Source organism: Ictalurus punctatus, chromosome 12, assembly GCF_001660625.3.
Source record: "Ictalurus punctatus breed USDA103 chromosome 12, Coco_2.0, whole genome shotgun sequence".
NCBI lineage: Eukaryota > Metazoa > Chordata > Actinopteri > Siluriformes > Ictaluridae > Ictalurus > Ictalurus punctatus.
In genome coordinates this window covers 6,338,971-6,483,149 of record NC_030427.2, presented here as the reverse complement: position 1 = coordinate 6,483,149, position 144,179 = coordinate 6,338,971, and the positions used below count along the sequence as shown (strand labels likewise).

The window sequence follows — 144,179 nt, the reverse complement described above, 5'->3', positions numbered from 1 at the left end:
CTCCTTACACACTTGTGCTCTTTATCCGCTCAAAACGCTATAGAGCGAACGAGAAGGCGCTAGGAGCAAAGGAAAGTGGTTTTTCTAACAAACTCATATAATCAGTTGCCCGACCTACTCCAATTTGATTTTTTTCACATAGTTAGACATAGTATAGTACTATGAAATGTTTCTGACCCAAAATATTACGAAATATCATTGTTTGCATTAAAATGCAAAAGTTGATTAAAAAGTATGATAAGGTGAAAAAAGTGACTTATTATGTCTAGACAGTCACTTTGAATCAAAAGTACCATAACAAAACTAGTTTGCATTCATCCTGTGTCTCCTTACACACTTGTGCTCTTTATCCGCTCAAAACGCTATAGAGCGAACGAGAAGGCGCTAGGAGCAAAGGAAAGTGGTTTTTCTAACAAACTCATATAATCAGTTGCCCGACCTACTCCAATTTGATTTTTTTCACATAGTTAGACATAGTATAGTACTATGAAATGTTTCTGACCCAAAATATTACGAAATATCATTGTTTACATTAAAATGCAAAAGTTGATGAAAAAGTATGATAAGGTGAAAAAAGTGACTTATTATGTCTAGACAGTCACTTTGAATCAAAAGTACCATAACAAAACTAGTTTGCATTCATCCTGTGTCTCCTTACACACTTGTGCTCTTTATCCGCTCAAAACGCTATAGAGCGAACGAGAAGGCGCTAGGAGCAAAGGAAAGTGGTTTTTCTAACAAACTCATATAATCAGTTGCCCGACCTACTCCAATTTGATTTTTTTCACATAGTTAGACATAGTATAGTACTATGAAATGTTTCTGACCCAAAATATTACGAAATATCATTGTTTACATTAAAATGCAAAAGTTGATTAAAAAGTATGATAAGGTGAAAAAAGTGACTTATTATGTCTAGACAGTCACTTTGAATCAAAAGTACCATAACAAAACTAGTTTGCATTCATCCTGTGTCTCCTTACACACTTGTGCTCTTTATCCGCTCAAAACGCTATAGAGCGAACGAGAAGGCGCTAGGAGCAAAGGAAAGTGGTTTTTCTAACAAACTCATATAATCAGTTGCCCGACCTACTCCAATTTGATTTTTTTCACATAGTTAGACATAGTATAGTACTATGAAATGTTTCTGACCCAAAATATTACGAAATATCATTGTTTACATTAAAATGCAAAAGTTGATGAAAAAGTATGATAAGGTGAAAAAAGTGACTTATTATGTCTAGACAGTCACTTTGAATCAAAAGTACCATAACAAAACTAGTTTGCATTCATCCTGTGTCTCCTTACACACTTGTGCTCTTTATCCGCTCAAAACGCTATAGAGCGAACGAGAAGGCGCTAGGAGCAAAGGAAAGTGGTTTTTCTAACAAACTCATATAATCAGTTGCCCGACCTACTCCAATTTGATTTTTTTCACATAGTTAGACATAGTATAGTACTATGAAATGTTTCTGACCCAAAATATTACGAAATATCATTGTTTACATTAAAATGCAAAAGTTGATTAAAAAGTATGATAAGGTGAAAAAAGTGACTTATTATGTCTAGACAGTCACTTTGAATCAAAAGTACCATAACAAAACTAGTTTGCATTCATCCTGTGTCTCCTTACACACTTGTGCTCTTTATCCGCTCAAAACGCTATAGAGCGAACGAGAAGGCGCTAGGAGCAAAGGAAAGTGGTTTTTCTAACAAACTCATATAATCAGTTGCCCGACCTACTCCAATTTGATTTTTTTCACATAGTTAGACATAGTATAGTACTATGAAATGTTTCTGACCCAAAATATTACGAAATATCATTGTTTACATTAAAATGCAAAAGTTGATGAAAAAGTATGATAAGGTGAAAAAAGTGACTTATTATGTCTAGACAGTCACTTTGAATCAAAAGTACCATAACAAAACTAGTTTGCATTCATCCTGTGTCTCCTTACACACTTGTGCTCTTTATCCGCTCAAAACGCTATAGAGCGAACGAGAAGGCGCTAGGAGCAAAGGAAAGTGGTTTTTCTAACAAACTCATATAATCAGTTGCCCGACCTACTCCAATTTGATTTTTTTCACATAGTTAGACATAGTATAGTACTATGAAATGTTTCTGACCCAAAATATTACGAAATATCATTGTTTACATTAAAATGCAAAAGTTGATTAAAAAGTATGATAAGGTGAAAAAAGTGACTTATTATGTCTAGACAGTCACTTTGAATCAAAAGTACCATAACAAAACTAGTTTGCATTCATCCTGTGTCTCCTTACACACTTGTGCTCTTTATCCGCTCAAAACGCTATAGAGCGAACGAGAAGGCGCTAGGAGCAAAGGAAAGTGGTTTTTCTAACAAACTCATATAATCAGTTGCCCGACCTACTCCAATTTGATTTTTTTCACATAGTTAGACATAGTATAGTACTATGAAATGTTTCTGACCCAAAATATTACGAAATATCATTGTTTACATTAAAATGCAAAAGTTGATTAAAAAGTATGATAAGGTGAAAAAAGTGACTTATTATGTCTAGACAGTCACTTTGAATCAAAAGTACCATAACAAAACTAGTTTGCATTCATCCTGTGTCTCCTTACACACTTGTGCTCTTTATCCGCTCAAAACGCTATAGAGCGAACGAGAAGGCGCTAGGAGCAAAGGAAAGTGGTTTTTCTAACAAACTCATATAATCAGTTGCCCGACCTACTCCAATTTGATTTTTTTCACATAGTTAGACATAGTATAGTACTATGAAATGTTTCTGACCCAAAATATTACGAAATATCATTGTTTGCATTAAAATGCAAAAGTTGATTAAAAAGTATGATAAGGTGAAAAAAGTGACTTATTATGTCTAGACAGTCACTTTGAATCAAAAGTACCATAACAAAACTAGTTTGCATTCATCCTGTGTCTCCTTACACACTTGTGCTCTTTATCCGCTCAAAACGCTATACAGCGAACGAGAAGGCGCTAGGAGCAAAGGAAAGTGGTTTTTCTAACAAACTCATATAATCAGTTGCCCGACCTGCTCCAATTTGATTTTTTTCACATAGTTAGACATAGTATAGTACTATGAAATGTTTCTGACCCAAAATATTACGAAATAACATTGTTTACATTAAAATGCAAAAGTTGATGAAAAAGTATGATAAGGTGAAAAAAATGACATTTTAAGTCTAGACAGTCACTTTTCATCAAAAGTACCATAACAAAACTAGTTTGCATTCATCCTGTGTCTCCTTACACACCTGTGCTCTTTATCCGCTCAAAACGCTATAGAGCGAACGAGAAGGCGCTAGGAGCAAAGGAAAGTGGTTTTTCTAACAAACTCATATAATCAGTTGCCCGACCTACTCCAATTTGATTTTTTTCACATAGTTAGACATAGTATAGTACTATGAAATGTTTCTGACCCAAAATATTACGAAATATCATTGTTTACATTAAAATGCAAAAGTTGATTAAAAAGTATGATAAGGTGAAAAAAGTGACTTATTATGTCTAGACAGTCACTTTGAATCAAAAGTACCATAACAAAACTAGTTTGCATTCATCCTGTGTCTCCTTACACACTTGTGCTCTTTATCCGCTCAAAACGCTATAGAGCGAACGAGAAGGCGCTAGGAGCAAAGGAAAGTGCTTTTTCTAACAAACTCATATAATCAGTTGCCCGACCTACTCCAATTTGATTTTTTTCACATAGTTAGACATAGTATAGTACTATGAAATGTTTCTGACCCAAAATATTACGAAATAACATTGTTTACATTAAAATGCAAAAGTTGATTAAAAAGTATGATAAGGTGAAAAAAGTGACATTTTATGTCTAGACAGTCACTTTGAATCAAAAGTACCATAACAAAACTAGTTTGCATTCATCCTGTGTCTCCTTACACACTTGTGCTCTTTATCCGCTCAAAACGCTATAGAGCGAACGAGAAGGCGCTAGGAGCAAAGGAAAGTGGTTTTTCTAACAAACTCATATAATCAGTTGCCCGACCTACTCCAATTTGATTTTTTTCACATAGTTAGACATAGTATAGTACTATGAAATGTTTCTGACCCAAAATATTACGAAATATCATTGTTTACATTAAAATGCAAAAGTTGATGAAAAAGTATGATAAGGTGAAAAAAGTGACTTATTATGTCTAGACAGTCACTTTGAATCAAAAGTACCATAACAAAACTAGTTTGCATTCATCCTGTGTCTCCTTACACACTTGTGCTCTTTATCCGCTCAAAACGCTATAGAGCGAACGAGAAGGCGCTAGGAGCAAAGGAAAGTGGTTTTTCTAACAAACTCATATAATCAGTTGCCCGACCTACTCCAATTTGATTTTTTTCACATAGTTAGACATAGTATAGTACTATGAAATGTTTCTGACCCAAAATATTACGAAATAACATTGTTTACATTAAAATGCAAAAGTTGATTAAAAAGTATGATAAGGTGAAAAAAGTGACATTTTATGTCTAGACAGTCACTTTGAATCAAAAGTACCATAACAAAACTAGTTTGCATTCATCCTGTGTCTCCTTACACACTTGTGCTCTTTATCCGCTCAAAACGCTATAGAGCGAACGAGAAGGCGCTAGGAGCAAAGGAAAGTGGTTTTTCTAACAAACTCATATAATCAGTTGCCCGACCTACTCCAATTTGATTTTTTTCACATAGTTAGACATAGTATAGTACTATGAAATGTTTCTGACCCAAAATATTACGAAATATCATTGTTTACATTAAAATGCAAAAGTTGATGAAAAAGTATGATAAGGTGAAAAAAGTGACTTATTATGTCTAGACAGTCACTTTGAATCAAAAGTACCATAACAAAACTAGTTTGCATTCATCCTGTGTCTCCTTACACACTTGTGCTCTTTATCCGCTCAAAACGCTATAGAGCGAACGAGAAGGCGCTAGGAGCAAAGGAAAGTGGTTTTTCTAACAAACTCATATAATCAGTTGCCCGACCTACTCCAATTTGATTTTTTTCACATAGTTAGACATAGTATAGTACTATGAAATGTTTCTGACCCAAAATATTACGAAATAACATTGTTTACATTAAAATGCAAAAGTTGATTAAAAAGTATGATAAGGTGAAAAAAGTGACATTTTATGTCTTGACAGTCACTTTGAATCAAAAGTACCATAACAAAACTAGTTTGCATTCATCCTGTGTCTCCTTACACACTTGTGCTCTTTATCCGCTCAAAACGCTATAGAGCGAACGAGAAGGCGCTAGGAGCAAAGGAAAGTGGTTTTTCTAACAAACTCATATAATCAGTTGCCCGACCTACTCCAATTTGATTTTTTTCACATAGTTAGACATAGTATAGTACTATGAAATGTTTCTGACCCAAAATATTACGAAATATCATTGTTTACATTAAAATGCAAAAGTTGATGAAAAAGTATGATAAGGTGAAAAAAGTGACTTATTATGTCTAGACAGTCACTTTGAATCAAAAGTACCATAACAAAACTAGTTTGCATTCATCCTGTGTCTCCTTACACACTTGTGCTCTTTATCCGCTCAAAACGCTATAGAGCGAACGAGAAGGCGCTAGGAGCAAAGGAAAGTGGTTTTTCTAACAAACTCATATAATCAGTTGCCCGACCTACTCCAATTTGATTTTTTTCACATAGTTAGACATAGTATAGTACTATGAAATGTTTCTGACCCAAAATATTACGAAATATCATTGTTTACATTAAAATGCAAAAGTTGATGAAAAAGTATGATAAGGTGAAAAAAGTGACTTATTATGTCTAGACAGTCACTTTGAATCAAAAGTACCATAACAAAACTAGTTTGCATTCATCCTGTGTCTCCTTACACACTTGTGCTCTTTATCCGCTCAAAACGCTATAGAGCGAACGAGAAGGCGCTAGGAGCAAAGGAAAGTGGTTTTTCTAACAAACTCATATAATCAGTTGCCCGACCTACTCCAATTTGATTTTTTTCACATAGTTAGACATAGTATAGTACTATGAAATGTTTCTGACCCAAAATATTACGAAATATCATTGTTTACATTAAAATGCAAAAGTTGATTAAAAAGTATGATAAGGTGAAAAAAGTGACTTATTATGTCTAGACAGTCACTTTGAATCAAAAGTACCATAACAAAACTAGTTTGCATTCATCCTGTGTCTCCTTACACACTTGTGCTCTTTATCCGCTCAAAACGCTATAGAGCGAACGAGAAGGCGCTAGGAGCAAAGGAAAGTGGTTTTTCTAACAAACTCATATAATCAGTTGCCCGACCTACTCCAATTTGATTTTTTTCACATAGTTAGACATAGTATAGTACTATGAAATGTTTCTGACCCAAAATATTACGAAATATCATTGTTTACATTAAAATGCAAAAGTTGATTAAAAAGTATGATAAGGTGAAAAAAGTGACTTATTATGTCTAGACAGTCACTTTGAATCAAAAGTACCATAACAAAACTAGTTTGCATTCATCCTGTGTCTCCTTACACACTTGTGCTCTTTATCCGCTCAAAACGCTATAGAGCGAACGAGAAGGCGCTAGGAGCAAAGGAAAGTGGTTTTTCTAACAAACTCATATAATCAGTTGCCCGACCTACTCCAATTTGATTTTTTTCACATAGTTAGACATAGTATAGTACTATGAAATGTTTCTGACCCAAAATATTACGAAATATCATTGTTTACATTAAAATGCAAAAGTTGATGAAAAAGTATGATAAGGTGAAAAAAGTGACATTATGTCTAGACAGTCACTTTGAATCAAAAGTACCATAACAAAACTAGTTTGCATTCATCCTGTGTCTCCTTACACACTTGTGCTCTTTATCCGCTCAAAACGCTATAGAGCGAACGAGAAGGCGCTAGGAGCAAAGGAAAGTGGTTTTTCTAACAAACTCATATAATCAGTTGCCCGACCTACTCCAATTTGATTTTTTTCACATAGTTAGACATAGTATAGTACTATGAAATGTTTCTGACCCAAAATATTACGAAATATCATTGTTTACATTAAAATGCAAAAGTTGATTAAAAAGTATGATAAGGTGAAAAAAGTGACTTATTATGTCTAGACAGTCACTTTGAATCAAAAGTACCATAACAAAACTAGTTTGCATTCATCCTGTGTCTCCTTACACACTTGTGCTCTTTATCCGCTCAAAACGCTATAGAGCGAACGAGAAGGCGCTAGGAGCAAAGGAAAGTGGTTTTTCTAACAAACTCATATAATCAGTTGCCCGACCTACTCCAATTTGATTTTTTTCACATAGTTAGACATAGTATAGTACTATGAAATGTTTCTGACCCAAAATATTACGAAATATCATTGTTTACATTAAAATGCAAAAGTTGATGAAAAAGTATGATAAGGTGAAAAAAGTGACATTTTATGTCTAGACAGTCACTTTGAATCAAAAGTACCATAACAAAACTAGTTTGCATTCATCCTGTGTCTCCTTACACACTTGTGCTCTTTATCCGCTCAAAACGCTATAGAGCGAACGAGAAGGCGCTAGGAGCAAAGGAAAGTGGTTTTTCTAACAAACTCATATAATCAGTTGCCCGACCTACTCCAATTTGATTTTTTTCACATAGTTAGACATAGTATAGTACTATGAAATGTTTCTGACCCAAAATATTACGAAATATCATTGTTTACATTAAAATGCAAAAGTTGATTAAAAAGTATGATAAGGTGAAAAAAGTGACTTATTATGTCTAGACAGTCACTTTGAATCAAAAGTACCATAACAAAACTAGTTTGCATTCATCCTGTGTCTCCTTACACACTTGTGCTCTTTATCCGCTCAAAACGCTATAGAGCGAACGAGAAGGCGCTAGGAGCAAAGGAAAGTGGTTTTTCTAACAAACTCATATAATCAGTTGCCCGACCTACTCCAATTTGATTTTTTTCACATAGTTAGACATAGTATAGTACTATGAAATGTTTCTGACCCAAAATATTACGAAATATCATTGTTTACATTAAAATGCAAAAGTTGATGAAAAAGTATGATAAGGTGAAAAAAGTGACATTTTATGTCTAGACAGTCACTTTGAATCAAAAGTACCATAACAAAACTAGTTTGCATTCATCCTGTGTCTCCTTACACACTTGTGCTCTTTATCCGCTCAAAACGCTATAGAGCGAACGAGAAGGCGCTAGGAGCAAAGGAAAGTGGTTTTTCTAACAAACTCATATAATCAGTTGCCCGACCTACTCCAATTTGATTTTTTTCACATAGTTAGACATAGTATAGTACTATGAAATGTTTCTGACCCAAAATATTACGAAATATCATTGTTTACATTAAAATGCAAAAGTTGATTAAAAAGTATGATAAGGTGAAAAAAGTGACTTATTATGTCTAGACAGTCACTTTGAATCAAAAGTACCATAACAAAACTAGTTTGCATTCATCCTGTGTCTCCTTACACACTTGTGCTCTTTATCCGCTCAAAACGCTATAGAGCGAACGAGAAGGCGCTAGGAGCAAAGGAAAGTGGTTTTTCTAACAAACTCATATAATCAGTTGCCCGACCTACTCCAATTTGATTTTTTTCACATAGTTAGACATAGTATAGTACTATGAAATGTTTCTGACCCAAAATATTACGAAATAACATTGTTTACATTAAAATGCAAAAGTTGATGAAAAAGTATGATAAGGTGAAAAAAGTGACATTTTATGTCTAGACAGTCACTTTGAATCAAAAGTACCATAACAAAACTAGTTTGCATTCATCCTGTGTCTCCTTACACACTTGTGCTCTTTATCCGCTCAAAACGCTATAGAGCGAACGAGAAGGCGCTAGGAGCAAAGGAAAGTGGTTTTTCTAACAAACTCATATAATCAGTTGCCCGACCTACTCCAATTTGATTTTTTTCACATAGTTAGACATAGTATAGTACTATGAAATGTTTCTGACCCAAAATATTACGAAATATCATTGTTTACATTAAAATGCAAAAGTTGATTAAAAAGTATGATAAGGTGAAAAAAGTGACTTATTATGTCTAGACAGTCACTTTGAATCAAAAGTACCATAACAAAACTAGTTTGCATTCATCCTGTGTCTCCTTACACACTTGTGCTCTTTATCCGCTCAAAACGCTATAGAGCGAACGAGAAGGCGCTAGGAGCAAAGGAAAGTGGTTTTTCTAACAAACTCATATAATCAGTTGCCCGACCTACTCCAATTTGATTTTTTTCACATAGTTAGACATAGTATAGTACTATGAAATGTTTCTGACCCAAAATATTACGAAATATCATTGTTTACATTAAAATGCAAAAGTTGATGAAAAAGTATGATAAGGTGAAAAAAGTGACTTATTATGTCTAGACAGTCACTTTGAATCAAAAGTACCATAACAAAACTAGTTTGCATTCATCCTGTGTCTCCTTACACACTTGTGCTCTTTATCCGCTCAAAACGCTATAGAGCGAACGAGAAGGCGCTAGGAGCAAAGGAAAGTGGTTTTTCTAACAAACTCATATAATCAGTTGCCCGACCTACTCCAATTTGATTTTTTTCACATAGTTAGACATAGTATAGTACTATGAAATGTTTCTGACCCAAAATATTACGAAATATCATTGTTTACATTAAAATGCAAAAGTTGATGAAAAAGTATGATAAGGTGAAAAAAGTGACATTTTATGTCTAGACAGTCACTTTGAATCAAAAGTACCATAACAAAACTAGTTTGCATTCATCCTGTGTCTCCTTACACACTTGTGCTCTTTATCCGCTCAAAACGCTATAGAGCGAACGAGAAGGCGCTAGGAGCAAAGGAAAGTGGTTTTTCTAACAAACTCATATAATCAGTTGCCCGACCTACTCCAATTTGATTTTTTTCACATAGTTAGACATAGTATAGTACTATGAAATGTTTCTGACCCAAAATATTACGAAATATCATTGTTTACATTAAAATGCAAAAGTTGATGAAAAAGTATGATAAGGTGAAAAAAGTGACTTATTATGTCTAGACAGTCACTTTGAATCAAAAGTACCATAACAAAACTAGTTTGCATTCATCCTGTGTCTCCTTACACACTTGTGCTCTTTATCCGCTCAAAACGCTATAGAGCGAACGAGAAGGCGCTAGGAGCAAAGGAAAGTGGTTTTTCTAACAAACTCATATAATCAGTTGCCCGACCTACTCCAATTTGATTTTTTTCACATAGTTAGACATAGTATAGTACTATGAAATGTTTCTGACCCAAAATATTACGAAATATCATTGTTTACATTAAAATGCAAAAGTTGATTAAAAAGTATGATAAGGTGAAAAAAGTGACTTATTATGTCTAGACAGTCACTTTGAATCAAAAGTACCATAACAAAACTAGTTTGCATTCATCCTGTGTCTCCTTACACACTTGTGCTCTTTATCCGCTCAAAACGCTATAGAGCGAACGAGAAGGCGCTAGGAGCAAAGGAAAGTGGTTTTTCTAACAAACTCATATAATCAGTTGCCCGACCTACTCCAATTTGATTTTTTTCACATAGTTAGACATAGTATAGTACTATGAAATGTTTCTGACCCAAAATATTACGAAATATCATTGTTTACATTAAAATGCAAAAGTTGATGAAAAAGTATGATAAGGTGAAAAAAGTGACTTATTATGTCTAGACAGTCACTTTGAATCAAAAGTACCATAACAAAACTAGTTTGCATTCATCCTGTGTCTCCTTACACACTTGTGCTCTTTATCCGCTCAAAACGCTATAGAGCGAACGAGAAGGCGCTAGGAGCAAAGGAAAGTGGTTTTTCTAACAAACTCATATAATCAGTTGCCCGACCTACTCCAATTTGATTTTTTTCACATAGTTAGACATAGTATAGTACTATGAAATGTTTCTGACCCAAAATATTACGAAATATCATTGTTTACATTAAAATGCAAAAGTTGATTAAAAAGTATGATAAGGTGAAAAAAGTGACTTATTATGTCTAGACAGTCACTTTGAATCAAAAGTACCATAACAAAACTAGTTTGCATTCATCCTGTGTCTCCTTACACACTTGTGCTCTTTATCCGCTCAAAACGCTATAGAGCGAACGAGAAGGCGCTAGGAGCAAAGGAAAGTGGTTTTTCTAACAAACTCATATAATCAGTTGCCCGACCTACTCCAATTTGATTTTTTTCACATAGTTAGACATAGTATAGTACTATGAAATGTTTCTGACCCAAAATATTACGAAATATCATTGTTTACATTAAAATGCAAAAGTTGATGAAAAAGTATGATAAGGTGAAAAAAGTGACATTTTATGTCTAGACAGTCACTTTGAATCAAAAGTACCATAACAAAACTAGTTTGCATTCATCCTGTGTCTCCTTACACACTTGTGCTCTTTATCCGCTCAAAACGCTATAGAGCGAACGAGAAGGCGCTAGGAGCAAAGGAAAGTGGTTTTTCTAACAAACTCATATAATCAGTTGCCCGACCTACTCCAATTTGATTTTTTTCACATAGTTAGACATAGTATAGTACTATGAAATGTTTCTGACCCAAAATATTACGAAATATCATTGTTTACATTAAAATGCAAAAGTTGATTAAAAAGTATGATAAGGTGAAAAAAGTGACTTATTATGTCTAGACAGTCACTTTGAATCAAAAGTACCATAACAAAACTAGTTTGCATTCATCCTGTGTCTCCTTACACACTTGTGCTCTTTATCCGCTCAAAACGCTATAGAGCGAACGAGAAGGCGCTAGGAGCAAAGGAAAGTGGTTTTTCTAACAAACTCATATAATCAGTTGCCCGACCTGCTCCAATTTGATTTTTTTCACATAGTTAGACATAGTATAGTACTATGAAATGTTTCTGACCCAAAATATTACGAAATATCATTGTTTACATTAAAATGCAAAAGTTGATGAAAAAGTATGATAAGGTGAAAAAAGTGACATTTTATGTCTAGACAGTCACTTTGAATCAAAAGTACCATAACAAAACTAGTTTGCATTCATCCTGTGTCTCCTTACACACTTGTGCTCTTTATCCGCTCAAAACGCTATAGAGCGAACGAGAAGGCGCTAGGAGCAAAGGAAAGTGGTTTTTCTAACAAACTCATATAATCAGTTGCCCGACCTACTCCAATTTGATTTTTTTCACATAGTTAGACATAGTATAGTACTATGAAATGTTTCTGACCCAAAATATTACGAAATATCATTGTTTACATTAAAATGCAAAAGTTGATTAAAAAGTATGATAAGGTGAAAAAAGTGACTTATTATGTCTAGACAGTCACTTTGAATCAAAAGTACCATAACAAAACTAGTTTGCATTCATCCTGTGTCTCCTTACACACTTGTGCTCTTTATCCGCTCAAAACGCTATAGAGCGAACGAGAAGGCGCTAGGAGCAAAGGAAAGTGGTTTTTCTAACAAACTCATATAATCAGTTGCCCGACCTACTCCAATTTGATTTTTTTCACATAGTTAGACATAGTATAGTACTATGAAATGTTTCTGACCCAAAATATTACGAAATATCATTGTTTACATTAAAATGCAAAAGTTGATGAAAAAGTATGATAAGGTGAAAAAAGTGACATTTTATGTCTAGACAGTCACTTTGAATCAAAAGTACCATAACAAAACTAGTTTGCATTCATCCTGTGTCTCCTTACACACTTGTGCTCTTTATCCGCTCAAAACGCTATAGAGCGAACGAGAAGGCGCTAGGAGCAAAGGAAAGTGGTTTTTCTAACAAACTCATATAATCAGTTGCCCGACCTACTCCAATTTGATTTTTTTCACATAGTTAGACATAGTATAGTACTATGAAATGTTTCTGACCCAAAATATTACGAAATATCATTGTTTACATTAAAATGCAAAAGTTGATGAAAAAGTATGATAAGGTGAAAAAAGTGACTTATTATGTCTAGACAGTCACTTTGAATCAAAAGTACCATAACAAAACTAGTTTGCATTCATCCTGTGTCTCCTTACACACTTGTGCTCTTTATCCGCTCAAAACGCTATAGAGCGAACGAGAAGGCGCTAGGAGCAAAGGAAAGTGGTTTTTCTAACAAACTCATATAATCAGTTGCCCGACCTACTCCAATTTGATTTTTTTCACATAGTTAGACATAGTATAGTACTATGAAATGTTTCTGACCCAAAATATTACGAAATAACATTGTTTACATTAAAATGCAAAAGTTGATGAAAAAGTATGATAAGGTGAAAAAAGTGACATTTTATGTCTAGACAGTCACTTTGAATCAAAAGTACCATAACAAAACTAGTTTGCATTCATCCTGTGTCTCCTTACACACTTGTGCTCTTTATCCGCTCAAAACGCTATAGAGCGAACGAGAAGGCGCTAGGAGCAAAGGAAAGTGGTTTTTCTAACAAACTCATATAATCAGTTGCCCGACCTACTCCAATTTGATTTTTTTCACATAGTTAGACATAATATAGTACTATGAAATGTTTCTGACCCAAAATATTACGAAATATGATTGTTTACATTAAAATGCAAAAGTTGATGAAAAAGTATGATAAGGTGAAAAAAAGTGACATTTTATGTCTAGAAAGTCACTTTTCATCAAATGTACCATAACAAAACTAGTTCCCATTCATCCTGTGTCCCCTTACACACTTGTGCTCTTTATCCGCTCAAAACGCTATAGAGCGAACGAGAAGGCGCTAGGAGCAAAGGAAAGTGGTTTTTCTAACAAACTCATATAATCAGTTGCCCGACCTACTCCAATTTGATTTTTTTCACATAGTTAGACATAGTATAGTACTATGAAATGTTTCTGACCCAAAATATTACGAAATATCATTGTTTACATTAAAATGCAAAAGTTGATGAAAAAGTATGATAAGGTGAAAAAAGTGACATTTTATGTCTAGACAGTCACTTTGAATCAAAAGTACCATAACAAAACTAGTTTGCATTCATCCTGTGTCTCCTTACACACCTGTGCTCTTTATCCGCTCAAAACGCTATAGAGCGAACGAGAAGGCGCTAGGAGCAAAGGAAAGTGGTTTTTCTAACAAACTCATATAATCAGTTGCCCGACCTACTCCAATTTGATTTTTTTCACATAGTTAGACATAGTATAGTACTATGAAATGTTTCTGACCCAAAATATTACGAAATATCATTGTTTACATTAAAATGCAAAAGTTGATGAAAAAGTATGATAAGGTGAAAAAAGTGACATTTTATGTCTAGACAGTCACTTTGAATCAAAAGTACCATAACAAAACTAGTTTGCATTCATCCTGTGTCTCCTTACACACTTGTGCTCTTTATCCGCTCAAAACGCTATAGAGCGAACGAGAAGGCGCTAGGAGCAAAGGAAAGTGGTTTTTCTAACAAACTCATATAATCAGTTGCCCGACCTACTCCAATTTGATTTTTTTCACATAGTTAGACATAGTATAGTACTATGAAATGTTTCTGACCCAAAATATTACGAAATATCATTGTTTACATTAAAATGCAAAAGTTGATGAAAAAGTATGATAAGGTGAAAAAAGTGACATTTTATGTCTAGAAAGTCATTTTTCATCAAATGTACCATAACAAAACTAGTTCCCATTCATCCTGTGTCCCCTTACACACTTGTGCTCTTTATCCGCTCAAAACGCTATAGAGCGAACGAGAAGGCGCTAGGAGCAAAGGAAAGTGGTTTTTCTAACAAACTCATATAATCAGTTGCCCGACCTACTCCAATTTGATTTTTTTCACATAGTTAGACATGATATAGTACTATGAAATGTTTCTGACCCAAAATATTACGAAATATCATTGTTTACATTAAAATGCAAAAGTTGATGAAAAAGTATGATAAGGTGAAAAAAGTGACATTTTATGTCTAGAAAGTCACTTTTTTCATCAAAAGTACCATAACAAAACTAGTTTGCATTCATCCTGTGTCCCCTTACACACTTGTGCTCTTTATCCGCTCAAAACGCTATAGAGCGAACGAGAAGGCGCTAGGAGCAAAGGAAAGTGGTTTTTCTAACAAACTCATATAATCAGTTGCCCGACCTACTCCAATTTGATTTTTTTCACATAGTTAGACATAGTATAGTACTATGAAATGTTTCTGACCCAAAATATTACGAAATATCATTGTTTACATTAAAATGCAAAAGTTGATTAAAAAGTATGATAAGGTGAAAAAAGTGACATTTTATGTCTAGACAGTCACTTTGAATCAAAAGTACCATAACAAAACTAGTTTGCATTCATCCTGTGTCTCCTTACACACCTGTGCTCTTTATCCGCTCAAAACGCTATAGAGCGAACGAGAAGGCGCTAGGAGCAAAGGAAAGTGGTTTTTCTAACAAACTCATATAATCAGTTGCCCGACCTACTCCAATTTGATTTTTTTCACATAGTTAGACATAGTATAGAACTATGAAATGTTTCTGACCCAAAATATTACGAAATATCATTGTTTACATTAAAATGCAAAAGTTGATGAAAAAGTATGATAAGGTGAAAAAAGTGACATTTTATGTCTAGAAAGTCACTTTTTTTATCAAAAGTACCATAACAAAACTAGTTCGCATTCATCCTGTGTCCCCTTACACACTTGTGCTCTTTATCCGCTCAAAACGCTATAGAGCGAACGAGAAGGCGCTAGGAGCAAAGGAAAGTGGTTTTTCTAACAAACTCATATAATCAGTTGCCCGACCTACTCCAATTTGATTTTTTTCACATAGTTAGACATAGTATAGAACTATGAAATGTTTCTGACCCAAAATATTACGAAATATCATTGTTTACATTAAAATGCAAAAGTTGATGAAAAAGTATGATAAGGTGAAAAAAGTGACATTTTATGTCTAGACAGTCACTTTTCATCAAAAGTACCATAACAAAACTAGTTCGCATTCATCCTGTGTCTCCTTACACACTTGTGCTCTTTATCCGCTCAAAACGCTATAGAGCGAACGAGAAGGCGCTAGGAGCAAAGGAAAGTGGTTTTTCTAACAAACTCATATAATCAGTTGCCCGACCTACTCCAATTTGATTTTTTTTAAGATAGTTAGACATAATATAGTACTATGAAATGTTTCTGACCCAAAATATTACGAAATATGATTGTTTACATTAAAATGCAAAAGTTGATGAAAAAGTATGATAAGGTGAAAAAAAGTGACATTTTATGTCTAGAAAGTCACTTTTCATCAAATGTACCATAACAAAACTAGTTCCCATTCATCCTGTGTCCCCTTACACACTTGTGCTCTTTATCCGCTCAAAACGCTATAGAGCGAACGAGAAGGCGCTAGGAGCAAAGGAAAGTGGTTTTTCTAACAAACTCATATAATCAGTTGCCCGACCTACTCCAATTTGATTTTTTTCACATAGTTAGACATAGTATAGTACTATGAAATGTTTCTGACCCAAAATATTACGAAATATGATTGTTTACATTAAAGTGCAAAAGTTGATGAAAAAGTATGATAAGGTGAAAAAAGTGACAATTTATGTCTAGACAGTCACTTTGAATCAAAAGTACCATAACAAAACTAGTTCCCATATATCCTGTGTCCCCTTACACACTTCTGCTCTTTATCCGCTCAAAACGCTATACAGCGAACAAGAAGGCACTAGGAGCAAAGGAAAGTGGTTTTTCTAACAAACTCATATAATCAGTTGCCCGACCTACTCCAATTTGATTTTTTTCACATAGTTTGACATAGTATAGTACTATGAAATGTTTCTGACCGAAAATATTACGAAATATGATTGTTTACATTAAAATGCAAAAGTTGATGAAAAAGTATGATAAGGTGAAAAAAGTGACATTTTATGTCTAGAAAGTCACTTTTCATCAAATGTACCATAACAAAACTAGTTCCCATTCATCCTGTGTCCCCTTACACACTTGTGCTCTTTATCCGCTCAAAACGCTATAGAGCGAACGAGAAGGCGCTAGGAGCAAAGGAAAGTGGTTTTTCTAACAAACTCATATAATCAGTTGCCCGACCTACTCCAATTTGATTTTTTTCACGTAGTTAGACATAGTATAGTACTATGAAATGTTTCTGACCCAAAATATTACGAAATAACATTGTTTACATTAAAATGCAAAAGTTGATGAAAAAGTATGATAAGGTGAAAAAAGTGACATTTTATGTCTAGACAGTCACTTTGAATCAAAAGTATCATAACAAAACTAGTTTGCATTCATCCTGTGTCTCCTTACACACTTGTGCTCTTTATCCGCTCAAAACGCTATAGAGCGAACGAGAAGGCGCTAGGAGCAAAGGAAAGTGGTTTTTCTAACAAACTCATATAATCAGTTGCCCGACCTACTCCAATTTGATTTTTTTCACATAGTTAGACATAGTATAGTACTATGAAATGTTTCTGACCCAAAATATTACGAAATATCATTGTTTACATTAAAATGCAAAAGTTGATGAAAAAGTATGATAAGGTGAAAAAAGTGACATTTTATGTCTAGAAAGTCACTTTTTTTATCAAAAGTACCATAACAAAACTAGTTCGCATTCATCCTGTGTCTCCTTACACACTTGTGCTCTTTATCCGCTCAAAACGCTATAGAGCGAACGAGAAGGCGCTAGGAGCAAAGGAAAGTGGTTTTTCTAACAAACTCATATAATCAGTTGCCCGACCTACTCCAATTTGATTTTTTTCACATAGTTAGACATAGTATAGAACTATGAAATGTTTCTGACCCAAAATATTACGAAATATCATTGTTTACATTAAAATGCAAAAGTTGATGAAAAAGTATGATAAGGTGAAAAAAGTGACATTTTATGTCTAGACAGTCACTTTTCATCAAAAGTACCATAACAAAACTAGTTCGCATTCATCCTGTGTCCCCTTACACACTTGTGCTCTTTATCCGCTCAAAACGCTATAGAGCGAACGAGAAGGCGCTAGGAGCAAAGGAAAGTGGTTTTTCTAACAAACTCATATAATCAGTTGCCCGACCTACTCCAATTTGATTTTTTTTAAGATAGTTAGACATAATATAGTACTATGAAATGTTTCTGACCCAAAATATTACGAAATATGATTGTTTACATTAAAATGCAAAAGTTGATGAAAAAGTATGATAAGGTGAAAAAAAGTGACATTTTATGTCTAGAAAGTCACTTTTCATCAAATGTACCATAACAAAACTAGTTCCCATTCATCCTGTGTCCCCTTACACACTTGTGCTCTTTATCCGCTCAAAACGCTATACAGCGAACGAGAAGGTGCTAGGAGCAAAGGAAAGTGGTTTTTCTAACTAACTCATATAATCAGTTGCCCGACCTACTCCAATTTGATTTTTTTCACATAGTTAGACATAGTATAGTACTATGAAATGTTTCTGACCCAAAATATTACGAAATATGATTGTTTACATTAAAGTGCAAAAGTTGATGAAAAAGTATGATAAGGTGAAAAAAGTGACAATTTATGTCTAGACAGTCACTTTTCATCAAAAGTACAATAACAAAACTAGTTCCCATATATCCTGTGTCCCCTTACACACTTGTGCTCTTTTTCCGCTCAAAACGCTATACAGCGAACAAGAAGGCACTAGGAGCAAAGGAAAGTGGTTTTTCTAACAAACTCATATAATCAAGTGCACGACGTACTCCAATTTGATTTTTTTCACATAGTTTGACATAGTATAGTACTATGAAATGTTTCTGACCGAAAATATTACGAAATATGATTGTTTACATTAAAATGCAAAAGTTGATGAAAAAGTATGATAAGGTGAAAAAAGTGACATTTTATGTCTAGAAAGTCACTTTTCATCAAATGTACCATAACAAAACTAGTTCCCATTCATCCTGTGTCCCCTTACACACTTGTGCTCTTTATCCGCTCAAAACGCTATAGAGCGAACGAGAAGGCGCTAGGAGCAAAGGAAAGTGGTTTTTCTAACAAACTCATATAATCAGTTGCCCGACCTACTCCAATTTGATTTTTTTCACATAGTTAGACATGATATAGTACTATGAAATGTTTCTGACCCAAAATATTACGAAATATGATTGTTTACATTAAAATGCAAAAGTTGATGAAAAAGTATGATAAGGTGAAAAAAGTGACATTTTATGTCTAGACAGTCACTTTGAATCAAAAGTATCATAACAAAACTAGTTTGCATTCATCCTGTGTCTCCTTACACACTTGTGCTCTTTATCCGCTCAAAACGCTATAGAGCGAACGAGAAGGCGCTAGGAGCAAAGGAAAGTGGTTTTTCTAACAAACTCATATAATCAGTTGCCCGACCTACTCCAATTTGATTTTTTTCACATAGTTAGACATAGTATAGTACTATGAAATGTTTCTGACCCAAAATATTACGAAATATCATTGTTTACATTAAAATGCAAAAGTTGATGAAAAAGTATGATAAGGTGAAAAAAGTGACATTTTATGTCTAGACAGTCACTTTGAATCAAAAGTACCATAACAAAACTAGTTTGCATTCATCCTGTGTCTCCTTACACACTTGTGCTCTTTATCCGCTCAAAACGCTATAGAGCGAACGAGAAGGCGCTAGGAGCAAAGGAAAGTGGTTTTTCTAACAAACTCATATAATCAGTTGCCCGACCTACTCCAATTTGATTTTTTTCACATAGTTAGACATAGTATAGTACTATGAAATGTTTCTGACCCAAAATATTACGAAATATCATTGTTTACATTAAAATGCAAAAGTTGATGAAAAAGTATGATAAGGTGAAAAAAGTGACATTTTATGTCTAGAAAGTCACTTTTTTTATCAAAAGTACCATAACAAAACTAGTTCGCATTCATCCTGTGTCTCCTTACACACTTGTGCTCTTTATCCGCTCAAAACGCTATAGAGCGAACGAGAAGGCGCTAGGAGCAAAGGAAAGTGGTTTTTCTAACAAACTCATATAATCAGTTGCCCGACCTACTCCAATTTGATTTTTTTCACATAGTTAGACATAGTATAGTACTATGAAATGTTTCTGACCCAAAATATTACGAAATATCATTGTTTACATTAAAATGCAAAAGTTGATGAAAAAGTATGATAAGGTGAAAAAAGTGACATTTTATGTCTAGAAAGTCACTTTGAATCAAATGTACCATAACAAAACTAGTTCCCATTCATCCTGTGTCCCCTTACACACTTGTGCTCTTTATCCGCTCAAAACGCTATAGAGCGAACGAGAAGGCGCTAGGAGCAAAGGAAAGTGGTTTTTCTAACAAACTCATATAATCAGTTGCCCGACCTACTCCAATTTGATTTTTTTCACATAGTTAGACATAGTATAGTACTATGAAATGTTTCTGACCCAAAATATTACGAAATATCATTGTTTACATTAAAATGCAAAAGTTGATGAAAAAGTATGATAAGGTGAAAAAAAGTGTTATTTTATGTCTAGAAAGTCATTTTTCATCAAATATACCATAACAAAACTAGTTCCCATTCATCCTGTGTCCCCTTACACACTTGTGCTCTTTATCCGCTCAAAACGCTATACAGCGAACGAGAAGGTGCTAGGAGCAAAGGAAAGTGGTTTTTCTAACTAACTCATATAATCAGTTGCCCGACCTACTCCAATTTGATTTTTTTCACATAGTTAGACATAGTATAGTACTATGAAATGTTTCTGACCCAAAATATTACGAAATATCATTGTTTACATTAAAATGCAAAAGTTGATTAAAAAGTATGATAAGGTGAAAAAAGTGACTTATTATGTCTAGACAGTCACTTTGAATCAAAAGTACCATAACAAAACTAGTTTGCATTCATCCTGTGTCTCCTTACACACTTGTGCTCTTTATCCGCTCAAAACGCTATAGAGCGAACGAGAAGGCGCTAGGAGCAAAGGAAAGTGGTTTTTCTAACAAACTAATATAATCAGTTGCCCGACCTACTCCAATTTGATTTTTTTCACATAGTTAGACATAGTATAGTACTATGAAATGTTTCTGACCCAAAATATTACGAAATATCATTGTTTACATTAAAATGCAAAAGTTGATGAAAAAGTATGATAAGGTGAAAAAAGTGACATTTTATGTCTAGACAGTCACTTTGAATCAAAAGTACCATAACAAAACTAGTTTGCATTCATCCTGTGTCTCCTTACACACTTGTGCTCTTTATCCGCTCAAAACGCTATAGAGCGAACGAGAAGGCGCTAGGAGCAAAGGAAAGTGGTTTTTCTAACAAACTCATATAATCAGTTGCCCGACCTACTCCAATTTGATTTTTTTCACATAGTTAGACATAGTATAGTACTATGAAATGTTTCTGACCCAAAATATTACGAAATATCATTGTTTACATTAAAATGCAAAAGTTGATGAAAAAGTATGATAAGGTGAAAAAAGTGACTTATTATGTCTAGACAGTCACTTTGAATCAAAAGTACCATAACAAAACTAGTTTGCATTCATCCTGTGTCTCCTTACACACTTGTGCTCTTTATCCGCTCAAAACGCTATAGAGCGAACGAGAAGGCGCTAGGAGCAAAGGAAAGTGGTTTTTCTAACAAACTCATATAATCAGTTGCCCGACCTACTCCAATTTGATTTTTTTCACATAGTTAGACATAGTATAGTACTATGAAATGTTTCTGACCCAAAATATTACGAAATATCATTGTTTACATTAAAATGCAAAAGTTGATGAAAAAGTATGATAAGGTGAAAAAAGTGACATTTTATGTCTAGACAGTCACTTTTCATCAAAAGTACCATAACAAAACTAGTTTGCATTCATCCTGTGTCCCCTTACACACTTGTGCTCTTTATCCGCTCAAAACGCTATAGAGCGAACGAGAAGGCGCTAGGAGCAAAGGAAAGTGGTTTTTCTAACAAACTCATATAATCAGTTGCCCGACCTGCTCCAATTTGATTTTTTTCACATAGTTAGACATAGTATAGTACTATGAAATGTTTCTGACCCAAAATATTACGAAATATCATTGTTTACATTAAAATGCAAAAGTTGATGAAAAAGTATGATAAGGTGAAAAAAGTGACATTTTATGTCTAGAAAGTCACTTTTTTTATCAAAAGTACCATAACAAAACTAGTTCGCATTCATCCTGTGTCTCCTTACACACTTGTGCTCTTTATCCGCTCAAAACGCTATAGAGCGAATGAGAAGGCGCTAGGAGCAAAGGAAAGTGGTTTTTCTAACAAACTCATATAATCAGTTGCCCGACCTACTCCAATTTGATTTTTTTCACATAGTTAGACATAGTATAGAACTATGAAATGTTTCTGACCCAAAATATTACGAAATATCATTGTTTACATTAAAATGCAAAAGTTGATGAAAAAGTATGATAAGGTGAAAAAAGTGACATTTTATGTCTAGACAGTCACTTTGAATCAAAAGTACCATAACAAAACTAGTTTGCATTCATCCTGTGTCTCCTTACACACTTGTGCTCTTTATCCGCTCAAAACGCTATAGAGCGAACGAGAAGGCGCTAGGAGCAAAGGAAAGTGGTTTTTCTAACAAACTCATATAATCAGTTGCCCGACCTACTCCAATTTGATTTTTTTCACATAGTTAGACATAGTATAGTACTATGAAATGTTTCTGACCCAAAATATTACGAAATATCATTGTTTACATTAAAATGCAAAAGTTGATGAAAAAGTATGATAAGGTGAAAAAAGTGACATTTTATGTCTAGAAAGTCACTTTTTTTATCAAAAGTACCATAACAAAACTAGTTCGCATTCATCCTGTGTCTCCTTACACACTTGTGCTCTTTATCCGCTCAAAACGCTATAGAGCGAACGAGAAGGCGCTAGGAGTAAAGGAAAGTGGTTTTTCTAACAAACTCATATAATCAGTTGCCCGACCTACTCCAATTTGATTTTTTTCACATAGTTAGACATAGTATAGTACTATGAAATGTTTCTGACCCAAAATATTACGAAATAACATTGTTTACATTAAAATGGAAAAGTTGATGAAAAAGTATGATAAGGTGAAAAAAGTGACATTTTATGTCTAGACAGTCACTTTGAATCAAAAGTACCATAACAAAACTAGTTTGCATTCATCCTGTGTCTCCTTACACACTTGTGCTCTTTATCCGCTCAAAACGCTATAGAGCGAACGAGAAGGCGCTAGGAGCAAAGGAAAGTGGTTTTTCTAACAAACTCATATAATCAGTTGCCCGACCTACTCCAATTTGATTTTTTTCACATAGTTAGACATAGTATAGTACTATGAAATGTTTCTGACCCAAAATATTACGAAATATCATTGTTTACATTAAAATGCAAAAGTTGATGAAAAAGTATGATAAGGTGAAAAAAAGTGTTATTTTATGTCTAGAAAGTCATTTTTCATCAAATGTACCATAACAAAACTAGTTCCCATTCATCCTGTGTCCCCTTACACACTTGTGCTCTTTATCCGCTCAAAACGCTATAGAGCGAACGAGAAGGCGCTAGGAGCAAAGGAAAGTGGTTTTTCTAACAAACTCATATAATCAGTTGCCCGACCTACTCCAATTTGATTTTTTTCACATAGTTAGACATGATATAGTACTATGAAATGTTTCTGACCCAAAATATTACGAAATATCATTGTTTACATTAAAATGCAAAAGTTGATGAAAAAGTATGATAAGGTGAAAAAAGTGACATTTTATGTCTAGAAAGTCACTTTTTTCATCAAAAGTACCATAACAAAACTAGTTTGCATTCATCCTGTGTCCCCTTACACACTTGTGCTCTTTATCCGCTCAAAACGCTATAGAGCGAACGAGAAGGCGCTAGGAGCAAAGGAAAGTGGTTTTTCTAACAAACTCATATAATCAGTTGCCCGACCTACTCCAATTTGATTTTTTTCACATAGTTAGACATAGTATAGTACTATGAAATGTTTCTGACCCAAAATATTACGAAATATCATTGTTTACATTAAAATGCAAAAGTTGATGAAAAAGTATGATAAGGTGAAAAAAGTGACATTTTATGTCTAGACAGTCACTTTGAATCAAAAGTACCATAACAAAACTAGTTTGCATTCATCCTGTGTCCCCTTACACACTTGTGCTCTTTATCCGCTCAAAACGCTATAGAGCGAACGAGAAGGCGCTAGGAGCAAAGGAAAGTGGTTTTTCTAACAAACTCATATAATCAGTTGCCCGACCTACTCCAATTTGATTTTTTTCACATAGTTAGACATAGTATAGTACTATGAAATGTTTCTGACCCAAAATATTACGAAATATCATTGTTTACATTAAAATGCAAAAGTTGATTAAAAAGTATGATAAGGTGAAAAAAGTGACATTTTATGTCTAGACAGTCACTTTGAATCAAAAGTACCATAACAAAACTAGTTTGCATTCATCCTGTGTCTCCTTACACACCTGTGCTCTTTATCCGCTCAAAACGCTATAGAGCGAACGAGAAGGCGCTAGGAGCAAAGGAAAGTGGTTTTTCTAACAAACTCATATAATCAGTTGCCCGACCAACTCCAATTTGATTTTTTTCACATAGTTAGACATAGTATAGTACTATGAAATGTTTCTGACCCAAAATATTACGAAATATCATTGTTTACATTAAAATGCAAAAGTTGATGAAAAAGTATGATAAGGTGAAAAAAGTGACATTTTATGTCTAGAAAGTCACTTTTTTTATCAAAAGTACCATAACAAAACTAGTTCGCATTCATCCTGTGTCCCCTTACACACTTGTGCTCTTTATCCGCTCAAAACGCTATAGAGCGAACGAGAAGGCGCTAGGAGCAAAGGAAAGTGGTTTTTCTAACAAACTCATATAATCAGTTGCCCGACCTACTCCAATTTGATTTTTTTCACATAGTTAGACATAGTATAGAACTATGAAATGTTTCTGACCCAAAATATTACGAAATATCATTGTTTACATTAAAATGCAAAAGTTGATGAAAAAGTATGATAAGGTGAAAAAAGTGACATTTTATGTCTAGACAGTCACTTTTCATCAAAAGTACCATAACAAAACTAGTTCGCATTCATCCTGTGTCCCCTTACACACTTGTGCTCTTTATCCGCTCAAAACGCTATAGAGCGAACGAGAAGGCGCTAGGAGCAAAGGAAAGTGGTTTTTCTAACAAACTCATATAATCAGTTGCCCGACCTACTCCAATTTGATTTTTTTTAAGATAGTTAGACATAATATAGTACTATGAAATGTTTCTGACCCAAAATATTACGAAATATGATTGTTTACATTAAAATGCAAAAGTTGATGAAAAAGTATGATAAGGTGAAAAAAAGTGACATTTTATGTCTAGAAAGTCACTTTTCATCAAATGTACCATAACAAAACTAGTTCCCATTCATCCTGTGTCCCCTTACACACTTGTGCTCTTTATCCGCTCAAAACGCTATACAGCGAACGAGAAGGTGCTAGGAGCAAAGGAAAGTGGTTTTTCTAACTAACTCATATAATCAGTTGCCCGACCTACTCCAATTTGATTTTTTTCACATAGTTAGACATAGTATAGTACTATGAAATGTTTCTGACCCAAAATATTACGAAATATGATTGTTTACATTAAAGTGCAAAAGTTGATGAAAAAGTATGATAAGGTGAAAAAAGTGACAATTTATGTCTAGACAGTCACTTTTCATCAAAAGTACAATAACAAAACTAGTTCCCATATATCCTGTGTCCCCTTACACACTTGTGCTCTTTATCCGCTCAAAACGCTATACAGCGAACAAGAAGGCACTAGGAGCAAAGGAAAGTGGTTTTTCTAACAAACTCATATAATCAGTTGCCCGACCTACTCCAATTTGATTTTTTTCACATAGTTTGACATAGTATAGTACTATGAAATGTTTCTGACCCAAAATATTACGAAATATCATTGTTTACATTAAAATGCAAAAGTTGATGAAAAAGTATGATAAGGTGAAAAAAGTGACATTTTATGTCTAGAAAGTCACTTTGAATCAAATGTACCATAACAAAACTAGTTCCCATTCATCCTGTGTCCCCTTACACACTTGTGCTCTTTATCCGCTCAAAACGCTATAGAGCGAACGAGAAGGCGCTAGGAGCAAAGGAAAGTGGTTTTTCTAACAAACTCATATAATCAGTTGCCCGACCTACTCCAATTTGATTTTTTTCACATAGTTAGACATAGTATAGTACTATGAAATGTTTCTGACCCAAAATATTACGAAATATCATTGTTTACATTAAAATGCAAAAGTTGATGAAAAAGTATGATAAGGTGAAAAAAAGTGTTATTTTATGTCTAGAAAGTCATTTTTCATCAAATGTACCATAACAAAACTAGTTCCCATTCATCCTGTGTCCCCTTACACACTTGTGCTCTTTATCCGCTCAAAACGCTATACAGCGAACGAGAAGGTGCTAGGAGCAAAGGAAAGTGGTTTTTCTAACTAACTCATATAATCAGTTGCCCGACCTACTCCAATTTGATTTTTTTCACATAGTTAGACATAGTATAGTACTATGAAATGTTTCTGACCCAAAATATTACGAAATATCATTGTTTACATTAAAATGCAAAAGTTGATGAAAAAGTATGATAAGGTGAAAAAAGTGACATTTTATGTCTAGAAAGTCACTTTTTTTATCAAAAGTACCATAACAAAACTAGTTCGCATTCATCCTGTGTCTCCTTACACACTTGTGCTCTTTATCCGCTCAAAACGCTATAGAGCGAACGAGAAGGCGCTAGGAGCAAAGGAAAGTGGTTTTTCTAACAAACTCATATAATCAGTTGCCCGACCTACTCCAATTTGATTTTTTTCACATAGTTAGACATAGTATAGAACTATGAAATGTTTCTGACCCAAAATATTACGAAATATCATTGTTTACATTAAAATGCAAAAGTTGATGAAAAAGTATGATAAGGTGAAAAAAGTGACATTTTATGTCTAGACAGTCACTTTGAATCAAAAGTACCATAACAAAACTAGTTTGCATTCATCCTGTGTCCCCTTACACACTTGTGCTCTTTATCCGCTCAAAACGCTATACAGCGAACGAGAAGGTGCTAGGAGCAAAGGAAAGTGTTTTTTCTAACAAACTCATATAATCAGTTGCCCGACCTACTCCAATTTGATTTTTTTCACATAGTTAGACATAATATAGTACTATGAAATGTTTCTGACCCAAAATATTACGAAATATCATTGTTTACATTAAAATGCAAAAGTTGATGAAAAAGTATGATAAGGTGAAAAAAGTGACATTTTATGTCTAGAAAGTCACTTTTTTTATCAAAAGTACCATAACAAAACTAGTTCGCATTCATCCTGTGTCCCCTTACACACTTGTGCTCTTTATCCGCTCAAAACGCTATAGAGCGAACGAGAAGGCGCTAGGAGCAAAGGAAAGTGGTTTTTCTAACAAACTCATATAATCAGTTGCCCGACCTACTCGAATTTGATTTTTTTCACGTAGTTAGACATAGTATAGTACTATGAAATGTTTCTGACCCAAAATATTACGAAATATCATTGTTTACATTAAAATGCAAAAGTTGATGAAAAAGTATGATAAGGTGAAAAAAGTGACATTTTATGTCTAGACAGTCACTTTGAATCAAAAGTACCATAACAAAACTAGTTTGCATTCATCCTGTGTCTCCTTACACACTTGTGCTCTTTATCCGCTCAAAACGCTATAGAGCGAACGAGAAGGCGCTAGGAGCAAAGGAAAGTGGTTTTTCTAACAAACTCATATAATCAGTTGCCCGACCTACTCCAATTTGATTTTTTTCACATAGGTAGACATGATATAGTACTATGAAATGTTTCTGACCCAAAATATTACGAAATATCATTGTTTACATTAAAATGCAAAAGTTGATGAAAAAGTATGATAAGGTGAAAAAAGTGACATTTTATGTCTAGAAAGTCACTTTTTTTATCAAAAGTACCATAACAAAACTAGTTCGCATTCATCCTGTGTCCCCTTACACACTTGTGCTCTTTATCCGCTCAAAACGCTATAGAGCGAACGAGAAGGCGCTAGGAGCAAAGGAAAGTGGTTTTTCTAACAAACTCATATAATCAGTTGCCCGACCTACTCCAATTTGATTTTTTTCACATAGTTAGACATAATATAGTACTATGAAAGGTTTCTGACCCAAAATATTATGAAATATGATTGTTTACATTAAAATGCAAAAGTTGATGAAAAAGTATGATAAGGTGAAAAAAGTGACATTTTATGTCTAGAAAGTCACTTTGAATCAAAAGTACCATAACAAAACTAGTTTGCATTCATCCTGTGTCCCCTTACACACTTGTGCTCTTTATCCGCTCAAAACGCTATAGAGCGAACGAGAAGGCGCTAGGAGCAAAGGAAAGTGGTTTTTCTAACAAACTCATATAATCAGTTGCCCGACCTACTCCAATTTGATTTTTTTCACATAGTTAGACATAGTATAGTACTATGAAAGGTTTCTGACCCAAAATATTACGAAATAACATTGTTTACATTAAAATGCAAAAGTTGATGAAAAAGTATGATAAGGTGAAAAAAGTGATATTTTATGTCTAGAAAGTCACTTTGAATCAAAAGTACCATAACAAAACTAGTTTGCATTCATCCTGTGTCTCCTTACACACTTGTGCTCTTTATCCGCTCAAAACGCTATACAGCGAACGAGAAGGCGTTAGGAGCAAAGGAAAGTGGTTTTTCTAACAAACTCATATAATCAGTTGCCCGACCTACTCCAATTTGATTTTTTTCACATAGTTAGACATAATATAGTACTATGAATTGTTTCTGACCCAAAATATTACGAAATATGATAGTTAACATTAAAATGCAAAAGTTGATGATAACGTATGATAAGTTGAAAAAAGTGACATTTTATGTCTAGAAAGTCACTTTGAATCAAAAGTACCATAACAAAACTAGTTTGCATTCATCCTGTGTCCCCTTACACACTTGTGCTCTTTATCCGCTCAAAACGCTATACAGCGAACGAGAAGGCGCTAGGAGCAAAGGAAAGTGGTTTTTCTAACAAACTCATGTAATCAGTTCCCCGACCTACTCCAATTTGATTCTTTTCACATAGTTAGACATAATATAGTACTATGAAATGTTGCTGACCTAAAATAATACGAAATATGATTGTTTACATTAAAAAGTGACATTTCAAGTGTAGAAAGTCAGTTTTCCTCAAAAGTACCATAAGAAAACCTGTTCCCATTCATCCTGTGTGTCCATACACACTTGTGCTGTTTATCTGCTCAAAACGCTATACAGCGTTTGAGCGAATTGCGTTGTAACTCGCAATGCTTGCATGTGAACTCTCGCGATGCTCCTGGGCAGAATTGTAACTCACGTTCTTGCTTCTTAAAGGGATAGCGTAACATTTTATCACTAGATGAGAAGGACATGTGCATACTGCATGGACAACACGCGTAATTAAGGGCTTTAATAACCAGTTTCACAATTGGAATGTTTTTTTTTCACCTGGTCACATACATATATATATATATATATATAATTAGTTGATGTTTCAGTCCCTTTATGGTAATATGACACTCTCGATGTTAGCAGTAGAATTGGGGTCTTGACAAAGAGGCTACATACGGCATCAGGTGGGCACCCTCATTTTTTTATGTTCGTTGTTAGGCCCATGACATCTCCAGAGGGTTCAACGGTGAAACCTGTCGTCCCAGCTCAACCCCCCCCCCCCCCCGCAGTTACATACACTCCAATTTTCATCTTGCAGCCCAGTTGTTGTCTTTCCTTTTAATCCAAATCCAATTGCTGATTTTTTCTGCTGCACTTGATAAGGACTTTATTGCTTGTTGGAAGGAGCGACCCTTCACTCCCATTTTATTCAACAGACTTGTCATAGATTTAGCAACAAATCCCCTGCATCCCACTTCTACAGAGAAAATCTTGATTTTCCAGTCATTCTGGGCAGCTTCAGTTGCCAATTCAGAGGACTTGGTAATTTTCCTCTCATAAGCTTCTTCAACACCAACTTCCCATGGTACTGTTAACTCCACCACATATGCCAGCTTGACAGTTGTGGACTACAGGACCATGTCCTTCTGGAGAGTTGTAATTACAATGTCTGTGGGAAGCACAAGCTTTTCATCCAAATCCACCTCCATTTTCCAATCTCGAGCAATCTGTTGAATGTTTGCATCATTTAAAGTTGCATGGTTTTCTAGAGGGTGGCCTGCTGGTAAAAATGGTGTAATATGGACATTTCTTTTTGATATTTGTGGGAGAACATTCATAGTGGTTGCCTCTGTTCCAAAATTGATGCTAGTTGTCTTAGAACTCGGTTATGTTGCCAAGTGTAATGCCCTTGGGTAAGAGGCCTGCATCCTGTTAGTATGTGCTTTAGTGAAGAGGGTGCTTGACAAAGCGAGCAAGCGGGTTCTTCTCCCTACCACTGCTTCACGTCCTGGGGTGTGGGTAGGAAGTCATATAATGACAAAACTTTCAAAAAAAGAAATTCCTCCATCTCCCATATGTCCAGCCAACTAAGTTTCCTCTTTTCCAGGGTCTTCCAGTTAATCCATCTTTTCTGCACTTGTTGCCTTGTGCCAGTGAGGAGCTTTCGAGTTCTTTCATGTTGGACCTAGCCAATCACATCCCTAAAGTGAAGAGCAGACTTAGTATTCTGAACAACTTCAGATGGTGTCCATTTTCTCCCCGCTACCACTCTGGGGGGGTGCTGTTCGAATAACATTATCATCAGATTCAACGAAGGTCATGATCAACCTTGCTTTGGTTCACTTGAATTCTTCCACGAGGCTTGAAATTGGTAATTCCAATTTGCCATTCCCATATAGCCCTACAGGCCTTGGAAATCCAAGCCACAGTTTGACATGCGTGGTGATCACTCAACACAACTTTTTTCAGCTTTTTTCCAGCTTTTCAACTTTGCAGATGAGGAACCCATAAACTGTTAATGGCCACATAAGTCTTGGTAGTTTAACAAACTGGAAGCACCACAGCTTGAGTTTTCCTGGCAATAGTGTCTTGTTAATGCAAGCTATGTGTGCAATTGTTCCCTTTTTGAGTTGTTCAAACTGTTCTGGGTCCTTGAGCTTTGCATCATACCAGCAACCTAACCTATTCACTGGCATTTCTGAAACGGTTGGGACAGGTATTACATCAGTGTAGAATCTTTGAGCTGCAATTTGCCCTCTGACAATTTGTCTTCTGCACTTGCTGGTCTTGATTTTCATTCTTACCCATTTGATGTTTTGATGAAACTTTTCCAGAAGTTTCTTAGTGCAAGGGACAGTCGTTGTCAATGTTATTATATCATCCATATAGGCTTGTATTGGAGGTAGCCGTTCTCCTCCCACTACCCATTTTGAGGCTCTGATAATGAGTTCCATTGCCATAGTGAAAGTCAAAGTGGAGATGGTGCACCCTGCCATGATACCTATTTCCAGTGACTGCCAAGCTGTGGTGAAGTCCGACATTGTCAGGCAAACCTGTAAATACTGGAAGTAATAGACTAAGGACTGTCAATCGATTAATTTTTTAAATCTAATTAATTACATGATGTGCGATAAATTCAATTAATTAGAATTAATTACAAACCAGTTTTGGCTGAGAAATTACCCCCAAAATATAATTTATAGCCATTATTTTGTTAGATAAGAAAAGCATTGAATAGAAAGAAATATCCATCCATCCATCTTCTATACTTCTTCAGGGTCACGGGGGAACCTGGAGCCTATCCCAGGAAGCATCGGGCACAGGGCCTAGTATACCCTGGTCAGGGTGCCAATCCATCACAGGGCACAATTACATACACATTATGGACACTTTGGACACACCAATCAGCCTACCATGCATGTCTTTGGAATGGGGGAGGAAACCGGAGTACCCGGAGGAAACCCCCACAGCACAGGGAGCACATGCAAACTCCACACACAGAGGGCCACGGTGGGAATTGAACCCCCGACCCTGGAGGTGTGTGGCAAATGTGCTAACCACTAAGCCACCGTGTGCCCTTTAGAAAGGAATATATTATTTTATTTGATTCAATATAGAATTTATTACACATAAACTTTTAGGCTGTATCAGAGAACGCAATTCAAAATGCTTCCATCAATCCCTCATCTTCCACCATATTTACAGTCCACAGCAATCTATTTAGCTAACGCATTTGTTAGTTTTTCAAATGTGGACTTACTAATTCCATGATGCCTGGTCAGTGGGGTTTGGCGGAACGGTGGGGTTTGATTGTAGCAGCTGGGGTTGTACTAACTGTAGAGCTCACTAAAACATGTTTTGAATTCAGGTGGTATTTCAGGATAGAATTGCTTCGATGGAATGCAAATTCCTTATTGCAGGTAGTTCAAAAGACTTTGGTCCAGTGTGTGAATTATACACTGACTTTCAGGAGGGATCAGCTTTTTCAGTTTGCCCTGATTAACTAGTTTGTATAAAGCAGATGCATGCTTCAGCGAGCCACTGTGCTGTATCCTTAAAACAGCATATGAACACAACACTTTAAATGCTATTTTACACAATTCATACAATGCTGTTCAGCTTTATATGACAAATGGTACCATGAATGCCTTAAAAAACTAGTATGTACTTTCTGAATTACTCCTCAACCTTCTTCTCTCATCTTTCCAGTAAATAAATGCTTTATGTCTGTTCAAATTCCTCTTACTCATGACATCACCAGTGTTAAAGCTGTTAATTTCTGTAAAGCTGCTTTGAGACAATGTCTATTGTAAAAAGCGTTATACAAATAAAATTGAATTGAATTGAATTGAATTGTTAAATGAAATCTGAGTGCAATATAATGTGTTATTTATATGCGAAAAGGTCAAGTTTCAATTTATTACCAACCTAAACTATACACCAATAAAACAGACGATTGTGAGACGTGACTAAAGGTTTGCGTCTTACACAATGGTATGGTATCAAACAATTAAAAAAAAAAGTTCAGGGTCCTCCACTAATATTGGCACAGTTGGTAAATATGTGCAAAAAAGCTGTGAAAAATTGTCTTTATTGATTTACCTTTTTGATATTTTATTAAACAAATTCACAAAAATACTCTGGATATCAAACAATTACAAACACAACACAGGTGTTGTGTTGGTAAGATATATTCTATATATATGTATATAGAATGTTGTGTTTGTAAGATATATTATATATATATATATATATATATATACACACATATATATGTGTATATAAAGATATATTCTTATACAGAATATATCTTTGTTAAATATATGTGTGCTACAATTATTGGCACCCTTATGAATTCATATGAGAAAAATATATTTGAAGTATATTCCCATTGATATTTAAAAAATATTTTAGTACACCTGGGTAACTAGTAACTGGAAATTGAAACCATGACTTCCTGTTTCACAAGAGTATAAATATGAGGTAATACATAGGCCAAAGTCTCTTAGTCGTTCATAACAATGGGTAAGACAAGGTTGTGATGTGGCTAACTGTGATGTGTGGCAAAAGGTTGTTGAGCTTCACAAAATAGGAAGTGGCTATAAGAAAATAGCAAAAGCATTGAAAATGCCCATTTCCACCATCAGGGCAATAATTAAGAAGTTCCACTCAACTGGAGATGTTATGAATCAACCTGGAAGAGGACAGGTGTTTATATTGTCTCAATGCACTGTGAAGAGGATGGTCAAAATGTGGCCAAAAAATCTCCAAGGATCACAGCAGGAAAATAAGTTAGTTGCGTCTTCAATTCAATTCAATTCAATTTTATTTGTATAGCGCTTTTTACAATAGACATTGTCTCAAAGCAGCTTTACAGAAATATCAACATGGTATACAGATATTAAAGGTGCGAATTTATCCCAACTGAGCAAGCCACTGAGTGGCGACGGTGGCAAGGAAAAACTCCCTAAGATGTTTTAAGAGGAAGAAACCTTGAGAGGAACCCGACTCAGAAGGGAACCCATCCTCACCTTTGGAAGAAAAAAGCCTCTACTCTCATCCAAAAATAAACTCAAGCATCTTCAGTTTGCCAGACACTACTGGAACTTCAAATGGGATCAGGTTCCATGGTCAGATAAAACCAAAATAGAGCTTTTTGGCAATAAACATCAGAGTTGGTTTTCCCATATGGCTACCAGGTGCACTTGGTAGCTATATGGGAAAGTGTTGGATGCCCACGGTTAAATATGGCGGTGGTTCTTTAATGTTTTGGGGCTTTTTTTCTGCCAGAGGACCTGGACATTTTGTTAGGATACATGGCATCATGGACTCGATCAAATATCAACAGATATTAAATGAAAACCTGACTGCCTCTGCCAGAAAGCATAAAATGGGCCGTGGTTGGAACCTCCAGAAGAAAATTATCCAAAATATACATCAAAATTAACACACAAGGTCTCGCCATGGCCATCCCAGTCTCCTGACTTGAAACCCATAGAAAACCTGTGGGGTGAACTGAAGAGGACAGTCCACCAGCATGGATCTCAAAATTTTAAGGATCTGGAGAGATTCTGTATGGAGATCCCTTGCCATGTATTCTCTAACTTCATCAGGAATTATAGGAAGAGGCTCAGAGCTGTTATCTTGGCAAAGGGAGGTAGCACAAAGTATTTTTTTGTTGATAAACATGTGTTTTGTTTGCAGTTGTTTGATATCCATGAGAGAGCAGAGTATTTTTTGTGATTTTTTAAAACAAAACATCAAAAGGTTAAACAATAAAGCAAATTTTTCACAGCCTTCTTTGCTCTTATATACCAAGAGTGCCAATATTAGTGGAGGGCACTGTATGTTTAAAAACGCCACAGTTTTTGTATGATACACCATCACAGTATACTTATACTGAAATAATTCATATCCATTTCACTGCTGAATGGATGATCATGAAAAAATGTGTGCGCGCACAGATAGGTTACTATTACTACAGTAAAGGATGTAACCATGTGTGGACATAAGCACCAGCTAAAATACACACTGTAAGTAATATGGTCTAATTTACATTTTTGTGGTAAATTATTATTTTTTTTAATTTAGAGTCATATGTTATTTTAATTAACAGTATTTTATCAGCTTCCTTCATTCACACTCAAGTGACCTCAAGACAATAGGTAAACTTCATCTTAAACATTTCTCCATAAACATTTCATTTTGATGAGCTGTGCAATTGATGAGATGAGCAATTTATGCTTGAGATTCTGATTTTCTAAGAAAAAGTATCTTTCAAACCCTTACGGTATCTCCCATGCTATCTCCATTGCAATTGGCCAAATGAGTGCATGACTGCATGGTATTTCCCACATTTAGCCTACTCGGTGTGCCCATGCATTAACATTAGTGTGACCCATTTTATGGGTGGTCAAATTTATATTGACATATTCTTTTCAAATAGACTGAGCAATGTAAACTATTTTTCACTATTAAAACTTAGTAGTATGTGACAATTTCAAGAGGAAAAAACAAGTACACCCTTGGTCTTAGAAGCTAGCATTACCCCTTTAACATAAATAACTGTATCTGTTTTGCATAACTGTCCACCAGGCTTGTTGGAAATTTTGTACACTCTTCCATGCATTATTCTTTCAGTTGGAAGATGTTTGATGGTTTACTTGCATGTACTGCCAATTTTAGCATGTACTGCCAATTCCAGTCCCTGAAGCAGTGAAGCAACCCTAAACCATAACATGTCCACCACCGTACTTCACAGTTGGTATGAGGTGCTTCACCTGAAAAGCTCTCTTTAGTCAGCACCAAACAGGTCTGCTGTTACGGTGGCCATACAACTCTATCTTACATTTGTCTGTCCAGATCACATTATTCCAAAAGGCCTAGTGTTTGCCTATATACTCAGTGGCAAACTGTAGTCTTACAGCTTTTTCCTGGCACACCACCTGCAGGTCAAATTTGTGCAATCTCTTTCTGACTGTACAAGCATGCACTTTCACACCAGCAGTTGCAAGACTTACTAGCAAATCCTGTGATTAAATTTTGCTTAAGAATTAAACATTCTTTTTGCATCGGATGGTCTGCTTTTGGGCTGAATTTGCTGAGATGGCCAGTCCTGGACAAATTGGCAGTCATTTGAAAGACCCTTCTCCCATGTTGTCCACTCATACAATCATTGGACTGTACTGATAGGAATTCTGTCTTTTTTTTTTTAGTGAATCATATAGAATAATTTCTTTGATCAGACTATGATTGAAATATGATTACATGGGATTACATAATAATCCCATATGTTATGTAATCCATTAGGCCCAATGAAAAGTTAAAATAATCTGAGTGATAAGAAATGTTTTAATCCATCAAAGGCCAATAATGCCTTTGAATGTATTTCAATCATGATGAAAGAGTGACTTAAGGTTAAATCAGCATTTAAACATGACTATTTTGTAATAGCACATAGAATATTTTATTAATCAGAAAATAATAAGTGAATATTCATGTAGGTGAAATTAGGACAAATTGATGTAACTCTTCTGGGAAATCACTGAGCACACATTTCTCACTCCTAGTTTGTATCTTTTTGAATATAATTGAGCCTGTCCACTGTATTTATTTTTTTTTTTACTTTTAGCTTGGAATTTGTTAGTCCTTAGCATGTATCCACTATTATTGCCAAGCTTTACAAGTGGTCCATTGTTCAAACTGCAGGAGTTATAAAAAATACAGTATATGCACATACCGATAAGACCACCTGTTTTAGAAAAGATGCACCAATGTTCAATGACGTGTGTTAATTTGCTAAAAGACTTCCTTTATACTCTTATCAAATAACATATGGATGAGCTGTGGAGAGTCTTTGTTTTGAAAGTGTATAAAATAGTGTATCAAGATGGAGTCTGGCAGTCGCTTTGCAGACCGACTCGGCTCTTGTTACTATGGTAATGAAAGTCTCATTTCTTTTTGCCATCAAAAACCTCGAGACTCAGAAGTTTTTATTTTTGCTGAAGACAATCAGAACAGTCAGAACAGAAAAAAGAGTCACATCTTTCGAATGGCTTTATTACAGAATTTCATGAATGTATGGATTTTAAAGAAGATTTATCCTGATAGTCACTTTCCAAATACACTACACTACATAAATGATTAAACAACAGCAATGCAGTCTAACCCTATTCTCAGTTATGCACAGATGACAGTGAAGTGCATATTATCTCTATAGAACTGGCTTATATCTTTATCATGTGCCAAAACATTTTCATACGACTCGGTGCATGCAGTTCAATCCCGGTTGTAATGTATGTGGTTTCTGGCATTAGAGAATCATGAATACTACGGCAACCCTAAGTGGCCATACATTATAAATTTTTTCTTTCTTCTTTTCTCGTGATCTCAAGTGAATTTTCTCGTGATCTCGACATAACAAAAGTTGTTTTCTATTGATCTCAACTTTTCTGTGTACTCGACATCCATCATCCCAAACTCAGTGGGGTTTTTTAATGGGTTTTTGGTTAAATGACTGAAATAAGGTTTGTGGTTAACATAATCTCAAAATATGTTCACATTCTATACTACGACATAAAAGACATGAGTAATAACCCACTTGTGATTTTGTTAAGATGATTGTTAACAAGTGGTGAAATGGGACTACAGAGGTCATCGGGGACATTAACTGTCATCACACCGAACAGGAAAACACATCTACTACAGCCTCATTGTGTTTATAATCGCACTCTTGCAAACTATTCCAACTCAAACTTTCCAACCTGTAGATTTGCCAGTTTATAGTATTTTCCAATTGTAGTGGTTTTTAGATAAAGATTGAGAGTTGTCGGAAGTTTAGTGGAGTTGGTCATGTGGCCGTCGTGTAGTTTGTTTAACATTTTTTAAAAATTATTATTATTATTTTTACTTCTGGCAATTATGCTTAGGCTTCATAATCTTATTTTAATGAACGAAACATGTAAGAATCATAAATTGTTGTTGGTTACAAATCTTATTTTCTGCAATAATCCAAAACCCAATGGAACAAAAAACTCTTATTGGCTTTTGTCGAGGGAATCAGGGTGATGTTAACTTCTGGGTTGGTTGTACAAAAATACCTAACTGATGATTGATGATTTTCACATTAGTGTCCAACACTTGAGAAGGTGGCACACATCCCTCTCTCTTAATGCAGAGACAAAGTCCATCTCTACAGCGGGCAATTATTATATTTATGATGGCGAAGATGCCAACGTGGATGTAACACCAGTCCCATTCACAAAGCGCCAGATTTTCTCACAATAAAATTACGTTGTGAGAAAACAACTTTTGTTATGTCGAGATCAAGAGAAAACAAGAATGAAAAAATTAATAATGCATGGCCGCTTAGAGCTTCCGTAGAATACAGAATTGCTACTGATTCGTGATGTGAATTTTCAGCAGACGCGGCACTTCTGACACGGCTCTTTAGACATACGAGTCGGTTCTCAACCTTCACCTAAAAGAGTCAGCTGTAAGAGTCGATTCACTCGCCAAAGAAAACATCACTAGTCTGATCATGGCGAATGTAGTCCTCGAGTTTAAGGCTTCTGTCGGTGATTTAGAGCCCAAAGGTTGCCCAGTGCTCATCATTGGGCAGCTCGGATACTTGCAACAAATCAACTGGACTCAAGTTAAAGGGAAACTGCTGCCGGTGGTGACCAAAGAGGCAAGAACCGCTAGCATTAGCATTAGCCCATGACAAGAATATCAGAGCTAGGCTAATTGACGTTATATTCAGTATAACATGTCAGTTATATAGGGTGCTTTGTGTTATGTTACATCAGCTACATTAAAATCATTAACTGCATCGATTATTGTTACGATTGTAATGGGTACTGCATTGCTGGCCTAATATTGTGATCTGAATGAACTCTGATCCTAAGTAATTAATTAGGGCTAGCCATGGAGATACGCGGAGAATGTAGCTAGGATAGGTTAGCCTTCCGTTTAGCTAGACACCGCGGAGAAGCTATCCGTGCTTTAGCGATTCTCGGTCAGTCATCCGCGTTTATGTCTATGCGCATATATATCCGACGTTACGGTACCTGATAGCGCCAGCCTCTCCCAAAGCCAAGGGGGCACGATGACAGCTTATTTGTAAGAGCTGTGGTGTTCGCGGTCATATAAACTCAGCTCGTATACAAAAATAATAATAATAAAAAAGTTACAACTTTTCTATTCAAAAATTGGACTGGATGTTTCAAATTATCCACTTCCATATGTGTTAGATTTCAATGTATCCCAGGAATCTCAGATTATGCCTGTCAGATCTTCCGTCGTGCCTTCCAGCCTCTTCTACAATTACTTCTATTAACTTTCAGTTCTGTGCTGCTATGAGCTAGAAAGTGTGATTTGCCGCAGAGCGTTTCAGATCGATCTGGGGAGCCTAAGTGAATACACACTGACACATGCATGCTCAAATAGACATCCAAGTTTATTCATGCAAACCAAGAGTATTTATACACACTGACTGCGTTTACATGGACAACAATAATCCACTCTTAATCTAATTAAGACCATAATTTGATTAAGAAACTACCATGTAAACAGCAACCTTAATCTAATTATGGTCATAATCTAATTAGGCTCTAATCGAATTAAGACAGGTGGATTACTCCTGTTTTAATCGCATTATGGACGTGCATTACAGACATGTAAACACCTTAATCACATTATGAATGTCGTGTGAGCGTTTTCACCACATTTTGCAACAGGACACGATCACACACGGCAGTTTTACGTTTTAATGTTCCTATTAAGGTTTATCATCATCTGTCGTTAACCAGCAGTAAAGGAGTGATTAGAACCAGAGAACTCCAGGATATGGATGAGGCCGAAATAGCAACTGAGTTGACACAGCAAGGTGTAACAAATGCAAAAAGAATCCTGATCAAAAAAGAGGATCATGTTATTAAAAAAGACACCATATCCTTAAGTTCTCAGAGAGAATTGGTTTCGGATACTCCAATTAGGCTCTGCTGGTCGTAAAAATAAGCCCATTTGTTATAATTGTGGAGAAGAAAAATTAGCTTGCTCAGTGGATCATTCCACTTCATCAAAAGAAAGTAAAAGAAATCCAAAGAGTGAAATGTACTGAGAGGGTGAGCTAACAGAAGCAAATAAAGTAGTTGATAGTACCACTTTTTAATTTAAGTTAATCCCATGCCTCTATGTTAAAACCCACCATGAGTAATGTTGATTGTCAGACAGATTTGACCTGGGTGTATAATGAGAAAACACAACCAATTAGGGCTGCAACTAATGACTATCTTCATAATCGACTAGTTGCCGATTATTTTTCGATTAATTGGATAGGCGGGGCAAACTTTCTGTACCTTTTTATTTTTTCAATTTATTTAAAATAAAATTCACAAACTGAGTGTTATAAATATAAACTTCAGACTAAAACTTCACACAAGTGTTTGTCCAAAACACAAAAGAACCCAACACACAGACACATGCCACAATATATTATTAATTTAGGACTGTAGTTTAATTCAGTGCTTTTAGTGTATCCATAAACAATATATAATAATACTATATATATATATATATATATATATAATATTTATGCATAATTTTTTATGGATGCGCAAAAAGCACTGAATTAAACTACAGTCCTACATTAATAATAAAAACTCCCTTTCACTGCACCTTGTGGTTTCTGTTACTCACTGCCTTTATGAATATTATTTTACTTGCTTACTTTTGATCACAATGTTTTAATTAGACATTACAGATCTTACTTACACTCCCACTGTGTATCAGCGCGTCTACACTGCACGTGATCAGCAACATGGCCTTGTAACAGATCACTTCCGTTATAATAAACAATAGAATTTACACCGCAAACGTGCAAATACAGCATATAATGACAATGAACTTAAATTAAACTAAACCTTTTAAGCAGCTCGCACCAGTTTCCCCTGCCCCTTACACACAGTGGAGCATTTTGGATATAAACATAAGTTGGTGCTCGTGCAGCACTGTTCGATCTCGCGTTGTTTAATATAAAATGCTCCCTTCCTTAGAGGACTTTCTTCCTCGGTCACTTGACGTTTTCGCCTCTGTCTGATGGTGACTGAGGTCATGTTGGGAATAAAAGGTAACGTCGACATAAACAGTAAACTGAAGAAAGTCATTGTCAGTGACTCTGGATGTCTGCTAATGCTAGCGTACGTGTGACATCATGTGCCGTCGGCTAGGAAGCGGCTTATACTTCCGGTTAGTAAAAAAAAGGTACATGTTCCTTTTGAGACGATATTACCTTTCTAGAATTCACACACTAGATGGTAGATTGCATAGTGTAAGTGTACAGTATGTCATTTGGGAGACAACTTTAGTATTTACTTTCCGATGTGTGTTTGGAACAGAAGTAACGTAATGGGTAAATGTACTATGTAGGGATGTCACGATACCAAAAATCTAGTAGTCGGTACCGATACCACCAAAAGTACATGATACTCAATACCAAAGTCGATACCACAGTGTGGTAAAAAAAATAAAATTAAAAAAAAACTCCTGGAGGACATCCTCCTCTGGCTGATACTGGCAGAGAGAGGGGGAGAGAGAGAGGAAGAGGGGAAGAGGGAGTGGGGCGGGGGGTATTTTAGTTATCAAACACTGTCTGATTATGAGTGGAGGTGCACTTCTAAATGCACACACACACACACACACACACCTTATACTCTGAATGCAAGCATTAGTTTAAATTCACTGATACAGTGGCAGGCCAAAAAGATTTATTAAAAGCATGAACATGTGAATAATTATTAGTGACATGAGGCTACATTTATCTGACAGGACCCGGGCTGAATGGCGATGCATGGTGGCCCATTCGGAGGTAGTTTAAAACACTGCAATGTGTTAGCGTCATTAACAAATACCTGGCTATCGCTAACATTACATGGAGCATAACGTTAGCTGGTTTCATGGCTACAATGCAGCTGCCTCAAACAAACATAATACAGGACTGTCTTTCATGTGTGTCGCCAAATTCCAGATGTTTCCTCGCTTTGTTTGAAATGAACGATAGCATCGGTTGCAAACTGGAAACCGATACTAGCTTTCCTCTCTTTTCCTCTCAACGAGGTGGGGCGGAGCTAAACTTGTTAAGCTAAGCTAATCTTCTGTAGTTTTTCCCGTGTGCTTGTAGGCGTTCCTCTTCTTCTTCACCACTTGTGGACCGACTAAAACACTTGCGCGTATTTGCTGCCCCCATCAGGTCCGGAAGAATCGCAACCCGGTACTTTCATTACAAACGGTATCAATGTTACTGCAGAAAAACAAGTACCGTCACGTTTTAAGAATGTTGGTACCAACTTGGTACCGGAGTATCGGTTCTCTTGGCATCCCTAGTACCCTGTGCCACATGAGTAATCGATAATGAGATTCGTTGACAACGATTTTCATAATTGATTATTATCGATTTTATCGATTAGTTGTTGCAGCTCTAGTCCTTATGTTCATGAAATCAAGCAAAATGTTTCTCTCTGGAGACAGCAGACTTAATTTCTGTTTTTTATTGGTATTTGTGTAGTGAAGTTATTTATACAAGCATAATTTTTCAGGATAACGTATGTCTGCATGCATAACTAACATTTTATGCTTTGCTTTCAGACATGGCAGTCAGCTTTGAGCAGTCTCAATCCCAACCCTACAGACAGTTGCCCTCTGTATTTGAATTATGTGAGTGTGGCGGCACTGCCCTCTCGCGTAAGCCGTCACAACAGTCCATCCTCTGCCCACTTTCTTACTCGGTTGGTACGCACCTGCCTGCCTGCTGGCAACAATCGCTGCATCCTGGTTAGTTTCATCTCTGTGTTCATCTGTTAAAACAGATTATTTAGACATGTAATGTATATACAGTGCTGTGAAAAAGTAAATATCCTGATTTCTCCTGTTTTTGTGTATATCTCATACTAAATTGTTTCAGAAATTAAAACAAAATATACGATAAAACAAAGGCAACCTGAGTAAACACAAAATACAGTTTTTAAATGGTAGTTATTTACTGAAGCAAAAAAGTTATACAATAACAACTGGGCCTGTTTGAAAATGTGTTTGCCCCCATAATTACTAATTCCCTAAATCTATGAAACTGCATTCATAATGGGGTTCAGATGGACTAGATACAGCCAGGCATAACATCAGTAATACATCAGTCTGGGAAGGGTTACAAAGCTATTTCAAAGGCTCTTGGACTCCAAAGAACCACAGTGAGAGCCGTTATCTCCAAATAGTAAAACTTGGCACAGTAGTGAACCTTCCCAGAAGTGACGACCTCTCAGCATTCCTCCAAGAGCACAGCAACTACTCATCCAGCAAGTCACAAAAGAGCCAAAGATAACATCAAAGGACCTACAGGCCTCTCTTGCATCAATAAAGGCCACTGTTCATGACTCCACTATCAGAAAGACTCTGGGCAAAAATGGCATCCATGGAAGTGTGGCGAGGTGAAAACCACTGCTAACCCAGAAGAACATTAAGGCTCTTCTGAATTTAGCCAAAACACACCTTGATGATCCTCAAACCTTTTGGGAGAATGATCTCGGGATTGATGAGTCGAAAGTGGAACTGTTTGGAAGACAGGGGTCCCATTACATCTGGAATAAACCAAACACAGAATTCCACAAAAAGAACATCATACCTACAGTCAAGCATGGTGGTGGCAGTGTGATGTTGTGGGGATGCTTTACTGCTTCAGGGCCTGGGCAACTTTCAATAATTGAGGGAAACATGAATTCTGCTCTCTATCAGAAAATCCTAAAGGAGAATGTCCGGTCTTCAGTCCATAAGTTTCAACTTGAGTTGAAACTCAAGTACAACTGGATTATGCAGCAAGACAATGATCCAAAGCATAGGAGTAAGTTGTAGTCGTAGAAGTGAAAGACTGATCTCCAGTTATCGGAAACATTTGGTTGTAGTTGTTGTTGCACAACCAGATTTTAAGTTTAAGGGGGCAATTACATTTTCATATTGGTGATAAGTGTTGGATAACTTTTTTTGCTTCAAAAAAAAAAAAGATAGCAACTGTATTGTGTGTTTAATCAGGTTGTCTTTGTCTTATGTTGCATTTTGTTTGAAGATCTAAAACTATTTAGTATGAGATACAAAAAAACAATCAGGACAATCAATACTTTTTCACAGTAGTGCACATATATACATACGTGTATGTATGTAGCGTTGAAGTCTATTTCACATAACAGATGTTTATATATAGTCTACAAGAAACAATAATAACTGAATTTACACTGATGTACCAGTTAAAAAGTTTACATAAGCTTGTTTCTTAATACTATTGTGTTGTTACCTGGATGATCACTAGCTGCGTTTACATGGACGACAATAATCCACTCTTAACCCGATTAAGACCATACTTTGATTAAGAAACTACCATGTAAACAGCAATACTTACCTTAATCTAATTAAGGTCATACTCGGAATTAAGCTCTAATCGAATTAAGACAGGTGGAGTACTGCTGCTTTAGTCGCATTATGAACGTGTATTACAGACATGTAACACCTTAATCACATTATGAACGTCATGTGGGAGTTTTCACTGCATTTTGTGGGAGTTTTCACTGCATTTTGCGACAGGACACGATTTCAGTTCTCAACATTTTACGGTGAACAAGAGAGTTCGGCTGTATCCCAAATCGCATACTTGCCTACTATAGGCCTGTAGTGGGGAAAAATACATGCATCTCGGCTACTATATAGTAGGTAAGTACACGGTTTGAGATGCAGCCCATGGCTTCAAGCAGTTGTCAATTAGCACATGACAAATAATTAACTGCACTTAAAGCGTTGGTAAAAAAAAATTAAATAAAAACACCCAAAACTGTATGTTGATACGTGAAATTCTGGAGGGACGGCGTGGCGCGGTGACGTAATGACGTGGGCTGTTAATCTAATTATGATCAATAACATGTAAAACGGGAACATGACAGGAGTATTCTAAAAGCGACTCATGTAAACACCTTAATCACATTATTATCTTAATCAGAGTAAGGTCAATAATTACATTACTGCTGTCCATGTAAACGTACTGAATGACTCTTTTTACTGATTCTCAAGAAGGCAGCACAATACCTTAACAATTTACACCAATCAGTTCAAAATTTTACACCCCCTGGCTCTTAATGTGGTGTGTTGTCTTCTTGAGAATCAGTGAATGTTTGCACCTTTTTGTAATAGTTGTGTATGAGGCCCTCAGTGTGAACAGAAGGATCCCAATGACTTATAGGCACTGTTGGAAAGGGGTCAAATGTGCAGAAGAAGATGGAAAAGCAAAGAATATGCAGGTCCTGGATTATTTTTCTGAAGAACAGTGGACAGTTTAACTACTCAGGATAAACAAGGGACTTATGAACAACTATCACGAAACATAAAAACAGTCGTTGATCATCCAGGTAATAACACACACAATTCAAGTGTATGTGTATGATGTGTAAAGATTCAAGTGTATATGAACTTTTGAACTGGTTTATTTGCGTAAACTGAATTGTGGACTATATGCAAACATATGTGAAATAGTGTAATTAAGGGCAGTACTAAATAAAAATAAACAAAATGCAATTTTTATGATCCCTCTTATTTTAAATTATTAACATTTTGCATATGTAAACTTATGTCCTGAGCTGTATATACTGTTGTATATACGTGTGTGTGTGTGTCTGCACAAATATGACCTGAAACATAATCAGATTAATATAGATAAAAATAGATAAACAGATCCCAATTAAACAAACGAGACAAAAATATTGTACTTGGTCATTGCCTCTAGAATTAGAAGTTAATTTGAAGGTGATATTAAAGTCAGGTTTTTTCAAGCAATGTCATGAATAAGATGTGAGTGAGCACCCTGTTTTATTTTAGGAACAGGAATCTATCAAAGTCTGATCTTCACAGCACATGTTTGAGAAACATGTTGTGTATCATGGCATGAAAATGGAGATTTTTGAGGACCTCAGAAAAAGAGTTGTTGATTCTTATCAAGCTGGAAAACGTTACAAAACCATCTCTAAAGAGTTTGGGCTCCATTGGGCTCCACAGTCAGATAGGTTGTTTTCCAAATGGAGGAAATTAAAGACCATTGTTACACTCCCCAGGAGTGGCCGGCCAATAAAGATCACTCCAAGAGCAAGACATGTAATAGACTTTGAGGTCACAAAAGAACCCAGGGTAACTTCTAAGCAACAAAAGGCCTCTCTCACATTGGCTAATGGTAATGTCTGAGTCCACCAACAGAAGAACACTGAACAGCAATGTTGTAATGGCGGGATTGCAAGGAGAAAGCCACTGCTCTGCAAAAACAACATTGCTGCCCATCTGCAGTGTGATAAAGATCATATGGACAAACCAGAAGACTACTGGAAAAATGTTTTTTGGACAGACGAGACCAAAATATAACATTTTGGTTTAAAAGAGAAGCATTATGTTTGAAGAAAGGAAAACAATGCATTTTAGCATAAGATCCTTATCCCATCTGTAAAATATGGTGGTGGTGGTAGTATCATGGTTGAATGGGTGAAAGAGAACCAGTGTAAAGCGCTTTGGAACCGCGAAGGTTAAAAAAGCGCTATATAAGTGCAGCCCATTTACCATGGTTTGGGCCTGTTTTGCAGCATTTGGGCCAAAACAACTTGTCATTACTGATAGAACAATGAAATCTGACAGGGCTCTACAGTGCTACCATTTCACTCGCATTTACGACTGAAAAGTACTTTGTGCGACTGTGAAAAAATATTTAGTCGCACCAGTGCGAGTGACTTGTTCGGAGTTGTATAATACAATCAGAATTAAAAACTAAAACTCCAAAATGAATCTACACCACGCAACAGTTACTTTCACACTGCTTTTCATCACCTCAGTCAACCGAACAAGTGTGTAAATACTGCAAGGAGCCATTATGATGACGAGTAACTCTGTACATCATCTGCTTCTCTCAACTTCCCGATCTCACAGCCGCCATCTTTTATTGATCACTGTGACCTGCTTGTGTAGCCACAGCGGCGTTGGTCAAAGTAAATTAATAATAATGCTAATGCTACAAGGTGGGTTTAATTCCAACTTATTTATTATATAATTCCTCACAGAATCATAATAAAGAGTAGCAACTGTTCAGTCTGTACACATACATACTGCTGCTCTCCTGCACTCTCCACTAATTCGTCCCGGCTCACACGAACAGCGCATTCACTTCATTTAAACTCACGGTTGCCAGATATCACTAGAAAAGTCAACTCCAATTTTCATGTTTTGATTTAAGCCCCCAAAACACACAATATTATCAGCAGACATGGCAACGCTTTACTGGGGTACCCATCTAGAAGGAACAAATGATAAACAAACAAGCAAAAAAACTAATAAAATGTAAAGACAGAAAATGTGCTTAGTTATAACTAAATCATTTAATATAAAAAATAGATATTATACTAACTTCATAAAATATAATTAAAATGGGAAATTAAATAATGTTTAATTACGATGGGTTGCATTTAATATCAATTGACATTAAGCTTAGTTCACTATTTCCTTAGAAGGCTATTAGCCTTTTTCCTAATATGGATCATGTTTGTGTTAGTCTACTTTTAATTAGAACTCTTTATTGTTTAAAATATTTAAAAATAAATATTTTATGCTTGTTTATTTATAAATTAACCAACAGTATTCCTCATTGCTGTCACGTCACAGACTGGAGGCGGATGCAGGTGCAGGTCACAGTCTTTATTACGTAAACCAGAAACAAACAAACAGGTAAACAAACACAGGGAGCACGGTCTCTACGGACTATACTCACTCTGGTCCCCTAGCTACGACCGTTAGCATATACCCGGATACTTCCCTCACTTGACGAACTTAAACCAACTATAATACTGCGCGATATGCGCAGTCACACGGGGGGTTTAACTAACAAACCCAATTAACTCAAAACATGGGCACCTGTGGCAAATCAGAGACATAAACTTAACTCTGTGTCCAAGCGGGAAGTGAACGAAAACAAAAGAGTCACGTGACCAGTCAGCGGCCGTACCGCAGTGCCCTCTGCTGGCCGTGGCGTAACAATTGCTATTATTTTAATTCAATTAACAGTGACCATGAGCAGAGAGCTTACATTTAACTTTTCATGACAGACCTCCTGATCAAAGCTTAAACAAAAAAAAAATTGGTATTTGTATTTGTTTACAAGGTGGAACAGGTTAACGGTTGTTGTTGTTTTTTGCATACCACCTGTAAAATTAACTGAAAATATTAAATGTAGTTTATCAGAAGGTAAATTAATGTGTCATGGCTCACACTATATTACTAAATTCTGTCATAATTGACAAGCTCAAGTTTTCTTATGCCTACTTGTGTGTTATATTGTGGCACATTAATGTTACCATCTCTAAAAAACAAACAAAAAAACCTAAACTTCAACCGTGCTCCAAAATTTTTGACTGTGCTCCTAAATTTTTGTAATTAGGAACACAAGTGCTCCTAAAAGAAATTGTTACCGTAGAGCCCTGTCTGAAGTATACCAGCGAAAATGTCAGGACATCGGTCCGTGAACTGAAACTAAAGAGAAATTGGGCCATGCAGCAAGTCAACAACCCTAAGCACACAAGTCATTCTACCAAAGAATGCCAAAGAAGAATACAGTTTTGTTTTGTAATGGTCAAGTCAAAGTCCTGACCTTAATACAATAGATATGTTGTGGAAGGACCTGAAGCAAGCAGTTTATGTGAGGAAACCTCCCAACATCCCAGAGTTGAAGTTCCTCTAAGTCTATAAAGTCGATGTGCAGCACTGATCAGCAGTTACTGGAAACATTTAGTTGCAGCAGGTTCACATCCTTTTGCCACTCACAGATATGTAACATTGGCTCATTTTCCTCAATAAATAAATAACCGAGTATAATATTTTTTGTCAATTTGTTTAATTGGGTTCTCTTTATCTATGTTGAGAATTTGTGTGAAAAATCTGATGATGTTTTTGGTCATATATGCAGAAATATAGAAAATTCTAAAGGATTCACAAATGTTCAAGCACCAGTGTATGTATACATGTGTAATATATAATATAGTATATTTAAAATAATATTGTAATCCCACTTGTGCCACCAAAACAGCTCTGACCTGTTGAGGCATGGCTTCCTCAAGACATTCACATTTTTTCTTTTTTCCTTGATCAGATGCTGTGTGAACAGTCTGATGTGTTTGCATCAGCATGTGCCATTGCCCGTGCTTTCCCACTCTTTACTCGCCGCTCTGCCTCGTGCACACTGGAGAAGAAGCGTGTCACCGTGGAGTTTGTCATTGTTGGCCAGGACACTAGCCATTTGGATCCTTCCACGTTGGCTGTAATTCCTAATAATTATCATCATGTTCAATGTGGATCCCTGCCCTTTTTAGCCCTAACCTTTTTGTTGACACATCTAGAATAATCCTTTACTTTTAATTTGAGCATAATATAAATTTTAACAATTGTTTGTATGATTGCAGTCCCTTAATAATGTGGTCGATGGTGTTCGTCTGGCAGCACGAATTGTGGACACTCCTTGCAGTGAGATGAATACCGACCACTTTCTGGAGGCAAGATATCCTTCTCTAATTATATAAGTGTGGAGATATTAAAATAAACATTCTTTGACTGGAACCAGTCTTATATAGTTTGATTAATGATGTGACTGTTCACATACTGTTTAGGAGATCAAAGCAGTGGGAAACGAACTGGGCATCACACCAACTATAATTCGAGGCAAGGAATTAAAACAAAGAGGCTTTGGAGGTAAAATGTGAAACACCATGTCTACTTTCGGAAGGACATTTTTATAATCTTATAAAAGAGAAGCATGCATTATCACAGGACAAACTGAGTGGATGACTTTGTTTTTAAAACCATAGAGTAACCTTTGTGCCTTATCTGGTTTGAACATTAGCTTGACCAATCTTTGTTTACTCAGCACTGAAGTAGTTATAAACTTTTGAACATTTGAAAACCCACATTAATGACATATGTAACGAGATGAAATGAGCCACATTTACTTGAGAATATAAATAAATTTGTTATATGCCATCTTAAGATTTCTGCTATTTTGCTAATTAATCTATAGTCCAATCATACTGTATTATTCTCATTTCAGGTATTTATGGTGTAGGTAAAGCAGCTGAACACCCACCTGCTTTGGCTGTGCTTAGTCACACTCCCTCAGGTGCCACTCAAACCATTGCATGGATTGGCAAGGGCATTGTATATGACACAGGTGGCCTTAGCATTAAAAGCAAAGTAGGTATTACTTTAACCTGCTAAACACTCAGAGTTGAGCTGTAATGGAATATAAGTAATGGCATTACATATTAAAAACTGTATCTGTCCACAGTACATTTTGAAAAGGCAATAATTCAGAATAGTTACATTTAAAATAGTTTTAAATACCTTTTAAATGTGTTTTAAATTGTTAATATTAACCTTTTAAATTTGTATTTGTATCCTTTATAGCAGAGGTGTCTAGACTTATGCAAAAAGGACCAGTGTAGCTGCAGGTTTTCATTTCTTCCATCCTAATGGTCTGTTGATGGTTTATTTCATTCATTCCATCCTGATGGTATATTGAAAGCCAAGATCAACTAATTAAACAGGAGGAATCAGTCATGGCTCCTGCTTTTAGGAATGAAAACCTGCACCCACACCAGCCCTTTACAGATAAGATTGGACACCCCTGCTTTACAGAACAATGGAGGTATTTTGCAGACAATTTTCATCAAAAGCAATTGTAAACTGTATTTGCAATTGCATTTCCTATTTGTGAACGCATAAATTGTGACTTAATGAAAATGCAAATTGTGTATTAATGTTTTCATTTTCATTTACATGAACGTACAGTGTACAAAGTCCATTTTCAATTGCATTTCCCATGTTTTACACATTATGACCCTGTCATATTGAAATAGCAATTGCCCGTATGCTATTTCACTTCCTCAGTATGGAGCCTGCCAAAATTCGCAAATCCCTTTGCATTTCCTATGCCTTGCACAGAAACCAGTCAAGTTGGGGGTATATTACACAATTTTATTGTTGGAAGTGACATCACTCACAGTTGGCCGCATTTTACACTGCCCTGCGGTTGCCGGAGATTCATTGCACGTTCGAGATTCTCTCTTCTATTTCTCAAAAAATAAACACACAGAAAGGACAAAATGTGTATTTTCCTACTCTGAAGTGGAACGAGAATCACGTACAACTGAATATATTTTTAATGTTTCTCCCGTTAAATCCCCCTGACTAATCCCTCAGAAATGCAGCTCACCAGCACATTACAGTAATGGAATCAGTAAGGGACCATCTAAAAATCGCATGACCTGGGCAACTGTGTACAGGGTGTCCGCGGGTCCATAAAAAGTCTTAAAATGTCTTAAATTCCTTAATGTAAAAATGGCCTTAATTAGCATTAAAATGTCATAAATTCACATTTCCAAGGTCTTAAAATGCAACCTAACCGACACTGTAAAGAAATTTTAAATTTTATTTTCGCTCATTGCTTTTTAAAATGATAAACCTGTGTGACTGTGTTGCACTCGGAGTGTGTGTGGCTCATCAGTGTTTGAGTGGCTCGGTTTACAGTAACTGCCGCTCCACACCAACTTCATCTGTGTCTGTGCTGAGAGTTTGACTCGCTTATAACCTGCATTTATGTTAGTATAATCTCAAACATTTTTGTGGGCAAAGGTTTACAGCATTTCACCTGATTGGTAATGAGAAGTGAATAATAAAAAACAAAACCTGTTGCCTACTAAAAGGAGGTCTTCCTGCAGCTTTCCGCCAAATAAAACCAAAATGGTGTGCTCCACAACACATAAAGGTGAATTAAGTCAGAAATATATTACTATTGTTATATTACTATTTGAACCCCCAACTAAAAATTTATTAAGTGTTATACAGTGCAATAGTAATATTTCAAAATAGCGTTAACGTTTTATTGTATACGTGTGTGTGTATATCTATCTATCTATCTATCTATCTATCTATCTATATATATATATATATATATATATATATATATATATCTTCTGACTGCTTTAATCCATTTCTCTATATTTAATTTTTTTCTCTCTCTCTTGGAAAGTCATGGAATGGAAGTACTGGATTTTTTTCATTGTTTGAGCAAATGGTAATACAGAAAGGATATTTGCTCTGGTCTCCCATACACCTCTGTAGAATTTACCCTGATTATAATATATGTTCTTAAACGCAGAAATGGATGTATATGCTTGAACTCAATCCATTATAGCTGATGTGTCGTGTAGCATGATTGAAGTGATGTGCAGGTCTTAAATTTGAAGTGCTGATACGCTGTGTGTGTAAGATTCTACCAAGATTATAGTGGTCTACTTCACAGGATATCTAATGTATTGCAGTTTTTGATACAATACACATTTTGTCCTTTCTGTGTGTTTATTTTTTTGAGAAATAGTAGAGAGAATCTCTGATTTGCAGGTAACCTCTAGGCAGTCTAAAATATGGTTGACTGTGAGTGACATCATTTCCAAATACAAACACGTCAAATAGTATACTCTCACCCCCAACACTGATTGACAGGTTTCTGTGCAAGGCATATGAAATGCAAAGGGATGTATGATTCCGTTTGAATTTTGGCATGCTCCATATGCAACACTGCGAAAGTGAAATAGGAAACCAGGAAATTGCTATTTCAACATGACAGAGTGATAACATGTGACACACGGGAAATGCAATTGCAAATGGACTCTGTGTTTCCATTAGAAATTTGGCAGACACTGTGCGCTTGTGTAAATGAAAATGCAAATGGTAATACACTATTTGCATTTTCATTTGAATTATGTCACAATTTATGCATCCACAAATAGGAAATGCAATTGCTTATACATTTTGCAATTGCTTTTGAAAATTGTCCGCAAAATACTTCCATAAAATACTTCTCCACTGATAAATACAAACAATAAAAAAAATTTTCATTAACTGTATTAAAGTCACCAGGCCAACATGTTCTCATTTGCACACTAGCCACATTATGTGGAGACAAATTCAAGCAAATATTTAGTATTTTGCAAAATAATTGTTAATTTTTGCTATTAACAATGCAAGAGGTTTTGAGAACTTAATTTTTCCCAGTGTCTAAGCTAAAAAAAAAAAATTTATATACTTTTGGTGAAAACGTTATCTAATTTAAATTAGATCAGCTTTAATGTTACAGTAAACCCAAAGTTTGCATAGGCCAAGCTTTAAACTGTATGGTTTTGGCACGACTTGCTGTTGTTGACAATTTATTTTCAATTATGGCTAAACTGCATGCAAATCAAAGAGTAAATCAAGCATTCACAAGGATGTGACTTCATCTATAATTCTAATGGTAGATTTATTTGAACAGTGAAAGACAGAATAACAACAAGAAAATCCAGAAAAATGCATGTCAAAAATGTTATAAATTGATTTGCATTTTCATGAGGGAAATAAGTATTTGACCCCTCTGCAAAACATGACTTAGTACTTGGTGGCAAAACCCTGTTGGCAATCACAGAGGTCAGACGTTTCTTGTAGTTGGCCACCAGGTTTGCACACATCTCAGGAGGGATTTTGTCCCACTCCTCTTTGCAGATCTTCTCCAAGTCATTAAGGTTTTGAGGCTGACGTTTGGCAACTCGAACCTTCAGTTCCCTCCACAGATTTTCTATGGGATTAAGGTCTGGAGACTGGCTAGGCCACTCCAGGACCTTAATGTGCTTCTTCTTGAGCCAGTCCTTTGTTGCCTTGGCCGTGTGTTTTGGGTCATCGTCATGCTGGAATACCCATCCGCGACCCATTTTCAATGCCCTGGCTGAGGGAGGGAGGTTCTCACCCAAGATATGACGGTACATGGCCCCGTCCATCGTCCCTTTGATGCGGTGAAGTTGTCCTGTCCCCTTAGCAGACAAAAACCCCCAAAGCATAATGTTTCCACCTCTATGTTTGACGGTGGGGATAGTGTTCTTGGGGTCATAGGCAGCATTCCTCCTCCTCCAAACACGGCGAGTTGAGTTGGTGCCAAAGAGTTCCATTTTGGTCTCATCTGACCACAACACTTAAACCCAGTTGTCCTCTGAATCATTCAGATGTTCATTGGCAAACTTCAGACGGGCATGTATATGTGTTTTCTTGAGCAGGGGGACTTTGCGGGCGCTGCAGGATTTCAGTCCTTCACGGCGTAGTGTGTTACCAATTGTTTTCTTGGTGACTATGGTCCTAGCTGTCTTGAGATCATTGACAAGATCCTCCCGTATAGTTCTGGGCTGATTCCTCACTGTTCTCATGATCGTTGCAACTCCACGAGGTGAGATCTTGCGTGGAGCCCCAGGCCGAGGGAGATTGACAGTTCTTTCGTGTTTCTTCCATTTGCGAATAATCGCACCAACTGTTGTCACCTTCTCACCAAGCTGCTTGGCAATGGTCTTGTAGCCCATTCCAGACTTGTGTAGGTCTACAATCTTGTCCCTGACATCCTTGGAGAGCTCTTTGGTCTTGGCCATGGTGGAGAGTTTGGAATCTGATTGATTGATTGCTTCTGTGGACAGGTGTCTTTTATACAGGTAACAAGCTGAGATTAGGAGCACTCCCTTTAAGAGTGTGCTCCTAATCTCAGCTCGTTACCTGTATAAAAGACACCTGGGAGCCAGAAATCTTTCTGATTGAGAGGGGGTCAAATACTTATTTCCCTCATTAAAATGCAAATCAATGTATAACATTTTTGACATGCGTTTTTCTGGATTTTCTTGTTGTTATTCTGTCTCTCACTGTTCAAATAAATCTACCATTAAAATTATAGACTGATCATTTCTTTGTCAGCGGGCAAACGTACAAAATCAGCAGGGGATCAAATACTTTTTTCCCTCACTGTATATGTCCTGCTTTAAACAACTTAACTATGAAAGTTCTCACATTTTCTTTTATTCTATGTAAAGAATAAAAAGTAACACAACACCAGCGTAACACAAAGACTACTGATCAAAATACAGTGGAACGGTGTTGTAAAAATCTATTCTGAATAAAATACTTTGTTGAAATGGAATACACTACTAAATACATTTATGAGGGTGGACTCAGTGTTCAGACATCAATATTTTTTCAGAGTATTCTTCCCAACACTGGATAATCATGTAGAAAACTTTACCTTATATTGATTCATTAAATAAAAGTGCTGAACCAGTCCTTTAACAACTGAAAATCCATATACAGTCAACACCATGTAAGCACACCACAGCACTGTATACACACCATATAAGCATATAACATGCTGTGTATACAGTGCTGTGAAAAAAAAAAAAATGTTTTTTTGATTTCTCCTGCTTTTGTGTACATCTCATACTACATTTGTATTAGATCTTCAGAGAAAATACAACATAAAACAAAGGCAACCTGAGTAAAAACACAATACCGTTTTTATTTTTATTTATTTTTTTATTGACGCAAAAAAAAAGTTATTCACTCCCATCACCAATGTGAAAAACTAATTGCCCTCTTAAACTTAAAATCTGTTTGTGCCAACTTTAACAGCAATAACTGCAACCAGACACTTCCAATCACTGGAAATCAGTTTTTCACTTACTTCTAGGCTAGGCTTTCTCATATGCTTTGGATCATTGTCTTGTTGCATAATCCAGTTGCGCTTGAATTTACGGATTGAATATCGGACATTCTCCTTTTGGATTTTCTGATAGAGAGCAGAATTAATTTTCCCCACTGTTATTGCAAGTTGTCAGGCCCTGAACCAGCAAAGCATCCCCACACCACCACACTTCCTCCACCATGCTTGACTGTAGGTATGATGTTCTTTTTGTGGAATTCTGTGTTTGGTTTATGCCAGATGTAATGGGACCCTTGTCTTCCAAACAGTTCCACTTTTGATTCCAGTCCACAGTACATTCTGGGTTAGTAGTGGTTTTCACCTTGCCACTCTTCCATGGATGCCATTTTTGCCCAGTGTCTTTCTGATAGTGGAATCATGAACAGTGGCCTTTATTGATGCAAGAGAGGCCTCTGGATCCTTTGATGTTGTCCTTGGCTCTTTTGTAACTTCCTGGATAAGTAGTTGCTGTGCTCTTGGAGGAATTTTAGAAAGTCGGCCACTTCTGGGAAGGTTCACTACTGTGTCGAGTTTTTCCATTTGGAGATGTCTCTCACTGTTTTTCTTCCCAGAGTCCCAGATCCTTTGAAATAGCTTTGTAACCCTTACCAGACTGATGTATTTGAATCACCTTCTTCATCATTTCTGGAATTTCTTTTAACTTTGGCATAGTGTGTTACTGGGTAAGACCTTTTAACCAACATCATGCTGTTGAAAAAGTTCTATTTAAGTGTTGATTTGATTGAACAGGGTTTGCAGTAATCAGGCCTGGTTGTGTCTAATCCATCTGAACCCCATTATGAAAGCAGTTTCGTAGATTTGGAGAATTAGTAACTACAGGGGCAAACACAATATCACACAGGTCCAGTTTGTATTGGATGACTTTTTTTATAAAAATAATATATATATTTTTATATACAATAAATAACTTATTTAAAAACTATATTGTTTTTTATGTTTACTCAGGTTGCCTTTGTTTTAACATAGATTTTGTTTTAATGTCTGAAAATTTTGGGGGAAAAAATTCTGTCATACATGGTTTTCTGTGGTCTTCATGCATTTTGATGTTCTTGAGCTCACAAAATAGTTGATATGGCCACACATATTTTTGCTATCTCTGAGTCACTGGCAGTGACAGTTCTTTTGACTTAATTTCGAGAATTAACAGCAACAGATTTCAAATGCAAATGCTACACATGTTATCAACACTAGACCTCTTATCTGCTTACTTAAAAGTGAAGTAATAACGGAATAACACACACCTGGCCATGGAACAGCTGAACAGCCAATTCTCCAAATAATTTTGGTCCCTTAAAAAGGGGGGACCATATATAAAATGTGCTTCAATTTCTATACCCTTCACCCGATTTGCATGTAAATGCTCTCCGATTAAAGCTCACTTTATCACATATCTATGGACCTAACTATAGAACATGTTGTAAAGTACTATATTCCTTTGTGTGTTTGCTAAATGACTGAATTATGAAACTGCGAAATGCATTGCAGCCTTTTTATACCCCTTCCTCAAGTAATGTTTGTACTGGTTTATAATCCAAACACCTTTTTTACTTCCCCTCACAGAGCACAATGCCAGGCATGAAGAGAGATTGTGGCGGAGCAGCTGCTATTTTGGGAGCTTTTAAAGCCGCTGTGAAGCAGGTGAAGAATCTGCACAGTAGTTACATATGTAATTGGGTTTCTTGCAATCTCAGGTAACTGGGGAGGTCAGGGGAGGTGAGAATCACCAGGATGCCTTCATATGTGGGACAGCAGACATGCTGAGACCTTCTAATAAAGTAACAAAGTTACATATGACAAATTTATTTGCAATAAATACCACTGTCATATAGCCATCTTTCCCTGGAACCCAACCAGAAGGGTGTTCAGAGATGACCACCATAATCTAGGAGGGCTGATATTTAAACCTTGTAGAACCTGGAGAATGTGGACAGTGACACCTAGATAGTAGCAGAACCGAATTCCTGGAGCAGCATGCCACAAATTAATGCCCATGAAGTGCACCTCATAGAGTAGCATGGTGATGACATCCATCACCCACTGGGCCAGCACCCCAGTGACTTTCCTGTGTGGCAAAAGAACTGTTGTTCTAAACAGTACAGTAGGGTACGATGGAGCACAACAAATAATACTTTGCTGGCTCATCTTAAGGGAGCATGGCAGAAATGCATAAAAGACCAGCTTTTCATCAGAGCATACAGATGCTCTCTTTTTGCCATTGCAAGGGTGTCCGCGGGTCCATAAAAAGTCTTAAAATGTCTTAAATTCCTTAATGTAAAAACAAGGCCTTAATTAACATTAAAATGTCTTAAATTCATGTTTCAAATGTCTTAAAATGCAACCAAATCGACACTGTAAAAAAAATTTCGATTTTATTTTCGTTCGTTGCTTTTTGAAATGATAAAGCCGTGTGAATGTGCTGCACTCAGTGTGTGCGGCTCATCTGTGTTTTAGAGCGGCTCCACACCAACTTCATCTCTGTCTGTGCTGTGAGTTTGAGTCACTTATAATGTGCATTTAGACACAACACCCACCAGATTCACTTTGGTTTTACGTTAGTATAATCTCAAACATTTTTGTGGGCAGAGGTTTATAGCATTTCACCTGATTGTTAATGAGAAGTGAATTTTAAAAAACTGTTGCAACCTAAAAGGAGGTCTTCCTGCAGTTTTCCGCCAAATTAAAATCACAAGGTCCACAACACATAAAAGTGAATTAAGTCAGAAATATATTACTATTGTTACATTACTATTTGTACCCCCAAATAAAATGTATTAGGTATCATTCAGTGCAATAGTAATATTACATAATAGCAACATTTTTTATATATATATATATATATATATATATATATATATATAGAGAGAGAGAGAGAGAGAGAGAGAGATATAAAGTATTTAATTCACTGTTGGAGCAAATGGTAATGCAAAAAGGATATTTGCTCTGGTCTCCCTGCTATAATCGTGTAGCATGATTGAAGTGACCTGCATTTCCAAAAAAATTTTTGGAAATGCCTTGAATATGGTATTAAAAAGTATTAAATTAGAAGTGCTGATAGCTGCAGATACCTTGCATTATTAGAAACACCCATTTCAGTTCAGCATTCTGCATGGGCTCATAAGAAGGTGCCTCCAGCACAAGGGGGTGATCCCACACCTGTATTGTGTTCACATGGCAGTGGCGAAGATGTCTAGCTGTACATGGCCAAACCTTTCCAATTACTACTTCTGGGCATGTGAATAAAATTTCACATGCCCCCAAAAGGCATGTGTATAAAATTTAATGATAGTATATAAACCAAGGCCTTACTAAACAGTCAACAAATGTTTATTAACACGTATTCAAGCTATTTTGAGAACAAAGTTGAGTTTACTACTAATAGTTTAAAAAAGAAGTATAATTCTCTCCGCAAATATCCATGTGCAAAATTATACAATGGCAAGCCCTTCAAAGCCAAAAATTAGCCATTCTGCATATTCTCCAGTGTGAACCAGTCCTTTGGTTGTCTGGCTTTGACTGCACCTGAAACCCTTAAATTATGGAAATGGAGGGTCTATAAAACCCAATTCATTCTGCTCAAATCTAAAATTGGATGAAAATTTCTGTTCTTTTTCTGAACATTGAAGTAGGTCAAGTATAACCCTTTGTCATGTTTGATACTTTGTGCACCCCTATCCAAGAGATAAACTTCTTTGGTCAACTATGTTTGGTCTGATATCAATGAGGCTTTGAACCATGGAAAGGTTGGGGTGGTGTAGTCGCTGCCCAGAGAGAAATGGTTTTGCCTAAAAATGTCCAGCCCCTGCTCTTCACCAACATGAGCCAGGATCTATAATAGTGGGGAAGCTCTGTATAGGGCCTTTCCCACAAGGTGGGTAGATGGGTAGGTGGGTAGAGCTGCTAGAGGTGCTTCTGTGTGTTTGGTGGAACCTTCGTGGGTAAAATCAGGGGGTGTCTGAAAGGTGCTGCATAGACAGACCAGATTTGGCTTGTGTAAACCAGGTTGGGACGGACAGTTACCACATATTCTAGCCATTGTGTTCTCTTGCTAAGAATGAGGTGTCAGTTAGCCATGGTAAAAGTGATCAAGTTCTGTAGATTTTAGTAATTATTCCAAATGCTAACAGTAAAATTAACATTTGGCCTCATTTATCAAGCAGGATATGAACAAATTTATGCATAAATCATTTGCATGAGTGGTAACACAAATAAAATTTGGCTTGCAATGCTAATGAGAGAAGGCCAACAAAGAGATAATGGATGCCATGGAGTTCCATAGTGTTCTATGAGGAAAAAGGTATTCACAGTGTACAAAAAATATTAAGGATGAGAAGATGATAGGGGTTATTGCCAGCTTTTGAGGACATTAGTCACAAATTGGTAAGCAGATAGATCCACATGTCCCAATGTGTAAAAGGCAAGAAGAAGGGAAAGAGGGCTGTATAACATGGTGTTTAATGACTTTGTTGGAAGGTCTTGGCAGGTGTGTGCATAAGAAGATGATTCAAGTAATTCTCAACCCTCACCCATACTTTGAATACTGTATGTTGTTAAAATTATGTTAAATAAGGGTTATAATTATTGTTCCAGTAATTGTGTGCTGTTTATATCAGGGGTTTAAGGACAACCTGCATGCAGTGTTCTGCCTGGCTGAGAACGCAGTAGGGCCTACAGCCACTCGGCCAGATGATATCCACACACTGTACTCTGGAAAGTAAGTCCTTGGCTCAAAGTAACGTTTTATGAAGCTGATGTTACCAATGTGTTTTTCATTACCCCACTCTAAATACAGGTTCACTCACATAACAGAAACGGCTATAGCACGTTTAGCACTGTGTCACCAAAAGTATGTGGACACTTGGCCATCACAACAATATGTACTTGTTGGACATCCCATTACAGAGTTGGTCACCCATTTGTTGCTTATGACACTTTCCTAGCTTTGGTCAGGAATGAGAAGATGGGAGGCAGGCTTGGGACAACTCAAACAGGTTCTTAATTTTTTTTTTAATTTACTTTCTTTCACTTTTCAACAGTTTTATCTTATACATGCACACACAAGGCTATGTGCTGCTCACACCTCTCCCCCACTTTATCCTTGCTGCATCTGCATCAAAATTCCGCCCTACAAACTGGCTGAAGTGCCAAATACCAATGAGTGATCTGCGCGTTGGAATCCTGTCTAACCCTTCTAATTGCACACTTCTCCGGGTTTGCCGAGTCATTTGCTGTGGGTTTGCCACACCTAAGCAATCAAGCTGTTTGTCAATGGGGGCATTAGGTACACGTCAAGTAGACATGTTGACCTTTCTAAAGTCCACACATTACCGGACCAAACCATACACCTTGGGAACCAAGACCACCAGACTGGACCAGTCACTGTGGGACTCTTCAGTTACCCACATATTGAGAAAGGCCATGAGCTCCTCTTGAACCACCTGTTTTTTGTGTTCGGGTAAGTGATAGAGGCAGCTGTGACCAGTGCGATTTCAAGACTTCAGAAAATTCTATCTTGGCAACCTCCGTGCGATGGTGTGAGGTGGTCTCCATAAGGGATCGTGGATTGAGCCAACGTTTTTAGATTTATCTCCAGTCTTCATTCCTCCCTCTCCGGAACGATTATCACCAAAACCACTACCTGTTCCCCACCTTTATCTGTTCGCTTTACCTCATTGTCGATGTCTCTGACTCGCCATGTGACCTCGAAATTCCCTTGCCACTTGGAGAGTAATTTGGAGCTTGATGTGAAAATTCCCATAGCTGAGTACCCTGTCATATGGTTGTTCTTGGTCCTGAAGCAAATTCTCCTGTGTTAGGTGACTCAAGGTGTGGAGTTTTGCCCTCAGGTCCAGAATGTATTGAATTAAATTTTTGCTGTTTGAAGGTCCCTCCTCCCAATTTTCCCTTATGACAACTAGGACGCTGTGAGGCTTGCGCCCGTACAATAATTCAAATGGGGAAAATCACATTGAGGCTTGCAGAACCTCTCAAACTGCAAATAACAGGAGCTCGAGGAGCTTATCCCAATTCCAAGCATGATAATGAACTAACTTTAAGAGGGGGGAGAATGAAAGAGAGAGAGATGGAGGGAGAAGAGGGGGGGCTCACCTGCTCCAAATACACCACCAAGTGGCCCTCTGCCAGCTGGACCACCTCGTCTAGCGACACTGGATGGTGGCACTGGACCCATTCTGCTGTCCCCTGCAGGATTTGAGTGACAAACTGCACCAGTACCACTAGGTCAACCATGTCCTTGGTGTTGTGGTCCTCTGCCAGCAGCCACCTTTGACAGGTGTCATGGAGCTGTTGTGCGAATGCGACCGGGAGGCTGGAATTCACTGAGCATCAGCAAGCAGAAGTGCTGACAGTGCTGTTCAGGGGTGCTTTAGGTCCGAGTACTCCAAGACATTTGTGACCAGAAGCTGTTGGGCTTCCCCTGACAGTAGTGGCAGAAGGCAGAGTGCCCACTGTAACCCTGGCCAGCCCCACACATGCTCAAAGAGCTTGACAAATACCTCCAAGACTTCTTACAGTCTCATCTTTTAGAGTGCGATCTGGGACAAGGCCACAGCGGCCACTGGGGTAGCCGGAGTAACTGCCAGTTGGACCAACTCCTTAGCACCTGGAAGTCTTTCTCTCTCAGCTTGGAGCAGGGCCTGGAAGTGCTGCTCCTGCTCCATGTGCAGCTTGAGGAGGGCCTGGAGATGTCTGGTGAATGCCGGCTAGAGTTTTGACAATGGCGAGGACAAATCTTACCGGGTTTCAGCACCACTTTCATTGGTTGAGTCGGGAATGATGAGATGGGAGACCGTTGGCATTCCTATTCACCCCAAAGGTGTTTAACAGGGTTCAAGGTCTATGCGGGGGTTCTATGCAGACCACGGCCACTTAAATTCTTGTGTACCAACCTTTGCAAATCAAGTTTTTATGGACCTCACTGCGCAGAAGCATTGTTGTGCTGCAACAGGTTTGGACTTATTAGTTCCAGTGAAGGAAAATCTTAATGCATATATTAAATCTTAATCTTATATTAAAATCTTTATTTTAATATAAAGACATTCTTTACAGTTGTATGCTTTCAATGTTGTGGCAGCAGTTTGGGGAAGGCCTACATATGGGTGTGATGGTCAGGTATCCACATACAGTGAAGGAAAAAAGTATTTGATCCCCTGCTGATTTTGTACGTTTGCCCACTGACAAAGAAATTATCAGTCTATAATTTTAATGGTAGATTTATTTGAACAGTGAGAGACAGAATAACAACAAGAAAATCCAGAAAAACGCATGTCAAAAATGTTATAAATTGATTTGCATTTTCATGAGGGAAATAAGTATTTGACCCCTCTGCAAAACATGACTTAGTACTTGGTGGCAAAACCCTTGTTGGCAATCACAGAGGTCAGACGTTTATTGTAGTTGGCCACCAGGTTTGCACACATCTCAGGAGGGATTTTGTCCCACTCCTCTTTGCAGATCTTCTCCAAGTCATTAAGGTTTCGAGGCTGATGTTTGGCAACTCGAACCTTCAGCTCCCTCCACAGATTTTGTATCGGATTAAGGTCTGGAGACTGGCTAGGCCACTCCAGGACCTTAATGTGCTTCTTCTTGAGCCACTCCTTTGTTGCCTTGGCCGTGTGTTTTGGGTTATTGTCATGCTGGAATACCCATCCACGACCCATTTTCAATGCCCTGGCTGAGGGAAGGAGGTTCTCACCCAAGATTTGACGGTACATGGCCCCGTCCATCGTCCCTTTGATGCGGTGAAGTTGTCCTGTCCCCTTAGCAGAAAAACACCCCCAAAGCATAATGTTTCCACCTCCATGTTTGACGGTAGGGATGGTGTTCTTGGGGTCATAGGCAGCATTCCTCCTCCTCCAAACACGGCGAGTTGAGTTGATGCCAAAGAGTTCCATTTTGGTCTTGACCATGGTGGAGAGTTTGGAATCTGATTGATTGATTGCTTCTGTGGACAGGTGTCTTTTATACAGGTAACAAGCTGAGATTAGGAGCACTCCCTTTAAGAGTGTGCTCCTAATCTCAGCTCGTTACCTGTATAAAAGACACCTGGGAGCCAGAAATCTTTCTGATTGAGAGGGGGTCAAATACTTATTTCCCTCATTAAAATGCAAATCAATTTATAACATTTTTGAAATGCGTTTTTCTGGATTTTCTAGTTGTTATTCTGTCTCTCACTTAAAATAAATCTACCATTAAAAATATAGAATGATCATTTCTTTGTCAGTGGTCAAACGTACAAAATCAGCAGGGGATCAAATACTTTTTTCCCCTCACTGTACTTATGGCTACATTTGTGGGTACCATAAGTATGTTGAAAACCACAAAGCTATCCAAAGTATAGTAAAAGGCAGTAAAGTATTGGGTCTTGGCATGATGACCAGTTTCGGTTCTGTCCTAAGGCCACTGTTAATATTGAACATATTTCTGTTTTCTGGCTTCAGGACAGTGGAAATAAATAATACTGATGCAGAGGGAAGGTTGGTGCTGTCTGATGGTGTTGTATATGCCAGTAAGGATCTCGCTGCAGATATTATCCTGGATATGGCAACTCTGACTGGAGGCCAGGTGTGTTTGTGTGTGTGTGTGTTTGTATCAGTTATTAAGCTTAAATAGCATTTTCTGCATGTAGGCTGACTACTGGCTAATTTGAAATGGAACGTTTTACAACAAAACTTATAAACTCCTTGCGAATTGTCATATCACTAGATGTAGTATGTCACAGGTGGGTAGAAAAAGCTTGTTCAGTTATTTTCTAATTAAATTAGGTCTCAATGAAGTTATACTTTAGTTCTGAATGATGGGCACAAACAATTTTTCATTTTTCTTTACCACAAGAATCAAAATAATTTGCTGATTGTAAAAACTGTAACTAATACTGTTTATTATAGTAATAAGTAGAAAATATAGAATAAATTCAATTGCTTTGTGTAGAACAGAACTCCGAAGAGTCCCTTTAATGCTAACATTTGGTATGTATTGTTTTAGGGAATCTCCACTGGAAAATACCATGCTGCTATTATGACCAACAGTGAGCAGTGGGAGATGGCGTGTGTGAGAGCAGGTCGCAGCAGTGGTGATCTCACGCATCCTCTTGTCTACTGCCCTGAACTCCACTTCAGCGAATTCACCTCTGCAGTTGCTGACATGAAGAACTCTGTAGCGGTAAGATAAATGGAGGGACTTGGATAAATGGAAGAGAGATAATGGAACCTATGTTAAAGTCTATTGTTTTTAACTTGCTAGACATATATTCAGGTCCATAAATATATGACAGTTATTGTTTTAGATATCTTCCATAGTATATTGAAGGAGATTTGATGGATAATTAAATAATGCCTACGATCTCAAAGTGCAGACTTTAGCATATGAGGTTATTGACCTCCAGATTGGGTTAAAGCTGTAGGAATTACAGCGCTTTTTATGTATGCGTGGTTCCCCCCTTTTTTGAGGGACCTAAAGTAATTAAAGTAAAGTAAAGACCTAAAGTAAAGACAAATTAACAATTAAACTAACAATTAAATTGATATTTTGGTTGCAAATCCTGATGAAATAGAAACCACTAGACTCCTGAGTTTCTGGCTCTGCCAGGCCTTTACAGCAGATGTCTTCCTGCTTGTTCTTGGGTCATTTAGCCTACTGTTTTGCCTTCAGCAATTGAAATGCATGCTCAGGTGTGTTGATTAATTTGGCCATTGCAGAACATTCCACTTCTTTGCCTTAAAAAGTCTTGGGCTGTTTTTTTTTTAAGAATGCTTCAGATCATTGTCCATCTCCACTGTCCAGTGGGTTTTGAAGCATTTGGCTGAATCTGGCTTATTATCTTATACTTCCTTGTTATTCTTATCCTTCTCTAGGGTGTCTACAACAAAGTTGTGAAATTTGACACACTGATTGGGGAGAGTCTAAGGAACATTTTGAAAAAATTTGGGCCAAGTGCTGCCAATGCTCTAGCACCACCATGGATCATGGACCATCAGGACCATAACCCGAGGCTATGCAACAAATATTGTTGCAAAAACCACCTACTGGTCATAATTTACAATAACATGCTAAACATGCTTACATCTAATTGCCTTTTTTTCTACTCCTCCTCCAAAGTTTGTCCAGTCTTCCGCAAATTTGGCTCATCCTGAGACCAGTCTGAACAAATTTATCAAAGGAACTCAAAACCGTATTCTGCATTTTTGTGATTGTTTATGCAACAATTGTAGCACATCTGTGAATGTATGGCTTACAGAGTCTGGGTACTTGGTCCCTGAAAATGCTAATTGTAGCTTTAATTATTATTATTATTATTACTACTACTACTTCTATAATGGACCCTGCTCCTTTTATCAACAGTCACATCATCAGTAAATATAAGGGAACCAGTTCCACTGCCAGTCATGCATACCCATAGCATAAGATGAGGTGGTATGCTTCAGATCATGAGCAGTTCCATTCCTTCTCCATACTCTTCTCTTCCCATCCTTCTGGTACAAGTTGATCTTTGTTGCATCTGTCCGTTGGATGATGCTTCAGAACTGTACAGGTTTTTTTAAATAGATGTTTTTGGCAAACTCTAATTTGGTCTTTCTCTTTTGAGGATTACCAGTGTCTTTCATCTTGTGGTAAACCCTCTGTACATACTCTGGTGATGACTTCTCTTGATTGTTGACTTTGACCCAGATACACCTACCCCTTGCTCGTTCTTCATCTGGCCAACTGTTATAAAGGATTTTTTTTTTCTGTTTTCCACTACAGTTGTTTTCCATGTTCTTCTTTTGGTGTTCCTGAGCTGTGGTACCATGACCACATATACAAAGTGCTGTAATTCCTACATCGTTCTCCCACACACCCAAATTATAGCTGAAAGTCTGCACTTTGATATTATAATATATATTTTAATATACTACAATATGATATTCATTATGTAATTTCAACTTTAGCATGCTCTGGTAGACAGCTAAAATAACAATTTTGGGTCAGTGTCCAAATATTTACAGACCTGACTGTATTAAAATATATTCTTTGGCCACACGTTTGTGGACACCTAACCATCACACCCATGTTTGCTTTTTGAACATCCCATTCTAGATTAAGTTCCTACTTTGCAGTTGTAATATGCTTCACTCTTCCGGGAAGTTTTTCCACTAGATTTTGAAACATGACTATGAAGATTTGCCCATTCAGCCACAATAGCATTAGTGAGGTCAGGTACTGATATCAGGCAAGGAGGCCAGGGGCACAGTTCGGATTCCATTTCATCCCAAAGGCATCCAGTGGGGTTGTGGTCTGGGTTTTGTGTAGACCACTTGAGTTCTTCCATTCAAACCTTGGCAAACCATGTCTTCATGGACCTCACTGCATAGGGGCATTGTCATGCTGGAACATGTTTGGGCTTGGCCCCTTAATTCCAGTGAAGGGAAATTTTAATGCTACAGCATAATAAACAGTTATGTGCTTTCACCTTCGTGGCAGTAGCTTGGGGAAGGCCCACATATGGGTGTGATGGTCAGGTGTCCACATACTTTTGCCCATATAGTGTAACGTTTCATATTGATCGCGATATCTAGGAGCATAAAATGTCTTCAATGTAAATGACATTTATTACACACTAATGCATGAAACAAAAGGTGCATCTACTGTATGACTTATCATTCAGAGGAAATCCCCCAATTATATGTATTAATGGGGCCATTATCATCTATAATTTTTTTTCTAATATGCAGTACATGTTAAGAAGTTGGTGAGATGCATCTTCTTCCCTGCAGGATCGTGAGAATGCTCAGAGCTCCTGTGCTGGCCTCTTTATTGGCTCTCACTTGGGTTTTGACTGGCCTGGTGTGTGGGTACATGTGGATATTGCCTCACCTGTGCACAGTGTGAGTAGAATGTTTTGCAGGATACATCAAACTATTTCAAAAACACCTTAGTTTATTTTATTTTCTCCCAGTTTGGTCTTTTACCATTTACTACTAGCTCTCCACTCTCATTTGAAGTACCAACTGAAGACATGTGAAGCCAGTGACTGTATTTTTTCCTGCTATGTCACAGTGTAACCTCAGGTGACAATTAAAAAAAAAAACAGATTTTTGCAGTCATTTTTTCTGAAAAGTAAAGCAACCTTCAGAAACCAGGTGGGGAAAAAATGAGTACGCAATATAATTCACTAACGTGTAGAACCACCTTTAGCAACAATTTACATTAATGGCATTTGGCAGATGCCCTTATCCAGTGTGACTTTCATTTATCTCATTTATACAGCTGAGAAGTTGAGAGTTAAGGGCCTTGCCCAAGGGTCAAGCAATGACAGGTTGGCGGTGCGGGGCTTTGAACTTTTAACCTTCCGATCAGTAGTCCAGTGTCTTAACCACTGAGCTACCACCACCCTATACAGTAACTTTTTCCTTTATGCACAGCTCTCCTTAAGATCCTGGCACAGCATCGCATCTGGACATTGACTTGGCCGTTCCAACACTTTGATTTTTTTTTCTTATTTAGCCATTCAGCTTTTGATTTGCTGGTGTGCTTGGGATCATTGTCCTGTTGCCATAACCCAATTTCAGCCCAGCTTATGCTGCTGGACAGGTGACCTCACATTTGTCTCAAGAATATTCTAGCATGAAGTGTAGTTCCTCAGTTGTCCTCAGTGTGAAAAGATGGATCTCAACATCACATAGCCATTGTTGGAAAGGGGTCAAATATGCCAAAGATGCTGGAATGTGCAGGACCAGGAAGATTTTTCTGAAGAACAGTGTGCAGTTTAACTACTCAAGACAAACAAGGGATTCATGAACAACTATTACAAAACATAAAAACAGTCTTTCAGCATCCGGGTAATAACACACAATATAAAGATTCAAGTGTATGTGAACTTTCTAACTGGTTCATTTGTGTAAATTTTGTTATTATTGTGTCTTGTGGACTATTTGTAAACATATGTTATGCGAAATAGATTATTCAGTACAGTACTACTTAAAAAAAACAAAATGCAATTTTTATTGTCCCTTTTATTCATTAATTTATTTGTAATTATTATTTTGCAGAGTCTGCAAGGGGTATTTAAATTTATGAGGACAACTGTATGAGGTGTTTGTTGTGATATGCTGTGTTTTGGTTTAAACTAGTCCTTCTCACTGTAGAATGGTGAATTTCAAATTATTAGGAGATGGCCTTATAACCCTTTCCAGATTGTTGAGCAGCAACAATTGCTTCTCTCAGGTCAAGGTTGATGTCGTTTCTTCTTGGCATGATGTCCACCTGAGTGCTCCAGAACACAAAACTGTCAAAAGTTCTGCTTTTAGGTAACCACACTTGATGATGAACTAATCTGGTGTATTTCAACACCTGGCTGCTAATTATTCTCTAAAATGATTGTTGATGTAGGAAGGGTATACTTTTTATTTCCCACCTGGTTTCTGAATGTTTGTTTACTTTTTGGGAAAAAATGACACATTGAAATCTGTTGTGGGGTTTGTTGTTGTTGTCACCGAACGTTATTTGTATTTTTATATGTTTGTGAGGAGCACGCAATTTTAGGCTCTAATAAAAAAAAATATAGAATTGAAGGAGGATGTACATTATTTTTCCCATAACTGTATGTACTTTCTGTCTAAGCGTTTCTTTCAGATTTTCTTCAGCAGAGTGTTCCATGTTGTGTTGAATAGTCACATGCTACTTCAGAATTATTTACATTGCTTGGTTTGCCCTTATTTAGCATTTTTTGGAAATCCTAGAGTGCATTTTCTCACATTTATCAATAAATAATTTTATGTAATCTTTTTCCCCCTAAGATTGAGAAGTACAAAATAAGACACTCATTGGTCACTTTAATAGGAATACCACACCTGTAACTCTGCTCGTTCATGCAGTTATCCAATCATGTGGCAGCAGGACAATGCATGATGTGCATGAAAATCCCAGATCATCAGCAGTTTCTGAAATGCCAGCCCATCTGGCACCAACAGCCACGCTATGACCGCAGTCAATGAGGTGTTCGTAATAAAGTGCCTAGTGAGTGTACTGTATGCAACATCTGAGGTTTGAACTATTAGAACTGAATGAAGCAGATTTTTAAAAACTGTAGACTGCTAGTAAACACACTGAGTGAGCAGCTATCCAAAGAGACGTGTGGTGGTAATTCACTGGTGATGAACATTAGCATGTTACTATTGGCACCTTTTGTATACACGATCAGCCATAACATTAAAACCACTGTCAGGTGAAGTGAATAACCTTGATTATCTCGTTACAGTGGCACCTGTCAAGGGGTGGGATATTAGGCAGCAAGTGAACAGTCAGTTCTTGAAGTTGATGTGGTAGAAGCAGGAAAAATAGGCAAGTGTAAGGACCTGCAGTGGTTAGTACATACCAAAAGTGGTTCAAGGAAGGACAACCGGTGAATCTGCAACAAGGTCATGGGCACCCAAGGCTCGTTGATGCACGTGGGGAGTGAAGGCTAGCCCGTCTGGTCCGATCCCACAGACGAGCTACTGTAGCACAAATGACTGAAAATATTAATGCAGGATACGATAGAAAGATGTCAGACCACACAGTGCTTTGCAGCTTGTTGTGTATGGGGCTGCATAGCCGAGTGCCCATGCTGACCCCTGTCCACCACTGAAAACACCTACAATGGGCATGTGATCATCAAAACTGGACCAAGGAGATGGAAGAAGGTTGTCTGGTCTGATGAATCCATGTTTTCTTTTACATCATGTGGACGGCCGGCTGCGTGTGTGCCGCTTACCTGGGGAAGAGATGGCACCAGGATGCACTGTGGGAAGATGGCAAGCCAGTGGAGGCAATGGGAGGCTCTGGGCTTTTTTGCTGGGAAACCTTGGGTCCTGGCATTCATATGGATGTTACTTTGACATGTACCATCTACAGTACCTAAACATTGTTGCAGACCACGTACACACCTCTTCATGGCAACAGTATTCCCAAATGGCAGTGGCAGGATAATGCCACACTACAGAAATTGTTCAGGAAAGGTTTGAGGAGCATGACTGAGTTCACAGTGCTGAATTGGTCTCCAAATTCCCCAGATCTCAATCCAGTGGAGCATATGTGGGATGTGCTGGACAAACAAGTCCGATCCATGGAGGCCCCACCTCACAACTTAAATTATCCGCTGCTAACATCTTGGTGCCAGATACCACAGCACATGGTCTTGTGGAGTCCAGGCCTTGACAGGTCAGAGTTGTTTTGGTAGCACAAGGTGAACCTACACAATATTGGGCATGTGGTTTTAATGTTATGGCTGATTAGTTTATGATGTGTAAGTAAGTAAGTAGATGGTTTTGGGGCGGCTGTGGCTCAGGTGGTAGAGCAGGTTGTCCACTAATCATAGGGTTGGCGGTTTGATTCCTGGCCCACGTGACTCCACATACCGAAGTGTCCTTGGGCAAGACACTGAACCCCAAGTTGTTCCCAGTGGCAAGTTAGCGCCTTGCATGGCAGCTCTGCTACCATTGGTGTGTGAGTGTGTGTGTGAATGGGTGAATGAGACACTGTGTAATGCAGACCATTTACCATTTTGTAACATTGCTGTGTAGGGGTTTATTAAACCGTTTATGTGCTGTATTACAGGGTGAACGTGCTACAGGTTTTGGAGTAGCTCTGCTCTTGGCTCTGTTTGGTCAGGCATCTGAAGACCCGCTTCTCAACATGGTCTCTCCTTTGGGCATCACTGCTGCAAATGATTCCTCAGGAGACCAGATGGAGAGAGACTGCAAAAGGAGAAGATTAGTCTGAAGATCACCTCAAATTGCTCTAGTTTCTATATTCTGAAACCAGTCTAAAAACATCAACATAACATTAAATGCATAACTACACACACCCCTCATTTATTTCACCATCAAGCATTGACCATCTCAAAAGTACTATTTTTATTCACCTTACTAGACATAACACCACAAGCAGTAGTGCTGTATTGAATAAAATGAAGGTGTCAAAATAAATTTGTCACGTAGATTGGATACTTTCATTTACATCATTATCACAATGCAAAGGCAACATTTCTGCTGCAGTCCAGTGATGTCACTTAGCCTGCAAACACGTGTGGAGAGGGAATTTGTAATTACATAATCTGTAATGGTACATAGAAAATAAAACACTGAATTCATGCTTCGCATTTGTGTGAAAGTGTGAAAGATTTTGTAACAGCTTTATGTCAGTAGTATGTAACTAATGAACCATCAGTAAACTCTGCAAACATCCCTAGTTTATATGCTTTAACAACCCTACATAATTCCACATCAGTCACACTCTTACTGAGGACTTGCCTATAATGGACATTTAGTGGACTCACAAAAGCATTTATAGGATCTGTCATAGGGGGATAGTGAAGCGTCATGGTGCGCAAGCGGCATGCTTCTACCCCAATCATATATCATTCAAAAGGAATATAACTAAATGTCCAAATAGTGACTGCATTATTTTAACTTTTTTATTATTTATTATTTTAATTCCCATATTAGTGAATGGGAGTCAAATCAAACTTCTATTTTAAAGGGAACTTACGGCATAAAACTAGAATTTAAATATACCATTTGTCATATGTAGTTTTTTGTTGCACAGAACTGTAACGCTTACTGCCTGTGGTTTAATACAAAACCCAGAATGTAATTCGGTAATATGTAATTCAAGCAATGGGAATCCCTACCCTACCAAACCCCTACGTGACTCGGGCATCTAATATGATGGCATTCCATGAAATATAGCAGTGTACACATAGCAGGAGCTAAGTAAACATAGCAGGAATTTAGTGATTTTTAAAAGCAAGCCAGAAAGCTTGCACAAAACATTGTGTTGTTACATTGTGTTACAATAGTGCAACACTATTAAATCAGACATATTTCCAGAAGATGACAGTTTTTACAAATTTGGAGGGATAATTCTAGTCCAAGTTGCTCTGTCCCTACAGCTCCCATTTCATCTCCAATAAGTCATGAATTATAAGTATCATTGGCATGCTAAGAATTTATCAGGCTAAGCCTGCCACTTGATGAACATGCCTATTTTATATTGATTTAACAAATCCATGTAGTTCTTCATCAGTCGTGCTGAGGAGTTGCTAGTAATGGACATTTGGTGATCTAACTTGAGCTTACAATAGAGTTTCTAAGATCTGAAGCAATTTGGCTTTCGTTGTAATTGTAGAAGTGTATTGAGCCCGTGTACAATAATGTTGTAAGCACCAAGACACTTGTATACAGTTAAATATTAAATTAAATATATAATAATATGCAACATATGGAAAAACTGTGCAAATCACATCCTGCTCATTAAACTTAGGCCACACGTTAAGCAGTCCCTCCAGGATTTTGCAATCGCAGGAAATAATGCAAAATCAAGCAAACTATTTCATTAATATTCAGAAAAGTTTGTGATTTTTCAAAATTACCACAGACCTTCCACAGATTTGGGCAAAGACATGTCATTTTACCTCATTACAACACACATTCAGCTAAAGCCCTTTTCAATTAACATGCATTGCACATGAGTACAGAAAAAAGGTCTCCTTTACCAGCAAACAGAAGTGTGAAAGACTGTGCCAAACAGTCTCTGTGCAATTGCAATTTTACCAATTCAAGTAGTTTTCCGCAAAAAAAAGTTTAAAATACTCTGCAAGTTGCATCGCAAATTTTTCGCAAAACCAAGCATTTTTGGCCACAACAATCACAAAAACTCAGTGAAATCCTGTACTTCATAAATCGCTACACCACGTGTACCAACATTCATTTCTGTTGAGTAGTTGTTATGAGATGTGTATATGTGCGGTCATTGTGGGCTAGACTGTCACTCTGCATAATTTAATGACATAATTTACTGAAAGGATGGCAAGCCATAAACATTTTCTAGAATTACACTACTTAAAAGGTTTCATTTAACCAAATAGCATGCCCTGTCTTTTACAGCTAATCCATAATAATAAGTGAATAACATTTTAACTAATGTCAGTCCGATTCCTATATAAATTTATCGATTGATACTTCCATCAGCTTATAACCAAGCAGTGCATTTGCTTTAGTTATGCATCGCATAATTTTCCGACCAGGTTAGTAATCGCTTTTAAGTTAAAAAATACTAAAGCAGTCTCAACACCACAAAAAAAAAAAAAAAGATCTTTACTTCAAATTGGAGAACTGTAAAAAATGTTTAAAAAAAAAAAAAATTGAAAGCAGAGGTACTGGGTTTCCACTGATGAAAATACTAAGGTCAAAGGCAATCCTGTCTGTATTTAGTAAAAATGGAGAGAAAAGAAGCTCCATGCCTGGAAAAAAGGGTAGAGGTGTCTGCTTGCAACTTTTCAAAATCGCATACTGTGACAGTACGTCCTGCTTGGACATTGATATAGTACGTACTGAATAGTATAAGTATGTAGTATATATACAATCCATATGTCCATCATGTTGGCATTGGCATTTCACCTACAGTATCTCACAAAAGTGAGTACACCCCTAAGTGAAAATGTCCAAATTGGGCCCAATTGGCCATTTTCCCTCCCCGGTGTCATGTGACTTGTTAGTCTTACAAGGTCTCAGGTGTGAATGGGGAGCAGGTGTGTTAAATTTGGTGTCATCGCTCTCACACTCCCTCATACTGGTCACTGGAAGTTCAACATGGCACCTCATGGCAAAGAACTTTCTGAGGATCTGAAAAAAAGAATTGTTGCTCTACGTAAAGATCGCCTAGGCCACTGGTTTTCAAATTGGGGGCTGCAGCCCCCTTGGAGGCCACCAGGGGGCGCCCGGGGGGCCTCAACAATTTCGTGAGAAAAATAAATTCTCACTCTCAGACAACCACACACACACACACACAATCAATTCCTAATCTAATGTAATGTAAAGATATAAGATTAATTATTAATAAAAAGGGGGATATATTCACAAGTCTGTATTTTTAATGTGTTTTAAAGACCTCTTGCAAAAGGGGGGCCTCGGTCAAATGTTAATGCCATTTGGGGGGCCTTGCCCTGGGCCTTGCCCTGTTTGGGAACTCCTGGCCTAGGGTATAAGAAGATTGCCAAGACCTTGACACTGAGCTGCAGCACGGTGGCCAAGACCATACAGCGGTTTAACAGGACAGGTTCCACAGGACAGGCCTCGCCATGGTTGACCAAACAAGTTGAGTGCACATATCCTGCAACATATCAGCGACATATCCAGAGGTCGTCTTTGGGAAATAGACGTATGAGTGCTGCCAGCATTGCTGCAGAGGTTGAAGGGGTGGGGGGTCAGCCTGTCAGTGCTCAGACCATACGCCGCACACTGCATCAAACTGGTCTGCATGACTGTCGTCCCAGAAGGATGCCTCTTCTAAAGATAAAGAAAGCCCGCAAACAGTTCGCTGAAGACAAGCAGACTAAGGACATGGATTACTGGAACCATGTCCTGTGGTCTGATGAGACCAAGATAAAATTATTTGGTTCAGATGGTGTCAAGCGTGTGTGGCGGCAACCAGGTGAGGAGTACTCTGGATGGACTTTCTGTTTCATCATGTACAGTAGTAAAAGACCTTGGCGTGATTATTGACTCCAGCCTATCATTTGATGCTCATGTAGATAATATTACTAGGATAGCCTTCTTTCATCTCAGAAATATTTCTAAAATAAGAAACATTGTCACTACATGATGCGGAAATACTAGTTCATGCATTTGTCACCTCTAGATTAGATTACTGTAATACCTTACTGTATGGATGTTCCAGTAGGAATATAAACAAACTCCAGTTAGTTCAGAATGCAGCTGCTAGAGTCCTAACTAGAACTAGAAGATACGACCACATCATCCCAATCTTATCCACACTGCATTGGCTCCCAGTTAAATCTCGCATTGATTATAAAATACTTTTATTAACTTATAAAGCACTAAACGGTCTCGCACCACAATATATAATCGACCTTTTGGTTTTCTATGATCCGCCACGCCTACTTAGATCAAAAGATGCAGGCTATTTGACAGTACCTCGAATAGTGAAGGCTACAGCAGGGGGAAGAGCTTTCTCTTATAGAGCCCCACTGTTATGGAACAGTCTTCCAATTAGTGTTCGTGACTCAGACACAGTCTCAGTGTTTAAGTCTAGGCTTAAAACGTATTTGTTTACTCACGCCTACCCTGACTAGTCTCTCTATTATACTAATTCCCAGTCCTAATAATCTTTTCTCTCCTCTCTCCTTCTGCCGAGCCACACACGATTTTATGGAAATACTAGAGATTCTGATCCTTTCTGATCTCCGGACCTGCCTTATCCGTTTCGGATGTCCTGCCTCTGGATGGAGCTCAAATCTTCTCCAATTCCAGACTGCTGGGAGTACGGCTGCTCCTAAGGCCATACAGAATTCATATAAGTCAATAATGAACTTTGTTACATTATTTGTTGTTACCCAGATGAGGATGGGTTCCCTTCTGAGTCGGGTTCCTCCCAAGGTTTCTTCCTCTTAAAACATCTTAGGGAGTTTTTCCTTGCCACCGTCGCCACTCAGTGGCTTGCTCAGTTGGGATAAATTCGCACCTTTAATATCTGTATACCGTGTTGATATTTCTGTAATATACAAATAAAATTTAATTGAATTGAATTGAGTACAAAGACAAGTGTGTCTTGCCTACAATCAAGCGTGGTGGTGGGAGTGTCCTGGTCTGGGGCTGCATGCGTGCTGCCGGCAATGGGGAGATACAGTTCATTGAGGGAACCATGAATGCCAACATGTACTGTGACATACTGAAGCAGAGCATGATCCCCTCCCTTCGAAGACTGGGCCACAGGGCAGTATTCCAGCATGATAACGACCCCAAACACACCTCCAAGACGACCACTGCCTTGCTAAAGAAGCTGAGGGTGAAGGTGATGGACTGGCCAAGAATGTCTCCAGACCTAAACCCTATTGAGCATCTGTGGGGCATCCTCAAACGGAAGGTGGAGGAGCACAAGGTCTCTAACATCCACCAGCTCTGTGATGTCGTCATGGAGGAGTGGAAGAGGACTCCAGTGGCAACCTGTGAAGCTCTGGTGAACTCCATGCCCAAGAGGGTTAAGGCAGTGCTGAAATATAATGGTGGCCACACAAAAATATTGACACTTTGGGCCCAACTTGGACATTTTCACTTAGGGGTGTACTCACTTTTGTTGCCAGTGGTTTAGACATTAATGGCTGTGTGTTGAGTTATTTTGAGGGGACAGTAAATTTACACCATTATACAAGCTGTACACTCACTACTTTACATTGTAGCAATGTGTCATTTCTTCAGTGTTGTCTCATGAAAAGATATAATCAAATATTTACAAAAATGTGAGGGGTGTACTCACTTTTGTGAGATACTGTACAACTTAAAACGAGCTGACATGCTGCCTTCTGCCATTTTTGATTCATTGACTTATGCCAGTGGTTTTCAATTTTTTAAGCCAGTGACCCCTAAAGTAACATCAAGTCCTTCACAACATTTAATTGTTGTTAACACAACACTGTATTTGCTATATATCAAATTAATTTAGGCTTACCTTTCAGTGGGATGGATGCACTTATTTTTGGGTACACAAAAGCTGTCTGTGGCCTCAAGGTGGATATTTCTACTCGCAGTTCATCTTCAACATCATAAAGTGATCAGTATTTATTTTTCATGTATGTAACAGTGGAAAATGTCTGTTCACAAAAATATGTAGATCCAAATGGAAGCAATACACCCACTGCCACTTTGGATAACTCTCTGCATTCTTCTGCTACTGCAATCCAAAATTCAGACAGTGTGAAATTGGAATACAAAGTTTTTAATGTTCAATCACTAGAGAGCTGCAGCAAGTGTCTTCTACATTTGTGGGGAGATGAGTCCTAGACTCAATGAATGGTTGCCATATCCAGTCATACAGTTCTGGTTGCATCTCTTTTGGGAAATAGTATTGTTTACATTTAAATAAATGGCACACATATAGCACTTTTATCCATAGCGCTTTACACTGTGTCTCATTCATACCCACACACAAATGGTAGCAGAGCTGCCATGCAAGTCGCAAACTTGCCATTGGGAGCAACTTGGGGTTCAGTGTCTTGCCCAAGGACACTTCAGAATGTGGAGTCACGTGGAATCGAACCGCCAACCCTACGATTAGGGGACAACCCGCTCTACCACCTGATCCACAGCCACCCGTTTACATTTATATTTATTCATTTAGCGGACGCTTTTATCCAAAGCAACTTACAAACAAGAAAATACAAGCAAAGCGATATATCAAGCAGAGAACAATACAAGTAGTGCTACCATACAAGATCCGTTAATCCGTTTGCTTCCAGAAGAAGCAAAGTGCGCAGAGTAGAGGTGTAAGTGCCAGAGAAAATTTTATTTATTTATTTATTTTTATTTTTATGGGTTGGTTAGGTGTTCACGGAAGAGGTGGGTCTTTAGCTGTTTTTTGAAGATGGTGAGAGATTCTGTGGTCCAGATTGAGGTTGGAAGTTCATTCCACCACTGAGGAACAGTTAGTTTTAAGGTTCTTCAAAGGGACCTTGAGCTGCGCTGAGTAGGTACTACTAAACATCGGTCGTTGATTGATCGCAGATTGCGTGAGGGAACGTAAGCCTTCAGAAGAGAGTTGAGGTAGGAGGGTGCTGTTCCAGACAAGGTCTTGAATTTGATGTGGGCGGCTACAGGAAGCTAGTGAAGGGAGATGAAGAGGGGTGTGACATGGGTTGTCTTGGGCTGGTTGAAGACGAGGCGTGCTGCTGCATTCTGATTGTTCTATAATCACAATAATGTGAACAATAATCTATTGTTCTAAAAGGCTGCGGAGATGACCAGTGATGTGTACTTTCAGGCTGCTGAGACTCAGTCCACTCTCCTCCGTATGGTCCTCCAGCTCAGGAAACATCTCCACATGATCTTGTTTAATTCTCTCAGCACATCTTTTCAGCTTTTTCACAAATGCATCAATTTTGTCATTCATTGTCAGGATGTTTGTGTTTGGCCCTTGTAATGTCAGATTAAGCATGTTAAGCCTTTTAAATATGCATGCCAAGTATGCAGGTTTTGACAACCAATCTGGGTATGTCAGGTGGTGGGCGAATTCCGATTTCAATACTTTCAACGAGTGCACTTCCACATGTAAAGCCACCTTCCCTTGCAATACCCATCAGACTTGTGAGTCCATCTTATTGCAAAGATTGGCTAGCAGTTTGTTTATTGGATGAAATTTTATGTGATTTATTAGCTTGATTGCACATTTAAGAAGACTGTTAAGCTCAGGATCAAGTGCCTTGCTAGCAAAAGATTCGTGGTGTATGATGCAGTGTGTAAACTTAACATGAGGAGCCACTTCTAAAACCTTTACCTTAAGTCCCTTGTTTTTACCTACCATTGTACCTACACCAACACAATTATCCCATGAAAGTTCCATCTCTCTTATTTTGGTGTCCAGCTTGGTGAAAATGTCAGTGCCTGTACAAGTTCTCTTCAGCACTGCACAGAAGAGCATATCCTCATGCAGTTTTCTATCAAATGTGTATCTGATGAATGAATTAGACACAGGAAGAGAAGAATTAGACACATCGATAGATTCATTGACCTGTAATGCATATTTTTTTTCCATTTATCCTATCAATCAATTGACTCTTAATACCTTTTGCCGTATCATGTATAGACAGATATAGCTATCATGTCATTCGACCATAGGATAGTCTTAAGCTCATTTGCTATTTCTCAGATGCATGACCCGACACAGCCACAGCAGCGGGTTTTATCAGGGTTTTTGCTGCTCAGCCTCCCTGTTCCACTGAGTATATTGTTCTGTCTCCCAATTCGTACGAGAGCTCCACTTTACCTCCCTGCTCTGGCTCGGACGTCACTGCACCAAGCCCCTCTTCGGACATCGCTCCACCTTCCTACTCTGCTGAGGATGTCACTCCGCCTTCCTGCTCGGTTGAGGACGTGGCTCCTTTTCTCTGCTTTGCGCCATGTGTTGCTCCCACTGCTTGCTCCACAGAGGACATCACTCCTCCCTCATGCCTCACGGAGTGCATCACTCCCCCCTCTGGCCTCGTGGAGAACTTCACTCCCCTCTCTGGCCTCGTGGAGAACTTCACTCCCCCCTCTGGCCTCATGGAGAACTTCAATCTCCCCTCTGGCCTTGCAGAGAACTTCGCTCCACCCTCTGACCTCACGGAGAACTTTGCTTCCCGATCTAGCTTCATAGTGAATGTTGCCCCCCCTTGGGCTCTGCCATGAGCTTAGTTCCCCCTATTAGCTGCACAGTAGCCATCGCTCCACACTCAAGCCAGGCCGGGGATATCACGTAATCAATCTGCGGTGCGGAAGAGACCGCCCCACATCTGAACCTCAGAGAACACGTCAAGCATCCTCTGTCCAGCCCTACGAGGGATGACACACAATTGAACTCTGAATTTCTGAGGGACATCTGGTCTGGGTGTCCCTGTTTCTTGTTTTGTGTTTTGCTTTGTACGTTAGTAAATGTTTCACTTTAGTTCTGCATTTGCATCCATCTCTATCTACAAACTTGACAGTGTTGGTGTTTGTCATTTAACTGTTCTTTGATTTTCTGGTTGTGAAGCACTTTGGTCAACTCTGTTGTTTTTATATTTGCTATATAAATAAATTTAGTTGAGTTGAGTTAAATAATGTATTAATAAATTATTAAAATAATAAATAATCAAATGTATTAATATAGTAAATAATGGGAATGGCATGTATTTTTAGTTGTTTGATTATGAGGGCATCATCTGTTGCTGTTAAAACTATAAACTAATTGAAATTAATTATAAACTAATTGGAATTTTGTAAAGGTCATTTTACCTTTTGTAAAGGTCACTCTCATTCTGGATTGAATCAGTCCTCCCTTCAGATTTCTGAGGTATTGTTTCTGTTAAAATTCATCAAAATGCTGCTGGATTAATTAATTGGATTTTATTCATATCCATTTTGATTGTTAACTAGATTAGGAGTGTAATATTTGTTTCTGTTAAAACAGTAATCGAATAAAATGGTCAGCCAATGACAGCATTGGAATTTTGCATAGCTAATGAGCTGCCATTCTGGATTGAACTGGTTCTTGCTTCAGGTAAGAACCGATGTATCAGGTATATAAAAAAAAATGCATCTCCATTTTATTTTATTTTTTTAAATAATTTTTTGTATGGTCATATACAGTGTTAATTTCACCATATTGATGTGTTGCAATGTAATATTATTGTAATATTTTATATTTCAGTATGATTTATGCCTATAGTCTTTTATTTTGAAAGATGCAGAGGAGTGCTACTCGCAGGCTTCACTTATGTAAGTTGTTTCAATTTACATGCTCTCAGTACAAGTCGAACGTGTCACACCATAAATTGTCAATGTCAGGTGTCATACAGACTGCAGGGCGCTCAGTACATCAGTACAGCAGGTCCAGGGTGCTCTTGTAGTCACGCAGCGGCAATACTGTAGAAGGATAAATTTTTAAGAAGATGATTATTATTGCTACTACTAGTATTAATTAGTATTGGGCTAGTAGTAGTAGCATTATCTGACCTATACTAGTGTTTTTTTTAGCTACAGCCATAGTGAAGTAAGTTAATACAAAGTAAGAAAGGCTGTTGTTTCTTCTATAAAGAATGCAGTCAGGCAAGGCAAGACAGGCATGGAATGCTGGTGTGAGGAAGAATGTAGGGCTGAGGAAGGCAAAGCACAAACTTTAAACACCACAGTCCAGGCCACACATATCCAGGTCTGTCTGTCATCATCATTACCTTCAGATCTCACAACTTCCCCCAACAATTTATGAACCATTTGTACGTTGCATCAGTTCATCTGTGATGGCCCCACTCTTTCAGCTGCAGAGATGCTGTCTTCTCCATCTATGTTTAAGTCAGATGTAGACAGCAACAAGACCAGCTCAAGCCAACATGATACAGATATATCACACACTGATCACAGCATAATACCAAGTTGTAGGAAATGCCATTTGCTTTATGGGTCCTACATAAAACTATCCCCCATTCAAGCCACTACACTAATGGAAGAGACTAGAGTCCAGAGTGCCTCATAGTTGTGGCATGATGCCAGGAAGCTGCGTCTCACTGCCAGCACAGCAGAGAGTACCCAATCGAAGTACTACAAACCACAAAAAATTCTTCAATGAGCACTTCTACTCAGCCTTCACAGTTAATACTGTTACTAAATATGGCAAAGAAAATGAGGGCAATGTCATGAAATGGCATGCTGTGGAAAGGAGAGGCCTGGTGATCCACCCTGAACATCCTTGGTTGGGTTATCTGAGAGCTCAAATCTCTTGGGGTGCCCAAACTATTGCATGGTGCTACTTTCCTTTTTTTACTCTAAAATTGTAACAAAAAACCCAAACAAACAACAATAACAAAAAACAAACAAACACTAATCTTGCTTAAAATGTTAAAAAGAATATTTCATCTATGACTGTATGCCGTTTGGAGATCAGTTCATCTTCTACTCACTTAACTATTCACAGTAACAGAAATTGTGGCCAGGGGTGCCCAAACTTTTGCATGTCACTGTATATATAATTATATTACAGCACTTCTGTAAGACTTTTGTGTAATTGCACAATTACATCTTACATCCCACAATACTGATTCCATACTGTATCCTAACACTAAAATACGTTAGATATCCTGCGAAGTTGACGATTATAATCTTGGTAAAATCTTATACAGTTGCCCAGGTCATGCACTTTTTACACGGTCCCTTACTAGAAAGCGCTGATGACCCGCGTTTCCTAAAGATTGGCTTCCGAGGGCTTTAACGGGAGAAAAAAAATTATATTGTACTTTGTTCTTCATGGATGGATGGATGGATGGATGGACTTTGTTCTCTGCCCACGCCAGAGTAAGAAAATACACAATTTGTCCTTTTTGTGTGTTTATTTCTTGAGAAATAGAAGAGCGAGTATCGAATATAAAATTAACTTTACCGCAGTCTCTTTGGATAAAAGCGTCTGCTAAATGAACAGATGTAAATGCAAACTAGCCGCTGAACGCAGTAACAGCATAAAAATGTGATTTTGCACGTGCGCGCTGAAGGGATAATATGGTAACTGAATTCTCCGGAACAGATAGTTTGACCAGTTAATACTGCACTAGTGATGTGTCGTTCATGAACGATTCGTTCATTTTGAATGAATCTTTAATACCACTCGGGAACAGCGAGTTGTGTCAGAGAGTGATTCGTTTATTTCTGACCCCCATAGGTTCTGTACCAGAAACAGAAATGATTAGTTCATCTCCCGAGTCTTCGGGTTCGAGTCGTTCGTTCTTCCAGTGACCGCCGGATAGACAATACACCATGCAATACCGGAAACAGGATGATCGACTCGAAGCCGAAGACTCGGAGGTGAACTGATCATTTCTGTTTCCGGGGAACAGACGTGACAAATGTGACAAGAAAGAAGGACTCGGATCGGGAGGTGAGGTGAACTAACAAACTGCATAGCCTGAAGAACTAATGCTAAACTACTAATGAATCGTTTCTGTTTCTCATAATTCGGCCTTGTCTGCATTAACCTATAGTTTACTTGATAGTTTATTAAGTACTAGATGTGTCAAGGGAATTTAACATGTAACATTTTAATTATATTCTACTGAAATGAACGAAATGACTCGGAAAAAAAAGATTCGTTCATTTTGCTGAGCGAGATTCAAAGATCCGAGTCAGTAAAATGATCCGAACTTCCCATCAAGACCAGTTAATCGTAAAGGGGTTTCGTAGAAATATTCTCAGCGCCACGCCCATTAGATGTGGCCAAGCCCCTATTGCTATATAAAGCCTGAGGTTCCGCGTGCGCTCACATGACTGTGATACAGACATCATGCTTCGGCTCGTGCTCTTTAATGTGTTTACGCTGTCCGGTGTTTTTGCCGGACGCTATTTTAACGAGAATAAACCGTGTTTCAAACCTCTACTGAGAAGAAGTCAACTGGGAGTCAAGTAAGAACGTGAACGTTTAATTCACATTTTGTGCCAGAAGTATTTTTTAAACAAAGTGTCGCTCTGAGTCGTTTACCAGTGAAAAACCCCGCTGAATGATTAACAAAAAGAGACGCAATCTGTTAGCACACTGATAAATTACCCCGGAAACACTGTAAGTAGTTACATGATGAACTTTAGAAATCATTTTATTATGGAGCTCCTTTAAAGTTAACTCGATTTGAGACCATATCATTTCCGCAGAGGAAACATATTTAATGCTTGCATGCTATTCATACTAAGTTACTGTAAGGGAGAGCACAGAACACCCTGAAGCAAATCAGCAAAGTTAGCGATTTAAATATAAACTTGAACAGCGATTAGGATGATAAAATGTCATGTATAGTGGATGGCATTTTAAAATAGTTTTTGTTCGGCTGATACACAGTGCAACCTGCTTTACTTCCTCCATTTACTTCCTTAGCTGGAACATGGTCTTTGAATGTTGGTGATTTGTTGTGGTTTGGCAGCTTATTGACGGAGATTTATTTATTTACATAAGTTGACAAATGTATATATTTTCTCAGGACTGTTCCACGTCCTTATCAATATGTGAACCTGCCCAAAGCCTGGGACTGGAGAAATGTCAACGGCACCAACTTTGTCAGTACTACGCGCAATCAACACATCCCCCAATACTGTGGATCCTGTTGGGCTCATGGTAGCACAAGTGCACTTGCAGGTACACTCTCATGATGGAGGAAAAAATGGTTCAAGGTTCTTCTTACAAGCAGTGTTGGCTCGTAAAATGGCTTCAGTAACATTTTCACCACTTTCTCGTGACTTGAAAAACCGACAGATTCATATGGGGTGTGGGGATTCTTTACTATGATGAGTCATTCAACACATGACTTGCACCTGATCTGGCAGCACAAAATACTCTGTATGAACAAGGAAGTGGTAAAGAAACCAGCGTTATTCATGCTGTTATGATCATATTAAACCCTAAGAGGGTTATAATGGGTGATTGTTTGGGGAGGAGAGGTTCCTCAGTATGGTGCTAATCATGGCTACCATTCTCTTCATATTGCTGATTCAACAAAATATTGTCTTTGTGTTATTTTCTACAGATCGCATTAACATCAAGCGGAAGGGAGCATGGCCTTCTGCATATCTTTCAGTCCAGAACGTTATTGATTGTGGTCAGGCTGGGTCCTGCCATGGGGGCGATCACTCCGGCGTGTGGGCGTATGCTAACAGCCATGGCATCCCTGATGAAACGTGTAACAACTACCAGGCCAAAGACCAAAGTAAGACTTTAAACGGAAACACAATTAAATATGATGTATCCATTCAGTATGGCAAAATTCAAAATGCATTACAATCCACTGATCTAGATATATAACTGGATAGCTCATAGAATTCTAAACTGCCAGCAGTAGGTGAAGCCACCGGAAATGCTCTGGTGGCCATTTTACGATTTCAGAGGGTGCCGACCGCCAACGTACAAAAACTGTCAATATGAACCGATGTGCTGCTTTTACCTGCAAAACAACGTTGCTAAAGGATGTAGCAGAAGTTCCCACAGGTTGTAATTTACACAGACCATGTACCTATTAAGCACAAATGGATTATTATCCCCATGTCATAATCTTTAATAATCAACAGCAACAATAAATCAAAGTGTATAAAATACCCCCTTTTTAAAACAAAAGTAGCCAATAGTGTTTTTATAGAGATTTCATGCTGCGCTGTTGGAATATCAGCTTTGTGGTCAAAAGGTAAGAACAGAGAGCTTAGCAACAACCAGCAGCTAAACACTGATACTTAAACACTCACACATAAACACAAACACTACTGTAATATACTGAGGGGAAAAATACAGAAAATAATGGATATAAAGAGTGTGAGAGAGTGTGAGAGAGTGTGAGAGAGTGTGAGAGAGTGTGAGAGAGTGTGAGAGAGTGTGAGAGAGTGTGAGAGAGTGTGAGAGAGAGATACTGACACTGGTCTTGGAAGGCACATCATCCCCGTAGCAAATGAGTTTATATTTATTCAGTAGTGTTGAAAGGTTTGTGACAGTCTTTGAGCTGCTTTGGCTCTGAGGATTTGGCAACCAGCCAGCTGTACAAATAATCTGATCATTTAACACCAATTGTATAATAGTCATAATTTTCTGTATCTTTTCCCTCTGTAGATTGCAGTAGTGTGGAAGGGTTGGTGTTTAAGTGTTAGTGTTTAGCTGCCGGGTGTTGGTGCACTCTCTTTTCTTACCTTTTGACCAGAAAGTTGATATTTTATCAGTGCAGAGAGAAATCTCTATTAAAAGCACCAAAATGAAACCTACATCATCCCCCGTTGCGAATGAGTTTATATTGATGTGTTTAAATATTCTCTTTACACAACTATATATGCTGTTTTTTAAAATATCGTTGTATGCTTCAGAACTCTGACATATAAATAAATAAATATATATATAAAATTAGGGATGCACCGAAATTATTCGGCCGAATAAGTGAAAAGGCCGAATAAATTTGACCGAACAATGACGTGTTTGATGACGCGACCAAATAGCCTAGCAACCAGAGCGAGATGCGCGAATGTCACGACCTCGATGAGGGGGCGCGTGCATGCACGAGCTACGTGCTCTTCGGATGTTTACTGTGGACACGTGCGTTTTGTTTCTGTTCCGGAGTATTCTGCACGTCGCGAGACGTAAGGGAGTAGAGTACAGGTGCAGGTAAAGACGTATTTATTTAAGGGCAGGCAGACAAATCCAAATCGTAATCCAAAAAACGTAGTCAAGACAGGCAAAGGGTCGGGCGACTGGCAAACAGGCATAAACGAGGCAAAGCAGGAATCAGAGTCGCGGTCACAGAAAACAGGGTCACAACACAAAACAAGAAACATGAACTAGTACTATGGACTGGGAGCGGAAACACCAGCGTTTTGACCACATCAAAATATTTTTATTTTACTATTTTATTTAAAGTTATATTGTGCCTTGTTGGTAGCCTGTGCCTCCTGGAATGAAAAAAAATTGTTCAGTGTTAAATATTTTGAAATTGTAGTTTTTGTAATTGATTTTTTTTCTTTGAACAGCAAGACAAAATAGTAAAAAGCACATTTTGACTTTTTAATTTATGCAATGGTGAAAAAAATGGCAAAATAAATGGAAAAAACGCCTTATTATATTCGGCTTCGGCCAAGAATTTTCATTTCTGTGCATCCCTATATATAATATCATATGAGTGCTTACGACCCATAGTGAGTTCAGAATGTTGGGGAATACAAAGATGGCAACACAGTAGCTTCACTGTTGATGTCATGAGCTATCCAGTTTTTATATATATTTGTGTGTGTGTGTGTATGTATGTATGTATGTATGTATATATGTATTTATGTGTGTGTGTGTGTGTGTGTGTGTGTGTGTATATATATATATATATATATATATATATATATATATATATATATATATATATATATATATATATATATATATATATATATATATATATATATATTAATATAATATAATATAATATATTTATTTGTGTGTGTATAATGTATATGTAAGTATTACTTCTATTTATATTGGATCAGTGATTACAATAAACTGCATATGTTGCTCATACAATTCTTAAATTGGAGACCACTCATAACTGCATTTATGGTATGCAGAATTTGTGCTTCGGACTATTTTAAAGATGGTCTGGTACAGTCAGCTTCAGATTTATTGGCACCCTTATCAAAACTTCTTGGAAAATGTATTTTTAACAAAAGCCACATCTGCCAGTAACAGTGCATATGGATTTTCCGTCACCCCTGTTTTTTTTCTTTTCGTTTTTTTTCTTTCTCTTCCTCTTCCTCTCAACACACTTCGTTCCGCTTCATTTCATTTAACCATTCTAAAATCTTTTCCATGTTGATGAATGATTAGGGGAATTTGGGTATTGTCAACTCCTCTTTATATTCGAGTCGGGGGGTGTTATCTCACTAGTGGTATATTCCGGGAAGCCAGATAGCTTGCTGGTACTGCTAATAAACAATGACTTTTGTAAGTAAATTATTGCGATAAAGCAAGTGGATTACTCGGGTGACACAAATGACTCAACAGATGAGGATTTGTTCAAGTTACTGTTAGACAGTGACATCCAACGCTGTATGTTTGAGCCAGAATATACAGAAGTGCACCAGTAGAGCAGTAGGAAGCAAGCAGAGAGCAGGTGTCTTTCAACATTACACTGACCCATAAAGTTAGCAACTACAGCTACCATGTTGCTAACTAGCAAATTACACCACCTTACTAGTAGCTACATGAAGACAAGCATTTGCTGGGGGACAAGTAGTTCTCCCTCAGTGTGGCTCCTTTTTTTTTTTTTTTCTGGGCATGGAGCTTCTCTGTTTTGTACTAAATACAGACAGAATTACTGTTTAGCATCTTCTTTGGCAGAAGACCCAGTAAGTCTGCTTTCAAATCTTTTATTATATTCTGGTTTGAACTGCTGGTTGCACACCCATAACTACCCATAATGTTTTGGTGGTGTAGAAATGGCTTTAAACAAAACAATGTGATTAGCATAACATTGCAATTATCATAATGCTTGGTTATCCTTCTTTGATCCATCTTCTGTTGGCTTGGAAAGGTGTCCAATTGCATTGTTTGTTGACATCATACCCATTCATACAGTGGGCTAAAGTAGTACTCACATAACTGTTCTTTAATAAACTACATAATGAGAGTTCCAGGATGGCTACAGTGCACTCATCCTAAAAAATGAACATTTTAAAATTCACCTAACAAACCTGTAAACACTCACCTTTTTGTCTAGTTCCATTGAAAGCAAAAAAGATAACGATGTTCTCTGTGACTTGCATGCTTTCAGAATGCAAGCCATTTAATGAGTGTGGCACATGCACAACATTTGGCCAGTGCAATGTTGTGAAGAATTACACTCTCTGGAAGGTTGGAGACTATGGGTCCATCAATGGCCGAGAGAAGATGAAAGCTGAGATTTATGCCGCGGGACCCATCAGGTACATGAAGGGAAATATGACTAGAAAGATTTATGCTTTGCTTGCTTTGTTTTTTACTCATTACCTACCTTTTCAATTTGGATACAAAACCAGGGTGGATGCATTAGTCACATTTTGATCAAATGTGCACATTTGGTTCCTTTTTCAAGTTCAACATTTCAGCACAGACATATACAGAAGAATTAAATGGTATTTACTATGATTTAGCAGAGAGACTTGTGGCTCTATTATGCAATGAAAGATAATTTCCTGGCAGGGATTGCATCCATTTGTCCCCTTAGAGGGTATTTACAAATTTAGATAAAATATTGATTAGTTATCCAATGATGAAACACTTTATAATAATAATAATTATAAAATAATAACTCCTTACATTTATATAGTGTTTTTCTAGACACTCAAACCACTTGACATAGTATTGGGGGGGCATCTCCTCAACCACCACTAGTGTGTAGCATCCACCTGGATGAGGCGACGGCAGCCATAGTGCACCAGAACACCACCACACACCAGCTATTGGTGGAGAGGAGAGAGTGATGTAGCCCCAGAGATGGGGATTATTAGGGGGCCATGATGGAAAAAATGGGGGAATTTTGCCAGGGTTATACTCCTACTCTTTTACGATAAGTATTTGTCTAGGTTGACAGTACCCCCACTAGGGGTCATTGCATAGCTTGATGAATATGAAATGATAAATCATGTTTTGGCCTTCACGCTTACCAGATCGCAGCCTAATTGACTACCTATTGGAGATTATGGACTCATGGATAAACAGCTAAAGTTCTATTCTCAAAATTCCAACTCTGGGATTATCTTTTAGAAAAATGGTGTTCATCCCTCCAGTACAGTTCCAGAGACTTGTAGAGTCATTGTCGTGCATTGAAGCTGTTCTGTAGGCTCATTGCAGCCAGACACCTTAAGAACCTTAGATTATTTTATGTATGTATATGTAAAATTAGAAAACAAATGTTAAAGCAGCAGTCCGAGTGTACATATGCAAGTAACAAATACAGTTGGTTTGTACAGGTTATAACCCCCTCCTGCCATATTCTGACTGAAAGTTTTATGTTAAAAAAAAAAAAAAAAAACAGGGTCGCTAAGAAATTTCTAGGTAGTACACAGTGGCAAGAAAAAGTATTTGAACCTTTTGGAATTTCATGGTTTTCGGAATAAATGTCATAAAATGTGATCTGATCTTCATCTAAGTCAAGGGTATTGACAAATATAACGGGTCTAAAATAATAACACAAACTAAATTCTGATCCCTCATGTCTTTATTGAACACACTCATTCAACATTCAAAATGGCAATGTCGCCATTTGTAGAATGTTTACCAAACTGTTTCTGAAGTCTTTGAAATCAGTTTGTGACCCTTGCCAGCTTTATGTAAATCAACAATTCTTGATAGTAGCTCCTCTGAAAGCTCTTTTTGGCGAGGCATGGCTCACATAAGCATGTGCTTCTTGTGCAGAGCAAACTCCAAAAGTTTGAGGGTTTTTTTCAGTCAAAGTAGCTGTAGTCCACACCTCCAAACTCATTTTCTTAACCAAACTCCAAGTGTGCTAAAACCTGACTCCAACTAGCTTTTTTCAGGTCATTAACTCAAGGGTTCACATACTTTTTCCACAAGCACTGAGATTTTTTTGGTTGTTCTCAATAAAGACATGAGGGATCAGAATTTATGTTATTATTTTAGGCACATTATACTTGTCAATACCCTTGACTTAGATTAAGATCAGATAACATTTTATGATAAATCTATTCAGAAAACTATGAAATTCCAAAAGGTTCACATACTTTTTCTTGCCACTGTATATGTACCTAATGGGGGGGGGCACCCTGAAACAAAATTTAACACCTGCATTTGATACCAAAACCGAGCCTTATACACATGAAATAAATTATCCGCCCACATCCCCCTATTATACACAAAATGCACAAAAGAGAAGAGTTTTTGTCCTTGAAATCAGTCTCTGGATATGTCCAAGCAGAGCTTGGTGAATATACTTGATAGTCCTCACCAGATATTCCACCATTGCTTGTAGTTATGAGAGTTGCGGGGTGGAAGGGTGTAGCACCACAGAATCAGTAGTCAGCTGGGTGACTGGCTTGTTTGTTTGAGGATGGCTCAATGATCGCTGGAGAAGAATGTAACTACAGGGGTTGAATCTGATTTTGATGTGGAGGCTCCTACCCAGAAGAAGTAGGATAAACAGTGTATGGGCAGGATGTGTGGGGTCCTCCCATGTTTTATTTGTTTTAGTTTTAAGGCATTTGCTTTGGTTATTACACTATGTACAGTATGATTAAATCTTGGATTTGCATGCACGATTGCCATAACAGCTGTTAATGTACAACTGAGATGTGTTACATAAATGAGTGATATGTAGTTTAAGCAGCTTGGTGCTCAGAAATGGAGACAAACTCAGTCACGTAATGTGTTTACTTCATTGAAGCTTTTATTTTAAAAAGACACTAACAATGCACTTTTTTTTGCACTCTTTCGGACTCCTCTATTTATTGGTGTATAAATAAGTTTTTTGTTTTTTTGTATGCAATGAGGAAGTGAAATTGTTATAAATAAAAGTTTGTTCAGTTCAGTGGTGGTATCATTGTGTCAAACACAGAAGTAAAATAATAAATAAATCAGTACTGCATATCGGTTATCGGGCACGTAAACATGCAGATAATTGGTACTGGTTGTAAATCAATATCAGTTGATTTCTACTTATGATTATGTAGAAATAAATAGCTTTAAAACTAGAACTATACAGAGCCAGTTATTTATTTTAATTTTTTTTGTATTTTAATGAATTTGGGGAAAACTACAATGCAAAATAGAATTATAGTAATACTATGCCAATTTTGTTTTGTTTGTAGTTGTGGAATAATGGCTACTGACAAATTGGATGCATACACTGGTGGAGTATACTCTGAATATGTAACGGATCCCTTTATTAACCACATTGTGTCTGTGGCTGGCTGGGGCGTTGACGAGAATGAAGTGGAGTACTGGATTGTGCGTAACTCCTGGGGTGAGCCATGGGTAAGTGTGATGCAATGAGTACAATATGATCACATAAGAAAAGATGGGGGGGAAATACATAATAGCTATTTAAATTAATTGATTTAGTTTAAAATATTCCATAAGATATTGAAAGTAAATGTTAAAAAATCTGCTGGACGTCTTGTTAATTTAAACATGCTGACGTATTTAAAGATTTTATGTGTCACACAAAGTTATGGAAGGTACAATGTGTAGTGGTTGACACTGGGACTGTGCCAGTAAATAGGGGTAATAAAAAAAACTATGTACTCATAGTGCACGTTATCAGGAACACCTACTCATTCATGCAGTTCTCTAATCAGCCAATCATGTTACAGCAGTACAATGCATTAAATCATGCAGATATGGGCCAGCATGAACACGACTGACTTTAGTGTTCTTCAATGGCCTTCTCAGTCACTAGATCTGAATCCAATAGAACATATTTGGGAAATGGCAGAACCTGAGATTTGCAGCATGAACATCTGCAGGAATTGCATGAGACAATCGTGTCAAAATGGACCAGAATCTTAAAGAAATGTTTCCAACATCTTGAAGAATTGAGGCTGTTTTGAGAGCAAAGGGAGGTCCTACCTAGTATTAGATTAGTGTTCCTAATTAAGTGCCAAGTACTCAGTGAGTAATAAAAATATATTAAAGACATTAAACAAGGTAAAATGGAGAAGAAATTCAGTAAGAATGTAATAAAATAAAGAATATGATGATTTAAAGGAAAAGCAGAAACAAGATTGATAAATCAAATTCCACAAATGTGCAATGCAGTTATGCTACATGGCAGTGAAGCATGTTTCAACCAAGGACATGGTTTGAACTGTTACTCACGTGAAAAGACAAGTTATGTCATGAGGCAAAAGTAATGTGAAGTTTTCCCTGGAACATGATCTACCATTTCCTTGTGACTTAGTGTGCCACAGTGTGTTTCATAATACCATCCACCTAACTGATAATGAAATTATTTGCTAACTATCGATTTTTATTTATTTTTTACATCAATTTTGATGATTAGTTGTTGCAGCTCTACTGCATTAATTGAGGTACTGCATCCATTTTAAGAGTTGTGATAGAAACAGCTGTCATGACATGATGTTGGTTTGTTGTTTATTATTTAATAATAATGTTTAATTTGTGATCTATTATTCCTTTGTACAGGGTGAGAAGGGCTGGTTAAGGATAGTGACTAGTGCTTATAAAGGTGGCAGTGGGAGCCAATATAACCTGGCACTTGAAGAAGACTGCATGTATGGGGACCCTGTATTGCCAGAAGGGTACTGATGATGATGATGATGATGAGAACATGGAGAGCACCCAGATTCAACTTGGCCTGCAACACTGCAGCTGTTGGCCAACGCTACAAAATCCTTAATTCAGTTGATTTAGGCATTGTGTCTGTGTACCTGCCATTACTGCAAACAGTTGTGCAGTATGTTGTTAATGTGGAAATCAGAATCATACACCAATGAATCCCTGCCATTATGCTACAGCTATGTAAACATGAATGTTTTACTCATTGATTTATTGACCACTGTATGTGTAACATGGTCCTGAAAAGTGATTTAATCACTGAAGTGTTTACATAAATTCTGGCTTTTTTTCCTTTACATCACACCCATCTTGTTTTAACTATCACCTTTTACTTGATCTTAAATAAATCTTTGAATTATTGAGCCCAGATATTGCCGAATTATAATCGCTCTGCTACTTCACAGCAACCAGAGGTTAACCAATTTCCTTTTTTTATTGAAAGAAATATCATGCACAAAGAAAAGGTATAATCAAAATGGTCACAATGGATTCTTACCATAAAGCACATTTCAATAATAAAAAGCTAACTTTTACAATAACTTACATTGTGTTTAACAATTGTCTCTCAATGTGCTTTTATTCTAAACTGCATATGTTGATGCCAATGAGTTGTCACTGGCCTCTTGATTGGACATTACAATCCTGGTCTTCTCGGCTTAAAACAACTGGAAGGTTTCTGCAGGTTAGATGTGTTGGCTGGTCTCAGTTTATCATGATGAAATTGGATTTGCAGTGTGCTAAAAAGAAATTGAATTAAAGAATAAAGTCAGATTTAAAATGGGTAATTAAAATTAAGAAAGTATATTTTAAAACATAACATTTTATACAATAAAATGTGTCAGTGGATCAAACTGCAAAAGGTGTCAAATCTGATCAAATACCAAACCAGTGTTTGTCAGTACCAGACTGCTACATTCCTATGTCTTAGGGATTAATTAATATAAAATGGTAGCAATTCCTACACTGTTGACCATTCACCATGTGAACATGATTATGGTCCTTCAAGTCTTAAGGTTTGAGTGCACTCAAGTCAATTCCATTGTACCTGATGGCGAGTTGTGCCTGGCAAGATGCACAAACACATAGGCTCACTTTGGGCAAGTTGTAAGAAGCCTTTACTATTTGAAAAATAAAAGCAGCTACATTTCTTCCAATATCCATATCAGAATCACATTTGGAAGGTTATTTAGATCTTACACTATTCAGAGTTTCTGAAAATGATTGTAGTTCACTCACCAATGAATTCAGTCACAGGATCATGCTCCCCTTCAGTGCGGATGGTTCCAGCTATACTGTCGTTCTCCAGAATTGGTAAAAACAGCTGAACAAAGTCAGAGGTATATGGTGGAGTGATCACATCCAGAACCTCAAGGGGGGGGGAAGAGGCAGGTTAAAAAAAAGATTTGCTTTGATGTTAAATAAAAATTAAAACCACACTGCACACTTGTTTTGATATGATGACAGCTTAGAACTGAAACATCCAATGCAATCAGTATTACACGGATTTAAAAACTCACTGAATGATTATGCCTCACCTCTGTTACAAAATATCTGATAAGCGAGATGTCTGTATTGAGTTTCTCCAGGCATTTACGCATGTAGCTGACAACAGGCAGGACATAGCCTCGACTTAAAAGGTGAACCATGCGATCAAGCAAAGTCTTCTTCAGCTCCAGCTAAAAACATACACACACGAAATGAATCTTGTGTATCCTGGGCCCCATTCATCAAATGAAATCAACATGTGTGCACACTTCAGTACAGATTTTAGCAAACAAAGGCAAAACTGTTTATTAGCCGAATTAGTGAAGCAGAATTAGTGGTACTTGTGTCCAAGATTGCTGCAAATATACAATCACCATCAACTTTATTAGGAACACCTGTACATTTACGTAGTTATCTAATCCAATCATATGGCAGCAGCACAATGCAACAAACTGTGCATATACAGGTCAAGAGCTTCAGTTAATATATACATTAAACATCAGAATGAGGGAAGAATGTGATCTCTGACTTTGATTGAGGCATGGATATTGATACCAGAAGGGCTGGTTTGAGTATACCAGAAGTGACTAAGCTGGGTGGAATTGCCAAGTTGAAAAGAGAGGTCAGAGGAAAATGGCCAGATTGGTTTGAGCTGCCAGGAAGGATATAGGATATACAGTAGATACAAGTCTACACACCCCTGTTAGAATGGAAAGTTTTTGTGATGGAAAAAAACCCTGAAACTAATAAATCGTCAGAACTTTTTCCACCCTCAATATGAAATTACAACCGATAAAAATTAGGTGAAAAACAAATCAAACTTTTTTTTTTTTTTTTGGGGGGGGGGGGGGGGGGGGGTAAAAAAAACCTTACAATAATCAGCACACCCTTTTGTAATTGGGGATGTGGCTATGTTCAGAATGGACCAGTAACATTCAATATCATGTTCAAAAGTAATTACCATACAGCTGTCAATGAAATTATTCTCATTAACCCCAAATAAAGACCAGCTGTTTCTCTAGGATTTTCTTCACATCATATTGGTTTCATCTGACTGTGAAGTCATGGTCCCCAAAGAATTTACAAAGCATGCATGGTATCTAACTTGTCAAAAGTTATTGATCAGGAGAGGTGTAAAAAGAATTTCCAAAACATTAGATATACCATGGAACACTGAAGGCCCTCAACAAATGAAGTAAATGGAGCACCACAGTGATACTGCCAGGAACAGGACGTCCGTCCAAAATTTACAAAAGGAGAAGACAAAATTTTACCAGGGAGGCTGTCGAGAGACCTATGGCAATATTAAAGGAGCTGATTACTGATTACTCTGTGCATGTGAGAACAATCTCTCATTCTTCACATGTCTTGGGTATGGGGTAGGGTGGCTAGACAGAAGCCTTTTCCTCACAAAAAAACATCCAAGCTCAACTAAATCACCCGAAACCATGTGGCAAAATGTGTTATGGTCTGATGAGACCAATTCCAAAAGGTATAATAGTTCTCTGGTCTTCATGATGGTTTCACCTTTTTAAAAACAAATGCAGTCTTCACAAGGCGAAAGACTGCATAGCCAGGGCTTAAAACCAAGAGCAGACAGTCAGTGCTTTTAATTATTTTAGCAAATCATTCTAATAGGGCACACCTAGGCAAGAAGAAACACCTGTCAGTCACATGTTGTAATATTTAGTAATCACTTGAAAAATGGGTGGGTTCAAACAAAAGGTGCAATGTTTTACACATAACAGTGCATCCGTAAAGTATTCACAATGCTTCACTTTTCCCACATTTTGTTACAGCCTTATTCCAAAAAGGATTAAATTCATTATTTTCCTCAAAATTCTATAAACAATACCCCATAATGACAACATGAAAGAAGTTTGTTTGAAATCTTTACAAATTTATTACAAATAAAAACAAAAAAGCACATAACATGTAACATAATGTAATGTAACATGTAACATAACAAAATGTGGGAAAAGTGAAACGCTGTGAATACTTTCCGGATGCACTGTATCAACCAAATCCAGCTATTCCATTCAAGTTCTCAAGTGAACCAAATCTGAGCGTTTGGAATCACCATTATGAGTAAATTTGGCATGAATCTCTTCATCATGGATTTATTAAGGGATGTACAAAAAACAGAGCATAGGTAAGTCTCGTATATTAAAAGCTCTTTAGAACAACGGTAATTTGCATGCTGTGTGTGGGGTTAGAGTATGTGTAAACATAAAGGCACCTGTTCCATGACGTCAAGTTGGGAATGTTCTGTTTCAAAGAGTTTGACAAGCAGCTGCAGCACCTGCGGGTGTAGGAGCTGATGGCATGTACTAATCTGAGAAGGAAATAGACCAACACAAATAAGTGCCCTTTTCATATGGCCATTCAGGTTTAGAAATCTCATTTAAAGAATCAAAAGAACACCAAATGATTGTTGCTCAATTTATACACTGCTCTTGTACAATTTTACCTCATCCAATAAGGCCAAATGGATGGGGGTGTGATCTGTCTGCAGCTGAAAGTAACGAGGTTCTGACACAGTCCAATCAACCCACTTTAATACCCCCATTGCTACTACTGGAAACCTGACACACAAAAGACTTCAGGTTAAAAAACAGTGACCTAACTAACTAAAAAGTGCACACATTTTTACATGGAATAGTGAAAGAGCTTTTGTGTCTTTAGCATGTTCTTGTATATAATAAATGCAAAAATAAAAACTTGTATTCAGTGTAGGTGCACACACCTGATGCACTGGTACAGAGTGCTGAGTTCTGCCACTAGCTCTGTAGCTCCTTTATTCTCATTACAGCACAAATTATGAACAGTCTCAATGGCTTTGGAAGTGGACTTCAGCTCATCCTTATTGATATTTACACGCTTGCTCTGAAAGAAAAGACACATACTGTGAAATGTGATAAAAAGATTAAAGGTTTAAGCAATTTTTCTGTAAAGATCTTACTTCTTAATTAAAATCAATTTTGTTACCATGTTCTATTATTTGGTATCCACTGTTCCAAGTAACAACAGAGGAATTTCTTTTGGCTAGTGAATACCTTAACATTAAATTATTTCAAGTATTTAAATATGACAACTCTTACAGAAAACCAACATCTATAGCATGGTCTTATTCATACCTTCTTCCATGTTTCCACCACACTGGCTGCATAGGCCAGAATGTGGATATATTTGTGTTTGTGATCCTGGTTTATCTTGGCTCCAGGTTTAAATAAAGACTGCATGAACAGATCCAGGAAGGCTGGAACACGGATCTACATACCAAAAATAGTGTTAGGGTTAGCCTCACTTATAAATCAACTTTGCAAACTACCAACACCTACTAGTAAGCGTCCTCATGAAGGAAATATGTAATATGAATCTAAAAGTTGAAGCGAAAAACTTGCACAAATAGACAGCAATGATGACCTATGTAATAAACAGTATTTACTTTAGGTGTAGATTTGACCGAAGTAAAAACAAAATAATCTAGCTGGACCAAAGAGGACTCTGACCAGTTCCACGGGCGGAGGGTCCATACTGCTGAACATCTTGAAAAGAACTGTGATATCTGCAGGATTAAGTGCTCCTTTGGAGAGCATTGCACCAAGAGCCTGGCAGGCACGTGGGTATGCTGCCGCTGTCCCTAGTGCCAATGTGATCTGACTCGCATCATGACCACTAGGAACAAAACAAACCACACAAATAGATTTTAAAATCAAAGTTAACAATCCACATAAAAAAATTATCTACACAATTATAAATTCAGTAAAATGTTAGAGTAAAATTCTATTAGTGCCCAAGCAGTGAAGGTGTGTAGGCACCCTAACTATGTTTTATTCTTGCCGTTATTATTATTATCATCATCATCATCATCATTTAGTAGTAGTAGATATGGGAGTCTATGAAAGCCTGTAGAAAGAGAACAGAGAAAGAACAAAGTCTGTGGGTTTCATTCAAGCAGTCTCTCTCATCTCATTCAACCCGGGTTAAAGAAATAAGCATGATCACTGGAACCTTCATAGCTGCAGACATGAGACCACTCATCACAGTGAAGAATGCAGGAGGTTTAAAATGCAGACAGCTGCATGACGTTCAATGCAAAAGCAGAATGACAAATAAAACACCCCTAAGCTTGAGACATTCACAAAAGTCACAAGAGAAAAGGGTTGCATTTTTAATGGAAAACTTAGCTTTTGAAACAACAAATCAGAAATGAGTGCATGCCATGTTGATGCCTAAAAAAGAAAAATGTCTCTCCCCTTTCCACTTCCTGAACATTCTAGGCTAGTTTTAGGCCTTTTTGCACAATTTTTGGGGAAATATTTCTGCAGCCCAGAGACAGCTCCAAACAGGCATTGCAGCTCCAAATGGGTGGTACAGCTACAAATATTGATCGCTCCAAATGGGCAAGCATGTTAACATGAGATTAGGTGGCTTGCTAGGAAATGATCATATAGGCCATCTTCCCTAACCCTTAACCTAACCCATTCCATAGATCACCCACTTGGAGCTGGCGCCAGGCTACACAATTTTATGGGTCCTGCCAACACTGCACACTAATGAAAGTCTGGCCAGAGAGTTAATATTTACATTTATATCTTTTTTTTTATATCTTTTACATCTGCTACATTATGGCATGTAGCAGATGCCCTTATCTAGAGAGTACTTTGAAGTCTCCATGAAAAACACGTCCTCATGCTAGATCCCTAGGTCAGGGATTAAGAGTACCATTAGTCTACCTTTTCTATGAGCTAAATATGAAAAACACTACAAAAGGATTTTTAAATAACAAAGCACTAATTTAAATACATGGTGAAGAGGTAGGTCTTGAGTCTTCACTTGAAGATAGCAAGTGACTGAGCTGTTCAGACAGCCACGGAAAGTTCATTCCACAACCTAGGTGTCAGGACAGAGAACAGCCATGATGTACATCTTCCTTGTACCTTGAGAGCTGGTGAGTCCAATCAAGCAGTGCTAGAGGATCAGAGGGAGCATAATGCAGAGAGGGGTGTGGTGCAGAGTGGTGGAAGCTGGTCCATTTTTGGCTTTGTTGGCAAGCAGAATTGAAATCTTATGTGGGCAGCTACAAAAAGCTAGTGAAGGGAGTGTAGTAATGTGGTAGTGTAGGAGAACTATGGGGGGTTGAAACAAATCGTGCAGCTTGTCTTAATTAACCATGTTTAATTTAATTGCATTATAATGTAAAGCTTTTGCTCATTATATGCTGCCTCTGAATGGGTCACAAAGTCAAGTGTCAATTACTGTACTTTTACAAATCTTGAATAGTTTACTCGGTTAACAATGGACACCTAAGCATTTCCTGAATATGTGCCTTATTTCTGTTGTACTGAAAATGTATTGGCATTTAAACTAAACATGTCATCATTAATTTCAGCACTTATTTTCATCTTTTGCATTTTTCACTTTTTGCCACCTATTAATTTTTTTTCTAAGAACGCACTGTTTTTTTTGTTGTTGGTCCCCCCCCCCCCCTCTCTCCCCATCTAACGTCAGCAAACAGAGGCCATCCATGTTGAAGCTACCTGAAGTGTCTCCAGCAGCTTCAGTTAGGTGTATACAGAAAGCCAGGGCATTGGACATAGCAGGTAATCTTAGGGTCCTGAGTAGACATAGGTTTTCAAAGATAGTTATCCATGTAGAACATAATTATATACACCTTCATCAGTCCGAGGTTAGTAAGAGTAATAATGTAGGCGTGTTTAAGGTCATAACCTTACATAAGGTTATGTCACTGTAATGTAGCCCTTAAAGGGTAAAATAGAGTGAAAAAAACTATATAGAAAGGTTAACACTGCTAGATCAGCATATAACGACACCATAATTTGAAGAGAACAAAAAAATCCTAGATTCTATTTAATACAGATTAAGATTCAAATTAATCTAGACTCAATGGCCATCTTCCCTAACCCTTACCATAACCCATTCCATATGTATCTTATTTGTCCCATGCATTTGGTAATTAGCAAAGTTAACTAGTTAACAAAACCACCATAGAAGGACAAAAAACAACAGTATGCAGCAGCAATGACTAAGAATATTTCAGTGACAAAATTGAAAATATTACGCAAAAAACTCGGACAACTTGATGACCAACTACGCAGAAAACAATACAGCCACGTCAGTAGAACACACTCAACTAGACTTTTGTTATCAGACAAACAGCTTATTTGAATTTAAATCTGCCACCTATCGCTCACCGTTAGCACAGATTAGGGCATAGAAGCAGCATACCAAATTTCAGGAGTACTACTTGTTGACCAAATTTCACATCCGTACGACTTACAGTTTTGTCTGAACACCACCTTTCAGTGGAGAATCAGAAGAGGGGAAGAAAAATCCTAACAAAAACAATATGTTTCCAGCACTACATGCTGGTCAAGCCCCATAAAATTCCTAAAAAACAACAACATGATTAGACCACTAGCAACAACAAACATTGCTGCAAGCAGCGATTAACGGGGCCAAGCACCAAAAGTGCAGCAAACGCAAGGCAGAGCTTGGAGAACATGAAGAGGAGAAATAGAATGTACATGAATGAATGAGTAAGAGATAGGTTCAAAAGCACAGCTGAGAATAAGATTGAACAGGAAATTAAAAGAACAGAGGCATTTATTTGCCTGCCAAGAGGTTGAAAGGTTACTGCAATGCTGAGCCACAAAAGAAAGGAACCGAATGACAACATTACACACACTTAAAATGTTGCACAACAGTGGAATCGAACCCAGAAACTTTAGAATTTGTGCTCGTCATTCATCACAGTGAGCCACACAGACAATGTAGGTTTGTTTTGCGAGAGCTTCCAAGGTGAGAATGAGCACACAAAAGCATTACCTATAATGTTAATCGATTAGCATGCTAAGCTAATTAGCATAAAACAAACACAGGCATGATCGACTTCATAATTGTATTTCTCAGGAACGGTAGAGAATATCACAAATCTGTGCAGCTCAGTCCAAACACCTTCTGGACTGAATTTGAAAAAAATTGGACAAGATTTGTATTGGACAAAAATTTTCATTTACTAAAATATGGCGGACAAACGAAATGGAAAATGACGTATCTTTGGAATCGTCATAAACAAAGAAAAACTCATTTTGGACAATGTTTTCAAAAGTTGTGTTTCAACAAAAAAACCTTATATCTCTAGAACGCTAGATGGCACTGCATTCAAATTTCTCAGGTACCTAGAGGACATGCCATGAATGATCTTGTGATGAATGATTTTATGCTAATGTGTCAAATATTTTAAAAGATATTACAATATATGACAATTCAGGCAAAATTGGTACCCACAAATTCACCATGACCAGATGACGAAGAAGATGATGACTACCAGAAACAATAAGGGCCACGCCCCGAAATAATAGTTACTTATGTGAACTTTCTGAATTACTTTTTTGGTACATCATGATTAGTAACCTAACCTTCTATTATAATTGAAATGGAAACATTTTGTAGTGTCATGTGTGTTAATATTTCTTCAAATCATGTATTTAAAACATGCTACAAGATTACAGTACAGGGTTATACTTTTTTTTTCCCCTAAAAGTGTATTCTTTAAATAGTGAGTATTGCCCAATCGTTTATTAATATCTTACACCACCTTTGAAGGGCAAACTTCTGCACTTCCTGCCCAATGCGACGCACAACCGATCCGCCCTGCTCCTCCTGTGCTAGAATGGACATCATGGCTTGAGCAAAAAGGTATGTGTGCTCACCATGACACACCATCTTCTGCACAACAGACAACACACATGCAATTAATGCAGTGGATTTGACATAGAAATAGAAAATAGTACAGACTCAACTACAAAGCCATCAGGAAATGTTACATTTTAAATAAAAGAAATCTGGAGCAATTAAGGGCTCTGTCTTATTTGGCCTCTTATAGTTTCCTGAGTGGGACACGTCACTCTGATGTCAGCTCTGCCTCCAGGTTGAAGAAACATAACAAGAGCCAGAATTTGAAGTCATATTTTTTTTCCTAAAATGCTGTGTTGTGCTGTTGAGTGTCAGAATTGGTAAAGTGTTAATAAACATGTTAGTTTTTACCACATACTATTGAAACCCATATTTTTCCAGAAGACAGTTGTAGTTACAGGCAATTAGGAGGGATAATTGATCCGAGGAGCTCTGCCTTGCACTCACTTAAGTAGCTAACCATCATATTGGTGAAGTTGACTTGCGAAAAAATTTAACAGGCTTATCCTGCTAGTTAGTCACTTGTCATGCCTAATTTACACTGCTTTAACAAACCTATGCAGCATGTGTAAAATCTACACAAAGTAACTAGCTACCTAATGCTAAATAGCTAAAGCCAGGTTCACACTGTACGATTTTAGCCATGATTTGGTCGTCTGAGACAAATTTTGAGAATCCTAAAAGATTCCTATAATCCTAGGCCAAAATCTGAAGTCTTTTTTAGCTAGTTTGACATGTTCCCTGACAGCCGATTAACGACCGTTGAAATCAAATTTTTCCTACGACTACATTCTGGCAGTGTCAGAAGATTTGAGGCACAGTCCTGTAGTGTGGCTTCTCCTACTCTGTACGAGTCTTCTTATGTGCATCCGTTTTTCACGTCTTGACTGTCATACAGTCTGACATTAATGACAACTGAGATCCTACAGTGTGACATGGCTTACATCGGGGATCAAGTTTGTACAGTTTGACAAGCAAAAGTAGCAAAGGATTATTAAGCCTGGTGCACACTGTGCGATTTTTAAGTCACTTTCTTAGTGAAGAGTTTCCTATAGGGTCAGCCCGTCTCAAGTGGTCCAATCCAGGTTGCTCAGCTGTTTTTACTTTTCCTAATTTTTGAGTAGTTCCCCTGTATTGCCATTGCAAAAATCACCCGTTGGCGTATGTCTGCTATCTTTGCGTTATGTCTCAAAACAAATTTTGGTTATACAGCCATTTATGGAAACCACAGTATCTCATCTCAGGATGGGCCTAGCTTCTTGTAACAACAACTCATCTCTAGAGCACATTACAAGTTAATGTTCTCTTTTGTATGGGGCAAGAAAGAGCAATTTAAAAATTCCCCCCACTTTCAGGTTGAATAGCTCTGGTTTGGGACCAGATACAAACCTGAACTTCCACAGAAATAAGTATTAGTACTTTAATACCTAGATAGAAGCATTGGGTTTGGGAAAGGAAAACACTGCATAACAGCATAAGAACATTATCCCATTTGTGAAACATGGTGGTGGTAGTATCAGTTTGGGCCTGTTTTTGCTGCATCTGGGCCTGGATGATTTGCAATCATTGATGGAATAATTAATTCTGAATTATACCAGCAAATGAAATGACAGGAGCTCTGTCTATGAACTGAATCTTAAGAGAAAGTGAAGAGAAAGTGGGTCATGCAGCAAGAAAGTGACCCTAAGCACACAAGTCGTGCTACAAAAGAACGGTTAAAGAAGAATAAAGTTAATGTTTTGAAATGGCCCAGCAAATGTCCTGAACGTAATCCAAAAGAAATGTTGTGGATGGACCCAAAACAAGCAGTTTGTGAGGAAACCCACCAACATCCCAGAGTTGAGGCTGTTTTGTACTGAGGAACGGGCTAAAATTCCTCCAAGTCGATGTGTAGGACTGATCAACAGTTACCAGAAACATAGCTGCAGTTATTGCTGCACAAGGGGGTCACAAGGGGATTGTTTACTTCAATAAATAAATGACCAAGCATAATATTTTTTCTGATTTGTTAAATTGGATTTTCTTTTTTTTACTTTAGGGCTTTTGTGAAAATCTGATGTTTTAGCTCATATTTACACAGAAATATAGAAAATTCTAAAGGGTTCACAAACTTTCAAGAATGACTACCTTGTAATGTGCTCTAGAGATAATTTTTTGTTCCAAGGAGCTAGGTCCATACTGAGTAGAGACTGAGGTTTCCATAATTAGCTGTATAACAAAACTATGTTGTGTGCTATGACACAAAGATGGTCGCCATAACTAAACCAAGTTAAAAAAGTTAATTGTGGTTTTGTAATGCCAATACATAGAGGTGATCACACAAAAAATAAAAAAACAAACAAACTTTAAAACAGTCAGGAAACCAACTTATTAGGCCACTTGAGATGGAATGGACACGTTTAGCTACATAAACCTTTCTTCAGATTATAAATGAGTTTATGGCTTACAAAAGAAGCAAAAGAAGACATCTTTAACGTTGCAATTGTAAAACATTACCTCTTGAACGTATGTTTCTCTCTAATATAAACGCTCAGAGTTTATGACGTATGTATAGATTCCCCTATGAAAATATTGCAAAAGCAAGGCCAATTCTTCTTTTTTGCTATACAATGAAGATATTTGAGAGATCAAAAGATGAATACAAGATGATAGATAAGACACTTAGCTTTCCACATTTTTACATTTAGATGCATTAAACAACCTGGAACATGACATTTTGTTTGAACCGACTCATTTTTCAAGTGATCAAAAATATTGGAACATGTGACTGACAGATGTTTCTTCTTGCCCAGATGTGCCCTTTTAAATTGATTGTGGCGAGGCAAAAACCACTGCGAACCCAGAAGAACAGTAAGTCTTGTCTGAATTTTGCCAAAACTTTTGCCATGAGTCGAAAGTGGAATTGTTTGGAAGACAGGGGTCCATCAGGGGTTACATCAAGCGTAAACAAAACACAGAATTCTACATAAAGAACACCATACATACAGTCAAGCATGGTGGTGGAAGTGTGTCGGGATGCTTTGTGGCTTCAGGGTCTCGGCAACTTGCAATGATTGAGGAAAACATGAATTCTGCTCTCTACCAGAAAATCGTAAAGGAGAATGTCCGGTCTCCAGCCCCATAAGTTGAGACTCAAGCGCAATTGGATTATGCAGGAAAACAAATGATCCAAAGAATAGGAGTAAATCGTTCTCCAGTTATTGCTGCTAAAGGTGGCACAGCCAGATTTTATGTTTAAGGGAGCAATTCGTTTTTCAGATTGGTGATAGGTGTTGGATAACTTTTTTGCTTCAATAAAAAAATTTAAACTGTATTGTATGTTTATTCAGGCTGCCTTTGTTATGTTGTATTTTGTTTGAAGATCTAAAATTATTTAGTACAAGATGTACACAAAAACAGATGTGAAAAAGACTTTCACAGCACCACATATAGAGGCCATATTACAATATGTAAAAACAGTAAGAATCAGAAGGCCAGATTGGAATTCACAAAGAAATTCAGACATGAGCTACAAAAGTTCTGGAACCAAGATTAAACTCTACCAAAGTGATGGAAAGGCCAAAGGTTGGGGAAAGAAAGGATCTGCTCATGACCCACAACATATGAGCTGATCAGTCAAGCACAGTGGAGGTAGTGCCATGGATTGGGCTTGCATAGAATGGGCTTACTTATTATTGATGATGTAACTTAAGATTATAGCAGAATTTATTCAGATGTCTACAGTAATATTCTGTCTGCCAATTTACAGAAAAATGCATCCAATATAATTTAACTTCCTTAGAACTAAGGAATGTCATCGTGCAGCAAGACAATTACCCAAAACACACTGCAAACACAACAAAGAACTTCAAGTTTTAGACTGGCTAAATCAATCACTAGACCTTAACCCAACTGAGCATGCGTTTCATCTCCTGAAGAGGAGACTGAAGTGAAAAACACCCCAAAACAAACAACACCTGAAAGATGATGTGGTACAAGCCTGGAAAAGCATCACAAAAGAAAATGTGGGTCACAGCCTTGGTGGGGTTATTGTAAGCAAACAATATGTAACCAAACATTAAGTATTAATTACTTTAAGACTATCTGTTCCAATACTTTTGCTCACCTAAACATTGAGTGCACAGAGTGATTCTTATATAGCAACCACCTTGATAAGTGAAATAAATTGGCATTTCATACAGACTAACAGAAACAAAATACATTGTTTTCTAGTGTAACCATGGTTTTAAAGAAGTGATACATTAACAATAGCATGTAATGCGTTTTCCAAAGCTTACAGCAAACTCAGGTAGGTTTTTCTCTAGGTTTTGTTCTCCTCCATCAAGCAGTGTGGACAGAGAGGTACGCAACACTCGAGAGAAAACTTCCAGCTGCTGACAGGCTGTAGATACACTTGTGATCTCCCCTTGGTATCCTGCATCCGAGATCAGCTGACCATCAGCGAGGGCAATGAATATACAAAGCAGAAAGAAAAGACTCACTTATGATAATGGTAACTTTGCTAAAGCATAAAAAAAAAACTTAACTGTATAGTTGAAAGAACACCTAATTTTATAAAAAATATTTTTATTACTGCTATATAACCCTTATATAGGGAAACTGATTGCAGTCTTTACAAATTCTCTCTGAGAATTTTGTGTTACCTTAACAGTAAAGTTGAGCATTAAGCAGTCTGGATGAGCTTCCGCTAGTTTGTAAAAGAGATCTCTCCATGTAGTGTGAGCAATCATTTGCTCTAACCATGCTGGTGTCTGGAAGAGAAGAAATAAGCAGATTACACACAGAGAGAATCCATAAAAATGAAATTCATTGGTATTTAATTGAAATTATGTAGTTGCAGACGCGGTCTTATACATGGCAACATTTAATCACGATATAACAATAAATAATTTAGAAATTTTAAAGCAAGACTTTACCTCTCCCTCTACTGTGAAAATAGAGTCAGCTTTTTGTGGGTCAAAGTGTTTGATGAGGAGGCTCTTCAGATGGTTCTCTACTCGTTCCTGCACCTGAGCTGGCTCCACGCCTAGAAACATATGTATAGGAAATGATACCGCTTACACTGGACATGCAAGGTACATACCACCAATACACGGGTTTCACTGTCTCAGTGATCAGTCTCAATAAATCAGTCCCACAGAATCTCTCCTTTTTAAGTTTAGAATTTTATTAGAAATTAAAATAGATCAAAATTATGAAATCCTCCATTTTAGTTGAGAACAATGATAATAAAGGACTTGGTGTTTGAAGGCTTAGTTCTAGCTTAATGCAATAAAGTAATAACCACAACAAGGTAACAAGATGTTCAATAATATAGCATTTATTGAAATAGAAAAGAATAAATAATTAACTATGAAACGAATTCTAAATAGGAACAGACAAAGAGGAGCTGCATGTGTGTGAGAGAGAGGACAGGAATGCGTGCATGTGTGGGAAGGAGTGCACACACAGTCACTCAACAAGCTCTAAGGCAGAGCGTGCGTCCACACACAGATGCGCACAGTCTGCTCTAGAGCTTGAGTATCCATGTGCGCATTCACACTGAGCTTATAAAATATTAAAAAAATTAAAATGATAACCACTAGAAATATGTGGCCCTATCTCCTGGTATGTGAAATAAGGAGAAAATTGAATACAAATATGGCAGGGACTTTAAAAAGACTTGCACAGGGTGAATGGCTAGCGATAGAAACGATAAAAGATATTTCCAATGACATTAAGTTCCAAGTACAGTAACGTTAATGGGAATAACCATAGGGATTTTGTTTTTCCACAACATAAACGGAAATCACTGACTGAGTGACTGTGTTAGTACGCATACAGTTACATCACATGCAAAAGGTGCAAAGGTCCCATTGTTTAAAAGAATGCTGATTTTAACTAACAGTTTGCAGCTTCAAATTATTCAACTTTTAAAGAAATAACAGTGGACACTATCTTTTCCTGCTGAGTCTTACTTGAAGACTTTTAGTTCGTCATGAACATAAGGATGCGGCTCGTGTGAATGAGTGCCGATGTGGCCTTTGAAGGGGTTGTCCTTGTTGGTTGTCTTTTGTCTTCATGCATGCATGTAGTTTCCATGCTGATCCGTCTGTAGATTCACTCCCTGACAAACATTCGATCACTTCATAACTTGCAGAGGTCCAGCCATCCAATGAGGTTGAAAACTGCTGTTTTGCTTACCATCAAATGTGAGAGTAAACTTGCACAGATATAGCTTCCCTCTTTTACGGTTCATCCCAGTTGCCCATTGAACCAAGGGGTGCAAACAAAGGCTGGTGAAGTCCTTTTGATGGTTCGCATGGGTGACGTATAATCATCTTAGGTGCGTCCTGTTGCTGTAAAAGTACTTTAATAAAGGTGCATCCCCTATATACGGATGTAGGGACACATACAAAGCTAAAATTTGTTGACACTACAAACTTTCTAACATTCTTACGGCTCTTTTACACTGATGAAACAGTTGTCATTATTATAATTGTAATGTAATGTAGACCTTGTCTGGTATGTATTTTAAGGGAGAAAGGTGAAAGGTTATGAAATTTCAAAGCTAAGAAAAGTATTTGAATATGAATTTAACATTGTTTAAAAATATTTTATATACACATTAAATTAAAATTGTGATGTATAAACATACATTTTTATACGCATGCTGAAAACAGTCAAAATGATAGGTTACAATTTTCATAACCCTTAATAAAAAAGTATATGTTTTCAGAGTGTCCCAACTCAACATTTAGCTGCTCAATCGTCTGCTATGCTCACCCCCATGAAGTGAAGAGACGAGTAGTAGAGATAAGTGAAGTAAAATGGAATTTAGGAACCATGATGATTATAGGATTCCTAATTAAATATTTACTAAGCACAAAGTGTTTAACATCACTGTAGTAGAAAACATGCTATTTGTGTAGAACGTAAAAATCTTGCTTTTTGACTACTCTGAAAGTGCTTATTTTCCTGGGAATTCCCAATGCTGGAAAAAAAAAATAAAAAATTAGGATTTTGAGCTTTTGCGATCACAGAAATGAACACAAAAATCAAGGAACCGCCACAGTATTTGCAGGAGCTTGCAATTTTACAAGATTACCACAGATTTGGGCCAAGATGCATCATGTGACGTCATCACAATGTGCATTCAGAAAACCCCTTCACAATTCATGTGCATCGAACATGAGTACAGCTAAAAGGTCTCATTTACCCACAAACATCACCGTGAAAGACCGTGTAAGACAGTTTTGTGCAATTGCAATGTTGCCAATTCAAGCAGTTTTTTTTCAAAAAAAGCAGCAAAATCTCTGCAAGTTGCATTGCGCAGTTTGAAAAAAGCCACAGCAAAATCAAGCTTTTTTTGCTGCAACAATCACAAAAAACTATACAAAATTTTGTACAGACTGTCTAGTGCTTCCCCAAAATGTAATCTGCTGGTTACAATGCATTTCCATATAAATCCTACAAACACAACCCCTCATTCACGAGATATCGTGCTAATGAGAAACTCGGACGGACACACACACACACACACACACACACACACACACACACACACACACACACTCACAGAGTGATGTGCAAACCTGACAACAATTCATCCACTCCCTAGTGGCTGAGCCATTTTAAAGAAATGACAAACAAGTAGAAACTATATCCATGCTTATGAATTAAATTAAAGCTACAACAAATCTAGAAAATCGATAATAATCAATTATGAAAATCATTGACAAAGAAACTCATTATTGATTAGTTGGTCTGCGCACAGCACATAGGAGAGTACATACCAAAGTTGTGCCCAAAGTAATGTGCTATACACTTAAACTGTGCACTAGGTACTCTACCATCTAGTATATGAATTTTAGAAAGGTAGTATCACCTGATGTTTATAACCAAAATACTCCACTGTGTGCAGGGGGTTAGGGAAATTGGTACAATTGTGATATTTCCTCTTAGTGTTAGTTTGTGTGTACTAATTGTAATTCTTTCTCATTTTAAGGTTATCAATAATCTTGGTTGAGACTCACCCATCTGAATGAGCCACTCAGCCAGCAGGTTCACTGTTTGGGCCACAGCAGAATAATTCTCAGACAGGAGTTGAATAACGTGCTCAGGAGAACCACCTGCCTGGAAATAGCTGGTGTAGCAAAAGACACAAAGGAAAAACTACATGTGTTTCAGTTGTTAAAAGGATAGTTCACCCAAAAATAAAAACTGTGTCATCAATTACTCACCTTTCATGTCGTTCCAAACCCATAAGACTTTCCTTAATCTTTGTAAAAAATAACACACCCCATGGAAATTGTTGTCCTTTTGACATATTTGGACAAGAAAACACACATTCATGACAAAAAAACGCCCGCTCTTGCGTCAACACACCATGCATGGGTCATTGTTCTCTCATGAACGCGCATCAGAGATCTATGCGGGAGTGAAGATATTTTGTGAATAAAGACTTAATTTTAGGTTTTTTTGTGCACACAAAAAGCATTCGTAATGCTTCATAAAATTGGGATTAAACCACTGGAGTCACATGGATTACTTGCACGATGGCTTTATGAACTTATTGGAACTTGAGAGCTTTGGTTACTTGTACTGTAAAAGGAGGGGAAAAAACTCCCAGGCTTCATTAAAATGTCTTCATTTGTGTTCTGAAGATGAATGAAAGTCTTATAGGGTTTGGAACGACATGAGGGTACGAAATTGTTGACAAAATGAATATTTTTTTGGTGAACTATCCCTTTAATGACAAAACGTAAATTATTTCTGTGGTTAAGCCAGCTGCTCTTCCCGAAACCAGTTAATCCAGCCACCTGTAAATTCTAGGGGCCCCCGCTTTTAGACACAAAATTATCCTTTTAAATAAATAAGTAACAAAACGAGCACACAATAATTCACAGTATTTAGAGTTTAATCAGACACTATAAAGCATTAAGCCAAATTAAAATACATTTATTAAAAACATATTTCAAGAAACTATATTTAGGGCATAAGCACTGAAAGTGCACAGGGCCATATTGTTTTCCTAAGAATTCACCCCTTTTTACACAGTACATAAACTTGGTGCTTATATTATACAAACTTGTACATATATTTACAAAACTCAGTACACATTATCACACAATCATTAGCTTTGCCTAAAAGAAAGTCAGCCATTTTTGATTTTGTGGATAGTGCATGCGGTGATCTTTTAATTACTCCTCTTAGGGGATTCATATGATTGTCACCAAACTTGGTCAACATTATACCAAGACACTGACGAATCTAAATTGTGAAGGGATTTTTGATATCTCGAACGGTTCCACCATGGTGAGGCAATAGATTTATGGCAAAAAAGAGAAAAGGAAGCGTTTCATATCTTCCGAGTGCATTGAGGGATTTAGATGAAACTTGAGCTGTATTTCTGGCGTGAGATGATCACATAGATGTGGTTATTGTGAGTCACAGTCAGAGGACCACCAACTGGCAGTAGAAAGTGCAAGACTTGCATCTTATTTTGCAATAAAATGCTCATATTTACCTGAATTGCCTCAAACGTATATAGGTCAAGACAAAGCTGATGTAAAATTGTGAAAGGATTTTTGATATCTTAAATAGTGTTGCCATAGTAATGAATCAAACATTAATAGTCTGAGTCTTTAACCATGAGTCTGACTCTTCAGGTACACCAGCGACGAAAAACCAGCCTCACAGAGATATGCTGATGCGAATGGGAGAGTTTTTTTTGCCATGTGACCAAGTTCTCTGTATTCTGCGCTCACGGATTTCCAAAAATCCACCAGTGGCTTCTCTGCGAGTCTCTGTGTGTTGCTTTGGTGTAGGAGCTGGCGGACACCCACTTTCCGCGCCATTACTGCCAAGTGTCTAAGAACCGTGCACCTACAAATTAACCGTGGTTTCAGGAAGAGCGACTGGCTTAACCGCACTTTTTCGGCGTTGCACAGTACTCACGATTTCAGCGTGTTAAACACTGTGGGCTCCATGATGTAGTCCCTACTGGAGAACTTCTGCAAGCATTCCTCCTGGACTTTATCGTCTGCCTCGGTGTCCGCGTAGCCGTCTTCTTCCTACAGAAAGTAACAATATGATAACAACTGAAGAGAACGCGAAACGTCTTAAATTATACTCATTTATATGGAAAAAAAAATCCCATGCCATTAGTTCTGACTAATCGTGTTAGTTTGCTGATGTTGCTTCTGTTCCAGTTTTCCATAAAGCGTCCTAATTTCACAAATGATTTTACATTGCGACCTGAGAGCTAAATAGCAGCAGATAAAATGCCAAGAGTAAACAAACAATCAAACAACAATCAAGCTTAAGCTTTACAATGAGTAGTAGTATACAGTATTAGCAGTATTTACCGCATGAGCCTCTTGCCCATCCCACTCTCCAGCACCGCTATAGTATTCATCCATAGTTACACCTCGTAAAGCAATGCGCCTAACTTTAAAAAAAAAAAATGTTTTTACAGGTTGCTTTACAATCATGCCAGACTCTAAAGAGTTGGCGCACATATATTACGTCATATGACGACATTTTAGTGTGTCCTCAACGTATTTCTACGGAAGGCCTAAGCGGTCATGCAGCATTATTTTTTTTCTGTGATCTCGACATAACAAAAGTTGTTTTCTCATGATTTCGACTTTTTTGTGTGTGTATTCGACATGCATCATCCCAAAGTCTGGGTTTTGGTAAGATCTGTGGGGGCTTAAAGCTCAAGACGTTTTCACATTTTATTCAACGACATAAAATACACCAGCAGCCATCCCAACTCTACCGGAAGTTCCCGGAGTCTCCTTCCGCATTTTAATAGCGGCTCCAAATTATATACAGTATATGGAAGCCCGTTTCCGACACAGTTGAATAAAAAAAAAATGCTTCTGTAAGTCATAATAATGAGAAACTTTCTCGTAATAATGACTTAACATCTCATAATAATGAGAAACTTTCTCTCAATGAGGCACCCCAATCTTAATGAAGCATTTGTTGGTAGATTATTCCTTACATTAACGTCAAATAACAGGAGTGTCTGCGCTGTCCTCCAACATGAGCTTGTCTCTTGTCCTAATACTATCTTTTATTGGAGCAGATATGTGGACAACATCAATTGGGAGAGTGTGGATTCTGCCTCAAAAAATATTTTATTTACATTTTATTTTACAGATGTAAAATATTTTATTTTACAGATGTTTATTTCTGAAGACTTTGCTGTAGGGCGCACGGTGGCTTAGTGTTTAGCACGTTCTCCTCACACCTCCAGGGTCTGGGGTTCGAGTCCCACCGGGGTCATGTGTGTGCAGCGTTTGCATGTTCTGTTGCATATTGTGGGGGTTTCCTCCAGTCCAAAGACATGGATGGTAGGCTGATTAGTGTGTCTAAAGTGTCCATAATGTGTGTGAGTGTGTACGTGATTGTGCCCTGTGATGGATTGGCACCCTGTCCAGGGTGTACCCCGCCTTGTGCCCGATGCTCCCTGGGCTAGACTCCAGGTTCACCGTGACCCTGAAAAGTAGTAAGTGGTAGAAGATGGCTGGATGGATGGACTTTGATGTAAATTCCTCCTTCTGTGATCTCCAAACTGAAGACTTATTTAATCTGTTTTGGTATTGTGAGTATACTAAGAATCTCTGGTGAAACATTTTGGACATTTTTTTGTGATTTAATTCCTGATATCTCTTTGAAATATGAAAATGTAATTCTTGGTTTTACACATTATAAGAAAGAAGAATTGGGTGGGTTTTTTTTTTAACGTAATTAATCTTTATACACAAGTGTAAATTTAGCCAGAGTAAGCCTAAGTTTAACCTTTGTCTAGTGGACTTGAAAGTTTACATAGATTTGATTCTTTTTACAAGAAAGCTGTGAAAACAGTCAATCTTTTCAAAAGGTACAATCCTTGTTTGCTCCCTGGCACATAACGTTCTGTCATTTTGTATTTTCTGTGTTCCTTTATAAAAAAAAAACAAATAAAAAAAAACATTAGTGTCCGACGCTTGAGAAGGGGGCACCCCTGTCTCGTCTGTCTGTCCCTCGTCTCTTAATGCGAAAGTAAAGTCCATCTGTACAGTGAGCAGTTATTAAATTTATGATGGCGAAGATGCCAACATGCATGAAACAACCAGTCCCGTTCACAAGGCGCAAGAGTTTCTCAGGATAAAATTATGTTTTGAGAAAACAGCTTTTGGTTATGTCAAGATCATGAGAAAATTAAGTCGTGACCACGAGAAGACAAAAAGAAAAGAAAAAAAAAAAAAAGAATAATGCATTACCGCTTAAGGCTTCTGTACATTTCCGGGAAGACGGGGAGACGTCACACTAAGGTAACCATCCCGGCCTTGGATTAGATCCAGTTCCCTCAATGGACTGCCATGGAGCTGCAAGATCCTTACGATGGATTTTTTTTGCTATACTGAATATTTTCTTGTGGACTGCCAGTTTTATTTTGCAAGCCTAGCAGAACCCAAGCTGGAGGAGAAGCAATGGTTCAAGTTCATGTGGTCCCGGTTCTTTGGCCCAGCCCGCCAGTGGGTGCGGCTCCTAATGGCCAGAGCTCCAACCTGAGACTCATGAGGCGGTCTCACCTGCCGAGCTCCAGCCGGAGGTCTACGCGGCGACCTCGGCTCCAGAGCTCCAGCTTGAGACCCATGAGATGGTCTCATACTCAGAGCTCCAGCATAAAGTCAAGTTCCTGCTAGAGGTCAATGAGGTGACCTCCCAAGCCCAGTTCCTGTCCGAGGTTGAAGAGGCATCCTCTCAAGTCAAGTTCCTGTCCGAGGTTGAAGTGGCGACCTGTCAAGCCAAGTTCCTGTCCGAGGTCGAAGTGGCGTCCTCTCAAGTCAAGTTCCTGTCCGAGGTCGAAGTGGCGACCTGTCAAGCCAAGTTCCTGTCCGAGGTCGAAGAGGTGACCTCTCAAGCCAAGTTCCTGTCCGAGGTCGATGAGGCAACTTCCCACACCAAGTTCCAGCTAAAGGTCAACGAGGTGACTTCCCATGCCGAGTTCCTGCCTGAAAACAACGTCATGACCAATCAAGTTATGCTCACACCAGAGTCTGCTGACACGGACAACCAAGTTCTGCTCACGCCCGGGTCTGTTGACACAGCCAACCAAGTTCAGCCTGCAAAGTCAACGGAGGACTTCCTGCTCCACTGAGGACGACAATCCGCCTTTCTTCTCCGCTGAGGATGCCACGCTCTCAATACTTGTGCTATTTTCTTATAGACACTTCCCATTTTGTGAAGCTCGACAACCTTTTGTCGCACATCACAGGTATATTCCTTGCTCTTACCAATTGTTATGATTGACTAAGGGAATTTGGCCTGTGTGTTACCTCATATTTATACCCCTGTGAAACAGGAAGTAATGGCTGAACAATTTCCTGTTCCTAGTCACCCAAGTGTACTAAAATAATGTAAAATATCAATGGGAATATACTTCTAAAATATTCTTCTCATATGAAAAATGCTTAGAAATAAACTTTCCTTATAAAAGTGAAAACTCTGTGCACATGAAAACACACACTTACACAGACACACAGAACATTATTATAATTTTGTCTTCTTCTCATAGATGCAAAGATATATACAGCCACTTATAAGACATGAACAGTGAGAATGGGTGCTCATACGCGTGAAAACACACACACACACAGATTGACAGTGTAGAATTTTTTTTATTTTTTTTTACTTTTGCAGTTTCTTAAATATGCTTAGAAATAAACAGCTACTTTCCTTATAAAACATGAACAAAGTGTATAATTTTGTATAATATTTAAAACAAAATCTCTTCTTACTTTTCTTAAACAGACATTAACTAGGTATCATAAGAAAGCTGGTCTTCCGCACTTTTTTAATACTATTAATTTGAATATTAAAAAAAAAACAAAAAACCCACAACAACATAACTTTTATTATATTTTCTGTTGCCGTCAGTGTCACCCCAACTGGTTCATCAATCAAGAGCTACAGCACCAATAACAAGCTACTTACATTTGTAGCCAGAAGTTGGCTGAGAGAGGACCTCCCCAATTTTTTTTAAGCTGAGAGGCTTCAGAAAACATGTCATTTCCAGTAAGGGAACATAGTGAGCATCGATGCTCCCTGAGTTTTGTGGTGCATTGTGGGATTTTTTAGGGAGCAAACATTCCAGTGCACTGGAAGGATTTTGCAATGGAGTGACCAACTCCCTGATCAGTGCCCTAACTACTGAACTACAAACTTGGTTGAGACGTACCCCTTATCTTTCTGTCTTTCTGGAGTTATTACAAGGAAATAACGTCATGTGATTTGGACATGGGGCACGTCCGTCGAGTTTAAAGAGTTAAGATTCCACTCCACTTGCTCAGACCAAGTAGTGCTGCTCACTAAAACCAGGATGCACTTTGAAATATGCTGGTTTGAGTGTGAAATAGGCATTAAAAATTAATCAACATTAATAAAAGGCACAGCCTGTAACAGAATGTCACCCACAAATATCAATTATTATCTATACCACTGTAATTGATGCATTTATTCAAGTAAACAGTAACAAATATACTACAGTGAAATTTCCTATCAGAGCAGGATGAGTGAACTTTGTTTTACCAGTGAGAGTGAGCGATACATGACTGGAGCGTTCACTTGGGCTATAAGCGACTGAGCAGACCATTAAGCAGAGTGTCACACTGCTCCGCTTTGCCCACATAATCTGCTTGGCAGAGACAACCATATTTTCATTTAAAATCTCCTGGTACTTCATTGAGTCTTCATGGAGTACTTCTATGATACCATTTTAAAGGTTGTAATAGAGTTTATAATACCTTTGGAGGAAAAGGAAGGCCCACATTATCACAGATCCTTCACCATACTTAACAGTGGGGATTACATTATTTTCTGTAGAACCATCCTTTTACACCCTCAGAGTAGGTTGCTAAAACAAATTATTATTGTCTCATCTGACCATAGAACCTGTATCCAGGTTAAAGGATTACGTAAGTGAACTTCAAATACTTACATTTGTGTTTAGCTGAAGTAAGACTTTCTTCTATAGTTTGTTGGTGTGGAGATGGTGTCTACATTTGTAGACTTGACCCAAAAATGCTACTATCTGCAAATATCCAACCGTGATCCTTGGAGAAATATTTGACTCTCTAGCGAGTCTTCTAGTCTTTCTTAATTATTGGAATAATTTAGAACTTATAATAATTTAGAAAGCAACCAGAGCTGTAATGAAGCAGCCTAGAAGAGTACACAAATGTAATCAATGGAAACAGCCCTTAAAATGGCCAACTCCCTCATCATCAGTGCCCTAACTACTGAACTACAGACTTGGTTGAGACGTACCCCTTATCTTTCTGTCTTTCCGGAGTTATTACAAAGAAATAACGTCATGTGATTTGGACATGGGGCACGTCCGTCGAGTTTAAAGAGTTAAGATTCCACTCCACTTGCTCAGACCAAGTAGTGCTGCTCACTAAAACCAGGATGCACTTTGAAATATGCTGGTTTGAGTGTGAAATAGGCATTAAAAATTAAATCAACATTAATAAAAGGCACAGCCTGTAACACAATGTCACCCACAAATATCAATTATTTGCTTTAAAGTTCTAAATTATTGCAATAATTAAGAAACGCAAACAAAAATGTCATGTGAAAAAATAAGTACACCACTTTGTTGACTATTTTGACCTATTTGGTCAAGCAAACATTTGATACTCTTTGAAACAGTGCTTATTAATAAAGATGATCCACAAAGAATTCAAGGGTCATAAGCAAAAAATAAACAGCAGGTTCAGATTTATTCACTCAATGATATTCAATTACACATAACTGAAGTAATGACTCATCCAAAAATAAAAATCACAACGGTCAGGATATCTTGAGGTTCTGAAGCCAGTCAGTTCAAACAGGTTTGTGAGTAATCACCAAATTACAGTTAATTGTGTAAATAGAACTGAGAAGCAGCTGGATTGAGTCAGTAAAACATTAGAGGGCATGACCATTCTCTGAGGATGTGGAAAAGAAGAAGAAAAAAGAAGTCTAATGGGTAGTTTCACTCTATGGGGAAAGTCAGTCTTCTCCTATCGATCAGGCCTCTGAAGACAGAAGACTTTGGCTTTATGGTCCCCACCTGCTGTCACAGCCATGGAAGCGTCTCTGGAGGAGAGATGGAGGAATGTAAAAGTATAGTGGTTAGATGCTGGCAACATGTCTATAACTAAAGGGTGTCCCAAAAGTCTCCATACATAGTGGTAGGGCTGCACAATTAATCGAATATCGATCTCGATTACGATTTTGACTGCCCAGGATTACATGAACATGATCGACTGTGATATTGATGTTTAAAGTTCGTCGTCTGCTCATAGAAAACTCCGCTGCAGATCAAATCAAGCGCTTCTTAAACTTACAGTCAGTCACCATAGAATATTGCAGAGATAACATCATTTTATAACGCCAAAACCCGGAAACGAGTTAGCATTTTAGCTCTTGTGCTGCCAGCTTCGCTTCGGGTTTCAGAGCGCGCTGCGAGCTCCAGCGCTTGTGCGAGGGGAAATAATGACACTATCATGTTGCTAAATGGGATTATAGAGGTTGTCGGGGAAATTAAACATCATCACTCCGAACAGGAAAAGTCTTTGCAGATAAACTGGTTCAGGACTGCTGTGCACAATTCCCAAAAAAATGTGGATGAAGATTCATCCGCAGAGTAAATCTGTATTATGGAAAATGATTTAAATCAAGTTTGGAAAAGTTTTGGGAAGCTTGGTGATGGTGACGTTGAAGTCGAGTGACCGTGGTGTATTTTGGTTATAGCGTTAGCTGTTTATTTCTGGAGATTGTATTTAGGTTTCAAACTTCATAAAAGTTGTGTTCATTTGTGAAAATGATCTTGATGGACAAAACATGTTAGTGTTGTAAACTTTTGTTGATCACAGATTATTTTTTGCAATAATTCAAAAGCCTCTGTGAAAACACTATTGGGTTTTTGTCGAGGGAACCGGTGTGATGATCCCTTCGGGTTCCGGTACAAAATGGCGTCGTCCCTGCACCACTCTATTGGGTGATCTGTCTGTGTGTCTCTCCTCCTGTAAACACTGTTATTGACTTTTCTGTATCGCCCTGAATTGTTTTCATTTGGTTGAATATTGTTATATTTGATGCATATTTTCATTTGGTTGATGCTCCTAATCTCAGTTTGTTACCTGTATAAAAGACACCTGTCCACAGAAGCAAATCAATCAATCAGATTCCAAACTCTCCACCATGGCCAAGACCAAAGAGCTCTCCAAGGATGTCAGGGACAAGATTGTGGACCTACACAAGTCTGGAATGGGCTACAAGACCATTGCCAAGCAGCTTGGTGAGAAGGTGACAACAGTTGGTGCGATTATTCGCAAATGGAAGAAACACAAAAGAACTGTCAATCTCCCTCGGCCTGGGGCTCCATGCAAGATCTCACCTCGTGGATATCATGAGGACCAACGATCATGAGAACAGTGAGGAATCAGCCCAGAACTACACGGGAGGATCTTGTCAATGATCTCAAGGCAGCTGGGACCATAGTCACCAAGAAAACAATTGGTAACACACTATACCGTGAAGGACTGAAATCCTGCAGCGCCCTCAAGGTCCCCCTGCTCAAGAAGCACATATACATGCCCGTCTGAAGTCTGCCAATGAACATCTGAATGATTCAGAGGACAACTGGGTGAAAGTGTTGTGGTCAGATGAGACCAAAATGGAGCTCTTTGGCATCAACTCAACTCGCCGTGTTTGGAGGAGGAGGAATGCTGCCTATGACCCCTGGAACACCATCCCCACCGTCAAACATGGAGGTGGAAACATTATGCTTTGGGGGTTTTTTTCTGCTAAGGGTACAGGACAACTTCACCGCATCAAAGGGACGATGGACGGGGCCATGTACCGTCAAATCTTGGGTGAGAACCTCCTTCCCTCAGCTAGGGCACTGAAAATGGGTCGTGGATGGGTATTCCAGCATGACAATGACCCAAAACACACGGCCAAGGCAACAAAGGAGTGGCTCAAGAAGAAGCACATTAAGGTCCTGGAGTGGCCTAGCCAGTCTCCAGACCTTAATCCCATAGAAGATCTGTGGAGGGAGGTGAAGGTTCGAGTTGCCAAACGTCAGCCTCGAAACCTTAATGACTTGGAGAAGATCTGCAAAGAGGAGTGGGACAAAATCCCTCCTGAGATGTGTGCAAACCTGGTGGCCAACTACAAGAAACGTCTGACCTCTGTGATTGCCAACAGGGTTTTGCCACCAAGTACTAAGTCATGTTTTGCAGAGGGGTCAAATACTTATTTCCCTCATTAAAATGCAAATCAATTTATAACATTTTTGACATGCGTTTTTCTGGATTTTTTTGTTGTTATTCTGTCTCTCACTGTTCAAATAAATCTACCATTAAAATTATAGACTGATCATTTCTTTATCAGTGGGCAAACGTACAAAATCAGCAGGGGATCAAATACTTTTTTCCCCTCACTGTATAGAGACAGAAGTGATTACAGTGTTTAAAAAAAATGTTAAATAATATTTCGTGACTAAGATATGATGTCACCGTACGGCGACTGCTCGCACTAGCGAGCTGTATTACTACAGCTGACAACTGCATGTGGAAACTGCAATAATGGATTAATCTGTAATTTGCAAGTCTAGAAATGTTGAGGAAATTCTGGACAGTCTGTCTGAGTTGCCTGAACTCTACTAAACACAAGAGCAAGACCCAGTGTGATCCAGTGTGGCAATGGATGTACTGCTTCCATTTGGATCTACATATTTGTGGGAGCAGACTTTTTGCACTGTTACATGCATGAAAAATAAATATCGATCATGTCTTGATGTTGAGGATGACCTGCCAGTAGCTGTATCCACCATCAGGCCATAGATTATAAGCTTTTGTGCTCTGAAAAACAAGTGCTCCATCCCACTGAAAGGTAAGCCTAAATTAAATTTATATACAGTAAATATAGTGGAAGTGGATGCAACATAGTTCAAATGTTGTGAAGGACTTAAAACAACTTTTTTTTTTTTTGTTTACTGATTGTGTATGCTGTGCTAGTGGGGGTCACGAGTTCTTGTCGATATTAGTTTAGGGGTGGCTGGCTTAAAAGTTTAAGAACCACAGCCTTAAACAGGAGGGCGCCACATGTTAAAAGTGCTGTAATTCCTACAGTGTGCACCCGATTTAGATGTAAATACCTTCAAATTAAAGCTGGATATCTGCAGTTTGAGGTCATATTCATTGAAATATAAACTCCAATATACTGTGGGAGGCAGCTAAAATAACAATAACTGTCGATGTCCAAATATTTATGGACCCATTTGTATATGCGGAGCAGTTTAATTTTATGTGCATTTTTGTTGAGATAGCATATTTAAACACTCCCATCCCCAACAGCTAGAAATTGGCATGGTCACCGGTTTAGTGTGAAGTCCAGTATCTCTGCTGTGTGACCGCGGTATTCAGACAGCATGTTTCCTGAGCGAGCATCCCACAGAGTCACAACTCCACCCAGATTACAGGTAGCCACCACCGCCGAGGCCTGCTCCCACTGAAGCTGGACAATCCCTACCTAAGAGCAAGAGAGATTCGTACAATTTGGATTATATTTATACCTTGTCAGCAAATAAATATTTATTATACTTATGTACAATGCAGTGTGATGTGCAGAGTGATAAAACCATACCATGCAGAATGATAAAACTATACAAATTAATTTGCACTTACCTCATGTTTACATCTGTGTCTAAGGCTCTGTGTGGTCAAGTCGTATATGGCCAGTGTGCCATCCAGATATGCCACAGCAATCAGGGGCAGCCTGACATAGAGTAACAAGTTACCACATTACCATGAAAGCAGATATCAAAAGTGATAGAAATAAAAATAATAAACATTTAGAGACTGATACTTCCAAAGAAGCATGACTTACACATTACAAAATCCTACAGACTCCACTGAGATGGAATCCTGCTCCTCCATGTTTTTCTCCTCACTGTTCTCAACTGAGAATGAACCCAGTACCTAATCCAAAAAAACTAAATTCATTACAGTTCAGAAATTTTTACTCAATATATTCAGCTCAATACTATATGACCAAAACCACTGCTAGTGAACTAGCTTAGCGATCATGTCAAATAAATGTCAATATACCATCGATTTCACTTAATCCTCAAATGTCAGTGCATTATGGGTATGTTGTATCTATACAGGGTATACTGTATAGTGTACATCACAACAAGGGATAGATTTCTGAATGTATATCCAGATTTCTGTAAAGCTGCATTGTGTCTTCCATAGTTAAAAATGCCACATAAAAAAAATCTGAACTGAACTGGATTTCATTATTACACTCTTGATTCTTCACTATGGTATTGGATAACAAAATGAATCCCAAGAAAATGCATTGTAAAAATGGTGTCAGACACCATTGCAAAAGATGCATACTCCCAAGTACAATCACAGATGTCCTCACCTTGCCTGTTGATGTGTTAATGAGTTTAGCCTGTCCATCAGTTGATCCTGTGAGAACCAGGGTTCCATCCTTGTTGCACTCCATGGATGTCAGTGGCCCCTGGTGGCCATCATAACCTAAGACATCAACGCAGTAATGAGTAAAAGAATTAAGAGCTTAAAGCGGGAGTTCACCTTTTTTCACATTTGACCCTTTCTAAGCACTTATAGGACGATTTTAGGCACCTCGGGCAGTTTTTATATCAATTGCTTGAATAATTTTGTTAAACACGAAAATGGAGCATTTCCACATTGAAAATTGAGCATTCAGTCTACAACAACGCCCCTCATGTTGCTATTACCAAATGAGATAACCAGCTATTGTAACCAAAACAAAATTGGCTTTGAGCACATTCCATTTTACACAAAACTAACTCATGAACTGGAGCGGTTTGTCCAGAACCCTGAAATTACGAATAATGAAGAAGAGAATAGTTTGAATCATAACAGGAATACAGTGCTGTGAAATAGTGTTTGCCCCGATCCTGATTTCTTCTGTTTTTGTGCATATCGCTCACTAAATTGTTTCAGAAGTTAAACAAAATCTGAGATAAAACAAAGCCTACCTGAGTAAACACAAAATACATTTTTGAAATGATAAAGTTAATTATTGAAGCAAAAAAGTTATCTAATACCAACTGGGCCTGTGTGAAAATGTATTTGCACCCGGAGTTACTAATTCCCCAAATCTATGAAACTGCATTCATAATAGGATTCAGCTGGACTAGACACAACCAGGCCTGATTACTGCAAACCCTGTTCAATCAAATCAACACTTAAATAGAACTTTTTCAACAGCATGAAGTTGGTTAAAAGGTCTTACTCAGTAACACACTATACCAAAATTGAAAGAAATTCCAGAAATGAAGAGGAAGAAAGTGATTGAAATACATCAGTCTGGGAAGAGTTACAAAGCTATTTCAAAGGCTCTGGGACTCCAAAGAACCACAGTGAGAGCCGTTATCTCCAAACAGAAAATTATGCAGCAAGTAAGTGAAAGACTGATCTCCAGTTATCTGAACCATTTGGTTGCAGTTATTGCTGCTAAAGCTGGCACAACCAGATTTTAACTTTAACGGAGCAATTAGGTTCTCTCATTGGTGATAGGTGTTGGATAACTGTTTTTGCATCAATAAATAAAAAAAAAAAAAAAAAAAAAAAAAAAAACAACACCATAGTGTGTTTACTCTTGCTTTTGTTTTATGTTGTATTTCATTTGAAAATTTAAAATATTTAGTATGAGATATACTGAAAAACAGAAGAAATCAAACACTTTTTCACAGCACTGTAAGTTGGCCATCGAGAAGAAAAGTAGTTTTGTACCATTTTGTCTTTAAAAATGATGCTTTCAAGAAATTGATATTGACATCTCAATTAGCATACAAGTAAATCATCAGATTACAATTTATTTTGCAAAACAATCACTAGTGGAGGAAAAAAAAAATCCAAAACATCTTACAAAAGTATATATTGACAAACTTTTCAATTTTTTATTTTTATTTTTTAGAACTGCTCAAATGTGACATAACAAATTTCCCCTTTAATTAATACAAATCTTTTGACATTTACCTTTAATGACATGGATAGTGTTGCCTTGTTTAAGGTCCCACAGACGCAGGGTTCCATCTTCATAACCCACCATTGCTCTTTTTCCTTTGTGTGTGTAAAAACAGACATACATAAAGAACACAATAACACTATTTTTAACAAAAAAAATAAAGTGTAAAGTATTGCCTTTTTTGACATATTTGGACAAGTAAACATTTGATAATCATTGAAACAGTGCCTATTAATAAATCTGATACAGTATCAAATGACACAAAATTGAGATTTTGTAGTCATGTTCACAATTGAATCACCCCTACATTTATCACACCTTTAAATCCATAACATTAGAATCAGGTGTTCAAGATTGGATGCCAATGATTAGAATCTGATTAGACTGCAGGTGGAACTTGTCTTATTAATACCCCTTTCATATCTATTGTCTGGTGTTCCCTTTGCTATAGAGGTGTGTGGTGTCATCATGCCAAGATTGAAAGACTTCTGTAAGGCCTTCAGAAAATAGGTTGTGGATGACTGAGTCTGGCAAGAGATTTTAAAAAATCTCCAAATTATTTGAAATAGATCATTTTAAATAGATCAGGTAAATAATCTACAAATGGCACAGATTTTACACGACTGCCAATTTGTCCAGGACTGGCCATCCCAGCAAATTCAGCCCAAGAGCAGACCGTCTGATGAACAAAGACGACTCCAAGAACCCCAAAATTTCATCACAGGATCTGCTAGTAAGTCTTGCAACTGTTTGTGTCAAAGTGCCTGCTTCTACAAACAGAACGAGATTGCACAAATTTGACCTGCATGGGAGACGCACCAAGAAAAGCCTTTGCAAGACTACAGTCTGCCAATGAGCACATAGACAAAGACCAGGCTTTTTGGAATAATATGCTCTGGACAGACAAATCAAAAGATAGAGTTGTTTGGCTACAGAAACAGCAGACATGTTTGGCACAGACCAAAAACAGCTTTTCAGGAGAAGCACTTCAAACCAACTGTGAAGCACGGTGGTGGAAATGTTATTTTTCGGGTTGCTTCGCTGCCTCAGGGACCGGATGAATTCGGCATCATATCAAAAAGTGCTTGAAGATAATGAGAGGTCATCTGTCCAAAAGTTGAAGTGAACGTTTCAACAGGATAATGATCTTTAGTACACTAGAAATTCCACCAAGGAATGGCTCAAAAAGAAGAAATGGATGGTTATGGAATGGCCGAGTCAATGCCTAGATTTGAATCCCACTGAAATGTTGTGGGCAGATTTGAAACGTGCAGTACATGATAAGAAACACTCAAACATCTTACAACGGAAAGAATATTGCATGGAGGAGTGGTCAAAAATTCCAACAAGCCTGGTGGACAATTATGCAAAACGCCTACAAGAAATTATTTCTGCTAAAGGGGCCAATAGTAGCTTCTGAGGCCAAGGGTGTACTTACTTTTTCCAAAGAATATCAAATCTATTGTGATTTCTGCTGAAAAAATGATTGAAAAGGCTAATTTTCTCTGGTATTGTTCAAGTATATCAACTTCATTAATAGGCATGATTTCAAAGATGATCAAATGTTTGCTTGTTCAAATATATAAGAAAAGCCAAGTGGCTTAGTGGTTTATGGCTCTGGGTTATTGATGACACCCTTGGCTTCAGAAGCTAGTATTCCCTGAACTTGACCACAGCCTCGACTCCGACAGAAAGATGCCCACGATGTGCATGAAACGTAAACAGAAATGGGGGTAGGCAAGAAATCAGAAAATTCTATCAGAAATAAATACTGGCTTACAAAACATTGGACATGATTTCCAGGCTCTTGTGCAATGCCTTGTGCCCTAATACAGGTGGTATTACATTAAGTGGCACTGCACAAGAGCCTAAAATCATTCTGTACTGAATAACTGTTTTACCATTGTTAATATGTGTGAACTGGTTGTAAATGTGACATGAACTGGTTGTAAATGTGTGAACTGGTCGTAAATTTAGTGAACTGGTTGTAAATGTGAAAAGGAAGTAAACCCACAAAATGTTCATGTTCTGACTTTCACCTGTTGCTGCAGATAGATTGCTGTAGAACTGTGCTATCAGGTCCAGTTTGTTTCCACCTGCCTGGTGGAAGTTTGGCTCTGAGCTGCACTGGACTGCACCGCATCTGTCTGCCTCTTACATGGTTTCTTTTTAAATAAATCTTGGATATGCTGCTGCTGTGTCTGACTATGTCCTCTTTTCTTTTCATTCAAGTCACTAAGTTGGCAATTGCACAAAGCTACATTTGATATCTATGCTCTGGTCTGATTAAAGGCAGAATCATTCAATTGTGAAGGCATTTCTGGATATGCAAATACCTTGTATGACAAACATTAGTTTGTTCCAGGTATTCCTCATTCTACAGCTTAAAATTCCTAACACCACTGGATCAGATCAAGTTAACATTCTAAAAACTGAAATGTGGGTTTTGAATCACTTTGTTATAGACTATTTGGGAAAAGTGAATGTGCCTTTATTCTTTAAAAACAACAGGAAGAACCGATAAAGTAATATTGGTCTATTTTCTGTTTATGTGTTGGTACACCACTGCTGAATAACACGGGGAAGTCAGAGCTATTCAGTAGTCTGCTGAAGTCACGTTACATAGGCTAACTATGCAGCTAAGTATGTAATATTATAATGGGATTCTCGGGAGATTTGAAGCCTGCAAGGGTCACCTTTTCTAGGGCAATGAATCAAAGCTTTAATAGCCTTCCACCATTGGTAGGCTACATCACTCACTACTGTTGCTGTTATCTGGAGTTCATCTATGAATATTATTGCAGCACAGAATGACAACACCCCAGTCCACATATTTCAAAACATATAAAATGCAGTTTGTATATACCATGAACAGTGACGTGGTCTGTGGTCAAGTCGTGTCTCTCCTCCTGTTTGAAAAACATGGTACTGTGATTCTGCATCGCAAATCAAGCAGTGATTGACAGCGCGCTGATCCAATGGTGTTTGGCATTGTCAATCTGACAGTACTTTTTATGTCCGCATTGAGGACCCTACTCAGGCTCAGCTAAGCTCTGCCGCCCTGCCACCCTTCCACTCCACCCCCCACAGAGGAGCCAGCATACTGGCTACAGTGGTGAGGAGGGCACTGATAAGAGTCTCAACACGGAAAGTGATGGGTCCGAATGGCATTCCAGGACGGGTCCTGGAAGCATGTGCCAGTCAGCTGGCTGCCACCTTCACGGACATCTCCAACCTCTCCATGGCACAGACTATCATCCCAAACTTCTCCAACACCCATAGTGATGAAGTGCTCCGAGAGACTGGTCTTAGCCTATATTAAGAACAGCCTTTCTAGCACTCTCGATCAACAGCAATATGCCTACCGCACAAACAAATCTAACGAACACATTCCGATCCATACCACACTCAACCACCTGGATGGAATGAACACCTGAACATGTCAGAATGTTATTTATTGATTTCAGCTCTGCCTTCAACACCATCATCCCCTCCAGACTGGTTTCCAAACTCAACACTCTGGGAGACAGCCATTCACTGTTCAAGTGGATTACAGACTTCCTTACAAGCACACCTCAGTCTGTTAGGATGGGTGACCACACCTCACACTCCACAGGGCAGTGTCCAGTCACCTGTGCTCTACACACTGTACACCTACAACTGCATCACCAAACACAGCTCCAATGGAAAGCATTAGTTCAAAAGGAAATATTAAATAACTTTGGGGGAAATATCAGAATCAACTTCCAGCAACTAACTAAATTATTTGTTTTGGTGAGGGCATGCAATAATTACTCTCGTGGCCTTTGTAATCACAGTAATATCTTATTGTCATGACAACATTATTACTTAGCAAGGTAACAAGATTGGACAGTTTAGGGACTAATTAGATTATGAGCAAAAAAAAATGACAACTTCACTTTGAATATAGATGAAACTATTACACTATTCTAAACTAACCTAACATGCGTACACACACATACAAATATACATGAATAACAGAGAAGGAATGAGTTATGCAGTGGAAAAATAATAGAATGCTAGATTTTATGGCAGTGTATGGAATTCAGTTAGACCATGACCTGATCGAACCATCAATACATTAATATCAACACACATTATCGTGTACTAGGTTATCAAGTTCTTCGCTTTTACTGAACCAGCTAAATGAGTGTTTGGAGGTATCATACTTGTGTTGCCTTAGTTAGTGGGAAAAGAGTATCGTGATGGCGTTAATGGTCCAGTTGAATCTAGACTGGAGATATGAAGGTGATCACAGCCGAAGGCTAGTTTCAGACTAAATCCCTGTTCACACCGGGACGATTTTCGCAGCGTGAAGAACGGTCTGTTGAACACCCCAATGGCTGTCAATGGGAGTGTCCAGAACCAGGCGTAAAACACATGGTGTCAAAGCGTCAAATTTCAATATCGAGAGGTTCGTTGTTTTGTTGGGGTTTTTGTTTTTTTTGTTTTTTTAAACGCTCCTTGTCAAAAACTGACCGACCGTTGAGATTCATACTTTTGTTCACATGCCCAGAGTCACTGAAGTTACATAAAAGTACGACTTGATGGCGCTCAAATACAAAACTGTCTTGCCGACGAAGAAGAAGCCGAAAAAGAAGATGAAGAAAATGCCAGAGCACCCACCATTTTAATGAGAATGCATAAGTGACATAGCTGAAATACTCACTGCTAATAAATCCTTCTGCCTACACACACATACACAAGCTGTCCTTTGAAAGCACCAGATTCAGAATTACACACTAAATACTATATAAGTGTATTTATGATGATGTGGCTATTTTTTTGATGACACTGAAATGCAAGCATATATTCTAAATGATCCATTTAATTCTTTCAGTGTTGTTTTCTACACTAAATAGCATTGTTTGTTTCTTTGTCTCTTCCCTGCAAATGATAATCTGCTGATTGATAGTCCATTGTATTTATTTTGTACCAGGCATATATATGCATACAAGTATTCATGACCTCTTATTCAAATAGCTACGTGCCCCATTATTGCGTTGTGTATTATCATACGAGTCTTTATTGATCACATATACATTACAGCACAGTGAAATTCTTTTCTTTGCATACCCCAGCCTGTCAGGAAGCTGGGGTCAGAGCACAGGGTCAGCCATGATACAGCGCCCCCTGGAGCAGAGGTGGTTAAGGGCCTTGCTCAAAAAGATAATTTATAGTCAACACTTCATCAATTTGCAGAAACATTAAAATTTTGGGGGACAACAATAGTTGCCTTATAACCACATAACTCGTGATACTGTTTACTATACACATAATATTTAGATTTACCTCTAATTATTGCCCAATTCCTCAGTGTATTCTATTTTAAAATGCTAATTAAATGTGAATTCAAGCATTAAGAACAAAGTCTCACCATCAGGAAGGATTTTTCCACTTGTTGCCTGACAGTTGGGTCCCTGGAAGGTCTTACATTCGCCACTTGGTATCTTCCACATCCACATATTGCCATCAGCAGTACCTGCAAGCAACACGGGCGCACAGGGGTGCCACTGCAGCCACTAACAAAGACACAATGAAGAGCAATGAAGCTTGACAAAGTGCCTCAGGCTGCATAAAGTACATAGCACTCAGGAGCTAGGCAGATGTGGATAGCTCACAGGTTTGTAGGTTGGTTTGAGACTACCCAAATTTGCAGCTGCAGAAATGTGGGTCAGAAAATTAAGCTCAGATTTCAAGGGATTAAGTCTGGTCGGCCCCAAAAGGGCAAATCCCCGTTTAATGATGGCTCTTATCTCGCCCTCTAAGAGTTTTGTTTAAAAAGCAGAATTCCTCCTTTGCTCATTGTATCTCATGATTATAGTCCCATTACTTTAAATAGCATTACACCATAGAAATCTTGATCATACAGTTGCAATCGAAATTATTCAACCCCAATTGCAAATCAGGTTTATTGTCAAACTTTACAGATGTTCAGCTTTTTGCAATGACCAAATCAAACAAAAGCAACTGAAATAGAATTGAATGCTTCAAGTGCAAGTTATGATTTCTCCAGGGTTTCAAAATTATTCAACCCTCTGAATAGAATCCCTCACAACAGCACAAATATGCAAAACAGGTGTTGTCTCAAGCACACCCAATGCAACTAATCAAGGGCTTATTAGTTTCACCAGGTGTGCTTGAGCTGGAACACATGAAATACCTGAACTGGATAGGGGTAGAAAACATATGAAATACCTTGATAGATCAATGGCTGCAACCAGATGTATGAGAAGGCAGGGTGTGAAAAACCCTCGAGTGACTGCAAAAGACCTGCAGTGAGACTTGGTGGCAACAGGCACTGAGTTTCAGTGGGCACAGTAAAGAGCATACTAAAACGCAGAAGGTTTCCATGCCAGAACTCCAAGACGTACACCACTACTGACCCAAAAGCATAAGAAATGTCGGCTCAAAATCATATAAACAAGCCACAGAAGTTTTGGGATTCTGTTCTGTGGAGCGATGAAAAAAAAACTAACTTTTTGGCACGATGGATTAGTGTTATGTCTGGAGGAGGAAGAATGAAGAAAGAACAATGTCCACAGTCAAGCATGGTGGAGGCTCGGTGATGCTCTGGGGCTGCTTTGCTTCCTCTGGAACTGGAAACCTGCAGCATGTGGAAGGCAAGATGGATTCATTGAAGTATCAGGAAATTCTAGGAAAGAATGTCATGCCATCTGTGGGGAAGCTGAAGCTTAGGCATCATTGGACCTTCCAACAGGACAATGATTCCAAGCATACCCCAAATTCCACCAAGGCTTGGTTGCAGAAGAAGCCCTGTAAGAGTCTGTCATGTAAGAGTCTGTCACCTGACTTGAACCTCATAGAAAATCTCTGGTGGGATTTGAAGGCAACCGTTACAGCACAAAAACTCAAGAGTATTACTGGACTGGGGCCATTGCTCATGAGGAATGGGCGAAGATTCCTCAGGAACGCTACCAGTAGCTTTGCATCTCATTTGCAGCAGGTCATAACATCAAAAGGGTGCTCTACTAAGTAGTAAAGATGCTTGCAATGAAGGGGTTGAATAATTTGTGGAGAAGTCATTATAAGATGCATTTTCAGTAGAATTTGGGGAAACGAACGTGTTGAACAATTTCAATTGCTTTTGTTTGATTTGTTCATTGCAAACAGCTGAAAGTCTGTACATTTTAACAATAAAACTGATTTGCAATGGGGGTTGAATAATTTTGATTGCAACAGTATATTCAGTTCAATATGATATGTCCATACAAAAGCACTCTGTTGACTATAATATTGGTAGCCCAGTGGTTATGTGCTAGTGACCAGAAAGTTTCCACACAAATCCCAGCCTTCAGTAAGTGGAATGCATGCTCAACTGGATTCAGGCCAGGTGACTAACTTGGCCATTGCAGAACATGCCACTTCTTTGCCTTAAAAAAAGTTTTAGGGTGCTTTCAAGGACACTGTAATTGGTCACTGTCAATCTGAACTGTAAAACACTATCCAAAGAGTTTTGAAGCATTTCGCTAAATCTGAGCAAATAATATAACACCTCAGAATACACTGACCAGCCGTAACATTAAAACCACTGACAGGTGCTGTGAATAATATTGATTAACTCGTTGCAATGGCACCTGTCAAGGGGACAGAGCGTATCCAAAATGGCAGGTCTTGCGGGAGTGTTCTTGGCATGCCGTGGTTAGGACCTACCAAAAGTGGTCACAAATTGTTGCAAAAATTAATGCTGGCTATCACATAAAGGTGACAGAAAACACAGTGAATTTCAGCTTGCCGAGTATGGGGTTGCGCAGCCTCAGACCGGTCACAGTGCCCATGCTGACCCCTGTCCAGTGCCAAAAGCATCTACAATGGGCATGTAAGGATCAGAACTGGACCATGCAGCAATGGAAGAAGTGGCCCAGTCTGATGTATTTTATGTTTTCTTTTACATGACGTGGATGACTGGGTGCATGTGTGTCGCTTACCTGGGGAAGAAATGGCACCAGGATGCACTATGAGAATAAGGCAAGTCGGCAGAAGCAGTATGATGCTCTGGGCAATGTTCTGCTGGGAATCCTTGGGTCCTGGCATTCATATGTGTTACTTTGACACATACCACCTTCCCAAACATTGTTGCTGACCAAGTACACTTCATGCCAATGGTATTCCTTAATGGCAGTGCCCTCTTTCAGCAAGATAATGTTCCCAGCCACAATGCAAATATTGTTCAGGAATAGTTTGAGGAACATGTCAGAGTTCAAGGTGTTGACTTATCCTCCAAATTCCCCAGATCTCAAGCCAATCGAGCATCTGTTAAATGACGAAGTCCGATCCATGGAAACCTTACCTCTCAGCTTACAGGACTTAAAGGATCTGCTGCTAACGTCTTGGTGCCAGATAGCACAGCACACCTTCAGAGGTCTTGTGGAGTCCATGCCTTGATGGTTCAGTGCTGTTTTGGCAGCTTAAGGGGGACCTACACGATATTTGGCAGGCGGCTTTAATGTTATGGCTGATCAGTGTACATCCTGCTGTGTTTGCCAGCAGTCACATCAATAAATATAAGGGAACTAGCTCCAACGGCAACCAAACATGCCCACGCCAAAAGACACTTCAGATCAAGAGCAGTTCCTTCCCTTCTCCATATTCTATTCTTCCCATCATTCTGGTACAATTTGATCTTACTTCATCTATCCAAAGTTGTTTTTCTAAAACTGTACTGGGTATTTTAGATATTTTTGACTCTCATCTGTGTTCCTGATTGCTGACTAAAACAAGCAACACCTACCACCTGGAGGGTGTTCTTGATCATGCCTTTATATGTTGTTGAGGGGTTTTTCTTATATAAAATATAAAATGTCCTGTTATTCCTACAACATTCTTAATTAATACGAGTAATACACACACCCGTCAATTGTACCAATCATTTGTCTTAGGATTGGCTGTGGAAAAAAAGCTGCATAATTATATAACATGACAAAGCTTTTCTTTTTTTTTTTTTAATATACTGACTAGAACCTCACTGGATTCAATTTACATACCTCCAGATCTCCTACTTCAAAAGACCAGATCTCCTCTTTGGCTTCAACTTTCCACACTTTAATCAGACCACTCATGTCCCCAGATGCCACCAGTGTTGAGTCATGGCTGAATGTTGCACATGTGACCGAGTCCTTATGACCTAACAAAAACACATGAACAAAAACTGTAGATGAAACAAAAAACAAAAAATGTGCATTAAAAAAACTGCAGTATTCGCAAAGTTGAATTGTAGGCAAATCACACCTGTACACTCAAACAACACCTCTCCATCAAGGATGTTCCATACATAAGCTTTGTCGTCCTCACCACCTGTGATGGCCAGGTTGTTTGTTACTAGGTCCAAACTGACGCAGAAAACGGAACCTGAACCAGAGAATTTATACAGTGAATAATTATAACAATCACCAACATTGCCAAGTGTCTTGGTTTAAATACTAATACATTTTAATACTATTTTTATGTATTAGCAATGTTTTTTCTGCTTCTTCTGCTTTTTTAGCAAAAAAAAAAATGAATACATTGTTCAGCTTGAACAGATAATGCATCCTAAATGAATACAGATACAAACATAGGCTGAGTATTAACTTTTTTTTTTTTTTTTTTTTTAAAGGTCTGCCCAGGACTAGGATGACTTCGGACGGAAAAAAACAAGGTTTTTATTTTCATGCTGAGCTTTTATTTTCAGGGGAGAAACGTTAACAAATGGTGCGCATTTCTGATTTGCAGTATCAGCAATATAGGGCTGCACAGGTATGGCCAAAATGATAATCACGATTATTTTGATCATTATTGAGATCACGATTATTCATTGATTTTAGGGACAACACTTTCACATTTAAATAAACAGACCGCTGCTTTCACCTCCATGTCGTGCTACATTCCTGCTAATGTACAAATCTTTGCATCAAATACAACCGGTCATTAAAGTGCATCATCTCGTAGAAGCAAAATATAAATAAAATTGTACTCAAAATATAGGATAAGTAAAAATCAAAATGCCATCAACCAAACGAAAATATGCATCAAATATAACAATATTCAACCAAATCTGGGATGTGATCATGTGACTGTACTATGCCAAATCACATCAATGTACACACTTTTGCATTGTATACAGATTTGTCATGTACATAACAGCCCAAGTACAAAAAAAAAAACGTTGACCAGTAAACCAAAAACAGAAGATGGATAATGTCACCGGTATGTTTGATGAACGTGAGATCACTGTCATCCTGTTCTGCATCCATCTCATCCTCTGTCTCCCAGCCTTCATCATCTGCAGTTCCTTCAGCGTCGGCAAAATCCACATCTTCCAATTCCTCTGCAAGATCATCTAAAAAAAAATTAAATAACAAAATGAATAAATAAATAAAACAAATTCATGATCAATAAACTAAAAATCAAACCCAAAACAGCAACAACCAAAACAGCAACAGCAACCCGAAACAGCATTCCACCAATTTCATTGCCTAGGGGCAATTTCAAGCCCCCCCCAAACAAAGTAAACAGCCAAAACCCACCCTCACAATGCTAGAACAACATAAACACGTCATTAAAAGAAGAGAACTATGAGGAACAGTCTATGGACTTAACGACCAGTTTCTTGGGAAATTATCAGAAGGAAGAAACTATTAGACATAAGAGGAGAAATAATAAAAGAAGGAAGAGCAGTTTTATCAGTGGATAAACTTTTCCTAGACGGACAGGTTTACCGAGATAAAAACATGACTCCGTGGTTATACTAGACTCTGTACCAATCTCACTCACACAACTAACTCAGACTATAGAGTCCTATCTATGTGAATATCTATCTATCCATCATTTGTCTAGACTTACCAAATCAACATTTCTCTCCACCCCCCCACTCTCTATTTCTTTATAAATAGCTAACTAGATATCGATCTACCCAGTTACCGTCGTATCCTTCTATCGACCTTCCTATCTTCTCACCAATATATGTATTAAACCACCTATTGAGAGGGAAGAAGGGGAAGAGGGAGAGGGGGGAAAAAATGGGATAAAAGGGGGAAAAGGAAAACTAAAAAGTGAGGGAAAGGGGAGAGAAAAATAAACATGCTACTTTTCCCAAACTCCCTACAAAAATCGATCTACCTAACTGGAGCGCCCAATCTGTAATCTGCTCATACAAGCGCCCCCCCCAAACATCTATCTAACCATCAACCATCTATTATATACATTATTTTTAAAAAGTTCCCCCCCCCCACCCAAATAAGGTCTGGGAGATAAAAGACAACCTCTCCATCTATCTACAGTCGTCTGAAAAAATAAGTACAGCTTGCATAGTACAGTGTAAAATTAACATCTTGTAGTAATTTTCACATTTTAAATGAACAAAAACAGATCAGTCACATAGAAAAAGTAAGTGCATCCCTACATTTACCACACATTCAAATCTATAAAATTAGAATCAGGTGTTCAAGATTAGGTGCCAGTGATCAGAACCTGCTTAGGGAGTGCAGGTGGAACCGGTCTTATTTATATCCCTCTAGCATCTAGTGTCTGGTGTTCCCAATCATCTAAAGAGTTCTATAAGGACTTCAGAAAAAAGGAAGTTGGGGATGCCTAGGAGTCTGGCAAGGGATTTAAAAAGATATCCAAATTATTTGAAATACATTATAAAAGATTTCCAACAACTGCCAATTTGTCCAGGACTGGTGCTCCCAGCAAAGTCAACCCAAAAGCAGACCATCTGATGAAAAAAAGAAGTCTCCAAGAATCCCAAAATTTCATCAAAGGATCTGCTAGTAACTCTTACAACTGTTGGTGTCAAAGTGCATGTTTCTACAACCAGAAAGAGACAGCACAAATTAAAATATTCATTTGAAAAAGTGTGCAAAAAATTACAAACAATCCTTTGTGTGGCGCGAAAGGCTGCGTATGATTTGACCCTTATTAGGGCCCGAGTACCGCTGGTGCAAAGCCCTACTGGATCTGCTCTGTTTATTCTTCTTCTTCTCCGAAATGAATCACATTTTAGAGGGCCTAAACATACCCGAAAACTCACAAAGCTTTGCACAAGCATCAGAACATGTGAAAAATTACATCTGATAGGGGTTCCAGAATCGTGTGTGGCAAAATGGCTCGACAGCGCCAGCTACAAAATTTCACAGATGTGCACCTCACGCTACGTTTCACCTACATGCATGAAATTCAGGAAACGTGTATGATCCCGATACGTACAAAAACCTCTCTTGAACCCATGCCCTAAACTCAACAGGAAGTCAGCCATTTTGATTTTTCTCTTAAATTTGAGCTCAATTTTTTGCCATTTCCAGGCCTCGTACTTTAACGAACTCCTCCTAGAGCTTTCATCAGATCGACATCATATTTGGTCAGTCTCATCTAAAAGGTATAGACGATGCTAAATTGCGAAGCTTTTGAGTTTTGGCTGCACGGCGTGGGCGTGGCAGTCTCACAAATTTCGATGTTTTGCCATGAAAAAGGAAGTTGTTATAACTCAAAAAGAGAAATGTCCAATCTGCTCCAAACTTCACATTTTTGATGAAAGTCCGGGCCTGAAGACATCTACATGCCAAGATTCAGTAATAGTCATAGCACCACCTGCTGGCAACAGGAAATGTTACATTTTACATTGTGATACACTCCTAACAGCATGTAAGTGCCCCCCCAAAAAAATGGAATGGCATTCCCCTGGCAGAGCAGCCCCAATGTGCACCCGGGTGCAAGTCGCTGCTTGCAGCTTAAATATGGTATTGTGTTTTTATTAGCATGGTATTTTCCTAGTACCCATCAAATGCACGTCCGAGTTCATTTTGTGATGGTGTAGCCTAATGGATAATATGAATTTAAATACAATGTTTTAGTGTGAGAAGCTTTTAAAGAAGACCAATGCACGTAGCGAAATTTGGAATTGTTCTTGCCTGATGAGACTGGGAAGCATATCCATGATGGAAAACCCATCTGCCATGAATGCCTAAACAGATTTCAAGCCAAAGGGGGAAAAACACCAGCAACCTTATTAAACACCTTCAGCCACATCCCACTGCTTTTGCAGAATAACACAAGTTAGGGACACTTCATTTAACCTAAAATCTTTACCTTAATCTTTAAAAAGTTCCTGTTTAACATTAAAGAATGTTTTCACCTCAAAAAAAATGAGGCGTTGTACGCTGTTCTCCGTGCTGTAATTTACCAGGAGCTCAAACTCACTTTTCAAATTCACTTCATCTTTTTTTTTTATGTACACAGCAGTTAGCATAAAGTTCTCGCTTACTAGCAAACACAGTTAATTTTATTATGTACACACAGCGGTTAGCACACTGTTAGCTCGCTTACTACCACTCAAGGTTAAATTTTATTATTTATTATTTATGTCTTTTCTCTCTCTCTTTCTCGCAGACTGATTATACTCTGACCCACATTGGCACTGCTGATTGGGTATGGCCTGGAAGAGAAGCTTTAAAAAGGACGCCAAAGTTGGATTAAGAGAGAGACAAGAATTTAATTTGAGAGTGCGGGTGTCTTTTTTGTTGTAAAAAGAGATGCTAACTGGTTAAGTGGGATTGATGTGTTTGGCGTTAAGTTGTATGTGTGAAAGTTTGTGTTGATTATATGATTAGTTCTCCTCAAGTGTGATAATCATTGTGTTTTCCCTTTCGTGTTGTTTACTTTTATAAAGCCCCTTCCTTGCTTAGTAACATCTGACCAGTCTACCAATGCCCATGTTTTAATTACAAACTGTTTCTGTTATGTTACTTTGTCATTTATTCACCTTATTTCATTCCACCTAAGTAAAGAAGCCACAGGGGTTGAGCGCCATTTAAAAAAAAACAAAACAAAACAAAAAAACAACCTTTAGCTTTTTTCCAGTTTATGTGGTTAGCGAGGGAGTTAGGTAAGACTGTCATTTTTTTGGTTCATTTGTATGGACTCGTACACAAAACATACTATAATTTAAACCTCGATAGCATTTGAAGAGAATGACTTGGAATCACAAAACCAACTGTCGGGTGTTCATCTATTTTGTGTACGAGTCCATTCTCTAGTGAAATACATGGCAATATTTACACGTGATTTCACAGTTTATTTTAATAAATATCAGAAATCTAAAAGGTGTGCATCACACCCGACACCTTCATGAATACCGTACAGTTACTGTACTGACCAAGTCTTTCTCTTCAAACGCTACTGAAGTTAGAAACAGGACGTTGTATGTAACTTTAGAGACGGTCCATTAATCTGTGAACATCCACGGTCAAGCCAACTTTATACCACTCTCTAAATGCCTTACTTTCATTCGCCTAAGCCTGTCAATGGTAGGGAAAACCCTGGTTATATTAGCCTATAATTTATATTTGTACTCATACATCTATTTGTGAACGCATGAGTGTGGAAGCATTTTTTTTCTATATTTGGCTATTTAGTCTAAAAGTTGTATATGCTACAGAAAGTTTATTCTAAAGGATGTATTTGTACGTGTATAATTTGTATAAACAGTGAGTAACTGAATGTGATGTGTGTTTAATAAATTATTACATATATAGGCTGATTCGTGTATTTATTTAAGTATTAGAGATTTAGATAGCCAGTGGAGAATGTGTGGATGGTGTGAGGTTGTTAAACCCAACTGAAATCAACACAGTTTCAACGTAGGAGGAGTAAACCAAGGACATCGCGTCTAGGTTTGTTTTCAGTGGCGTGGAAGACGTTGATGAAACATGACTTGGACAAGCAAAAACATGTCGGATCGATGTCAGAGATCAACTTTGTTCCGATGCCGCGAGAGACCTCGCTTCTGCGGTACTGTGCTAATTGTAATACTCTCCGATTTCAGAAGAGTGAAGTGACCCGGCAGTGTTTGGCTAGTTAATGCACAAAGTAGTGGAAGTACACCAACCTGTGGTTGTCTGTTCTGTGCCATTCAAATCAATAACTTCAATGATTTCCTCGTCACCATGAAGCTGCACTGTTTCTTCTTCATAATTCTCCATATGGGTACGATGCTGTCCAGCAACTAAACTAAACTAAACTACACTAAACTAGCGTGGTGACTTGCCTTTGCTAGGACACTATAGTACAAGAAAGCGGTCGATAAAAAGCGTCTCGTAAGACTGAAAGCTCAAACCACGTACACGCATTTGACCAAATGTAAGTTATAACGTCTCACGAAAAAAGAAAAATCGTGAAATGTAACGCGTAGTAAAAAATCCACTACAAATGCCCAAATTCACGTGTTAGCTGAAACCAGCGGTGACGTTTCGAAGGGTGACCCTTCCCAAACAACTTCCAATTGAATAAATAGGGCACTACATAGGACACAGACCCCATTGCTTCATACATTTTGCAGTGCACTGACACAATGCAGTCATTTGGAATACGGCCTTAAACAGGCACGTAGTACTGCTGCGTGCGACTAGAGGTCGCAACTTCTTAGTCCTCACCTCCAACCAGGAAAAGACAAAGAAAACGCCAACTTAACTTGAAATTTCAACATGAGACGAGTCCTCTCAACTACCGAGAAGTATGGAAGGCCTAAGCGGCCATGCATTATTAATTATTTCTTTCTTGTTTTCTCGTGATCTCGATATTATAAAAGCTATGCAAACTGTATTTGTAATTGCGTTTCCTATTTGTGGATGCATAAATGGTGACGTAATTCAAATCGTGTATTACCGTTTGCACTTTCATTTACACGAATGTACAATGTCTGGCGAATTTCAAACGGAGAGTCCATTTACAATCCCATTTCCGGTCTTATGAGTCAGCACGCTTTTGCTTATAACTTCTGAACAATTTATCCTAATCATCAAATTGGTCTCATTAGATTCCGATTAGATTAGAAGAACACACAAAACTGAACTAGAGGCTGTGTCTCCGCAACACTTTGAGGGATTGTGATGATTTTTTGGTTTATAACTCTTAAACACTTTCCTGCATGATAATAATCATGCCCAAATGCCACATGAGCAGTTTCCACATACTGGACAAAAGAAGTAGGTATTTTTAGTTATTTAAAAAAAAAAAAAAGTTTTTTATGATCGAAATTTAACTTTTTCTAAATCCTCATACACTGTTCATTGAACTCTAAGGAAAAACATGTCACAAACCGTCTTTTGCTGCTCATGGTGCCGATAATTGGCTTGACCCCGGTATTGGTACTTGCAGCTATATATTTTAAAAATGATTATTCTGCTTCTTATTCTTCTTCTTCCTCCACTCAAAAATTGTGCATACACTTACTTTTTAGAATATTCAATACAGTTCACTTTAATTCAAATTTGAGTAAATACAAAACTAAATGGAAAATGGCTAACATTTAACACATTAACAAAAACAAAGCAATATATCTTCTAAAATGTGGGAATTATATATATATATATATATATATATATATATATATATATATATATATATATATATATATATATATATATACACACACACACACACACACACACACACACACACACACACACACGGTGCCCTCCACTAATATTGGCACCCTTGGTAAATATGAGCAAAGAAGTCTGTGAAATTTGTCTTTATTGTTGAACCTTTTTGTCATATCACAGCAAACCAGTGACTACATTTCCCATCCTGTACTACAGCCTACAAACATGGCCGCCATGGACTGCAATTCCGAGAACACTCACGTTCATTCTAATCGCAGACCTGCATCCTATTCACAGCACTCACAACCACAGTATAAAGAGACTGGTTCTACACAATAACTTTGCGAAGTATTACACTCAGTTTCCTAGTCTCTGTCGTTTTTCCAAGCCCTATATCATGTTTGCGTTTCTGGTTATTGACTTTGTTTACTCTGTTGACCTGTTCTCTGCCCTGCCTCATTTAGCCTGATTGTTTGACCCTAGCCTACCTTGTACTTTGATTTCTGCCTGATCCTTTGGACTTCTTATTGTTTGATTAAACTGCCATACCTGCACTTGCTTCTGTCCTGCACCTATATTACGTGACATTTTTGAGCTTTTGTTAAAAAAAAATCATAAAAATACTCTGCACTCATGGATATCAAAGAATTGTAAACAAGACAGGTTTATTTAAAAAAATCTTTTTTAAATAGAGGTGTGCAACAATTACTAGCACCCTTAGGAATATAATTAAAATATTTGAAGTATATTCCCATTGATATTTTACATTTTTAGTACACCTGGGTGACTAGGAACAGGAAATTGTTCAATCATGACTTCCTGTTTCACAGGGGTATAAATATGAGGTAAAACATAGACCAAATTCCCTTAGTCATTCATAGCAATGGGTAAGAACAAGGAATATAGCTGTGATGTGCAGCAAAACGTTGTTGAGCTTCACAAAATGTGAATGCCCATTTCCACCATCAGGGCAATAATTAAGAAGTTCCAGTCAACTGCAAATGTTATGAACCTGGAATTGGACGTGTGTCTATATCGTCTCAACGCACTGTGAAGAGGACGGTTCGAGTGGCCAAAAAATCTCCAAGGATCACAGCTGGAGAATTGAAGAAGTCAGTTGTGTCTTGGGGTCAGAAAGTCTCCAAAACTACAATCTGAAGTCACCGACATCACCACAAGCTGTTTGGAAGGGTTTCAAGAAAAAAGCCTCTACTCTCATCCAAAAACAAACTCGAGCGTCTTCAGTGTGCAGACACTACTGGAACTTCAAATGGGATCGGGTTCTACGGTCAGATGAAACCAAAATAGAGCTTTTTGGTAATAAACACAGAGGTGGTTTTGGAGCACACAGAGAGGTAGCCATATGGAAAAGTACCTCATGCACACGGTTAAATATTTAGATGGATCTTTAATGTTTTGGGGCTGTTTTTCTGCCAGAGGACCTGGACATTTTGTTAGGATACATGGCATCATGGACTCTATCAAATATCAACAGATATTAAATGAAAACCTGATTGTCTCTGCCAGAAAGATTCAAATGGGCCGTGGTTGGATCTTCCAGCAGGACAATGATCCAAAACATCATCAAAATCAACACAAAAATGGTTTACTGACCACAAAATCAAGGTCCTGCCATGACCATCCCAGTCCCCTGACCTGAACCCCATAGGAAACCTGTGGGGTGAACTGAAGAGGAGAGTCCACCAGCGTGGACCTCGAAATTTGAAGGATCTGGAGAGATTCTGTATGGAGTAATGGTTTCAGATACAGATCTCAGAGTCGTGGTAGTCTCCCAAGTCAGACCATTAGCTAAACCATTAAGTGGCGTATTTTCAAGATGTGGGAGAAAACTGGAGAACCTGTAGGAAACCCACACTAGCCCAGGAGGAACTGTAAAACTCTACAAAATTATACAAAGCTGAGAACTGAACCAGCAACCCTTGGAAATTCAGGCAACAACAGTACCAACTATACACTATACCAACTCATCACTGCAGCTACACATGGCTAAAGTTAACTAACTTACCCAATGAATTATCTAACTAGCAAATTTCACCTGATCTACTAACACGTATTTAAGCATAGAAACATATACATAAAGTACAGTATCTGACAGTAACTTCCTCAGCTGTCAGGATGCGTTCACCCTTGCTATGTTGGACAAATATAGGGATAGTAGGCTGAAAATCACAGGACTTACCTGTTCTGGGTAAACAAGTCAGCATTATGAATTTGACACATGTATAAGATTTCTTTCTTATTGAACAGTACCATACTTAGCTGTCAGGATGTGTTTCTTCTGCTATGTTGGACAAATATGCTATGATGGAGGTGGTGTTAAGACAAAGGTACAAGCTAAAACTTGTATATTTTTTTCATCTTCAAATTTTTTTTTGACCTTTTTTCAGTAAATTGCAGTGAAAGTGTACTTGTTGGGACAGAAAACCATCAGATTTAGTTTAGTCTAAACAGCTGAACTAAAGTGGACAATGGAGCTCTCTTGTGGTCAAATCACACAATTGCATTTCTAAAAAAAAAACTGCACTAAGGAGAAAAAAGATAAATATGATCAATATGTCCAGGTATTGTGCCTTTGAGAACGGTCGCATATTTAGCCTAGAAAATCACAGTTATGTGAGTGAGCACATATTTCTTCCAGAAGTCTACAATATTCTAAATAAAAACTCTCACAAATATAACATTATTTATTGAAAGACATAACAGTAGGTGTTTGTGTTAATAAATACATAAAAAATGCAACAAACTGAAAGCTGATCCTTGCTTTCTCCGTGCGTATTTTGGCGCTATGGATGAATTTGAACTCAGTGAAACTGCTTTTTTCCCCCACTGAAACTTTCATGCACAACGTCTCATTTTATTATCAAGACAACAAATTATGTGACAGGTTACACCTCACAGAACACACAATTAAAAAGACATTACATGCAAATATTTAAATTATAATGTGTAAATTTATATAGTTGCTAGTGGTGATCTCAGCAAAAATATAATTCGCAAATTAATATTTTTTCAATTTAAAAAATTTCATTTCTTTGGTATTAAATAAAAAAAATTGTAATCCTGATAGTATTCCCATAATTTATTATTATTATTATTATTATTATTATTATTATTACAAAATGTACCTGTAATCTGATTACTTTCTTTTTTTTGGCGCAACTGTAACGGACTAGAGTTACCCGTTTTTTGTATCCTGATTACGTAACGCTGTTACATGTACAGGTAAACTGGGACAAATACATTTCATGCTAACAATCTGTTTAAATATCAGGAGACAATAAATTTTAATAGCTATGAATAATTACCACAAGGTCTTTGTCATTGGTAAAATGTTTTCATGTGCCTGACAACATCGTTGTGGGTGTGGTCCGGTTTCAAAATCTGCCTGGTATCAGCAAGAACTTGGTAAGTCCACTGACAAATGAGACTGGTCTTCTTAAACATAAGCCTCTATAAATAATAGAAATCATAAAAACAAAATTTTAGTAGATTTTTAATGATTCTTGGCTGGTCAATTACAAAAAAATATGTATTGTTGCAAAATCTGCATTTAAT

The 144,179-nt window shown here is 37.8% G+C and overlaps 4 protein-coding genes and 1 long non-coding RNA gene across 7 annotated transcripts; 2 read left to right on the top strand and 3 right to left on the bottom strand.

Annotated features, from left to right (window-relative positions):
* The first annotated feature begins 38,399 nt into the window (after window positions 1-38,399).
* Window positions 38,400-71,735, top strand: npepl1 (aminopeptidase like 1). 2 transcript variants are annotated; one of them, XM_017482315.3, is made up of 12 exons: window positions 38,411-38,631; window positions 42,585-42,770; window positions 49,144-49,311; window positions 49,454-49,543; window positions 49,658-49,739; window positions 50,095-50,237; window positions 57,166-57,243; window positions 60,216-60,316; window positions 64,062-64,185; window positions 64,606-64,782; window positions 67,374-67,484; window positions 71,194-71,735. In XM_017482315.3, the coding sequence occupies exons 1-12, from the start codon at window positions 38,482-38,484 to the stop codon at window positions 71,356-71,358; spliced, it is 1,575 nt and encodes a 524-aa protein (XP_017337804.1). In that variant the 5' UTR covers window positions 38,411-38,481; the 3' UTR covers window positions 71,359-71,735. The 2 variants fall into 2 exon arrangements, with proteins under 2 accessions (XP_053540209.1, XP_017337804.1); XM_053684234.1 differs by lacking the exons at window positions 67,374-67,484; window positions 71,194-71,735 and adding an exon at window positions 65,475-67,352 and having other exon boundaries at window positions 38,400-38,631.
* A 10,602-nt stretch (window positions 71,736-82,337) lies between these two features.
* On the top strand, window positions 82,338-93,307 carry ctsz (cathepsin Z). Of its 2 annotated transcripts, none has more exons than XM_017481874.3 (6): window positions 82,338-82,454; window positions 84,119-84,273; window positions 84,662-84,841; window positions 88,421-88,571; window positions 91,452-91,617; window positions 92,788-93,307. In XM_017481874.3, the coding sequence occupies exons 1-6, from the start codon at window positions 82,411-82,413 to the stop codon at window positions 92,908-92,910; spliced, it is 819 nt and encodes a 272-aa protein (XP_017337363.1). In that variant the 5' UTR covers window positions 82,338-82,410; the 3' UTR covers window positions 92,911-93,307. The 2 variants fall into 2 exon arrangements, with proteins under 2 accessions (XP_017337363.1, XP_017337361.1); XM_017481872.3 differs by lacking the exon at window positions 82,338-82,454 and adding an exon at window positions 83,395-83,552.
* A 47-nt stretch (window positions 93,308-93,354) lies between these two features.
* nelfcd (negative elongation factor complex member C/D) lies at window positions 93,355-112,664 on the bottom strand. Its single transcript, XM_017481871.2, has 15 exons — window positions 112,497-112,664; window positions 112,087-112,202; window positions 110,163-110,272; window positions 107,064-107,173; window positions 106,791-106,898; window positions 106,425-106,577; window positions 102,050-102,180; window positions 97,938-98,103; window positions 97,563-97,697; window positions 97,172-97,311; window positions 96,896-97,010; window positions 96,665-96,760; window positions 94,476-94,616; window positions 94,177-94,306; window positions 93,355-93,677 (listed from the first exon to the last, which is right to left on the bottom strand). Exons 1-15 carry the CDS (start codon window positions 112,647-112,649, stop codon window positions 93,643-93,645), a joined length of 1,839 nt encoding a protein of 612 aa, XP_017337360.1. The 5' UTR covers window positions 112,650-112,664; the 3' UTR covers window positions 93,355-93,642.
* LOC128634047 (uncharacterized) lies at window positions 107,452-110,156 on the bottom strand. The gene is made up of 2 exons (XR_008397235.1): window positions 108,331-110,156; window positions 107,452-108,253 (listed from the first exon to the last, which is right to left on the bottom strand). It is a non-coding gene; the product is annotated as an uncharacterized LOC128634047 (long non-coding RNA).
* A 5,225-nt stretch (window positions 112,665-117,889) lies between the features above and the next one.
* On the bottom strand, window positions 117,890-139,456 carry aamp (angio-associated, migratory cell protein). The gene is made up of 11 exons (XM_017482400.3): window positions 139,109-139,456; window positions 134,429-134,563; window positions 133,474-133,593; window positions 133,230-133,369; window positions 129,602-129,746; window positions 124,215-124,298; window positions 122,608-122,723; window positions 122,065-122,156; window positions 121,863-121,953; window positions 121,553-121,707; window positions 117,890-118,266 (listed from the first exon to the last, which is right to left on the bottom strand). The coding sequence occupies exons 1-11, from the start codon at window positions 139,200-139,202 to the stop codon at window positions 118,191-118,193; spliced, it is 1,248 nt and encodes a 415-aa protein (XP_017337889.1). The 5' UTR covers window positions 139,203-139,456; the 3' UTR covers window positions 117,890-118,190.
* Window positions 139,457-144,179: the final 4,723 nt, after the last annotated feature.

Coding starts and splice junctions, on each gene's coding strand:
- npepl1 (XM_053684234.1), top strand. CDS start 38,482: ATGGCGAATGTAGTCCTCGAGTTTAAGGCTTCTGTCGGTGATTTAGAG. Junction 50,238..57,165: donor GCCTTAGCATTAAAAGCAAA/GTAGGTATTACT, acceptor TTCCCCTCACAG/AGCACAATGCCAGGCATGAA. Junction 57,244..60,215: donor TTAAAGCCGCTGTGAAGCAG/GTGAAGAATCTG, acceptor TGTTTATATCAG/GGGTTTAAGGACAACCTGCA.
- ctsz (XM_017481872.3), top strand. CDS start 83,434: ATGCTTCGGCTCGTGCTCTTTAATGTGTTTACGCTGTCCGGTGTTTTT. Junction 83,553..84,118: donor AGAAGTCAACTGGGAGTCAA/GTAAGAACGTGA, acceptor ATATTTTCTCAG/GACTGTTCCACGTCCTTATC. Junction 88,572..91,451: donor TATGCCGCGGGACCCATCAG/GTACATGAAGGG, acceptor TTTTGTTTGTAG/TTGTGGAATAATGGCTACTG.
- nelfcd (XM_017481871.2), bottom strand. CDS start 112,649: ATGTGCGCCAACTCTTTAGAGTCTGGCATGATTGTAAAGCAACCTGTA. Junction 112,203..112,496: donor ATGGGCAAGAGGCTCATGCG/GTAAATACTGCT, acceptor TACTTTCTGTAG/GAAGAAGACGGCTACGCGGA. Junction 96,761..96,895: donor ATTTGGCCTTATTGGATGAG/GTAAAATTGTAC, acceptor TTTCCTTCTCAG/ATTAGTACATGCCATCAGCT.
- aamp (XM_017482400.3), bottom strand. CDS start 139,202: ATGGAGAATTATGAAGAAGAAACAGTGCAGCTTCATGGTGACGAGGAA. Junction 122,157..122,607: donor TTAACACATCAACAGGCAAG/GTGAGGACATCT, acceptor TTTTTGGATTAG/GTACTGGGTTCATTCTCAGT. Junction 121,954..122,064: donor TCTGTAGGATTTTGTAATGT/GTAAGTCATGCT, acceptor ACTCTATGTCAG/GCTGCCCCTGATTGCTGTGG.